This window comes from Fistularia commersonii, chromosome 29, assembly GCF_037954325.1.
Source record: "Fistularia commersonii isolate RoL2024-O1a breed Wild chromosome 29, RoL_Fcom_v1.0, whole genome shotgun sequence".
Classification (NCBI taxonomy): Eukaryota; Metazoa; Chordata; class Actinopteri; order Syngnathiformes; family Fistulariidae; genus Fistularia; species Fistularia commersonii.
The window spans coordinates 9,658,329-9,780,988 of NC_141312.1; the positions used below are offsets into that span (position 1 = coordinate 9,658,329).

At 39.0% G+C, this 122,660-nt stretch overlaps 8 protein-coding genes across 16 annotated transcripts; 4 read left to right on the forward strand and 4 right to left on the reverse strand.

Annotated features, from left to right (window-relative positions):
- Positions 1–5,061: 5,061 nt before the first annotated feature.
- Positions 5,062–32,428, forward strand: LOC147216941 (protein AF-17-like). Its single transcript, XM_086176644.1, has 20 exons — positions 5,062–5,399; positions 5,954–6,033; positions 6,120–6,174; positions 6,280–6,389; positions 11,387–11,490; positions 11,622–11,715; positions 12,768–12,875; positions 13,854–13,943; positions 14,113–14,260; positions 14,333–15,106; positions 16,113–16,309; positions 16,896–17,013; positions 17,129–17,195; positions 20,714–20,862; positions 21,687–21,887; positions 21,995–22,071; positions 29,040–29,386; positions 30,353–30,452; positions 31,260–31,442; positions 31,523–32,428. Exons 1-20 carry the CDS (start codon positions 5,291–5,293, stop codon positions 31,556–31,558), a joined length of 3,147 nt encoding a protein of 1,048 aa, XP_086032770.1. The 5' UTR covers positions 5,062–5,290; the 3' UTR covers positions 31,559–32,428.
- Positions 32,429–42,364: 9,936 nt separating this feature from the next.
- LOC147216942 (uncharacterized) lies at positions 42,365–45,381 on the forward strand. 2 transcript variants are annotated; one of them, XM_086176993.1, is made up of 3 exons: positions 42,365–42,524; positions 43,249–43,374; positions 43,443–45,381. In XM_086176993.1, exons 1-3 carry the CDS (start codon positions 42,438–42,440, stop codon positions 43,623–43,625), a joined length of 396 nt encoding a protein of 131 aa, XP_086033119.1. In that variant the 5' UTR covers positions 42,365–42,437; the 3' UTR covers positions 43,626–45,381. The 2 variants fall into 2 exon arrangements, with proteins under 2 accessions (XP_086033119.1, XP_086033120.1); XM_086176994.1 differs by having other exon boundaries at positions 43,285–43,374.
- Positions 45,382–45,818: 437 nt separating this feature from the next.
- Positions 45,819–61,271, reverse strand: LOC147216943 (polycomb complex protein BMI-1-like). Of its 5 annotated transcripts, none has more exons than XM_086176658.1 (10): positions 61,146–61,254; positions 59,945–60,052; positions 59,532–59,659; positions 58,898–58,994; positions 58,770–58,825; positions 58,565–58,694; positions 56,340–56,409; positions 56,139–56,237; positions 54,449–54,529; positions 45,819–47,204 (listed from the first exon to the last, which is right to left on the reverse strand). In XM_086176658.1, exons 3-10 carry the CDS (start codon positions 59,647–59,649, stop codon positions 46,836–46,838), a joined length of 1,020 nt encoding a protein of 339 aa, XP_086032784.1. In that variant the 5' UTR covers positions 59,650–59,659; positions 59,945–60,052; positions 61,146–61,254; the 3' UTR covers positions 45,819–46,835. The 5 variants fall into 5 exon arrangements, with proteins under 5 accessions (XP_086032784.1, XP_086032785.1, XP_086032786.1 ...); XM_086176659.1 differs by lacking the exon at positions 61,146–61,254 and adding an exon at positions 60,840–60,989; XM_086176660.1 differs by lacking the exons at positions 59,945–60,052; positions 61,146–61,254 and adding an exon at positions 60,840–60,989.
- A 4,660-nt stretch (positions 61,272–65,931) lies between these two features.
- On the forward strand, positions 65,932–79,296 carry LOC147216944 (phosphatidylinositol 5-phosphate 4-kinase type-2 beta-like). Its single transcript, XM_086176656.1, has 10 exons — positions 65,932–66,524; positions 70,427–70,524; positions 71,038–71,134; positions 71,221–71,373; positions 72,056–72,202; positions 73,611–73,649; positions 73,857–73,970; positions 75,174–75,435; positions 76,335–76,438; positions 78,384–79,296. Exons 1-10 carry the CDS (start codon positions 66,381–66,383, stop codon positions 78,462–78,464), a joined length of 1,239 nt encoding a protein of 412 aa, XP_086032782.1. The 5' UTR covers positions 65,932–66,380; the 3' UTR covers positions 78,465–79,296.
- psmb3 (proteasome 20S subunit beta 3) lies at positions 79,130–83,392 on the reverse strand. Its single transcript, XM_086176662.1, has 6 exons — positions 83,230–83,392; positions 82,177–82,361; positions 81,579–81,686; positions 81,326–81,503; positions 80,710–80,804; positions 79,130–80,637 (listed from the first exon to the last, which is right to left on the reverse strand). The coding sequence occupies exons 1-6, from the start codon at positions 83,230–83,232 to the stop codon at positions 80,589–80,591; spliced, it is 618 nt and encodes a 205-aa protein (XP_086032788.1). The 5' UTR covers positions 83,233–83,392; the 3' UTR covers positions 79,130–80,588.
- A 228-nt stretch (positions 83,393–83,620) lies between these two features.
- cwc25 (CWC25 spliceosome associated protein) lies at positions 83,621–90,468 on the reverse strand. Its single transcript, XM_086176853.1, has 9 exons — positions 90,298–90,468; positions 89,289–89,461; positions 88,969–89,205; positions 88,230–88,299; positions 87,200–87,336; positions 86,333–86,405; positions 85,320–85,504; positions 84,485–84,652; positions 83,621–84,374 (listed from the first exon to the last, which is right to left on the reverse strand). Exons 1-9 carry the CDS (start codon positions 90,313–90,315, stop codon positions 84,263–84,265), a joined length of 1,173 nt encoding a protein of 390 aa, XP_086032979.1. The 5' UTR covers positions 90,316–90,468; the 3' UTR covers positions 83,621–84,262.
- A 1,002-nt stretch (positions 90,469–91,470) lies between these two features.
- On the reverse strand, positions 91,471–108,744 carry sp6 (Sp6 transcription factor). 2 transcript variants are annotated; one of them, XM_086177123.1, is made up of 3 exons: positions 108,549–108,744; positions 104,567–104,728; positions 91,471–94,686 (listed from the first exon to the last, which is right to left on the reverse strand). In XM_086177123.1, the coding sequence occupies exon 3, from the start codon at positions 94,563–94,565 to the stop codon at positions 93,657–93,659; it is 909 nt and encodes a 302-aa protein (XP_086033249.1). In that variant the 5' UTR covers positions 94,566–94,686; positions 104,567–104,728; positions 108,549–108,744; the 3' UTR covers positions 91,471–93,656. The 2 variants fall into 2 exon arrangements, with proteins under 2 accessions (XP_086033249.1, XP_086033248.1); XM_086177122.1 differs by lacking the exons at positions 104,567–104,728; positions 108,549–108,744 and adding exons at positions 96,719–96,762; positions 98,230–98,415.
- Positions 108,477–118,640, forward strand: scrn2 (secernin 2). 3 transcript variants are annotated; one of them, XM_086177120.1, is made up of 8 exons: positions 108,477–108,612; positions 110,204–110,366; positions 112,537–112,718; positions 114,109–114,308; positions 115,025–115,240; positions 116,108–116,273; positions 117,075–117,255; positions 117,626–118,640. In XM_086177120.1, exons 2-8 carry the CDS (start codon positions 110,205–110,207, stop codon positions 117,803–117,805), a joined length of 1,287 nt encoding a protein of 428 aa, XP_086033246.1. In that variant the 5' UTR covers positions 108,477–108,612; position 110,204; the 3' UTR covers positions 117,806–118,640. The 3 variants fall into 3 exon arrangements, with proteins under 3 accessions (XP_086033246.1, XP_086033247.1, XP_086033245.1); XM_086177121.1 differs by having other exon boundaries at positions 108,568–108,585; XM_086177119.1 differs by lacking the exon at positions 108,477–108,612 and adding an exon at positions 108,664–108,788.
- Positions 118,641–122,660: the final 4,020 nt, after the last annotated feature.

A 122,660-nucleotide genomic window follows, 5' to 3' on the forward strand; every position in this document is an offset into this window, starting at 1 on the left:
CCACATTATAACTGATTGCAGGCACTGTCTTTATTTTCCAATAGGAAAGAGATGAGATGAGATAAGATGAGAACAACTTTATTAATCCTGAAGGAAATTGTTGTGCCAGAGTTTCAAGTAAAAAACATAACAGTAATAGATAATAGTAGAAAGGAGGAAGAATAAGAAATACAATGAAATATGAATGTGACTTAAAAGAGACCTATTGACACAGTTTAAAAAGGCCTACCATGATGGCATCCTATAAGTGGAGAATCCCCCATTTCCACTTTAATCAACAGAAAGCTAAAAATGAAAATGAATATGTTTATAGAGCTGCACAAGTGAGAAGAGTCAAGAGTAGGATGCAAATTAACAAAGACACGTGTTCATTTCATTTATAATATTCTACTTTCCCTGCACTGAGCAACTCGATGGGGTTAGAAGCTTTCAATTAACCCGCTACATGTTTTTGGACTGTTGGAGCAAAATGGAGAACCCGGAGTCGCCCCGCGCTGACACATCGAAAACTTGCCAACTCAACCCAGAAAGGCCCCCTGTCAGATCAAACCGGGAACTTTCTTGCTGTGAGGTGGAAGTCCAAATAGCCACACCAAAGACTTCCTTTACTAAGAGAGTGACAAAGCACTGTCTAAGAAAATAAGTCCTCTTGAAAAACATTTTATATTCAAAATTGACATGAACATCACAGAGTATCAACTATGCTGGCATTGTTTACAGCATACAAGTGAATAAGAAGGCGTCCCAGCGAATTATGTCAACCCATCACTGTCAACACAGTGATACAGCTCCAAGAAACTCCATAAGTCAATGAATGAAATGTCCAAGGTCCCTGCAGTCCTCAGGGACATGCAGTTTAATATTTCATCCATCAATTGTCCCTGGTTACAATGAAGTCTCTTATTGTTGCCTTCTATCTAACCCATGTTGAAATCTTCCTGTCGTGGCAAATGATCAGGGGATCTCGGATGAGGGGTAAAACATCCTCAAGTGAAGAAATTCAAGTCTAGTTGCCATGACAAGAACATTAAGACAAGAATTCAACATGACCTGGATGACTGAGAACCTCCATAAACATTAATTTAACTCCTTATGACTCGAGAATAATGGAGCTTAACACATGCATATCAAAGAAAAAAAAACTCAAAGCCAAACAATATGAGATCTTACACAAAGCTGTGCAGGAAACTAAAGAAGACCTAGAACATGGATCGGCGACAGAATATCAGACTGATCATCTTAGAGACTCTTGAGATACATCAGGTTAAAAACACCAGTGCATCACTCATTTGCCAACCATGAGACCCATTATTATCCTCTTTCATAGCTTCCTGAAATAAGATTGAGTACTTGACTTTAAAGGAGAGAGACTGTAAAAAAAGGGCTGATAAATTGTCAAGCCTGCATTATTTAATTCCAGTCCGAAAGATAGGCTGTTGCTTGTTGTTCCAGGCATAACATACTGTGCTTTATTTAATACAGCACTGACCAACATAATCGCCTTCTCGTGGTCCTGTGTTCAAATAGCAAACATACAACAATGAAAAAAAAATTGATCCTGTTCTAAAGATTTTCCACCGAGTATTTGCTGTCGATTTGATGCATTTGGTTTATAGAAGAAATATTCTTATTCCTCTGATTATTTAATGAACTTTTAAGCCATAGCTGAATCTTTACAAATTAAAAAATGACAACCAGGACCTTTTATCACCTTTTTTATGTAGCTGTCACTTATTAATCACAAATTATTGAGAAAGCTGATGTAAGAAAATCTCTGTTCTTGAAGTTGTGTCATGTAGTGCAAATGTCGATTTTAACAAAGAGAGGGTGAGAGATGTTAAGAAGTGATCTTTGGGTTGGGATGGGAGAGTTTTCCATTCATCGTTCATTTTAATGTTGTATCACTCTTTTACATTCATTTTACTATAATACTGTCGTAACACTGAATTTATCATTTTAGCAGAGGGCAGGGATTTACCAAAAGTTTTATCGTACCAGCTCAATTCCTTTTTCAGTAAAGTAAATTATGGGCCTCAAAGCTAAATATGTATGCATACTTTAATGCAATATCAAAATCAAGTAAAGAGGAGGAAATGTTAACGCTATCAAAAATCTTCTGGTTATTGTACTATTTGATCAGTAATTTTTACCAAATACATAAAAACAATAATAAAATCTCTCAACGTATCTTTGTTTGTTTACAACGGTAAAAAAAATTTTCCACTCGTCGGCCGTCATTGTTGTTTACATTGCAATGCTATCTGGCCAGTGACATTGTGAGGTTGACCTGGTCTTGGTCCAATTCATTTTACTCTACAAACATGTCATCTGTGCAACCCTTCCCAGGGTTGTACCCGAAAGAGACCTGGAGCGAGGACGATGAAGCTAAAGATAGAGGTCAAAATTAACTTTATATTGAAGTCAGGCTGTGTGTGCATCAACTGCGTTGCTATGCTGGCAGAGAGAGAGCGTCTGTTGTAAGGAGCGCCACTTCTTATCATTAACTGTTCAATGTAGACTAAAGATCTGCTATGTTGACTGAGCGGGTCACTCGTCAACAACGTCCCCCTCGATCGTGCCGGCGCCCGGTCTTTGGTCATCAGATGCTACTTGCGCAGTAGTGGGCTGTTGACATCCTCGCAGGAGGACATTCAGTGTCTACTGCCCGTGGCTTTTCTTCGAGCGTCCTTTACTTGTTTCCCGAGGACCTTTTATATGCTTGCGAAAGAAAACTGCAGGGATGGTGTGTTTGCTTTAGAAACCGTTTAAAATTTGTCGCACCCGTAAGCTCTTTCAGCAGCTTAGCTTGGCTAAAAAGCGTCAACTGCATCCAGAGAGAAACAGCGAAAACACAGGCATCCTTACGAAATTGTACATGTTCACGAGCAGTTTCCCATTCCTTTCAACTCTTCTTGTCCCTTGCAAAGCTGCGTTAACTATCATCAGTCCCTTCGTTTCCCTTGGACTGGAAATTGCACCCAAAAGCAGCATGTACATGTATGTACCGTGTTGTACTGGGAGAAAGTCAACACCAGTAGAAAGCCAAAGTTAAGACAGGCGACCTGTATACATCATCAACCCAGCCCCGTTTGTGCTAGTAAAACAATGGCACTGCCCCTGGGTTAAAATATGTGTTATAAATTGCGAATTTTAAAGAGATAACAACCCATTCTAGTACAGTCCTGGGCATTTTACGGCTCGTAGGCCACATCCGGCCCATTTTGCTTTTTTATCCGGCCCACCAAGCTATTGTCTTTGAATATTTAAACAAGTATTTTCAATCAATATTGAATTAAGAAACTCCTTACTTTTTACTTTTGTCTAATTTTGTATGGATGATAGCATACAAAATAATGTTGGTACATTTATATGATCATTGATGATTTTGAAGTTGAAATAAAATCCCAAAAAATGTAAATATTTAAATTGCGAATTTCATTTTGTTCAACTGATATGATACCTCGTTAGCCCGCGCATAAAAATTAAATAAGAAACGTGACCCGCCAGCCAAAATTATTGCCCAGCCCTGTTCTAGTATGAGAGACACAGATTCAAGATTCAAAGTTATTATTGTCATATGTGCAGTCTGGAAACATGTTTCCCTGTACAATGGAATTCTTACTTCGCTGTCCACACTGCATCCAGGTGTAATACATAAATAACAATACTAGCTATAATGAAACATACTGTAGTAACTTGATGTAATAGTGCAGGGCAATAAAAACAGTGCAAGGAACTGTAAACATACACAGAAATGTAAGCAGCATTGGTAGATGTGCAAGTTAAAGTTGAGTGCAGCTTTGAGTGAGCAAATCACAAAGCTGCAGATACAGGCTGCATGCATATAGTTTAAATAGGAAGTCAGCTGACATGAACACCAACATGAACAGGAAAGCATATTTATGCCTATTAGTCCGCTCAGGCAGGGTTCCCTTTAACGGCCCAATGTTGGATCTATACTTGTTTCCAAAGAAAATTATTTTTGAAATCGTAAAACAACATAAAGAAGGGAAATGAAGAAGGGAGATTTAAAGGTCGTAATCAATTAAATGAGATCAAACGTATTAAACAAGAATTCCAGTGCGGAGAATGCATGATTTTCCAATAAGTTGCTGGAAAGCCTTGACACGCAGAGTTCGGTAGGGACCTCAGCCAAATGTAGGATGCTATCCCAGGTGATAAAGACGTATCCAAGGACAGAATTGCTCTATATCTACTCATGAAAGAGCTCAGACTTTTAAGACATCTGGATATGAAACGACCGCCAAACAAACAAGTACCGATTTGATTCTCATAAAACAAGTTAAACTGAAGAACTGACTTTTCACGGTAGGTCACTTGACTTGTGTTATTGTTCTGACAGATTTTACAGCGGTGAAAGTTTGTCCAGCAGCAGATAAGGACCCTCTCGATAGGAACAGCCCGACTTGGTCCCGTGTTTTGGGAACCGGCTCTCGATACACCGACAAACTCTGCACCTTAAGAGCGTCTTTGCAATAAAATATCCTCCTTGTGGTTCGGTTTGTTGAATAAGATACAGTCGTTTAAGCTGAAACTGATATCGTGGTTATCTGCGATCGGTCCTCAGACTGTTTAGAAGGCCAAAAAAATACAAAATAAAATACGAAAAACACCGGTGAGTATGTAAGGTCAATTTACTCTAAGTAATTTACTTTAGATTGTATTTTTCCCTTCTCCCAGGCAGGAGGATGGCGAAACAGCTTGTAATATTCGCCCGCTTGTTATTTGAAAAAAGCCTCAGGGCGGCACTGTTGAAACAACCCTCTCACACATCCAGTGGTTGCGATGGATTCACCCTCATGTTTCATTGATCCGAATGAGAGGAGCTAAACAAAAAAAAAAAAAGAAAAGGAAAAAAAAAAAAAAAACCTCACGCCTGCTGGTTTCACCCCCGTCATAAAATAGGGACGATCACCGTCGGAAAGCGAGGATGCGTGGCGACGGAGGACGTGACGTTTTAATAACAATGACTTGCTACCTTTGCTGTGACATTTTCCGACCCAGAGGAGTTTGTGTGCGCATGCGCACTGTATCGGCTGTATGGGGACACAGAGGACATCACGGAAAAAACGTAGCAGCGGCAGCAAAACATACCCTTCTACCGAGACTGAGTCTCGCCGCTGTACTAAAAAATCGCGGGACGAAAGCAGCCCACGACTATGTCCGACGGGGCGTTAAATTACGGAAAAAGCCCTTGACAGGCCTGGGCGAGGTCTGGTCGTGCCAATAGGGGGGTGAGAAGGGATCCAGTTCTTCATATGGGAGCAGCATGCGGGAAATGGTCGGAGGCTGCTGTGTGTGTTCGGACGAGCGAGGCTGGGCTGAGAATCCGCTGGTTTACTGCGATGGTCACGGCTGCAGCGTCGCCGTGCACCAAGGTAATGTTAGCCGCCGATAGAGAGGGAGTGGAGGGGGTGGGGGGGTTATTAACGTGCAGTTGCTGCGAGGTGCCGATGGGTCAGTAGGTTTGTGGGTAGGTCTGTGGTGTATTTGTGTGTGGGAGGGGTTGTTAGGCGTGCTGATTGTTGTTTCCTCTCACCCACATGATGAGCCACGCAGGGCCGTGCACACAGTAAACGCGGAGGAGCCCGGATCCCTCTTTTTCTTTCGCGGTTTACGACCCAACAGCCGGCCAAGGCCCTGTTTATCATTTCCGTTAACTTGCTTTGATAGAGGTAGCGGCGATTGCGTGGAGATCCTTATTTTTTTTTTCGAGAGTGGACACGTTTCACGGGGGTGGCGTGGGGCGGGGAGGGGGCGCACACTTCCACCGGCTATATATTCACAATTGAAGTTGAGATTAAACATTTAGCACCCCCACACTCCCACCCCCTAAATCCCCCGATGAAACGGATATACTCAAGGGACTTGCGAACAAACTTGCTTGTTATGTTACATCCCCGTGTGAACGCACTTTGACATGTGTTGTCAGCATGCTACGGAATCGTCCAGGTACCCACGGGTCCGTGGTTCTGCCGCAAGTGTGAGTCGCAGGAACGAGCGGCACGCGTGGTAAATATACCATCATCCAACATCGCCTCCCCACCACCCACGCAACTCCGCGATCGCATCAATTGTCTCTCCTTATTTCCCCACAGAGGTGTGAGCTCTGCCCCCATAAGGATGGTGCCCTCAAGAGGACGGACAGCGGAGGTATACAGTCATTTCTGGGGGCTCTCTAAACTCTTATTTAATAAAAAAAAAGTTTTATTATTGGCAGTGATCAACCCCCCTCAACCCTCTCTGGTGTCTTGACAGGTTGGGCTCACGTTGTGTGCGCACTCTACATCCCCGAGGTGCAGTTTGCCAACGTCCTTACCATGGAGCCCATCATCCTGCAGTTCGTCCCGCATGAGAGATACATCAAGGTAACCGAAATCTCAAAAAGCAATCCGGGCAGCTAAAGCAGCCCTGAGAAAAAAGAAACTAGAGGGGAAAGATATGCTCGCCCGAATAACGCATCACAGTTTGCGTCTCGATGAACTTTTGCTGTCCCATTTGTCGGGACTTCGCTATATCTCGATACATAGGTAGACGTGGATGTTCTGTCAAGCAACCGAGCAGGGTTTGCATTTGCTGGTTTGGTATTCGACAAGGAATGAGTTTTGAATTTCCAGAACATGAATATTTGGGACAAGTGCTGCTTTTTTCTTGTCACCGTTTGTCATCGAAATCAGACGCTATACAGTATTTAGCCGTAACCTAACCACGATTAGGAGTTTGGTGCACAGAAAAACACCTCGAACATACTATTAATGCCAATAGTCAAACATATACATTAATAGCTCCGGCTTCCAAAAACCATAGAAATGAAAGCACAACCATTTTTCCTCAGTCAGAAAAGCACCTGATACACTGTATTGGACACAGCATACACATACACCAAATGACCTAGTCGGTTCTCTGGGGGAAAATCTGTGAGCAATCATCTGTGGCCGAAAATTACTTATTCATCCATCGTCTACTGCTTGATCGGGTCGCGGGGGCGGCACCCGAAGCAGAGAGGTCAAGACTTCCCCCTCCCTGGCCACTTGGTCCACCTCTACCGGGGGGATATCGAGGAGTTTCCAGCCTCGGGAAATAGTCCTTCCAGCATGTCCTGGGTCTTCCCTGGTGCCTCCTCCAGTTTGGACGTGCCCGGAACACCTCACCAGAGGCACCTGTCCAGGAGGCATCCTGACCAATTCCCCGAGCCACCTCATCTGATTCCTCTCCACGTGGAGGAAAAGCGACTCTACTCCGAGCCCCACCTGGGTGGCCGAACTCCTCACCCTATCTCTAAGGGAGAGCCCGGACCCCCTGCGGACAAAACTAGTTTCGGCCCCTTGGATCTGCAACTTTGTTCTTCCATTCACGCGCCGCCATCGGAACACCCCAATGACGAAGAGGAAAAATGGACCTTGTTTTTCCTTGCCCAGATGCCCCTCCCAAGAGCCAGGCCCGGGGAGGGGGCTTGATGGGGAGCACCTGGTGGCCAGGCCTGCGTCCGTGGGGTTCGGCCAGGCTCTGCCCGAAAGGGCAACGTGGGTCCCCCTACCCCCGGGCTCATCACGTGCAGGAGGGGCCAAGGTGGTCGGGTGGGATGTGAATCGGGTGGCGGGGACCTTGGGGGTTGTAGTGTCATGCTCTCGGAAAATAACTTAACTGTACTCTACTGTACCAGTAGAGTATCATTTAACTGAGAGTTGATTTTCAGTAAATGCAGTTTCTTCTCTGCTCTGTTATCGCTACACATGAATATCTTAAGGGATTTAATCGGCTGTCTGGTTACAACAATTGGCTGTGGAAGACAGTTAATAATTTCCTTTTGTAATTTTACAGACAGCAGATAGAACAATAGATGGGACAAAGTAGGATTTATTGAATCAGACAAAATTTATAGGAATTTTGTACAATCGAAATTTGGCCTTCTGCACCAAGTTAGATACAGGGAGAAGCTATGTTTGCCACAGAATTGCTGCCAACATTATATACTACAACGTGAAGGTTCAAATCCACCTGGAAATCACATAATTTATGGTCCAATATTTTGAAATTAAAGTGGAAAAAAAAAGTATGATGTCAACATCATGAGTCACTCTACTTTTCAAAACATTTTGCAATCAATGACCAAAGAAAAACTATCATATAATACTTGAAAAAATAACTTAGAGATATAGATTAAATTGGCTGTTCGTCAATTAGCAGATAAAGGCCACTGAGAGAGGAACATGAGTGAGGTCACAAAGATGAGCCAACAAATAACTACATTTTTGTAAGGATGTGAACAATTTTCCTCAAAGTTGATGTGCTGTAAGTTGGGAAAAAATAGGGAAGCGTAATGATCGCAGCAACTTCCACAAGGGACAGGTTGCCATGGCAAGACAAAAGGAGTCAGACCCTCATTGCACCTCTCACAGTATCAAGGGATTCCAGTTAAAGTTATGATGGGAAAGCTCACATCGATCCATTTTAGTCCCATTCAACGGTTAAGCGGCTGTGGCTCAAATGTATCATTTGAGGAAGTCCGCCTACACTGCGGAGTTACACTTTTCTCTCTTTTATGTGCATTAGTTTTCCTTGGCAAGACATCACATCATAAGGCACTATGGGGAAAAAGTCAAACGTGAAGCTAGTGATCAGGCCAGCGGTTCGCTGGGAATCTTTGACGTTTGCCATTTGTGTGGATGTGACTTTGATACATACATCCTACATAAAATTGTTCATGGAAACTGTATTCATGGAGTGCAGAGGTCTCTATAAGTCGTATTCTGTTCTTTGCCACACTGCAAAAATACTTCAGGAATGGTGTAAGAAACACATCAATGAGTTCAAGGTGTTTGCTGGCTTTTGAAATTTACCAGATCTCAATCCAGGCCAAAATATGTGGAATGGAGCTGTTACAGCTCAGTTGATAGAGCAAGCATCCCTTCAATTGGAAGTTTAGAGCAGTTCAGTCGTCTGTCCTTCCTATCTACATGCCAAAGTTGGGCAGGACACTGAATCCCCTCTTGTTCCCAATGGTTGATCTGTATACACTAAAAATTATTTCTTTGTAAGAATTCTATTTTCCCAGAACAGACCTGGTTCTAACCTCAATTTAAATGTATTGACATTGAAATAAAAAAGAAAAAATATGTCACAGTATTAAAACCTATAATTTATATAAACTGGTGTTGTGTTTGTCCATTTGTGGTTAGAGATTCGTGATGTCACAATATTCTTACATCATCTGAATGGCATCATTCATGAATCAATTGGAATAATTGCATCACTGTATTGACTTGTCCAAAACTATTCCAATAGTATAGTTCTCTTGACCGCTGTTATCCTGTAATCATGTTGTAAGAATTTGAACAATCTAATGGAAAACAGTAGATGACATTTCTGTCTATGTAAATCACAAGTAGCTCTTGGCAAAATAATCTCATCTTGAAGTTTTGTAAAGTTGCATGAATAGAATTGCAGCATACAATGTATCTAAGCTCCTGCCTCTGTAACATGTGTAATGAATAACCTGTAAACGTAGGAAATCTTTTTTAACAGCCATTCGGAGAAAAAAAAAAGATCTTTGAAATCATTTAAGTGTCATTTTGGAATTGTATTTAAAGTAACTATATTGTGTGGTGACTGTCCTCTGAGTGGTTGCCTCCAAGGCTGTGTCCAGCAGTTATTTTGTAGGAAAGCCTTGTTTCTTGTCTAATTAATTAAGGACTCAATTCTGAAAAGTTGTTTCTGGTTAACTATCTCTTAACCGCAAGAAAGCAAAAAATAGTTGGGTGCTTCTCCTCTGTACCCGCGGCTGAATTCTAGTGTCAGCCGGGTTTAAAATTATCCAGATAAGTTTTCGTTTTTAATCCTGGCTGTTAAAATGAAAATACCGGGTATGGCATTAATTACGAATGCTGTTCAAATACTAAGTTGATTTTATATTGTGTTTCAAGAAAATACAGTTGTTGCTGACCTTTCCAGTCAACTCACACATCGCCAGTGTTCCAACTTCATTGTGCACCTTTGTGTATGTCAGTATGGCTCTTGGTCATTGAATATGGTTACTACCTTGATCTGTGCCAGCTGGAAATGTGCCTCAATGCAACATTTATAGATAAATCAATATTGGACAGCTAGATAATTTAATGGAGTAGCTAGATGCTGACTGTGTGTTAGCGTGTGTTTGTACACTCGTGTGCATGTATATCTGTAGATTTTGTTCAAGTGCTCAGTTTCGCATTCTATGTCGGCAGTTAGTTAAATGCATTCATTCTCCCCCAAAGAACAAGTCCTCAATCTCATGCTGCTACATTTCAAGGCTTCATTTCAATGGAAAGTCGAAACGGTAGAACAATCAATCATTTTCACACTTACCCAGTTACCCTACATCACACTGTTGACACCCTGCAAGTTGGTGGAAAAGAAATAGGGCTCAGGGTGGTTGAAATGGTAAAGACTACTGTTTTTTTTTTTTCTTGGTTACAGCTATTGCGATGCATATCTCCTAACCTCCTCTTAATGTCAGAAAGAGCGAGAAGGTCAAAAACTGTGTTTATGTGTCACTGTGCTAGTGCAAGGGTTTCAGCCTTTAGCTGCCTGTTATGTTTTGCCATGTGTCTGATTCATTTTCAAGAAGTAAACTATTCAATTGTACAAATGAATGTTTCAAGTGAATACCCGCTAGGATGTGGAGGCATTGAATGATGAGTGTGAAGGAATCCAAACGTATGAAAATAAGCAATGCTATAACATGTACTCAATCTGTATTCCAATATCTACGCTATCACAAAAACCTTGTAAATAACATGCTAAATAACACGATCCTTGCAGCAAATCAGAGAACAGTGAGAGTATAGCAGAAGCAGATAGATAAACCCCTGAAGTTTGTTAATAAAGACAGTCGCTTTAACTTTTCATTCTGATATATCAGTTTGTTGTCTGATATTTACCAAACAAAGGTTTTTCTTTCTCACTGTCCAGCTGTAACACAAGTTTTTGATAATCAAAAGTAAACTGAAGTTGTGTGAAATACACACATGCTTTTACCTGTAACTGTGCTCTACCGAAAGAGCCCTCAATGCCCTGCCAGACCATAAACCCCGATCCACCAACGTCGTCCTGATTTTAAACCCACTGTCCCTGCCAAGTCAGCCCGAGTCACAATCAACACAAACCTCGTTGCTACAACAGCTCAGCAATAACAACCAAAATTAAAGGATACACAACAACATGAGTATCTTGAATGCGTGGTTTCCAAAAAGACAATGGCCTAAGGTTTATCGTAAGCATACTTAATACAAGCAATGCATTTGTATTTTTCAATAACAAACACTAAAGGTCATGTCTATCATATGACTGACATCTCCTTTGCTGTCCATCCCTGTGCTTTCCTTAGACATGCTATATCTGTGAGGACCAGGGGAGGGAAAGCAAGGCAGCCTGTGGAGCCTGCATGACCTGTAACCGACACGGCTGCCGCCAGGCCTTCCATGTAACCTGGTGGGTTTTAAAATGATAAGTCTTGCTATCTTTGCAATTTAGTTTATGAATTGTGACCAGGAACAAGTTTGAAACTCCTGATTGTTTGTGCCTATATATAAACTCCTGTCTAACCTCTTCCACCTGTTAAGTGCCCAGATGGCTGGCCTGCTATGTGAGGAGGAAGGTCCAGAGGCTGATAACGTGAAATACTGTGGCTACTGCAAGCATCACTACAACAAGATGGTAAGATAAACCTGAGAAATCTTGAAATAATTGGGCCGCGGTGCAGGAGTATCTCTACACCAGGGGTGTCAAACTCATTTTAGCTCAGGGGCAACACGGGGGAAATCTACTCCAAGGTGGGCCGGATGGGTAAAATCATGACATATGAACTACTGTGACGTACCTATTGTTCAATTCACTCCTCAAACCTGGTATTTTTTAGCTTTACGAGCCGGATTAAACCTGTTCACGGTCCTAATCCGGCCCACGGGCCTTGAGTTTGACACCCCTGCTCTACACAGTGTCATTGTTTACTTTTACAAATATCACTGTGGCAACAGAGTGTCATTTAGCCAAACAAAGAAATCGACACAATTAGTTTGTTACATTAGATAATACTTTTCAGTTTTTACCCAACCAGATTGTTGGGATGGCTTCCAAGACCTGAATTTAAGCTACCGTACTCTTTGATTATACTCAATTTCAAATCAGCAGTTTTCACACAAATTCAATGAGAATGACCCCCAATATTTGGCATGGCAAGCTTTGCGCTTGAGTTATTTCATGTTTGGTCATTCAAGGTAGCATTTCCTGTCTATATGCAAAGGTTAAAAAGATAGACAGCTTCAGTTTCATCCACTTATGTAAATTTCAGCAAAACAAAACTTGATTCAAGATTCAAAGCGTTTATTGTCCCATGTACAGTGTATAGAAGTGTTTCCCTGTACAGTGAAATTTCTCCTTTGCTTACCGCTGTACATTTGGATATGTGCTCATAGGAAGAGTGTAAACACTATTATGAATATGATTATGGATATGAATATGAACAGCGCAATACAACAGTTGCAGTGCAGTAAGACATTTGAGTGCAGCTTGGTGTGCAACTTACAAAGTGCAGGTGTAAGGACGAGTGCAGTTTATGTGTCAGTAGACTTAACATGTGCAAAAAGAATGAGTGTCAGCTGTCTTAAGAGTCTGATGGCAGTCAGGTAGAACTGTTGCTCAGTTGCTGTTGTTTTTCCATTTTTTTGTTTTGAGAAATGACATGGGGAATCTTCATTTTTTCAAAACAGCAAAAGAAATTGCGCTCCAGTGAAAATACCAGCAGCACATTTAATCACACACGGGGGCACTCCACCTCTCCATCACAAGAAAAGCACCACCACCACAGACAAAGGAAGGTACGTTTGTCTTTTCACCTACTTTAATTTGATTATCAAGCATGAAAAGTTTGCTCGAGAACAGTCTTTTTTCAGCACAGGCTCTTCCTTCTCTCTTTAAAGCTTTAAGGTTTTTCCAATGTTGATAATTCAGTGGCTTTGTTACGTCGAGTGGTTACATTGTAAATCCAGAAATTTGTCTGGTGTACATCTTTGTGCTCGATTTTTTTATTTATTTATTTTACTAATTGAATAAATTGATAAAGTAGTCAGCTCCTTGAATTAACAAAACATTCTTAAGTTATCAAAAAATTATATGAAAATGTCCATGTAATCACTCAAAAATCAAGATTTGATTAAAAGTTTTTAAAAATTTTTCGCTTTGTGTTTTATTTTTACAAGACCTTATATTTGAAAGCTAATTTGAAAAATAAGCTCTCCTTTTTTACTTTACTTTTTACTTTTACTCTAACCCATTGAAAGTACCAAAACTGACTACTATGTTGTTTTGTTGTGCTGGAGGGGAGGGGCGAGCATTATAAGAATAAGAATAAGATAAGAACAACTTTATTTATCCCGAAGGAAGTTGTTGTGCCAGAGTTTCAAGTAAAACATAACAATAATAAATAATAGTAGGAAATTGTATAAAAAGTAAAATAAAAAATAAATAAATAAAGGGGGGGGGGACTAAGAAATACAAATAAGACTATAAAGTGTCAAAGTCAAGGCTATACAGATGTGTCTATCTGTGTCTAAGATGTGTCTATCAAAGATGTGGTCACTCAGGACATATGATTTATAATCTCTGCAATTGATCTATTATTTTTAAAGTTGACCAAACGTAATGTTTGTTTTTTTTTCTAACACCCAGATTAGATGATGGGAGAGTTGATGCTCACCCGTTGTATTGGCTCTTAAATGCGAACTTGTTTTTAAGCAGGGTGGGACTGGTAGAGATCAAGACTGATCATTGATCTGTGTGTTTTGCTGTCTGTTTAGAGCCATAAGGACAAGGTCCGTCAGAAAGAGCGTCACAAGAAGTCTTCTGACAGCGTTGGAATCTCGATTACCCCCAGCAATTTAGACAAGGTAGGATTTCCCACCTGGATGTTACAGTCATGATGCTGCTCATAGTCTGAACAAATACAGCTTTGAGATAGCACTCAGAATAGGTTGGTAAAGAAGTAGAGGAGTCATTTTAGCACGAAAAAAATAAGCAGAATTACTTAAAGTCATATTAATGTGTGTGTTGGAACAGATCTCTTCCAGTCATTACATCAACAAGGACAGTGCAGGAAAATCCAAGAAGCTGAGTTCCCACAGTCATGGCCATCGCAGTAAGAAAACAGGAAATATGGGCAAAAGTTGCTCATCCTCATCTTGTTCTTCCAGCCCCTTTAACACAGGTAGAAGGAAGGATCCGGGCTTCTGCTTTGTTTTGTAACTGGTTTTTAATGTGCGCTCTGTTACTCCTGAAGGTGGATCCTTGTCTTCAGCTCAGGACTTCCATCAGTTTTCATCCTCCTCACGACTGGAGCGTGACCAAGAGCGAACTGACACCAACCATAACAGCAAGGAGCACAAGGACTGTCCCAGAAGGCCGGCAGTCGATGGGGACCAGGATGAACAGGACAATGAGAAAGAAGACAAAGACGATGAGGAGGACAGTAAATACCACAAGCCTCCAGCGTTGACTCCCGCTGAGGGTTCACTCGCGGGGTCACAGGGTCACGACCACTCAGATGGAAACTCCAGTCCTTTCGAGAATAAGGTCACAATATCCACATTTGGGTCGATCATGCGCATCACATCGACGTCCGCACTAGGTAGCAGCAGCAAAATACGCAAAATCTCTTCAGGGGACTACAAACCTTCGAAGTCCCTCTCTAAGATGTCCCAGCTCAGTACGCCGCCCATCCTAGAGGAGATGGACCATCAGGCCAAAGCCCTAACGCCGCCGCCGCCACTGTCCAGGGAAAGGAGGCACCGTGAAGACAAGAAGAGCCGCCAGGGTCCAGGACGACCCCGTGGTAGCAAGAACAGAGAGAGAAACGAGGAGGAACACCACCATCACCACACTACGCCACTCCCTCCTTCCTTCCCTGCCGTACCCTACCCAAGCGCTTCCACTGCTCCTCAGTTCACTCTCTCCCCAACACTGGCCACCTCCACCACCTCATGTTCCTCCTCTTTCTCGTCTCCCTCCACCAACAGCTTTTCCTCAGGCCGAAGCAACCCTCTACTCAGCTCGGGTGAGTTTCAGTGACCGACTCCTCCTCCACCCTCCGCGCAGCACGACAACTGTTTTGGTCTAATTTTTCTATCTGCATCCGATAGATTGGGATTGTTGGATATACTGAGGAAAATTGCTCAGATGTGTGAATGAGAGAGCGAATGGTTGTCCGTCTATATACGTGGGCCTGTGACTGACTTGCAACCGGATGGCAGCTGTGATATGTGATAGGCTCCAACATCCCCCGCAACCCTTAATAGGATAAGCGGTAGACAATGGATTGATGGATCAATAGATATATTGCGGTTTTCTTATGTAGAGCAGCCTGTAAGTGTTTCTCATTGGTTTCTTGAATTTTCACATGGGGCAGACAACGATCCAGATCAGGGGTGGGCAATTATTTTGGCCGGCTGGACACATTTCTTCTTTAATTTTTATACCTATTGAACAAAATGAAAAATTGCAATTTAAATATTTCATTTTGTTGGTATTTTATTTCAACTTTAAAATCATGAATGATCATATAAATGTACTGAAATTATGTTGTATGTAATCATCTATACAAAATTAGACAAAAGTAAAAAATAAAAGAGTTTCTTAATTCAATATTGATTGAAAATACTTGTTTAAATATTCAAAGACAATAGCTTGGTGGGCCAGATAAAAAAGCAAAATGGGCCGGATGTGGCCTACGAGCCGTAAAATGCCCAGGACTGTACTAGAATGGGTTGTTATCTCTTTAAAATTCGCAATTTATAACACATATTTTAACCCAGGGGCAGTGCCATTGTTTTACTAGCACAAACGGTGCAGGGTTGATGATGTATACAGGTCACCTTGGAACAAAGGGAAAGAAATATTGATTGAAAATACTTATCAAAATATTCAAAGAAAGTAGTTTGGCGGGCCGGATAAAAAAGCAAAACGGGCCGTAAAATGCCCATGTCTGATCTGGATGTTTCGTTCATCTTGTCAACATCAGAAAGTTTTGGTGCTCTAAAGCACTCCATTTCTTCCTGTTGCAGGTATCTATTCTAGTCTTAAGGATTCTCTCACACTTGGCGGGGGGATCTGCAGCACGTCCCTTTCCCTGGGTGGGGGTGTATGTAGTACTTCCTTGTCCCTGGGGGGTGCGACACATACCACCCCGATCTCTTCAGGGCTCCACCTTTCACATGCCTTCTCACTCTCCCTCCCGACATGTAGCGTCTCAAACACACAGGTGAGTCCGACAGAATTGCGGTACCTGGAGACTGAGAGCATAGGAGGACATGGTTTTTATTCCTTTCATTTTTCTTAGGTTTGTGACTAAGGTGGAGCAGCATCGCTGTGATTATGATTTTTGTTCATAAAATGTTCTCCTATCACAATTCTATTGATCTGTGATGTGGGATCATGGATTTGGTGTTAGTTTGATGCTGAAAACATGATGGGGAAAAGTGCAGTGTAAAAAAGCTACTGCCATAGCTAAACATGCCTTTGGTTACCAAAAAAGAATTACCATTAAATCACTAAAAATGAAGAAAGACTTGGCATACTATCTGAAAAGATTACCAAAAGACTTAACATACGCCAGAAGCTGCTCAAACACTTGTATATGAAGAACTAATAATATTTTAGAAAATCATTGGTCAACATCAGTATAAGATACTTCCATGTCTGAAATATTTGTTACAGGTTTCTGAGCATTTTTTTTTAACATATTCTCAACTATAATTAATCAGCTGAGTTTTTTTCATGATCGTAATAAAAACAAAGTTTCCCCTGATGTCTTTATTACAAACCACTTGTTTTTGTCTGTGTGACAGGTGAATTCAGGTTCCAGCTTCTCTTACAGTCTGACTTCCTCACAGCAGTTCAACAGCATCCATTCCACAGCACAAATGCTCCCCCCCCTGTTAAGCCAAGCACCGCCCTCCCTGCCAGGTCAGGGATTCTTATAGCTGAGTTTCAATATATCCAGCTGTTGCTTTAGTCCGTTGCTTTTAACCACATTTAAATGTAACAGTGAACCTCTTGACATCTTGTTCTCTTCTTCTAGAGTCCGACCCAGACGACTGTCGCTTCCCTTGTCAGGGAATGTCCCCAAGGGAGAGCCTGTCCTCACAGTAAGTACCACTCTTTTAATCCTAACAAATGTCAGCATGGTGGAAAAGTATTTGTGATATGATACCACATATCATACTAACCGTAGTTAGATAACGCTGATCAAGAAGGTGGTTCACCAAGGGCAGGGGTCGGCAACCCGCGGCTCCGGAGCCGCATGTGGCTTGGGAAAATAAATTCAAAAAATTCAATTGAAGTATATTTCATTTGTGTTAATTCCTTTTTTTTTAACTTTTAGTTCTAAGTTGGAAGATTATTGTGATCTTGAAATATTAAATAAAATTATATTTATTATTTTTCGCCGCTCAAAATAACGTCACACTCGCGGAAGCCGGTATACCCGCCAGCCGGTAAACTCCCGATTTGCAGATGCTGTGAGCAAAAGTTCAGGAGTAGAAGTCCCATAAACCAGGTAAAATAAATATTTATGAAGATGTTTTGCAAATATTTATTTTTCATTGTTTACTGACACAGTGATTTTTTTCCCCGATTTATTTTTAAAATTCAGGTCAAGGCTCCGTTAAACGCTCTGAAAGCCCAAAGCTCAAAATGAGTTCATTACATAAATAGAATTTAATTTTCTCTGTAATACTTTGTGAATTTCAGAAGCAACACACTACATACTTGATTATACAAAGTGTAAAGGTAATAAAAAGCAATATATACAGTGGCACCTTTATTTTAGATGTCAAAAAGTAATTGCGGCTCCCAGTGTTTTCTTTTCCGAAGAAACCAGGTCCAAATGGCTCTTGAGGTGGTACGGGTTGCCGTATAATTCCTCTGCTGTGGTATAAAAAAATTACCAGTAGTTGAAGTATCTTACTTTACTTTTACTTTACAACTTACTGATCTCATCTATGATAATGAAAGTCAAGCTTTTGACACAAATGGGGAAAAACACTTGAGTTTCGCAAATATGTAAGCCCTATTAAATGTGTTTTGAAAGAAGTGATGATCAAAATTCCAGCAATTCACCTTTTTTCAAAGTTAGCTAAGCTCTGACCTCTACCAGTATACAAACCCCAAATCCAATGGAGTTGAGTGTTAAACGTAAATAAAACTAGAATAACACATTCCAAAAAAGCGGGGACATAGGCATTTTCAACCACAGTGTTACATCACTTTTCTTAACAACACTCAAACTTTGTAAGTGGAATTCTTTCCCACTCTTGCTTTATGTTCAATTTCAGTCGCTCAACAGTCCAAGGTCTCTGTTGTCATATTTTGCACTTCATAAAACACCACACATTTTCAATAGGAGAGTCTTGAAGTCTGGACTTCAAGCTGGCAAATCTAGGAGCCGCGCTCTTTTACAACGAAGTCATGCCATTGTAATGCATTCAGAATGTGGCTTGGCATTGTCTTGCTGAAATAAGCATGGACGTTCCAGAAAACGATAACACTGCTTGGATGCCAGCATATGTTCTTCCAAAACCTGTATGTGTCTTTCAGCATTAATGGTGCCGTCCCAGATGCGTAAGTTCCCCATGCCATGGGCACTAAAACACCCCTATACCATCGTAAACGCTGGCTTTTGAACTTTGCGCCGACAACAATCTGGATGGTCCTTTTCCCTTTTTGGCCCGGAGGACAGGATGTCCATTATTTCCCAAAAACGATTTGAAATGTAGACTCATCAGACCACAGCACACTTTTCCACTTCGCATCAGTCCATTTCAGACGAGCTCGGGCCCAGAGAAGCTGGTGGTGTTTCCGGGTGTTGTTGATGTATGGCTTTCCCTTTGCAAAGTATAGTTTTAAGTTGCAGTTGTAGATGCAGCAACGAACCGTATTAACTGACAATGATTTTCTGAAGTGTTCTGAGTCCACGGGGCAATATCCGTTACACAAAGATGCCGGCTTTTAATGCCGAACGATCTGAGGGCTCAATGGTCAAGAGCATTCAGTATTGTTTTTTTTGCCTTGCCGCTTGCGCACAGAGATTTCTCCAGATTCTCTGAATCTTTTGACGATATTATGGACTGCAGATGATGAAATCTCTGAATTCTTTGCAATTGCCTGTTGAGAAATGTTGTTCTTAAAGTTTAGGACTATTTGCTCATGCAGTTCACAAAGTGGCGAACCTCACCCCATCCTTGCTTGTGAACAAGGGAGACATTCTGGGATGGTCCTTTTATACCCAATTATGGTACTCACCTGTTTACAATTTACCTGTGGAATATTTCAAACAGGTGTTTATGAGCATTCCCCAACTTCCCCCAGCCTGTTGTTGCCTCTGTCCGAGCTTTTATGGAATGTGTTGCAGGCATCAAATTCAAAATGAGTGAATATTTGCAAATAAACAATAACTTTTATCTGTTTGAATATAAAATATATATTGTCTTCGGAGTAGATTCAACTCAATATATGTTGAAAGTGATTTGCAAATGTGTTCTGTTTTTAGTTTATGTTTTACACGACGTCCAAAACCTCATTGGAATTGGAGTTTGTGATACATTTTCTATGATGGTATTGATTCTACCCCTGAATTTGACTTACTTACAAACCTTGGGGTCCACATTAACAGTAAATTGGACTGGTCACACAACACTGATGCACTCTACAGAAAGAGTCAGAGCAGGATGTTCTTCCTGAGGAGACTGAGGTCATTAGGTGTCTGTCCCGGGCTCCTCAAGACCTTCTACCAGTCTATGGTAGCCAGCGCACTCTTCTTTGCTATAGTGTGCAAAAAAAAAGCCAGCTCTGTGGTGAGACTGAACCTGGACCATCTTCAATCGATGGGAGTGTGGAGGGTGAAGGACAAACTGGGGGTTACTCTGTACAATCCTTCCCAGCCCCTGCACGAGCTGCAGCTGATGGGCAGCTCCTTCAGCCAGCAGTTCATCCCACCCCGGTGCAAAACTGAATGCTTCAGACACTCCTTTGTGCCCACGGCATCTGTGCTGCTTCCACAATCTCACTATCTCACCCATTCACAACGTCACCCATTCACATGTCATGCCCTGACTCTGCTGTCTTTCTTATCCTTGTTGGTCCCAGGCTGCACACATCATGCCTACTTTTGTTTATTTATTTTATTGTTGTCATTGCTATTGTCACGCTATTTATATTGTTGACTTTTTCCGATTATGTATTTTTTTCACCCTTACTGTTCCTTTATGTTGTCCATTATTATCCCTGATGTTGTTGCTGTTGTTGTTGTTGCTGCTGTCTATTTATTCGTGGATGTCTTGCTATCCTCTGTCTCTCCATATATATTAATATTCCTATTTATCTTACTTTTTCATTTTTTTCTGACATTATAATTGTTACGCTGCTGTGAACAAGGAATTTCCCCTATGCGGATCAATGACGTTTATCTTAGCTTATCTTATCTTATTTTATATTATCTTATCGTTATCTTACTTAAATGTCACATGTATGGATGTTTTTGTAGAGCCAAAAATGCATTGAAACTACCAATAGTTGTTTTGAAACTGCTTATTTGATTGCTCACGCCAGTTACACACACAATGCTTCACCTTTTACTGTTCCAATATCCCTTCCCCGTTACCTGCAGGTCTCCAATGAGCAGTCTTCCTCTGCTGTTTGATCAGAGAGACAGTCTGGGATCAGTAGTCCGGGCCCATCCTGACAACGTCCCTGCTGCCAGCTCCCACATTGAATTTCTGCTTGAGAAACATGGCAATGGAGAGATGGGGGTCAATAGTAAGTGAACTTTAATCCTTAGAGCATATCAGGACTGGGCTGCATATCATTTTCTATGTCTAGTCAACAGCAGTTATTACATAATCATCAAGAGAATTGTGATTTATAGTATAACTGTTAATATCCAGATAATTGACTCATATATGAAGTTGCAAAAAGCAATGTATAAAGTTGCTGTTGGCTGCTGTAAAAAAAAAACACTTTGGACAAAAGTCCCAATCACTGCTAGGATAGGCTCCAGCCTACCTCCGTGACCCACCAGTGAAGGGTAAGCAGTAGACAATGAATGAATGAATGAATAAATGAATCCATGATAGCATGGTTCATCTGAAATTTACCTCAAGAAATGTTTTGCATTCAAATGCTTGAAAAGGAAAACACCTTTTTTTTTTTCTTATTTCATGACGCGTATTGAAGAGTGATATTCAGGCATTGCAAAGGAAAACATTCAAGACTTTTGATATCTCGTAGGAAATTGTGAGAAAATCTCAATGTTGCCTCTACTACCGGAAGCTGCAATCTGCTCCTTAAATTTGTCATTCAATTTTATTTTATTTTTTGTTTGCTTGGTATATTCTCTGTTTCTGCTTCCTTGTTTTTAATGCTGTCATCTTTACAATCAAACCTATTTAATTAAGTTTTTCTGTAGCTTTTTGATTGTGTTTGGAAATGCACTGTCTGACCCTCATTAGACAGTGGACATATTGGGTTGCATATTTGTCACTGCCCACCGACTGTGTTCCTCCTCCATCATCCGATTGTGAACATGATTGTGAAATAATGGCAGCAGGTCATTATCTCCTTGTCCCTCCGCTGTCTTCTAGTTGTGGAGATGCTCCAGTCCCTTCATTCATTACAGCAGGAGAACCAGCGGCTCCAGGATCAGATTATCAGTCTGACTGCCAAAAGGGAGCGTCTACAGTTGCTCAACACTGAGCTGGCAGTCCCTTTCCCACCAAATGTGCACTCTGTACAAGGAGCTGTGCAGGCCTCTGCTCACATTAACTTCCCCTCCTTCTATCAAGGTCTGACTATTTCTCTTCTGGTCTCTTTCTCCTGTTCAAAATCTATGTGTTGTATATGACGTGTCGACCAATGACATTTGACCCTATATTCTTAACCCCCTTTGCAGATCCCTTGAGCACCAATAAGAGCCCCCTAGCCAAAAGCTGCTTCCCCAATGACCTGTCTTTTGTTACGTCCTCAGAGGTAAGACTTGATCACAACTGCAGTATGTAGATCACTTGTTTTGCAAAACGTTGTGGAAATGATCAACTAATGGTTGAGTACTGTTGATTTCCTGTTGTCTTGTATTTACATATCAAAGCCCTGTATTACATTGTGACCACCAACAGGTCCTAACTCTTGCCAACAAAACATACCTAGCTCACTAAGGCATACAAGTCACAAGACTTTTGGAGGTCTTTTATGATATCTGACATCCAGGGGTTAGCAGTAGATGCTTTCATTGCAGGAAGGTAACGTGGGGGTTGGGATCTTTACTGCTCAGGAACCAAGTCAACACCTGGAACTCATTTACTCCCAAATCCTTCCTGAACAAATTATGCAGTCTTGAAAAAGACCCCTACCTTTATGGAATTCCATGTCCATGAACGCTTGTACTTGATGATAGGTGAATGAATCCTGTCAAAGTTGCTTAAACATGAATGGCAGGACCCAAGGTTTCACAGCAGAATATTGACCAGTCTCAAATTGCCTCAGTCAGCTTGCCTTCTTTCCCTAGTTCAGCCTGGTGCCTTGTTTTCTTCTGGTAAGCAACACTCTCGCAACTGGCCATCCATGCAATGTAAAAAAATGGGATTTATCTGCCCAACCCACCTGCATCCGTTGTTCCACAAAAGCTTTGGGGGTTGTACATGCGTGGACAAAATGGTTGGTATGCCTCCGTTATAGAGAGAAAAACCCATAGTGATCATGAAATAACTTTAAACCGACAAAAACAATATTGAGTTAAAGCATTACTGAAAAATTACTGATGAAAATGAGACATTTCTTTTGTATTATATTCCGGAATTTCCGGACCATAAGCCACTAATTTTTTCACACACTTCAAACACTGCAGCTTAAACGATGATTCAGCTTATATATGGATTTTTATGGGCTGACAAGCTTCATCTCACCAAATATTTAGCATTGTCACATCAGACTAATGAAATTATACATAGACACCCCAAAACACATGCATGTGGTTTACACAAGTGACATTGAGTGTTATGTACTACCCAGTGTCAGAAAGCGTGACAGGTAATGGATCTAATGACCCAAAAAATAGAGCTAAAAAATACCCAAGAATAGCTAAGAACAAAATATTGGATTATTCTGAAATGGCTTTCAATAAGCCCTTCTGTAAATCCTATTGAGGAACTGTGGAAGGAGCTTGAAAATGCTGTGTGGAGATGGGATCCTTCAAACCTGAGACAGCTAAACCAGTTTACTTAGGAGGAGTTGCCCAAAATACCTTTTGACAGGTGCAGTATTATTGAGTTATTCAATGTAATATACATATATTTATCATTATGGTGTAACAGTTCAACAGCAATGTTGTTTTTTTCTTAGATAATTTTCTTTACGTTTCATTTGTTATTACGTCTGTCATTTTCAAGTCACATCAATTGTTTTTCTTTGTGAAACAGAAGGGCAGCAACAATTTTGTCCATGTGTGTCTATTCACATGCTGCCTAATACATCCCATGCACCCAGTGTACAATTATAACCAGATAATGAACATTAATCAACTCATCTGTTTGTGACAATTATGTTGTTGCTTCCTGGTGTATATATACAAAGGAGGGACAAATGAGTCAATTACCCTGAGCTTGGCCCTCTAAACATTAAATTATTGATAATGTTTCTGAATGGGCCTATTGTTGTAAAATATATAATAATTGGGATACATTAATCCTTTTCATTTTTCATATTCCTAACTGTTCTTGAAATAGTGGGCAAGAACCCCCCCAATCCCAACACAAAAGTGGTTTGGCCACTGACACAACTTTTGACGTAGTTGAGTAAATTATCAGAATGTATAGTCAATATAAGCATAAAAGGGAGGAAGAAGAAAGGAGAGGATTGAGGTATTTTAATGTCAAAATATTAAAATAGAAAAAGTTGATAAGGCTGAGGATTGTCCCCCTGAGAGTGGGTGGAAAAAAATTAACATTTTGAATTCAAGGACTTCTTGAAAAGGACAGGAAAGGAAAAAAAATCACTAAATGAATAAGGAATTTATAAGGCTTATTATAGGTGCCAGTACAATGATGATCGAAACAACATGACAGGAGACGTGAAAGGAATGCAAGCTACTTAGTAAAAACCTCTTGGCCACAATAGAATAAGTCAGATGTATTCATTATTCAGCAGAGGCCCTCACTGATGGAAAATCTAAGATCTACACAGAGTTTGGAGTTGTCCTCACATAGTTCATCACATCAATCTACCAGTTGATCACATCGGCAACTCAGGTCAATCACAGAATACTGCCTTTCAAAATAAATTTTACCACACACAAGAAACCACGCAACATGAAAATGTTTGAAGCACAAGTCACAGAATACACTACAGTTCAGGTAGTGTTAGTAGATTGCGTGTCCTTAAAAATACCTATCTTCCATCCCCACTGCAGCATTGAGTCCCTTTATTGACATACAATATAGCAAATCTGCGATCTCGATCCAAATACCGTTCCACCGTGACAAATGATTGTTTGCGTTTGAGCCTGGCTACCAGTAACTACTAGTACTATGCAACCCCGACTGATTCCATTCATCGCAAGATGTGATCAGAGCATAATAATGGCCAAAAGTGTACAGAATTGTAGTGTGCCGTACATGTTCATGCTGTTATGCAAGCGAAACAATACAGTCATGGCCAAAAGTTTTGAGAATGACACTTTCACAAAGTCTGTTCCTTCAGGGTTTTTAGGTGTTTGCCAGATGTTTCTATGGTTGTGTCATTCTCAAAACTTTTGGCCATGACTATATATATTTTAAATGTTAAGTATGCTACTTAAGTATATATTCATTTTTATTGCTGTAAGATCATTTTGACTTGGTCATTTCAAGTAGCTTGCACAGTAAAAACATGTGGGTACCCATGGTTTAATGCACGGTTTAAGCTTTTCACAACAGGTAACCTCACCAGTGGAGCCAAAGTGAAGGCACAGGGCCTAAATAGTTACTTTCAGTCCATACATGCAGTTTTTCCTCATTTGATTTTGGAAAAGGTGTTATAATACAAACAGGATAGAAGCCGTACCCGCCAGTCCTTAACCATCTCCCTAGATGTACTTTGTTTCCTTTTGGCTGCTCCCTTCAGTGAATCAACTTCCCCCATCTAACCCTATATTCTGCATCCCCTTCTCCCACACCAACTAACTTCATGTCCTCTTTCACTACTTCCATAAATCTTAACTTTGAATCCTTGCCTACCACTACTTTGAAGTCACTGAATTCATTCAAGTTACTGTAATTTCTGGACTATTGAGCGCACCTCAATATAAGCCGCACCGGCTAGCCGATCGCTTTCTCGGGCTTCGTCCTGTGCACTAAAACCGTCAAAGTCGTCTTCTTCGGTGTCAGAGTTGAACGGACTCAGAATTTCCTAACTATTTCATCAGGCCTATGTGACGAGGATAAACGTTTTAGCGGCGTGAAGCTCGTTAGCGTCCCCCACCCAAAAAAGTCCATACATTAGCCGCATCGTTGTTTACATGAAAAAAGTCGCGGCTTATCGTCCGGAAATTATGGTATATCATCTATGCAATATGTAGTCTACCTGTGTGCTCCTACCTCCACTCTAATAAGTCACCCTATGTTCCCGTCTTTTCTGGAAAAAAGTATTCACTACAGCCATTTCCATCCGTTTTGCAAAGTTTACCACCATCTGTTCCTCTGTGTTCCTGCCCTGGATACTAAATCTGCCCCTCACTTCTTCACCATCTCTATTGTCTGCACCAACATGTCCATGGAAATCTGTAATTACCACTCTCCCACCTTTGGGCATATTCTGTATCACCTCATCTAACTCAATTTAAATTTTTTTCATTTATCTGTAACTCTCCTCCCACCTGTGGGGCATAGCCACTAACAACATTGAGCATCAGACCTTCAATTTCTAGCTTCAAATTCATCACTTCATCTGACACTCTTTTGCACCCCCAGAACATTACTAACAAAGTCCTCCTTCAAGACAACCTCTACTCAATTTCTCCTCCTATCAATATCATAATAGTAAAACTTAAAACCTGCTCTTCCTATTCTTCTAGCCCTGCGATCTTTCCACCTGGTCTCCTGGACACAGTAGATCCGCCTTTCTTTTCTGCATCATGTCAGCCAACTCTAGCTTTTTTAATATTATATTTCAAAGTCCCTACTCTCAGTCCCAGACTCTTGTTTATCTCTCTGCTTCTGAATACGCCCTCCTCCTCCTCTCCTTCAGCCCACAGTTGCTCAATTTCCACTCATACCCTGTACGTTATCAGCACCAAATGTCTGTCATTTTTAACCCAGGCCTACACCAATTCAGTAAGAAAGTCAGAGGTTCAATTACATATTTATTTCCGGCTCAAGTTTTACACTTGGGACCGTTCCAGGAGCAACCCTCTACATTCATCCAGGCTTGGGACCGGCTCAAAAAGACACTGGCTTGTGCCCCCCTATGGCTACATTTCTCACTAAGTGTACAAGTTATATACAGAACTGAAGGAGATTGTCTGCATGCATGTATCATGAGTTTTCTGACAACTGCTGTTGCCAGGTTTCAAATCCCAATGAAAAGTGAGACGGAAGCAGTTCTTTGAGTCAGAAAAGCAGGTAACAGAGGATCCAAGCACAGAGACGTTACTCAGAGATAGTGTTTAATGTTGCAGCGGACAGTGTAATCTCTCAATTTCACTCATGGTCCACGTCAATATAGCAGATATGTGAGGAGTTCTACATCCTTTGGAAACTCAGATATACCACAGGACAGCATTAGTGTAACATGAATAAGAGTAAGAACAACTTTATTTATCTCAAAGAAAATTGTTGTGCCAGAGTTACAAGTAAAACATAACAATAATAAATAATAGTAGAAATAGAAACATGCATACAGCCCTGAGAGACAGAGTGACCTCACAGACTTACTTGAAGACAAAAATGAGAAAATGAATTAAGAAAATATATAATGCAACTTTTGAAGACAGTTTTGGACCGACTTGAGATTAAAAGCGTTTTGAGAGATTCAAGATTCAAAGCGTTTATTGTCACATTCACAGTGTAGAAACGTGTTTCCCTTTACAGTGAAATTCCTACTTTGCTCCCCGCAGTGCATTTGGATGTGTGCTGATAGGAGTAAGACATTTGAGTGTAGCTTGGTGTGCAACTCACAAAGTGCAGACGCAAGGATGAGTGCTGTTTTAGTGGGCATTTGATTTTACATGTGCAAGAAGAACGAGTGTCAGCTGTCTGAGAGTCTGATGGCCGTCGGGTAGAACGAGTTCTTTACTTGTGTCATTCTACATTTCACACTCCTGTACCTCCAGCCGGAGGGTAGGAGTGTGAGGAGTCCACGTTGGGGGTCGGCGTGGTCCTCGGCGATGGAGGCAGCTCTCCTGCGGTGGTAGATGCTCTGCAGAGAAAGCAGTGGGGCTCTGTAGATCCTCTCTGCAGCGTTTACAACCCGCTGCAGGCGTCTGCGGTCCAGAGCAGCGGTGCTGCCGTACCACACAGTGATGCAGCTGCTCAGGATGCTCTCAACAGTGCAGCTGTAGAAGTTGCTGAGGATCTTGGGCGACATGCCAAACCTCTTCAGCTTCTACAGAAAGTCCAGCCGCTGTTGAGCCCTCCTGACCATCTGTGTGGTGTTGAGGGACCAGATGAGTTTCTCGCTTATGTGGACACCCAAGTAGTTGAAGCTCCTCACCCTCTCAATTTCAAGACCTTGGAGGAACAGCAGCTGATGAGGTCTTCTCTCCTTCCCCGTGCCCACTATCATCTCCTTGGTCTTGTCCGTGTTGTGGGAGAGGTTGTTTTCCTGTGTCGGTACTATATTAATGCAATATCCACAAATATCGCATTAAGGGAGACCTTTATTTCTGCTGTGTGTCATTGTTTGTCACCATACCAACTATAAAGTAACTGTAAAGATATCATGTGGGTCATATACGACCTGTTCTAAGGTGGATAAATCCCAAAAGAGTATTGGTGCAGAGAGGAAAATGTGGGGTGAAGGGGAGAGAGGACAAACTGTAAAGAGGGAGGGAGAAAGTTTTTAAACTATATATATGACTATACTTACTACTTTTGTCAGAATGGTTGGGGGACCTATCTAAGATTGTCTTGTCCCAGGTAGAGGAAACACCTTCAGCCGTACTCCGTGTATGTGTGTGTGTGTTTTAAGATATTTAAACAAATAGATAATGCAGACAATATTTATTATTTAGTTTTTTTTTTTTTTTTTGTCGTATTTGTTTCTGTTAATTGAATAGTTTTATTCGATTAAAAGGTTAAAACGACAGAGTAATTGTATTAATAATGTTTATATAGGCTATTTTCCTGAAATATCAGTATCAGTCGACCATTAGTTGATCATAATACTTTTACAAATTATTTTCATATCGACTTATATCCATCAATGTATATTATTGTTTCCAACTTGAGATGGATTTTCTTTGATTTAAAAAAAAAATTACCCAAATATTGTAAAATATAAATTCAAAGCATTAATTACTAAATAATCCTAATAATCAACAATTAAATAAAAAAACAATAATTTTGTTATTTTTTTCAATTATTAAGATAACTTTGCAATGTGGATTTTAGAATTGAAGTGCACATGACAATATATACATATTTAATATCTACATGTATTGTGTGAATAAGGTACTTGGTCATGCAGGTCATGGTCATAATCTTATCCTGGTAACTACGAAATTTCTGTCATGGAAAATGTTTCACCTCTCATCTGAGAGGCTTATTCAGATGTTGCCATTATGGGATTCGACAACAATCATACATGTTTTACATTTGCAGCCAATCAAAACGGATACAGATTATATAAAAGAGTCAAATCAATGCTAATAACAGTCAGTGTCTGTATTTATCCAATTGTAAGTTGATGTGTTATGCACTGAATGTAGACATGGAACAGGATGTTTTTTTTTTTTTTTTTTACTGCAGGAGTTGCACTCTGGTAGTCCGTCCCGCAGCAGCTCGTCCCTGTCCTTCCAGAGCACCCCTCCCCCCCAGCAGAGTCCTGCCTCTTTCACCCAACCCCACCTGAATGGTTTGGGGAGAAGTTTGGGTGACAGCCTGGGAACAATCTGTCAGACTGGCGGCCTCAAGGCGTCACTCACAGGAAGTCCGCAGCTCAATGTGAATGGCATGCTCAGCAATCTCAACGGGGTGATCCAGTCTCCAGTCCAAACCATCGCTCAGCCTGCGCTCCCTGCTTTGCGCCCACAGCCACCACCTCTCAACCCCCAGGCTGTCGCACATGGCTTTCAACTGCCCAGGAGTGCCAGTCCGTATGTATATTTCATCAGCAGATTTACCGTACCTGACATGCCGAATGAACTCCCGCACACTGATCAGCCCAAAAGACAGAGACCCCATTCAAACCTTAAATCAAAATACACACTGAGGTCATGTTATAGAATTGCTCTCCCTGCTCAGAAAACAATAACTGTGAATAATATTCTCAGAATATGGTCCAAGTGTTTTGACCAAGAGCAACTTGGTGTTACCTATAGTAACATGGTCACTTGGGATCACATTTTTCCAGGACATATTAGGCCATATGGAGTGCAGTTAGGCCTCATTCTCAAGAAAGTGTGTGTATCTATCTGTGACATTGATCTGATGCATATAGCTGTGGTTTTCAAATCGGACAGACAAAAACAGTAGTGTATAACCTGTTTATGCCTTGTGATTGAAGAATAGTTGCTGAAACAGCAACAAAGTAAAGGAATTGAATTGACCCTCTGAAGGTCAGTGGATGGGAATGTTAATTTACTTTTATGAACTGTTCATTATTTTATACATGGAAAGCAATCTCAGTGAGGAAAAAGGATTGATTTTTTTTAAATCAGTAACTCCACTGAACGCCACAGGAGGTCTTTCCAACCTGAGGCTATTAGACTTTTTAATTCCTCTCCCTTCAGCCGCAGGGAATCTCAAAATCTTTGTACTTAAGACCTTAAGACACTTAATAGCCCTGACTTGTTACTTTGACACTTTATTGTTTTATTTGTATTTCTTATTCTTCCCCCTTTTTTTATACTGTTTATACAATTTCCTGCTATTATTTATTTATTATTATTATGTTTTACTTGAAACTCTGGCACAACAATTTCCTTCGGGATAAATAAAGTTGTTCTTATTCTTATTCCTCATATAATGGTATTTTGTTTTTACAAAATGCTATTTGAATTGACTAGTGCCTGTGAAAATAAAAAAAAATCACTGTTTTTTTCTGATCGTTTATGTTGCAGGTCATCTCTTCTGTCAGAGCAGCAAAAGCAGATTCTCCTGGAGCAGCAGCAGCAGCAGCAGCAGCTACAGCAGTTTCTCACCTCGCAGAACTTCACACCTGTAATCTCTTTTACCATTTATCATTACTTATTATACATATGAACATGGTTTATCCTCCTGCACGATATGAGACGATATATAGGTTGAGCGTATGAATAACTCCAAACAAAAGCCTGTTTGATTTAGATGAGAAATATGCCATTATGTGTAGAATCTGTTTGCGCTTTTCTTCATTTTTTCAAGTAGAGCTTTTTTTAGCGACAATAAAGCCAAGTCAGGCAAAATGATTCTTGTTTGTATATGAACCATAACTACAGCTGTACAAATTGTAAGAGCTACGACAGCGTCGACATGTTACTGTGTTACTACTTTTGATTTGACTGAACTTCCATTATGAAAAATGAATGGTTATCTAGTTTGTATAAAAAAAAAAAATCAGTCAGGTTTAGGCTATGATACCGAATTGAAAATTGACCCTTGTTTAAGAAATAATATTACATTACATTACATTACATTGCATTTGGCAGATGCTTTTATCTAAAGCAACTTACAATAGAGGACATAGGGACTGCAAAAACACTTGCAAATACACGATGCACAGGAAATATACAGAACAGTAAGCTTGGGTTAGTGAGGGTTTTTTTTTGTTTTTTTGTTGTTTTTTTTTGGACAAAGACACACAAACGTACACACACACACACTGCATAGCCTAACTTGCTGCCAACCTGATCTGGGGCATCAGCGCAGTAAAAAGTCCTGAAAGAGAAATGTTTAATATCTAAACAGAAATGTATAAAATCAAAAATGAAATCATACTCTTGCTAGTATGAAAGGTACTAAATAACTAAAGCCCCACCCTTTTTTCAGGAGCAGCAAGTGGTTGTTTGCCAAATGCTGCAGCAACAAAGACAGCGCTTTACACTGGCAGGAGCACTCACCTCCAGTCCCAACCCTCCCAGTCTGCTGTCCTCAGCCATGGCCTCCCCGCTGCAAGGTGGTCAAGCAGGGGGACTCTTCAACCTGCAAGAACCCATGCTTCACAAGCCGGGAGTGAGTCAAGTTCAGCACCAAAATAATACTCGCCTTTTTTTTTTTTTTTTTTTTCATACACAAACGTTTTGTATTTTCAGGTTGCAGGAGAGAAAGGGGGAGACAAGAATGGGTGACCTCATCACCTCCGACTCCCCTAGAAGCAGGTCACGTGAAGAATTACCCCGCTCCCAACATGACTTTTGACCATCGTATCTTCTCTGTCGTCTTTATCTCCTTATCTCCTTATGAATGTAACAGGACATGTTTGTATCGGCAGCTTTCAGAGAGCATGAATATAGTGGTCTCTTCTTAAATTGCACTAATTAGTTAATACAACCAATGGGGCTGTGTGTGTATGTATGTGTGTGGGTGTGTGTGTGTGTGTGTGTGTGTGTGGTGATGGTGGGGGGTGGGCTTTTGGTCAGAAGCATGCTCTTCAGCACCGGTTGCCAGTGAGCACCCCCACAGGATCAGTCTCATGCCACTTGTCAATTTTTACCCGTCTTCCTGGATGTTTAGATAGTTGTCTTCCCCTCCTTTTGTATGTCTAATCCAACCACCCTCTACCCAGTTCTCCCCAAACCAGACATTCTCTATGTTGCAGCCTTACAGGCAATTTCTATTTAAAAAAAAAGAGAAGTCAATATTCTGCCATTTTCAGCTTTTAATGGCATTTCAGCAAGCTATTTCTTACCTCAGACTGTGGTCCCAAGTTTGTGTTCGACTAAATACCCCAACAGCCTTTTCTGAATGACCTACTGTCAATGGATAGACCATCTGTGTTTTCTTTCTTTCTCGAGCAGATAAGTTAGTCGAGGAGACGGGAAGTCAGTACTTGGGGATTATAAGTCTTTTCATTAAAATATATATTTAAAGTCATAAGGTCTCCGAACATAAGACTACCCTCTGAAAAAATTGTTTCACACCATTCTTATGTAATATGAAGTATGTTTTTAGTCAAGTCATATCTCTTCCAAAACAAACAAACAAAAAAAAAATCAATAGGAAGCTGAACAATACTTCCAAATGTTTGAATCTTTAAATTAGCAGATATATTTTATGTATAAATAAGCACATCATGCTGTCAGTAAATTAAATTGATCATGATTCATTTATTCACCAAGCAAATCCCTGAGTTGTTTCATATTTACTATCCTAAAATGTCAGTTTCATTTCAACACAGTACAATATTATTGCCTGTAACAATCAGCTGCATTAGCTGTCCATTTAATGTCAGAAAGTGAACAATTTAACACACACACTGTACTGATTTCGGAGTTTTTTTTTTCTACTGGGCAACAAAATCGATTGTGTTTGCGTGTGTATGTGAGAGTAAAAGACTCATATCTGTTGGGCTCTCATTAAGGCATCTGTTTTTATAACTGAATTAATGTAAGCTGACTGGTTTTCTCCGTTTATTGTTTGAAAAGGGTCTTTGAATATGAAGAATATTAATCACCAAATGAAAACAATAATCATTTGCAGGTTGATTGATACTTGTGCATCATATGAAGGCCGTAGTAATTATCATTCTACACCCTATGCCTGGTTTAAACTTGTGCATTGGTTTGTCACAGACACACATGAAAAGGGGTGACGCCCCAAACACTGAACAACCTTGTAATCTCAAGTTTCTTCTTGTACAGTTCTACTCTTAACATTTCCACACAGAATCCATCTCTGGTTTCTCATCAGTCAGGTTTCCCGTTACGAATGAACAGGTTTATTAGCGACAATATTCCGCTTCTTTTCAGCAACAGTAGATTAAGGAAAATTAAGAAACCTTAATAAGTTCACTTTAATTTCACTTCCGATTGTAGTTTCAGTACTAACTGCCAAATATAAATGCCCCCAGCATCAAAGTAAGCTAAAGCGTAACTTTTGCCTTGAGGTGACGTAGACATTGAACCAATTATGATTCTTCAACCCGTATTTTGAGTTTATAAACATCGTTAGAAGGAGCTTAGAAACGTCATATCCAGAAGTAGCTGTCCACTGTAAACCTGATTTTCTTTTAAACCACCAAGAGTTACTACAAAGTTTTATATCCTTCCAGTTGCTACTGAGATTACACGGATTAAACCAAACATTTCAAAATTATGATTAATTGTTTTTACTGCACTTTGCATGGGAGTAGTCAACAAATTACAACATTTTAGAGAACACTTGGTACTTATTTGCCATAAGGGACTGATATGTTTTTGATGTACAATTACTTTGCACTCCATCCTGAAGTGTTGCTTCTTTATGATACTATTCACATCTGTTAATTAGTTTTTTTTTTAGCAATACTGTACAGATAATGCCTTAATGATGCTAGATATTAGGAGAAAAGTATCCTGCCATCTTTCTATAATAGTGTTTTTATCCAGAGACTCTTCCCAAACCCGTTTATACTTTTAATAGGAAACAGATTATCTCAGCTGTTGAAATTGTGAATAACAGTTTAGTTGTTAAGTGTCAAATCATTTCCAGTAAACTTTGTGTTCAGATGAAACATTGCTTTGTTTGTACTTCAGAGAAAAAGTGAATCCTGCACAGTCATAGAATGTTAACTATTATGTCATAAAAGTGTATGATGCGTAGCATTTAGACAATATGAGATGCCAATATTGCTCCAGTTTGAAACCATGAAGAGTTTCTGTTTTTCTATATTTTACTAACTACAGCCTCACATCAATCGTCACCTTCAAGCAAAGGGATTATTTCATCATGTCTTTTAATGGTAGTCTTTAAGACACTTTGTCACTTCAGTCTGCGATCTTGTAAGTGACTTCCCATACATGTGACATGGAGTACAAAATTGTTTTGTTCATAGCTATGGTAGATGTCCGGAAGAAGTTAAAGCAGCTCTATAGTTGATTAATAAATACTGTAGCATTGACAGGGGGCAAATGTTGATTGTGTCAACACAGTTACCTAAGGTCTTTAATTTACCACATTTGTCCTTATATTCTCAGATGGACTGAAAAGTGGCGTGAAGTATTTCTGAAGTGTTTTCTTTCTAATGTTGCACTGGGGTGCCACTTTGGACCCAACTGTAAATGTCTTTTTTTTTTTTTTTTTCAATTATGTTGTGTAAAAACACAATAATTCCATAGAGCTTTGCTGTTTGGGTAACCAAGATATTCTCAGTTCTAAATGTTGTACTGTGTATCTTTGTATTTCTGCATTTAAGTACCTAGAGAGTAAGTTACCCATGAATTGCATGAAATGCAGTGACGTCTCTTGCTAAATACCAAGTAATGACTATGCATATTTTAAATGCATGGTTCCCTGGGGAAAAAAGGAAGAATAAAAACGTTAATGACACACGAACTGAATTTTAAAAAGGACAAGCAAGTCATTGTCTTTGTACAGTGTATTACTTTGAGAAAACTGATCTGAAGGAATTTGACATTATTCATATGAAAATCCCTGTAAAGTATTTTGATATTTTTTTGTGTGTAAAATTAAAAAAGGACTGATTAAGAAAACTTTTTTGCCAATAAATGTATTTTTTTCTGAGTTGTTTTACATCTTCTCTGGGGTTTTATTGACCTATTGAGCTCTTTGTCCAAAACCAGTAAAGCTTTTAAGACCTCATACAGATACAAAATGTAAAGTTGTAAAGGTACATTACAATGCAGACACAAGATTAAGGATCTATATTCTAGGAAATGAAAATGCAACAAAGTAATGGAGAAAGGGCAGAGACCTCACATTAAAATAAGTTGCAAAAAATCTTTTTATGGAAGGTTTGCCGAAAGCACATCTGAATAAAAATGCTCAAGCGCTTTATCATCCATACCCCAACCCCCCCAAAAAAGATAATTTTGCTAGATTTAGTAAACACAGATCAGTCCCCTTTTCATGTTGCTGGGATTATGTCTGCATGACTTATGATTTTGTGTGTGCAAAAGAACAAAACCAAAAAAAAATCTGTTGACCGTTTCTGTCACATTTTCTGCAATTTCTGTCACTCACTTAAACACATTCCTTCTTACATAATGACACTACAATGATTTGTTTTCACCCATCCCAGTACATTTTTGTCTAGCCCTTTTCTAACTGTTTGTGACATTGGTACCCAATTAAAATATGAACAAAGATGTCCAATACTATCTTATCGAGAATAGTAGTAATGTTAAGTAACATTTTGATTTTGGTATTCAGACTGAGGAGGCTGCCTCTAAGATTGGCCCCACTTGCCAAGGCAAATGGCTCTCTGTGAAAGTCTCCCCACTGATTGCTTCAGTCAAGTTACAAATATTTGGAATTCTTGAGAAAAAAAAAAGCTGTCAGAGGTCAATATCTGTTTATCCTGACAAGTAGTCAAGTCAAATTTAATATATTTAACACCAAATCACAACGTAGTTGTGTCATGTCATGTCAATTTACATGTTGAACAGGTCTGGACTACACGTTTTTTATACACCCCACACTCCCCTACCAGCAAGCACTTTGCGACAGCGGCAAGGACTAACTAGGCAGAAACCTTAGACAGATTTGAGTTCAATGTGGGCAGTCTTATATCTTGACCAGGTGAGGTAGAAAGAGAGCGAGACAGTGGAACAGAGGCAAAGAAAGCACGAGTGTAGTGGAGATGGGTGAGGGGGCATCGAGGGTTTGGAGGGACAGGCACAAATGATCTTATACTAATAATAATAGTATTAAATGGCTATTACAGCCATAACATGATAATAGGTGAACCGCTACATTAATAGCTTTCTTCCTCTCCTTTCGGCCTTTCCCTTCAGGGATCACCACTGCAAATCAACCCTTTCCATCTAACCCTATTCTCCGCATCGTCCTCTCTCACACCAAACAACTCCATATCCTCTCTCACTACATCCGTAAATCTTCTCCGTAGTCTCCTATCTTATGACGGCAGACTGAAGAAGCTGTGACAAGAAGGGATCATCTGCAATACACCTGCAGGTGAGGCAGGAGCTGTAGTTGACCTGGAGGGGAACCAACTATCTTTTTAGCTGCTCTCACTACGCAATGGAAGGTCTTCAGTGGGACACAAGACAGACCATGCTACGCTGTAATGCAGCTGGTCAGGATGCTCTCTATGGTGCCCGTATAGAAGATCCAAAGGATGCAGGGTGGGGCTCTGGGTCTTCTCAGAGGAAATTAAAATGCTGATGTGCTTTCGCAGTGCTTTTGGTCTGGGAGAGGTCCTCTGATACATGCACACCCTTGGTGCTGCTCAACCTCTCCACCACAGCATGGTAGATAGTCAGAGGAGCATGTTGGGTGTGCTCTCTCCTGACGTCAACAACAACATTCTCCTTTTTCTTCTCCACGTTCAGAGGGAACCATACAGCAATGCGGTTTACCTCGCTTCTGTAGTTTGTCTCGTCTCTGTAGCTGATGAGACTGGATCAGCTGTGGCTGTCACAGGTCTGTGGTGCAGGCTTGTAGTAATGGTCTGTAACTGTCACCACTCTGTGTCTGTGCTGTTTCTGAATCAGTGGGCTATCCTCCTCCTCCTTGAATACTGCCTCTTAGCCTTTCTGTTGGCCCAGGTTGACAAAAGTTAACAGAAAAATAAGCCAACTTGTATTTATTTGTGACTTCAGTCCATTTCAGTATATCCTCTTCTGTTTGTTAAATGAACGATTCTTTGTTTTCTGTTGGGGAAAGGCTCACCACATCTCACTATCTCCTGAGCTGTCATAAAACGACACAACAGCAGTTGATTTTGGAGATTTGACCTATTGCTTGACTCTCTTGTTAAATTCATAACACATGCACTTGCATCTCCGCCTCTCTCAGATTACTTCTCACACAGCCTATTCTCTCACTGTCAGTCATACTCTCAGCTGCAGCCCCCTGCTACAAACACAATTTGCACACACCAATAAAAACAATGTACTGAGCAGGGTGTGCTCTGTCTGTGCCGTTGTGGGGGGTTTCGGACCTTGCAGACCACGTATCCTAATAGGGGTCTGGAGAGTAGAGACTCTGAGTTGAAAGGCCTGTGCAAAGAGTGACTCCTCAGCTCCCTCACATTACTGATGACAGTTCTAATTCCACTACAGTTCCAATGTGGCACAACTCAAATTGGATTATTTTGCTAACCATAATAGATGACACCTGGTATGCATTTTTTTTTTTAGTTGCTGCTCTGGTGAGGTGCCAAGTGGGACCAAAACATGACTTCAACAGAATGCCAGACACTGTTTGGCCAGAGTGTTGTCACTGGAAACAGTGCTCAACACCATAATCATACCTGTCATTTAATGAAAAGGCTTGCAAGAGAGTTATACGCTGGCGCTGTTGCTGCTGCATCTTGTCGCCTGTAGCATTCTTTGGCTCCCTTCTCCTGCTTTATTTATGACAAAAAGGCACAGGCAGAGGGAAGTACACCATCACCTCCATATTTTGTGTATTTAGAGTGGCATACAAAACAAAACCAGAACAATGAGGAAATACAATGAAGCAATGGAAAACCACTGAAACCATGTTGAGTCGATACAGGTAATGCCTGAATTGTGTGCTGGAAAAGAGGCATAAGTGTTTCTGTGAGTGACCGTGGTATGGTTGGGGACAGGTTTGAGCCCTTGCTATAGAAGGCAGGGAGAACAAGATGAAAACAACTATCGTAAATAATGGGTACCTGTGTTGGGCAAAGGTGCCCAGACTCTCTGCTTGCTTGTCACTTCTGACTGGCTTTAGCAGTTGTGCATTTGAGTGCATGTGTTTTGAAGCAGGAGTTAGCAGTAAAAGTCAATTAAGTTGCTTTGGAGTGCTCGGGCCTGGCGGGAAGCAAATCCTTCAACTCTCATAACTACGCATCTTAACATGGTAAGAACACTGTCAGAAAATGATCATTTGAGCGCATTCAAGGAGACAACCCCACAGCAATTAATGGCAGATGGCATGTCTTCGTGTGTAATGCTGTGATTGACCAAACTAAACGTTAACTTTGGCTCCATTAATTAATTTGATTAAATAAGTGTGTGTTTTGGCCACAAAATACTACCCCTGAAGCAACTGAGAATGTCTATAACACAGACAAAAACACAGACATAAACATGTGAAAACCACAATAAAAGATTCTGATGTACCTTTTTTTTTTTTTATTTATTTCCTGCCTAGCCTTGATGTAATAAACAAAAAAATAATAAAGAATTATCTGTTCTGGCAAAAGTTCCTTTGTGTAACTGAAGTTGGTTAAGTGACATGTTTCAGTACTTTCTTTCAAATTTGCATTTAATTAATCTAAGCCTCCTGACAAGTTTGGACAACATTATATCAAGTGACAAATCCCAGAAAGCAAGATGTAGAATCCAATTGCTTTCACATAGCACTATCTCTCCATGTGAGTAATTCTTCCATTCACTTTTATCCATTTACCAGTGGCTAATTTCCTCTGTACCATTCGATCACAGTAAATAATTAACTTTGGAAAGTGAGCACTTGGGATGGACTTTCGATATGTGTATTTATCATTACTTTGATACCTGCCGGTCGATATTTTAGACTCAATCCTTTTTTTTTAATATTGTGATAATACAAAATGTGTGATTTGCTTTCACTCTTTTTCACAATTTACAAGAATTTTAAGCATTAGATTTGTGTACAATAACCAGTTTAGACACCTTGTCTCATGATTCTGCCAGCCAATCAAACGTTAGAGTTGAAGGCTCACTGCTGCAGCCTCCATCAAGCAATGCCTTGATCCTCACTCTGCTGCTCAGAGTGAGCTGAAAGAGAAAGGGAAGCATACTGTGGTGCTATTTTTCTTCCACGCCCAAAAGTAATGCAATAAAGTGGTGCTACTCAACAGAAACAAAAGCAAACTTTAAGCATTTAAAGACAATACACCTTGACACTTTTACAGAGGCTGAACATTGTCATGAACTCACCCGGCAAGCCTAATAGGCCTTGCACCACCTGCTGTCTGTTAAAAGACATTGCAGAAGAGTTTCAAGTGGGGCAAACAACCACATACAGGTGACAGTTCATGTGTCATCAGTGATTAAAATTGAGTGGACAACTATTTGATTAAAATAAGCCACATGTGCAACTGAACTACACGAATTTTGGAGGAGTTCATGTTCATCACTCCTATTGAGCCAGCAAATATAAAGGTTCATATGCTTGTGATGCATGTATCAAAAAATACTAATGAAACAGGAAACAGTCTAGAATGTCATACATGTAAGTACTTTTGTTCATACTTCACATTGACCCCTGCAATAAAGTTAATACTGATGTTGTGTAATCATGTAGATTCCCTTTAAAGCCCACAGTGTATCAGTAACAATATTCCTGAAATAATAATTAACTAATGGCACCATATCAACCGGAATTGTATGATTATCATCTATCTATAGTGAACACACAGTCAACAAATACCATAAACTATGAGTCAATACACGGCATTGTCACTTTTGGTCGCAATTGACCCAATAACATTCAACAAATAATAATATCTGGGAGTGCTTCTTGATGATAAACTGGATCTGTCTATCCATAAAGATGCTCAGTGCAGCTAAAGTCAGAGACTGACTGTACTTCCACATGAGGCTAGCTCCCTTCAACATCTGTAAAAAAACATCTGCAGATGCAGCTTCATCAGTGATAGACTGCTGTCGCTATCCAGACAGACTGAGATCTTCCCTCTGCCATACTATGTGGGCTTTACCTACGCACAGTGGAGAAAACATTCACGTCGACAGTCCACACTGGACACCGTGCACCTTAAAAAGTTGAATTGTATGGCATGTATTTTTTTACTTTGTTTATCACATGCCTTCTTCATTATTCTGCGGTTACCTACCTGATTTTATGCACAGCTGGAACTGTGAATTTCACTCAAGGGATGAATAACGTACATAGTTATCCAATGCAAAGTGCTTTGAAACTGCTAGGTGTGAGAGCCCTCTATAAGAAAAATTATAAGATCAAACACCATTTATCTCACAACCTACCAAAATCAAACTTGACTTATACAACCCCACAACTCATACCATTGTAACCCATTTTAAGCCCCCAAGGACTATTACACAGGTTGAGTTATTCAACAAAATGAATGAAAAAAGGAAGGAAGCTTATGTGCAAATATAAGTCTGTTTTATTAAGTTATGATTCTGGTAAAACTGTGAGTTCATATGTTGATTTCTGATAAAAACAATGGAGATGACAACGTTGGACAATCTAACAGGAAAGCATAACAAGTGTAACCGGTCAGCTGAGGGCGCAACAGCCCAGAGAAGATATTAAGTATTACACCTACAGCCTAACAATAAGTGAACAACCTTTTGGGGAATTCACTCCACACAAAACGTAGCCAGATAACAATGGCAAGTGTTATTCACAATCAATGTTCCCTCTAATTTTTCATATATCTGGGCATAAAGACAACCTCGCTAAGAACACTGAGGACCACTGTGAGCAACATTAGATGTGCACGCTGTATCAGTATCCCACCTGGTATCATAGCTTCCATTTAGTCAATATTATTTCAACAGAAAACTCGCTTACTATTTTAGCTTCGCTGCATGTTTTGCTCAGTCGAAAAAGAAAAACTCTCACCCAGTTTCACTGCTTGTTCTTCTACTTGCACATACTCCGACTGCCATTCCAACTAAAAAGAACCGCATTTCTTTTTTTTTTGGTTTGGTGAGTGGACGTATCACATTTGCTACCCATGATAAGGGGTTAGTATATTAACATTAGCGTAACTTAATTCCGCCACGCTTATTATTGTTATATAGCGTGTATGGCACTACCTCAACAATTTGTATTCCTGGCCAAAAATAAAGTGACGCACCAAACAATACAACCACAGTTACCCCCATTATCACGATTCTGGTTGGAAAATGCAGCAACTCCTTTATTAGGAAATGTTTTACAGAAAACTTGTTCACTGGACGTCAAAACAAAAATAATATTTTAAATAAATTTGATTAGGAATTGATTGCCACGCTGCGAGCTATGTAGGCAAAAGAGACCCACTTTAAAATTATGAATGACATCTACCCATCTAAGGAATTATTGACGCTTTAATATTGATGATAATATTTGTACCTTTTGTGAGGACAACTTCGAAACCACTGACCATATATTTTTCTCATGCAAAAAAGTACAGGGCTTTTGGGCTAAAACTCAAAAATGGGTTAAAGACAATTTTCCATTGTCACCAGTTTCCTTCTCAAGAAATGACATAACATTTGGTTTACTTTTAAGCAACAAAAGAGATGAACTATGTGTCAATGTTATTTTAGGCCGAGTTCTTCATTCACAAAAACAGAATGCAAAAGTGTTCCCCCAATTTTACGTTCTTTATAAACGATCTTGAATTCTATAAAAAAATCCTTAAAACTTATAGAAAAATCAAAAAACCAAAAAATATACAGTTTGATGTCTGAGATTCCTTGTGAACCACCAAGTTAAATACATGTTATATTCCCCTTGCAAGTAGTCCCCCCCTCCCTTTTTTTTAAAATATATTTTATCTGTCTATCTATTTATATAATTATTTTCATTTACTTTCTTTTTCATCTAGCATTATACATTTCTCACAAACCCCTAATACTATGAACTTCTGATTACATACAGACAGAATGTCCTTATGTCCTTTACTTCCTCATCCCCGGTTTTTTCATTGACATTCAGTTCTACCTTGCCATGTTTTTTTTTGCACATGTGTATATTTGTTTGTACTATTTATGTTCAATAACAAAATAATAATAATAAAAAAATTGTCGAGGTAGTGCGTTCCGCAACTGCATGAACTCTAATATGTAAGGGTTAAAACTTCGTTTAGTACAGAATCGTTCATAGTTTAAAAGACTACCATTGTTATCCATCAAGTCAATTATTGATTATATACCTTTCTCAAACCATTTCTTGTAAAATAGAGATTAGCTGCGATAACAGAACATTGATACCTGCGCGCTAAAACCAAACTCCCATGAGCCTTTGCTATGACGTCACCAAATCACAGTGGTCGCACAGCTGCGACTGGCTACACGAAGAACCTCGCAGGTTGCTAAAACTGCTGGCAACTGAAAAATGAATACGCTGTTGACCAAACTCGATCACAGATGGACGACTTTAACCATTAGACAACCTTGGACGTCAACCGTCACAGTTTACGAGGTGACCTGAGTGTTTCTTTGGCACTCTAAATGTGTTCTTGAGCCATGACTATGTTAGCTTCTGGCTTGCAGACTTAGAACCGGAAGTTATTGTGATGGGACAGAGGCAGGTATTACACAGACTGAGGCAGACTAAGATGCTGCCTGAAACTACCTTGATGGTATCTAACACATGATCGTATGCTTTGTATAATTCGTACTAATAAAACAACCTGTAGTTGTGCGGTAACTTGCATGAGGTGTTAAGTCTTAAAAGAAAATGTTCTGATGCGCAGTGTATACTCGCAAATCATATCCTCGTCAGATCATTAATTCCATCCACTAAACATTGGACAGACCTGGCCTACATTGTCTCATGAATAAAAGATATTCCTTGAAGTGTAGTTATAGTTATGATAATGTAACCTGGTTTTTGTTGGTGGTCATATTGGACTAGCTCCTTAACTGAAAAAATATATTAATGTATAATATATTGTTGGAATTAAATTAATAAATGAAACAATGACAGTTAGGTCTATAAGTTTACATCTTTTTTCAAGGGAAAATTTGTTATTGTTTGGCCTCTTATATGCCCTTGACAAAAACAGACTGCTGTCAACTGTACGTAGAAATTCACCTGTTGGCACTGGCTTTGATCCATCTCCGACAAAAATCATTTCTTTTTGACATTTAATACGCCAGTTCATCTGAATTAAAAGTGTTATTTTTTTGATGTGAAATGACAGAGTCTACGGCTTTATCTGTCAACATGTCCCTCAAAGCCTGTAATTCCATCCAAGAAGCCATTCAAAGTTGATCTCATTAAAGGAAAACGTTACTCCTGGTGCACCTGTGGATACAGCAAGAAACAGGTAATAAAACTTACATCTTCATAAAACCACTTCCCTTTCCATGTGCTTACCTGGCTATGTCCCTCCAGCCTTTCTGTGATGGGTCCCACAAGTTTAAAGCCAAGAGCATGTCACCACTACGCTTTGTCCCAGAGACGGACAAGACTGTTCAATTGTGTGGCTGCAAGTACACAAACAACCCACCATACTGTGATGGAACACACAAGCTGGACTTCATCACTTCAGCTCCCCTTCACAACCAGGATTCTTAGTTTAGGTCTCTCACGGACAAGTTTAACAAGATTCGATGCGTAGGTTGTCCATATTTAAAATGTTTTGATCCTTTTTGTTAAAATGATTTTGCTTGTGCAATAATGGGCTATTCAACTGAACAGTGACTTATTGTGTCCTTTCACTTTACATTGTTTATCAAGCTGTTGTATTACTCATTTGACTTTTTTCGTTGAAAGATGATGACATTCTTTGCTGTGTACTTTAATCACTGTGGTCATCTGGTGTAAATTTGATTATTTGTTAGGTTAATGAACAAATCACAGACAGTCAGCTTCTTATTGAAATAGTGAATGAATTCTTAATTATCAAAACTTGGGTTTCTTTGTATTCATCTTATTGTTTCTCATGTAGTTGGCTGTTTACTGAACTCTTAAACTAAACAATAAAGTGTTTCAAGTACCTGTAGTTAGATATACAATGACCAGTAACAAATTACTGTACCAAAATATATTTATTGCAAGTTGTATGTTTTATCCAAAATATGGGAAACTATCCGTTATTATGTCCCATTTAATCAATTCTATTTTTAGGACATATAATGTCATTATATGAGGGCGGTGTGGCGCAGGAGGTGGAGCAATCGTCTTTGGAATGATTCCTCGTTCGATTCCCGTCTCCTCCTTACCAAAATACATTTATTGCAAGTTGCCTAAAAAAGTAGAATTAAAGTGACTCATGTTGGTGACATGCTCAGTTAATTTATGTTGTCTCAGTGATACCATTACAGATCTGAAATTGTGGTGGATAAATGGCTTATGAGCAACAACCTTATGACATTTAAAAATAGTTAATACAAGATAGACCCAGCAGTCACCCTGATAATTTATCCTTTATTAATCCTCGTGGGGAAATTCGTTTTCTGCAATTAACCCATCATGGATGAACCGTGAGCAGTAGGCGGCCGTCGAACAGCGCCAGGGGAGCAGTTAGGGGTTCAGTGTCTTTCTCAACAACACTACGACACACTAGGAGGAGCCAGGAATGTTCGGTTTCAAAGACGATTGCTCTATCTCTCCTTCGCCATACCACCCCCAAATAATCGTGGAGATGTTTCTCTTACCTCTCAGGGTTTGGTGCTCTCACTGCCATGGCCCGGGTTTGATTCCCCGTCAGGGAACACTTTTCGGCGGCATGGGCATGCATGGCTTCCAATGGCACTGGGTCACTTGTACTTATTTAGGATATGACAAAAGATAGAAGCAGCCAGATGAATTCTGAAGTGTAGGGATATACTTTCTGCTCAAATTCAGCCAAATGCAGCAAAGTTGATTGGACGGCGTGTCACAGTACAGATGGACAATGATCCAAAACACGCAGCCAAAGCAACCCAGGAGTTTTTTTAAGCAAAGAAATTGAATATTCCACAATGGCCGAGTCAATCACCAGATCTCAACCCAACCCAACCAAGCATGCATTTTATTTGCCCAAGACCAGAAAGACCTACAATCAAGCAACAACTGAAGACAGCTGCAGTAAATGCCTGGCAAAGCATCACAAAGGAGGAAACCCAGCGCTTGGTGACGTCCATGGGCTCCAGACTTAAGCCAGTCTTTGCAAAGGAATCTCAACAAAATATTGAAAAGAAACATTTTACTTCAGGTTATGTTTATTCGTCCAATTACTTTTGAGCCCCTGAAATGAGGAGCGTTAGTTTCAAAATAGCTGCAATTCCTACATGTTTAATCATATTTTTCATTCATTCCCTTGCATTAAATGTTAAAGTCTGCACTTTAATTCCCTCGTAGTTGTTTCATTTCAAATCCAATGTGGTAGCATGCAGAGCACAAATCATGAAGATTGTGTCACTGTCCAAATATTTCTGGTCCTAACTATCCCTCTCCGTAGCTTTTATGTTGTCCATGTTCAGTATGGTACACACCGTGATACCAAACACCACAGTGACTACTTTTTACCCTTAACATAGGCTGACTAACTGATTCAAGACATCTGTTATGCTAATTATAAGACATCTAAGTGTATGTCCCTGTTCAAATTATTTTAATGTGTTTCAATGATTGTTTAACATTTCAAAAGCAATGTCTGATTTTCATGGCTTAAGTTTTAGTTATTTTGTAATTTTCAAGTTATCCCATTAACCATTGTTGGTTTTTCTTTTGTCAACAGAAGGGTTCAATGTTTTCTTCTCAGATTGAGATTTGTATGGATATTTGAATGTTTGGGAGCCATTACTCTTTAATCACACAGAGCTATTGTATACAAAGCACTGATTTTAGCGCGGTCATCCAATTTATGTAGCCATTTTGTTTATTGAATTGTATACCACTCATTTAGAAAAACAAAAAAGGACAATTTTCTTTTTCACCCTTTCAGATCAAAAATATTGTCCCTTCCAATAAGTCGATAGAAAAATAGCATTCTCTGGTTTGATGGATTTTTCTGGACCCTCAGAACATTACTCTATGACTTGCTAAATGAAAATAGAAATGGGACAAATGGTCCATAAAGAACTAGTAAGTAACACTTTATTGACCTAAAACATGCACATATGGCTGATAGAAAATTCTGTCCAACAGAAACACAGGCAATGTTGGATGTGATAAAAGTACAATAAACATGGCCGAGTATTCAAATCCCTTTAAAGTTCTTGCAGCTGATAAAAAGAAGTTCCTGGTAGTGCTTGGACTTGTGATGATTTGGGTCATTGGAAAAGTGCATCCACAGTCCTGTGAACGGAGCCGGAGGGCCTCACTTGTACTGGACACTCACTGGTACAGCAGTTAAAGGCAAGGATTTAGTCTGGTTACATCCTACATAATGTTACGGCAGCGATGTCAATGCTGTTATGTCACCATGACGTTCCACAGCTTCTGGTCATGTGTGTGGATTTGGAGCAGAGAGACGGACTGAGAAATAAAAGGACCGACTGCATGTCACAATACAAAACCATTACAATATCTTGTATAAAAGATAAGTTTGTACATATGTATGCACACATGCTCAAATTAGATAGACTGTACAGGTTGTATGTGTGCACTGCTCTAGTCTATAAATACGCACACATGTGCGTAAGTGCACATAGATGCACGTGTGCACACACACAGTGTCTATTTGGCTACATGTGTCTGTTCTTCTTGCTGAAAGACCGTCCAGAAGAATCTCGTTTTTTTCTTCTTTTTATATAGAGTGAGAGGAGCGATTCACCATTGTCCTCCACGTTTCTTGCCTGTTTAGGTCGCAGGTGGCAAAACACTTTTCTCTACTCCTCTCACTTCCTCCTTGCCAGCTGATGAGCTTGTGCCATTGACAGTCACCTTTCGGGTGCCCTGTTTCGAGGCGAGGGGGTGCCGCTGTGTACCACTTGGTGTAGAGGGACCGTTGGAGCTCTGGGTGGAGGGGTTGTGGAGTGAGGAGCTAGACTGTGAACAGGCGAGGGGAGGCGGGACGGCCGCTGGACTGTGGACCTTTTCACTGTGCGAGTCACTCTCTGATGTGGGACTGGTGTTCACGCCATCCGAATGACCCTGAGGTCCTGACTGAGATGCCCGCTGACGCTTTCGGTTGGGTTTGACAAGGTACTGCAGGGGAATAGGGCCAGTCTACACAAACACACAGACAAACACCACTTTAAATATATATATACAGTATACCCTTGTTTTTCGCGGGGGTTACATTCCAAAAAGAACCCGTGATGGGCAAAATCCGTGAAGTAGAAACCTTACAATTATTATACAATTAATGCAGTCATTAATCCACAGAGCTAATGCAGACTCCATCCTTACCATGGTCTTGTTGCGGACAGATGCAACCTTTTTGCATCCTTATTTAAACTTATTGCTGCTGTCGTTCTTATGTTTTTTTCTTCCTTCTTTATGGAACGAACGGAAGATTCATTAATTCCGTAATGCCAACCTACAGCCGCATAGCTTTTACCACCCCTTAGCATGTCCAGAAGTTTAACTTTATCTGCGATAGATAGCATCTTCCGCTGCCTTTTGGGCTCTGCCGCAGGTGCTTTTGTCGGTCCAGAGCGTTTTGTCAACATTATGGGTTTTAGAGCAACTCGAAATTGCAAGAGAATTTGCATGTATGTAATGTAAATTTGGCAAGCTGTTTTACGTACGTGTACATATTAAACTGCAACGTTATTGACGCACAGGTAGAGAAGAAGCGGAGTGACTTTTTAGCCAATCAGAATGCAGAACACAATGCACGATGCAAATCTGTGAAGTAGCGAAACCGTGAAAAGTAAACCGCGTTATAGCGAGGGATCACTGTATAAACATATATTTAGCACATTCCACTAAGTCTTTCAGCTGAAGGATTAAAATGCATTTGTCTCATGAGAGATTCTAGAAATAAAAGCTCTTCAAATCATTCTTATTCAAGAAACAAAATTTCATGGCCAAATGATTCAATGCCAAACCATTAAACCTTCTTGTGAAAACCAGGTTCCACCCAATTCCCTGATTACACTCAAAATCTTGCTTTTTGTGATTCCTGACAATTTTCAGCATTTTATTTATCTTAATTTGTTTAGCATATTTGGAGGGAATATACAATTGAATATATCAATTATAAGGAAACATTTCTTCTGATGGACAGGCTATTTGCTGTGATTTCTCAAGTAACAGTTCTAAAAACCCTAAAATAATTGTAGGTTATTCTTGGATTCATTTCTCCCCTCTGTTTTCTGGGTATATTTATGTATTTTTAATATTTCATATTCACAATTTTTTTCTGCTCCAGATAATCTATACATGCTTATTTGTTTAAGGTTATTTCTGTTGTTTTTCTCCCCAATTTTCAATTTTGGTTTTTACCAATTGTCATGTAGGCTTGTTTCAAATTCTGTGATTTCCTTCTAATTTTATTTTCCAAAAAGGTCATTCCTATTGAATTTTGAGTCATATGTAACCTTTTTAAAATAGTTTATTTTTAATTCGTCACCTGTTCTTGCTAGTTGAAGGTAAACTAGAATGTGCTTTCAGGCAAATGGTTAATTAATTGATTTTTTTACCCCCACTGGTGCATGTATTAATTTTAAGTGCTTTTTCTTTAATGGAATTCTATCATTTATCATATGAACATTTTACATATTTGTAGACAAACCTGGGAAAAAACACATTTGGGCATTTGGGAAGTTTTAGGTAATAATTTTCCAAATAATTATAAACTCATTTTACTGTAATACTTGAGTACATTTTCCATATGTACATTTCATTTAAGTTCAAAATAATTTCATGAAGCTGAGGTGAAATTAAATCTTTACACTTTTAAGCTTTTGGTTGATGACAGCCAAAGCCATCAAGCATCCGCACCATCAGCACTGGTGCCCCCCAGGGGTCTGTCCTGTCCCTGCTGCTCATCTGCCTCTACACCAAGGGTCCCCAAACTTTTTCGTACAAGGGCCAAATAACTTTTCCCTTCTCTGACAGGGGGCCGGGCCAGTTTTTAACAAAAAGTGTGACGATCGCTTATTATTTCCCAGAAAGCCACACATAACCAAAAATTAACCCTTTCTGGGATCTTGACAGGAAAAATAAATAAATAAATAAATAGATAAAAATCAGAAAATAAATAATAACATTATCAATAAAAAAACACCATTTATGAAATAAATCATAACCAAATAACCCTTTTCAAGTTTTTCACAGAAAAAAAGAGCAAGGATCGTTAACTTTCTTGTAGACACAACTGTTTGCAGCTCTCTCATATCAAATTCACTGTGAAAACCAGAAAGCAAACAGGCTATGAAACCGAACTGATAGCAACACCTACCAAGACAACACATTTCACGAACAGTATGGTTGTAGAACAAATTTTATCCCAGTAGATTTCATCATGATTATATTTGTATTATTATTTGCATTATGCTTTTAAAATCATAATGCAACTCTGGTATTGTTTGGGGGCCGGGCAAAATGTGTAGGCGAGCCACATCCGGTCCCCGGGCCAGTTGTTTGAGGACCACTGCTCTACACGAACAACTGTACCTCATGGGACACACCTGAGAAACTCCTGAAGTTTGCGGACCATACCAGTCATCGGTCTGTTCTCCGATGGTGACAAGTTTGCTTACAGATAGGAGGTGGAGCAGCGGATCCACTGATGCAGTCTGAACCACAAGGACCGTGGAAATAACAGTAGACTTCAGAGGATCTCCACCCACACTTTCCCCTACATTGTCCTGAACAATACAGTGTCTACTGTGGACACTTTCAAGTTTCTGGGAATCACAATCACCTGGAACCTGAAGTGGACCTCCCACATAGACATGTGCAGAAAAGGCCCAACAGAGGTTGTACTTCCTGCGACAGCATGGGAAGTTTAACGTGCCACATGAACTGCCGATCGTCTTCTATACTGCAATCTTTCAGTCTGTCCTGTGCACAGCCATCACTGTCTGGTTTGGACCGGCCACCAAACAGGACAGGGTCAGACAGCGACGGACAATCGGGTCAGCGGAGAGAATCATCCCAGTCACAAACTATTTGATGCCTCTGGAAGACACTACAAGGCACTGTATGCCCCGACCCCCAGGCTGTCACTGGTGGACTGTAAATAGTCAGTGTCAGGAAATAAAAAACAAAAAATCCCCATACTGTGCATTTCATTTCCACTCAACACTTTGTATTGCTATTACACATTTTTGTATATATTTGTGTTCCTATACATACAGCCTATTTTGTACATAATATAAATATATATATATATATATTCGTCATAATATATTATATATAATATGTTATATATTCATAATATATTATATATTATAATATAATATATATTATATTATGTATATTAATATATTATACATATATTTCCCCTTTTTTTTTTTACTTATTTATTCCTTTCCCTGTACAGTGAGTAATGCCAACCCGGAGACAAATTCCTTCCTCTTTTTGAGCTTGTCTAATAAAAATAATTCTGATTCTAATGATAGCCTAGCCTCTGTTCGTTTGTATTATTAAAAGTGGTCGTCATTATTATGTCAAGGTGGAGAAGAGAGGTCTTATCTTCTAAGCAGGTCAACATGAATTGAGGTGAATAAGAGCTTTGACAGGAACAATATGGTATCTGCATGGTTTAGCACTATTCCTTGCTTATGTGCATGTTCGAAGTAATTCAATCCCAAATACTAAGATTAGACTCTAACCCAACATGATATTTTTCTACTCTGAGAAAACAGTACATGGCACTTTTCCATTTTTCATCAGCCCCTGTGTTACAGTGCCACACCAAAAACTTGACAGGAAAGTATGGCATATGCTGGATCTTATTGATCAAAGTTTGTTTCCAAAAAAAGCTGATCATCCTGCTTCCCGTGATCGTCAAAGAAAAAAAATGTCCTGAAACGGAACAACCGATTTTCTTTTGATTTAGAAAGCTCATGTAAAGCGCCATTCCTTAATGGCACTACTTGTAATGTTTCCGATATAAATTAGATAGCCTCTGATGCAGTCGATGATTTTCATGCGAGATCATGGTATTGCATGTCACCTACAATTGATGCATGAGAGCTCTTCACTGCATTTAGTAGTTCATGAAAATATACTTGGAGGATTTGAACCCAACGTTCAGCTACTGGACAAACTGCCACACAGTTTATGAATGTTCGCTGACAAATTAGGGTATATCTCAGTCCTGAAGTATTCCATAACACTAACAGGAAAATCTTGAGAGATCAAATAGAATTCTGCTCCAGATGCGGAACAAAAAGTAAAAGAAAGACCATCAACCTCCTATTTTCCATGCTTATTACTGCAATCTTCATCAACCTACAAGATATTCATCCACCTCCCCATTACCCTGAAGAACCCAACACTTAGCAAGTTATTCATTTTTTAACCTGCAGACTGGTCAAGGAATACAGAAAAGAAAAATATTTGCACTGAAGCTGCATTGCAATGGTAGCAGAGATGAAGATGTTGAGGTTCTCTTTGAGGGTGATGATGACTGATATGATGCAGAATGAGTCCATCAGAGGAACAGCACATGTTAGATTCTTTGGAGAAAGCGTCAGAGGCCAGATTGAGATGGTTTGGACATGTACGGAGGAGAGATCATGAATATGTTGGTAGAAGGATGCTGAGGGTGGAATTGCCAACCAGGAGGTCTATAGGAAGACTGAAGGGAAGATTTACTGATGTAGTGAAGGATGACATCAAGTTAGTTGGTGTGAGACAAGAGGAATAACATTAGACGGAGGAAAGAGATTACTGAAAAGAGCAGGCAAAAGGAAAACGTGGAAAAAGACAAAGAACGACCAGTGGGAAGAATAAGTGATCAAACAACCATGGGATAGCAGCTCGGGATTCTCATTAGCTAAAAAATATCAGGGATCATAAAGTGCTCACACCATTCCAGTATACAGAATGACTCCTATCAAATCTCATACAATTGACTCAAAGTTTTTATTCCACCAGTGAGGAATGTAGCATCTGTGAAAGAGTAAGACAGAACATGTCCCAACATAAATGCCAGAGGAACAGCAATCATCAGTTTTCCAAACTAAGAATAATATCAATTTATCCTTTATTAATCCCTGTGGGGAAATTCGTTCTCTGCAATTAACCCATCATGGATGAACCATGAGCAGTAGGCTGCCGTCCACCAGCGCCAGGGGAGCAGTTAGGGGTTCAGTCTCTTGCTCAACAACACTTCGACACACTAGAAGGAGCCAGGAATCAAACCAGGAATGTTCGGTTCCAAAGACGATTGCTCTATCTCTGCTGCGCCACGCCGCCCCGTAACGTGTTCCCTGGCCAGGAATCGAGGCGGGGCTGCAGGAGTGAGAGCACCGAATCCAAAGAGATAAAGGAAACATCTCCACGATATACTAAACCAATGTATTATCTGACGGATAAATGGCTTACGAGCAACTGGAATAAAACCTTATAACATTTTAAAAAAGTAAGTACAAGATTAACCCAGCAGTCAATCACAATTTCAGGTCTGTAATGGTATCACTGAGACAACATACATGAACTGAGCATGTCACCAACATGAGTCATTTTGATTCTACTTTTTGAAGCAACTTGCAATAAATATATTTTGGTAAGGAGGAGATGTAAATGGAACCAGGAATGTTCGGTTCCAAAGACAATTGCTCCACCTCCTGCACCACACCGCCCTCGTATGACAATTATGTCCCAAAAACAAAATTGATTAAATGTGAGATAATAACTGATAGTTTCCCATATTTTGGAAAAACATACAAGCGACAATCTAAATCACTTTCTCTGTAATAATACATGTGACTGAAGTCTAATGTTTTGCAACAGTAGGTGTCCCTGTTGTACCAGGACCAGATGGGACTCCATATTTGACACACATTTAACTCACCATCCAGGGTGAGGAGGTGGAGATAGTGGACTCCTACAAGTACCTAGGGGTCCACATTAACAATAAACTGAACTGGACACACAACAATGAGAAGACTGAGTTTGTTTGGCATCTATAGCAGGCTCCTAAAGACCTTCTACCAGTCTATGGTAGCGCACTCTTCTTCGCTATAGTGTGCTGGTGGGGCGGTGCCAGGACTGGTGAGGTCAACAGGCTCAACAAGCTAGTGAGGAAAGTCCGCTCGGGGGTGGGACTGAACCTGGACCATCTCCAATCGGTGTCAGTGGGGAGGGTGAAGGATAAACTGGGAGTCATACTGGACAATCCTTCCCACCCCCTGCACGACGAGCTGTGGCTGATGGGCAGCTCCTTCAGCCAACAGATCATCCCACCTTGGTGCAGAACTGAATGCTTTTGACGCTCCTTTGTGCCCACGTTTATCAGACTATATAACACTAGTGTGGACGGCACACAACTCTGACCGGCCAGATGTGCATCTGTGCTGCTTCCACAATCTTACTACCTCACCCATCCACACATGTCTTCTCCTAACTCTGTTGTCCTTTTTATGCTTGTTGGTCTCAGCCCACCCACATCCTGCCTATTTTTTGTTATCTATTTAATTCTTGTCACTGCAATTGTCACTCTGTTTATGTTGTCGTTTTGTTTTGGTTGTCTGTTTTCACCCTTACTCCCCCCCTTCTGTTGTCCATTTTGCTTTTGATATTGTTGCTGTTGTTCTCTCTGCTGTCTATTCATTCATTGATTTTTTTTCCTTTTGCTAATTTCTAATTACTATATTTACCGGTATATTCATATTGATTGACACTTATTACTGTTATGTTGCTGTGGCAAAAGAATTTCCCCTATGGGAATCAATAAAGTTTATCTTATCACATAATCAACAAGAGCTTAATCTGGACGGACACTATAACTCCTCATTATGTTTATATTTGTCTGCATAATTACCAAACATCTGAGAAAGAAAATACCCTCTTGGACATAAAAATCCTCTTCTACTACTACTATTGCTGCTGTTGCTGCTGCTTCTACAGTTTTCGTATGATCAAATTTTTTTTAGAGTTTGTTCCAGCAATAGATGACATTCTGTTATTTGATATTGTTTCGTTATATTTGAAATAATCAAAATATTTTCATAAAGCCTTTACATCATCCAAATCAGACTGATTCAATCAGAGTGAAATCTGTAGCTACTGGTTTCAATGTGGATAAAATAAGGATGAAGACCCAAATCAAACTACACCAACAATTATTCTTTGTGACTGTAATTGACTTTGAAAAAAACTGAAATAGATACTCAGCCCCATTCAAAATCAATATTTCAATCAATGTTGTATTTAATTTCTCTGTGTGTTTTTTGGAATAATAAATTCCACTCATTGTTTCTGTATCCACCTACACCATTTTCAGGAAATGTGAACAACATAAAGTGAAGAAAAGCTGCAGGTTATCTGTATTTGTGTCAAACACTCACTCGTCTCCATTCATAGAAGTAGGCAATGTCCATTAGTGTGTAGTAGTCCTTCAGAGGCTCCTCACCATATAACACCTCCACCTGTAAAGAAAACATGTTGTCTGTCACACACATTTATGATTTTTTTAAAGTTTTAGCTTTTAAATATCAACATCCAGTGGGATATTACGTTTTATCTGCCTCATCATTGTTAAGCTCTAGAGGGGCAGCTTGCCAAGGCAACCAGTTGAGGGAGGAAATCCTCAAAAAGATGTCAAACAGCCACCATGCATTAAGTTATTGCTTAGATATATGATAAGAATGACAGGAAGGGGTTTATGATTTGATGCAGCAAAATACGACATATTGCAGTAATATATTATATATGAACTTATATATGGGGTGTGACTTGCTTAAGCAGTAATCTACTTAAATTACTTAGAGGCTTTATAATTCATTAATTTAGATTTATCACGTGTTGATATTTGACACAAAAAATTGAAAAAAAATGTTAGGTTGATGGATAAATCCATAAACATTGGCTTCTTCTTTATTTTCCGATCAGTTTACTGCACAGACAAATGGATGAGTGCAGAAAACAGAACAGTTTTCATCACAATGTAAATTCCGACCAAAAATACCACAGTATCAACTGACTTTTGCTCTTTCGAATGCCATGAATGGAAAAAAAAAAAAGAAAAACGAATTAAGCCGATTCCAATTGAAAACACACTTAAATATCCCTGTTTGTTTTTTGACATTGTCTTTCTGGACGGTAGTTTGTAATTTGCATTAGATGAATCAATCTGCAGCGCCTCTTGTTGCCCCTTATCTTCTTCCATGGAAAGCAGCATTTGGGTCCACAACAATCCTTCTTGCTAGTAAATTGGTCAATTTTTCCAACGTGGACTTTGACATTTTGTCTCTGGATTCGAACCCCATAATGCGACAGTGTTGGCCGGTGACGCTGCTTGCTTGTACCAGCAATGTTTTCTTTCACAGCAAAGCTAATGTTGCCAACTTCCGTGCTTGCCCCAACATGTTTTGTGTTTTGAGGCGGTAATGTAGCTTGGAAGAGCCCCAGTGATACACAAACTCCTCCCAGCACAAAGTTCAAAGAACATTATTTTTCTTTTTACTTCCACCTGGAAGTTTCTTATCTTAAAATTCCCCATCAACCACTGTAGTCTCATCCGCCTTGTCCATCATGCTGATCTCACTGTACATCAGAATATTCTGAATAACTGGCACTCATACATGGTGAAACATTCCACGGAGCAAATTAAAGTGCAATACTAATGCATGCATTTTTTGAAACATATTATTTTTCTGTAATGAAATACAATTCACGCATAAAATCCCAACTCCAATACCTATATCCCTCCATCTATTTATTTTCAGTACCATTAATCCAGGTCATATGGCTGTGGACCAACTTAAACAGACCAACTTACTTACTAACGCACGCTAACGCGGGGACACACACACACACACACACACACACACACACACACACACACACACACACACAAACACACACACACACACACACACACACACACACACACACACACACACACACACACACACACACACACACACACACACACACACACACACACACACACACACACACACACACACACACACACACACACACACACACACACACACACACACACACACACACAGGAATAGGTGTGTGTTTTACCCGGTAATTGCTGGGAATGTCCATCTTGCTTCTGAGAAACTTTGCCAGATGCATGACTGACATGGCTGCTGGACATTGCAGGAACCGTTTACCGTGCGTCTGAAAGCGAGAAAAACGACAAAAAGGAAAAAGCACGTTTAAAAACAAAAACAAAAACAGAAAACAACAAAAAAGAAACAACAACAGTAGCTTTAACTTTACATTTCTTATTCTTGTGATGCGAGACTTCACCTTGTCTGTGTCCATTTCTGGCTGTTGCAGCTCACTGTTCCTGCAGATACAAAGGCAAACAATATCCATAACTCAAGAGTCATTCCACAACATGGAGCAGGCGGTGGCCCAATATATACATTGATCGGCCATAACATTCCGACCATCTGCCAAACGTGGTTTGCCTCCCCCATTTGCCGACAAAAACCCATTGACATTATAACAGACTTAACTCGACTTCTGCTGTAGTTCTGTGGTATAGGCCACCAGGGCACCCTGCATATCTAACAGATGCATGACTCCAGTGTGATCTAAGGAATTTGGTGACTGAGGCAACCCCTTGAATTCAATGTCTTTCTCAAATCATTCCTGAAGTATTTTGGATGTCAGGTAAGGAGCATTATCCTTCAGCAAAAGGTCACTACCATTATGGACGACATCCTTTAAAAAGGGCTGTATTTGGTTTGCTGTATTTGGTGTCCAAGTATGATACACTGCAAAGCATCACACGGTCCCTACCAGCCTGCCCTCATCACTTGCTGCTTCCTGTGGCAACGTCTGAGGTGAGTGATACACACCACATGATTTAAAACGCACGAAAAACCCTTCTGAATCAAACCAGGCCGCCTTCTTCGATTGTTTTGTGGTCCTGTGTTCATGTTCAAATGCACATTGTAGGGGCCTTCGGTAAAGGACAGGGCTCAGTATGGGTACCCTGACCAGTGTGGAGGAATACGGCCAAATAACCATCAATCTGCAATGCAGAACCACCATTAACTTTTTCGGCAATTTCAGGCACACTGGTTCTTCTGTACAACTGGACCAAACAGGGTAGCCCTCATACACCACCACTCACGAAGGAGCCTTGGCTAACCATGACCCAGTTGATGGTGAAGTATTGGTCAGACCATTTTTGATAGGGACTGACCACTATAGACCATGATAACCCCACAGAGTTGTGGAATTGCTCAGACTAGATCATCAAGCCGTTCTAGTCTGGCCCTTGTCAAATTCACTGATATCATTAGGTTCATGCAATTTTTTAGTGCTTCTAGTACATCAAGTTAAAACTGAATGCCGGTTTACCACTACACAGTTCCAGCACGACTCCACTCTATTAGGAACAGTACCTGGTACCCAGTACTTTTTGGTACTTGCTCTAGTGAGGTTCAAAGCAAGGAGAGCTAATGCTAAAATGTGACGTCAACATACCGTTGGCAATTGATTGGCCAGAGAATGACATCACTGAGCATGGTTTTCTACACAAGATTAGAAACCACCCTTGAAAAAAAATGGAAAGGGCTACAAGTTACCGTGGCCGTAAAAGCACCAGAAATGGTCACTTGCAACCTAACATATCCCGCCCCGCTGACATTTTGCAAGATAAATTAAAGTATAAATATCCGATTTGTAGTTATAGTATTATGTTGCCTTTGTGTATCTATGGATATACTTTTACATAAAAGATACTGATTCGGTAAGATGTCTTATTTGCCAGAGTTTTTCATCAGTTTGTATAATCCTCATTCCCACCACCAAAACTGTTCAGATTCTTGTGTTTGACTGAACATTAAACTATGTCATTCATATCATAGCAAATGCAACCATTTTATTTAGATACTCACGACAATTGACATTGATAGTGTTGTTTTTCAAGTTGTGTTGTTAACCAGCCAAAATCTGATGTCTTCAAAACCTACAAATATTAACGTGCAGACAGATTTTTGGGGGTATTTTAGTACAATGCAGGAGTCCACTTGAGCTTAATCTCCAATAACAATGTAATGTCATTAAAGATATTCAATCTGTGTATTTTATATCTTATACGGATATCTTTCAGTGGTTACATCAATGTCTATCTTGTGCTATAAAATTGATATTTGGGGTATAAAATTGACATCTTTGCGATTTAAATAGTAATCCGTGTGAGATTTAATCAACATTATTTCTATTTCTTTCTCACGTCCAATCAATGTCTGACATCATTATTTGGTGCATTGTTACGGATAACAGAATGTATATTTTGTTGATACAGCTTTAAGTTATTCAGAACTATCAGTAAGGTAAGAATAGGCGCAAAACTGCACAGTTGGTCAGGCTCCGACACAAAGTCCGTCCTCCTCCATACAGTTCAAGGTTTCGTCGTGTTCATGCGCCACACTTTCTTTCATAACGAAAAAAGTCACTTAAAATCGCTACCATTATAAGTCACTTACTTGTTTCTCTCATAGAATTGAATGGACAGACTGATGATTTCATCCTCTGCTATGTTGAATGTTTCTACCACTTCACCAGGTTCCAATACACGATTTTCTGCATAGAAATCCCGCCTCCTCTTCATCTCATCTAAGGGCAACAGTAAAAAAACATGAACGACAGAGAGAGATGCTCTGTAAGACAAGATAAGGATTAGAATCTTACCTTTAAATAACCCTGGGACTAACTTGTATACAATGTCTTGAAGAGTTTTGTCTGCTCTGAAAGAGAAAAACAATGTATACATAAACATCAAGATTCACGAATGAATTTGAAAAGCTGCTTCTTCATACCTGATGCTGAGCTGTGGACAGGTCTTGTGAACTTGAACGTCACATCGAGGGCAGAATTTGTTCGTCTCCAGGAAGGCAACGATGCACGTTTTACAGACTGCAGAAAGAAAGACAGGTGCTTGAAAGGGATAGTTCAACCGAGACAAGAAGACAAAATGTTCTCTCATCTTAATGTGTGTAACATTTAATCCATTTGCACCATTTTGGTATAGGAAAACAACATAGATGTGAGCAGTTAAATCATCTTATAACGGGGATCGTATTTGACTCATAATACATTGAGCTCTGGTAAATCACATTAAGCTGCATGAAGCACCACTGTAGACAACAAGCTTTAATATCCTGCTGATTTTCAAGGTCATTTCTCACTGGTTTTTTATTTAAGGTGCTCATTCATAGTTTCTCAAATACTTAAGTAGTATTTCACTGACATATAATTTCATCTTCAACTTACTGATCACTGTATTTACAGCCTGTTGCAAAACAAAGCAACACAATATGCTACAGCATCAACATTTGACATCATTTACAATTGACTAAAACCAAGTGTGATCATTATATGAATGTTACTGCCATCATTCTCCACAGACAGACGCACACACACACACATACACATACACACAAACACACTTACAGGAGTGAAGACACTCCACAATAGTTGTTGCATCAACCAGGTAGCCAGCACAAAGAGGACAGGTGAGGTGAGAGTTCAGATCTGTGATTTTAATCGGATTGGGCTGCATTTTATCCATCTGGGAAAATCTGAAGACAAAACACAGAAAGTCATTCAACACTCAGACAAGGAGAAAGGGCAACCAATCTGTTATTTTAACTTTGCTTTTGCGATCATTTTATAATTACAATGATTTGTCAAAGTCACTTTGCAGAAAAAAAAAACATCATGCATAAATTGTCAATAAATAAATACACTTGATACAAGATTATAGTCATACAAATTGAAATGATACGTATATTTTCAGAGTTACATCTGCATTTTTCTCTGTTTTAAATTTGAAACAATGAGAGAGAAACTAAATGAATCCTCACTTTTTGATCACGCTCACATTGATACAAGTTGATTGAAGATAAGCAACCTCGGTCTGAGGTGACAACTGGCGGGACTTTGGGGGGAGCGGCACAGGTTAGTCTGGGTACCTACCAACAAAAGGGCTTCTTAGGTTCAAGTGCACAAATCTAAATAGCAGATAGAGTCTGATGGGAAACTTTGGATTACTGTTTTCGCTTCCCTCCAAACACACCTAATCCGACATCTAAGCTCTTTGATGCAAAACCATTTTTCATCATTCCTGGTTGAAATTTACAATTCATTTTTTATTGCATTATTTGTGAGGTGTCAAAACTTTCTAGGTTCTAGCTAAAGGATGTCTACGACAACCGGATACAGCATCAGATGTTGTCATTTCTCTCACGGTCTGATGCCAAAACAAGTCTCCAACCTCCAAAGCTGTCAATCACTTTGTGGCACAAAGACAGCAGCAGTGATGCGTTAGTTCACCGGTTAAAACCCTCCTAGGGAACTCCGTGCTCGTAACATCAAACCTCGATTGTCTCGATTTCTGTCATGATCTACATGGATTTTTCTAGACGTGCACATTGTGCGCCGTTCCGTCGACCGGTTTCCACTTGGCAACCGATTCTTTGCCCTTTAAATGGGCTAAATCGGTTTGGAGTTGTGGGAGAACCAGCTCCGTGGAGCCAAGTTGATTGGTTCCACTGGTTTGTGTGAGCTACCTCGGAAATGGTGCGAGCAGCAGTGAATCCACAACAAAGACAGTTTGTGTCATGCCAGCTTGAAAAGGGTAAAAAAAAAAAAAAAAAAACAGAAAAAAGAAAAAAAAAAACGGCGGAGAGTTGACGCTGTGCGGCTCCGTGCGTGTTTAGAAGCTGCAGCTTCGACCATTAGCTCCAGGCTTAGCCTCACCTTGTGCATCAGCTACGCTCCCCGACCCCGCGGACCAACAAAGCCGGTGTCATTTTTCCCGGAGCTCCGCCGACGGTTTTTAGTAATGCAATCGAACACGTCCGGTGAATTACACCGACACCGAAGCGCAGAGCCTCGGTGAAACCAGGCTCGTACACAAAGCAGCCATCTTAAATTCACTGACAGACCGATCAGGAGGCGAACAAGGGGCTAAAAAATGTGACACCATGCGCTCCGAAGCGAGCCTCCACGATCGTCGGTGCATCGCCCCGATCGAAAGCGATTCGGCGAAGCGTTTTTTCCTACCAGATCAGGGCATCCAAGCCTTGCTCTCCTCCCTCCGGGGATCCAAGCGAATTATTTGGACTTAGAATTTGCAGCAGCGCCAGAAAATGGCTTTTTTTTTTCAGTCCCGTCAGAGGACTGCCCATTTTGGATCACGTGATATTATTTTGTCGCCGGTTTGACGGGACAACCTGAAGGGGGGTCCTTCAACCGAGCAACCGCAAGGCCTTAAGCTTCCTAAACGCGCACGTCCACCCACTTGCATATCTTCACTTTACATTTATTGAATTGTTTCTTCAATGTGTATCTGGGATGCAGCAGCTCCATCACTCCATCATGCGTAATTAGCAAAGCTTTGCAGGCCTGCCTACCCGAAAGACTCTTATGTCCTGCTCACATTTGGGTTTTGTTTCAAATCCAACTGTAAATTGAAAAAGATTTTAAGCTTTTTGACATAAAAATCAAACACTCTAGATCAAAACCATTGGAAATCGTGCAGATATTTTTCTGTTGTCTGAGAAAGAAACAATCGACTTGTTCAGGCAGATCGTCTTCTCGTGACGAGAGTAGGTCTACACCAGGGGTGGGAAATTATTTTGGCTGGCGGGCCACATTTCTTATTTAATTTTTATGCGTGGGCCAACTAGGTGAACAAAATTAAAATTGCAATTAAAATATTTCAATATTTTGGCATTTTATTTCAATTTTAAAATCATTAATAATAATATAACTGCACCGACCGATATTATTTTGGAAAAAAAATGAAAGGAAAAAAATTAAAAAAGAAAAAATACAATTGTAAATTCAATATGGATTGAAAATACTTGTTAAAATATTAGTTTGGCGGGCCGGATAAAAAAACAAAACGGGCCGGATGTAAAATGCCCAGGTCTGATCTAGACCCTTTGCTTCTTATCTTCCTTTTAGCTTTTCCCTTCAAGGGGCGCCACAGCGGATCAACCTTCTCCATCTAACCCTGTTCTCCGTCTCCTCCTATATCCTCTCTCACTAAGTCCAGAAATCTTCTCTTTTGTCCAATTCCAGCATCCGCCTACCAATATATTCACTCTCCCTCCTCTGTACATGACCCAACCATCTCAGTCTGGCTTCTCAGACCTTCTCTAAAACATCTAACGTACCGTCCCTCTGACGGACTCATTCCTGATCCTACCCGTCCCCATCACTCCAAAAGAGAACCTCGACATCCTCATCTCTGCGACCTCCAGCTCCGCCTCCTGTCATTTTGTCAGCGTGACCGCTTCTAGACCACTCTTTAGAATTATTTACAGAAACCCAACATTCTCCCACGAACAAACACTGGGAGACGGAAGTGAGGAAAAACTGCCTTTCTCTTAGGAGAAACCTTGGACAGGTCAGGGCTTAATGTGGGCGGCCTTCTGTCTCGACCAGACCACAAAGAGAGAGAGCGAAAAAAGGACCGCACAATAGAGAGGTTGTGTGTGACACAGACAAAGGAGCTATGAAGATGGGAGGGATAGACACAATAGATCTCTTACTACTAACATCACTAGTGCTGGCAATTACATGGTAATAGCTGAAATGTTACAATAATAGATGTAATATTCAGAAAATAAACAACAACGGTAGGCAACTGGCGAGATTAGACCAAGCCTCGCCCTCTGGGGGCCTGCGACATGAGAGCATCCAGGGACTGTGGAGAAGATATTAGGTTCATGGAGTGATGATGGGACATGCGTGGAGACGGGATACAGGAGGAGAGAGAAGAACGAGAGGAGCGCATTATGGGATAACCCTCAGCAGAGTACGCCCATGGCAGGGAAATTAGGGGCAAAGGTCTTAGAAGTAGAAATAAAGAGAGGGTGTCTAACCCAGGATCTAAACATGCAGTATGACGTGTATGTTTCAGTATTACTCACTGAGAATAAAATCAAGAATATTTCAAAGCCTCAGCGTGCCCTGATGTCGTAGCAATATTATTGTTCGTCTTGTTTCCAACCAGTTTCCTGGTTGATAGCCACCAACAAACCCTGGTCTTTACCAAAAAAAAACAAAAAAAAAAACACAGTCTAAATAGTTCATGCTTCAAATTAAAAGTTGTATAAAAATGCTTAGGTTTCAGCCATCCATCGAAGCAGAGTTTTTGAGTTTGTGTTATTTGACAGCAAATTTTAATAAAAAATCAGTGGTGAATTAAAAAAAAAAAAAGGCTTATGTGAGTATCCCCACACATGTGTGAGAACTTTTGTCAAGATGATTCTTTCGAACATTCGAAAAGTTTATTTGGAGTATGAATTATTTTACCAACGATATCAACAGTGCGACATTTTTGTCCAAATACTATGGTGGAAGAGAAATTGCTGGAAGCTGACAAGAGTGTTAAAGCAAATCAAGTGAGTTAAATGGGTTAAATTCAATCTTAATTGATAAGGCAAAAGGAATCGGGACTATAAAGGTGAAATGTTTGGCTTTATCTTCTGTTTTAATAAAACACCCTCTGTGACATTTGTGATTTCCATTCTATGAGAATATTAAAGGACAGGAAACGATGGAGACTGAAGCAATAACAGCTGACCACTTTTTAATGGCAGTAAACCTTCCAGTACAGTGAAGCTTATATTTTTTTCTAAAAACAACAGCATCTTGATAATTAACTTCCTCATATGGTAAATGTTTCCTGCTCTCTTCAAATGATTTGACTTTAACATACTGTAAAGTTAGTTAATAGCCAAGTGTTGTCTTTCTCAAGTATTTGCTGATGCAGATTTACACACAATATATGACTGAGTGCCTTTATGTGGAGTGTGCAACAAAATCTATAAATTGAAATAAACAGCATTGTCACAGCTGATTTGCAGACATGTATGAAATATCCAAACATCACATTCCCTCTTGCAGATTGGAGCAGATCACGTCACGTCCCGTCATATATGCTGTCCACATAAAGGTTGCGAAGTCTAAGAATCTAATCTTGAATAAGGAACTATATGACCCAATGATACCCATCACAGGACTGAGAATTAATCTTATACTTCATCTCATGAGAAGATTTGTGGGCAGTACCTTTTGATAGAACTCGTCCATTGATATCACTCGACACATGACTAAGAAATAATCTTAAACTTTGTCTAATGAGAAGATTTATGATGGCTGAATTAATTTTGTTGGATTGCTACTTAGATTTGAAGAGTACTGCCCTGTGTATTGTGTTTTTTTCCCTACTCTATTTTCGTGTCTATGGTATATTGACTATTAACAGGAGAATACAATGACACCAAATAAGTCGGTTCATTTTTGTATCCTTAAGTCAGCTTCTATTGTCAATTCCTCTCACATGCACTGGTAACACAAAGGAGTTGAAATCACGTTTCTCACTATGCCATGCATAGACAGGGACGGGACAGAAATTAAGATGCGAGACAGAACTACATGTATAATTACTTACATATATTATCCTTGTTGGCCCCAGCCTAACACATCCTGCCTTTTTTTTTATTCATTTTTTTCCTTGCTATCGTTACTCTATTTATATTGTCATTTATTGACTTTTTAATTCCTCTTCCTTCAGCTGCAGGGGATCTTCAAATCTTTGCACTTAAGACCTTAAAACACTTTAAAGCCATGACTCTGACACTTTATAGTTTTATTTGTATTTCTTATCCCCCCCCCCCTTTTTTTTTGCTGTTTATACGAACTCCTACTATTATTTATTATTGTTATGTTTTACTTGAAACTCTGGCACAACAATTTCCTTCGGAATAAATAAAGTTATTCTTATTCTTATTCTTATTCTTATTCTTATTCTTATTCTTATTCTTATTCTTATTCTTATTCTTATTCTTATTCTTATTCTTATTCTTATTCTTATTCTTATTCTTATTCTTATTCTTATTTGGTTCTGGTTGTGTATTTTTCACCCTCAATGTTCCTTTAAGTTGTACATTATCATTCCTGATGTTGTTGCTGTTGTTGCTGCTGTTTATTCGATGTCTTTTGTCTCTTCTTATATTTATATTCATATTTGTTTATTTTTGGGGGGAGATTTTTTGACATATGAGATGAGATGAGATGAGAACAACTTTATTTATCCCGAAGGAAATTGTTGTGCTAGAGTTTCAAGCAAAAACACAAGAGTAATAGATAATAGTAGGAAGGAGGGAGAATAAGAAATACAATGAAATATAAATTGTCAAGTTAAGGCTATCAAGTGTTTTAAGGTCTTAAGTACAAAGATTTGAAGATTCCCTGCGGCTGAGGGAAGAGGAATTAAAAAGTCTGATAGCCTCAGGTAGGAAAGACCTCCTGTGGCGTTCAGTGGAGCTCCTTGGTGGTATCAGTCTACGACTGAAAGAGCTCTGACAGGACGTCAGTGTGGCATGCAGGGGGTGATGGACGTTGTCCATGATGCTGAGGAGCTTCCTCAGCATCATGCATATAACTCATATATATATATATATATATATATATATATATATATATAAATAACTCATGCATATAACTCAGCATATAACTGTTACGCTGCTGTGACAAAGGAATTTCCCCTACGGTGATCAATAAAATTTATCTTATCTTCTGTAGAACAACAAATAGAACACATATAGGTGGGAAATGGACAACATATAGTCATTACTGAAGATGTTCCGTTCAATTCCAGGACTACATCAAGAACAGGACTGAACGTGGACTGAACAGTTTGTTTGGTATCCATGGCAACAGAGAGGCGGTCAGCGGTCATCCTCAATTCGATGGCTTGAACGTGGGAATCCCTGTCGTTCCCCAAATGGCCGCTAGGGGCGCTGTCGGCGGTGACGTCCCTTGCGGACGCCATCTTGAGGAGAACTAGAACGCGGCGTTTATTGACTGACAAATCTCCGGCGCATCATGAAGGGATTATTCCACTCTCAGTGAAACTGCCCAAGGGGAGGGGAGTTTGGTTGCAGACGTACAAGAGGAAATAAGAAAGACCGCTGGTCGAGTCTTCCTCCAGTGGTTGTTTTGTATGACAAAGCGACCACATAGCCTGATGGCTGGCTAGCTGCGCTCTCAACTCAGCGGCCTGCTTGGAAGTGGAAGGGTGGTGACGGCGCAAAATGCTCTACCGCTGACACCCCGACCAGACAGCTTTCGCCACCAGAGACTCGCTGCGAGCAGGACGGCGAGCGCAATGCACTCGTAGATTATCAACGCATTATCTCCTTTTTTTTGTGTGTGTGTGTCGAATGCTGAAGCTTCAAACTCCAGCGAGCGGCGTCCTGCCCTGAATTCCTAGCCGGAGAAATGTCATCGAATTGCAACACCTCGGCGGCTTTCAGCGCCAGCAAAACCAAGACGAAAAAGAAGCATTTTATAGGACAGAAAGTGAAATTGTTCCGCGCAAGCGAGCCCATTCTCAGCGTTTTAATGTGGGGTGTCAACCATACGGTAAATCCATCTTCTATGTTCGATTGTCTCTTGATATAGTTAGCTTCTAGCCAGCTGCGCTCATCTGTCAAGCTCGTTCGGACGCTGCTTTCAACTGTTCTTTGCTAGACTTTGCAACCAGCGGACTCCATGCTTCGAGTCTTTTGCACCTTGTAGCACCCTTGGCACTGTGTTGCATGCATGCATAAGTTGGCGTGTGTGTGTGTGTGTGTGTGTGTTGGGGCGGATGCAAGCAAACGTGTGTGCCAGCCTGCTGCTCTTTTAGTTCCTCTACCTTGTGCATTCGAGTCCGAGCACAACTCAAGAACTGGAGGCAGAGAGGGGTGTGACCCGGCATGGGAGCAGCGTGTTCTTTGTTTGCCGCCAATTGCCCCTCTTCCCTTCCCCGCGTCTCCTCTTCAAAACAGAGCAGGGCATATCGGTTTCTCTTCTGGGAGGAAAACCCATTGTGACGCTCGATCGCACCGTTCGGATACCCGCGGCGTGGGTCTTGGATGTGCCTTGAAACCAAGACGCACAGACGCGAAACCATTTGGCCCATTTTAATCCGATTTCTTATGAATCATTTGATCTACATTTGTGTGATTCACCGATTCCGTAGTCGCCGGTGGTCACGACGCTTTTTGACGCGATCGGATTTGACGTCATCGTTGTTGATATGCCCGATAAACAAAACACGAGGTGAATGTCATTTGTAACAAAAAAAAAGGTGCGTTATTTATTCTTTTTTTTTTTTTTTTTTAATCCAGCAGCAAAGTTAAAAGGAATTGAATATGAAGCTTTGTTTTTAAGAGATGGCGAAAGTCCATTATGTGTAAAACACGAGGTTAGTCTATAAAACTTTCTGCAGTTTTATAATGGGAACATAAATGGCATAATTGAACTCATGGATTGTAGTCATATCTCAAATTGAACAGTCGGTAACTTTGTAAACAATCGAACTGGCATTTAGAATTTTCAAAAAATAATTGGATGTTCAGACAGTGGAGCCAGTTCTATTTCGGATCCACACAGAAGCCTTCCACTCGTTATCAAAACTGGATGTTCCCAATCACCATGTTGCAGACAGCATTCGTGTTGTGATTCTGACTTGATTCTCCTGGCTTTTGCTAAAAAGCACGAGAACTATTTCTTCCACATCCCGACTCTCTCTCATTTAGTCATTGCTAGATGTTGAGGATAGATTTGTGTCAAAGTTAATTTATCAATGAAAGTGGAGTTGAATTAAACGTCGGGGTGAGTGAATGTATCTAATCCCCATCAGTATTTGTAAAGAGTCTTCTGCCGGTCAGTGTGAGGTTAGTTTGTGGGTGGGAAGTCGAACCCCTTCCTCCTGATGAGAAGTTGACTGCATTATTTTAGCGCCTGAACTGTGGATTGTTAGGATTCACCCATGGTCAGTGTCATACTTTTTTACTTGATTAAACCCAAGACCCCCCATGGAACTTATCTATGACGATTAAAAACTACCAGGTGCGGCCCAAGTGATTTTTCACTGAGAGAATATGTGTAGTTTACTGTGTGTGATGCACATGTAGGGCAATCTGTGCGTCCTTCGTCACATCACATGTTTACATACGGGGATGGATGACATTTAAACATGTGTATATTCCGATTGCGTGATATTCTGAAACTCCTTTGTTGATTTGATTCATATAGATGTCGAGGCTTGAAGTCACGGGTTAACATCTGTCACAAACATCACAAATAAATTGTTATCCCGTACTACGACAAGTCCCTCTGTCAGACAGATATGTGCTACTTTATTCCAATATCTTGTTCAAAACGACTTTCTAATGTTCAGACAAAGTATTGGCTACTATTTGAGCAATTTCCGACTACATTTCTGGTGTTATTTTTCATTTTTTATTTTTGTTAAATATTTAAACATGCCCTTGCCATTTTGAGATATTTCTGTGGTAGCTGTAAAGTGAACTGCCAATTTTAGTGTTTTTTTTTTCTTGATTTTTATAAGATACAATATTTTTTTTTTTTTGCAAATGTAAAACAACAAAAACTCAAAAATAATCTGACTGGCTGAATGCAGTAAAATGTTTTACTATTTTTGATATTAAAAATCATTTTGTGGGCTTCATCCATATGTTGCTGCTTTCTGCAGATCTTTCTGCAGTGAAAGATCATTGTGAAGGTCTTGATCTTTAATGAGCCAGTGGTAAACTCAATTTAAACACAGACTTCAGGATCTACAAATAGAATGTCTGACTATATTTAAATTGTTTTCTATTCGAGTTTTTGCAGTTTGTCTTGAATTTGAATGTGTTATTTCCAGACACCCCTGTGTATTATCAGCAATCTTGTTGTTCTACTTGGAAACCATTAAAATACTCAGTTGATATAAATTATGGATAGGCTTTATAAACCCTTTTTTATATGTGAAAATACACATTTGATAACTGTATGCTGTAGGGCAGGTAAATGCATGCATATTAATAACTGCAAGCCCAATACAAATACTTACATTTTGTTGAACATAAGGAAAAGGACAAGCATTGAATCAAACAAAAATTATACCAGAAAGTGTAAATTCAGATACTCTCAAAACTATGCGACTTTAGTATTTTCATGTATTTTAATGTACTTGTCTGTTGATAAGTTGCTGTAAATCACAACATTTCACAAGTAGTTTCACCTTCTGACAGTTACTAATGCAGACTCTAACATCAATGTCCGTTGATAGTAGTTTTGTGCTCTTATTATTATTAAATTGGTATATTGTTTCCGCTTAATGCAGATGATAATGTTACTGTCATATATTTGTTTGTTATGGGTTCTTCACTCTGAATACAATTGCAATGAAAGAAGCACAGATAAAAATTTTATTCCTTCCTTTCCCACACTTGTCCCTTAATCTGTGTGTAGGTTTATGTCGTAGCACTTCATCTAAGGCAAAATTTTTTAGCGATTTAGCTGCTCTCTGGTTTTATTTCTGTGGCACTTTTCAAGGATAGTGTTTGTGTCTGTGTACACACTACAGAGGCAGAGCGTCACTTTACATCACCCAAACCAACTGGGGGCATTCTGTTTTATCGCACAATTTGAGTTGTGGCACAGATGGGCCATTTTATTTTTAGCATAAATTAAACATTCTTTTCTCAGTACTATGCATTTGACTTTTGACTCTCTGCCTCAGACTGGTATAACAGTCCTTATTTTAAGCTTTGTTTTATTTATGTATGTATGTCAGTGTGTGGGGAGGTGTTGTGTCATCATTTATTGTTAATCTTAAATAGGCTGTAGCATGATACCAAATATTTTGTCAGCGTCAAATTTTTTTCATAATGTAAATCATGATCCATAAGTAGAATGTCTGCATCTAGATCAGTGTTTTGCACGGAAAAGTTATCTTCAAAATCTTCCACAATGTATACTCAGGGCATTTTAGTAACTCTTAAACATATGGTCAGGGCACTAAAAACAAATTTCCTGAAGTACCCAAATGTTTCTGAAAATCTGACATTGTTACCTGAAATAGGTGAAAATGTTATCAGCAAAATATGTACTAAAAAAAGAATCAAGACATTATCGAAAACTTGCAAAATTTAAAAAATACAAATGAAAAAGTACAAAGTAACTTGAAGGCCCTTAAAAAAGAAAAAAAAAAAAATTTTAGAACCTAATAAAATATATCCAAAATCTTTTGAAAAATCAACCCTACCAAACAAGAGAGCAAGCAAAAACCTGCAAGATATCCAAAAATCTTTCAGGAAGTCTCAGCATGTTAATGATACACAGTGTTGTGTATTAGGAATGCATTTTCATACTTATTCACATATCTTGATGTATATCAAAATTGATGTTAAGTTATTTACATTTTTCCCAGCCCTGTCCTGAGTATTTATACTCTCAGCCGTTGTCTCTTGCCTCTTGCTATCTCTTCTCAGATTAATGAGTTAAGTAGCGTGCCTGTACCAGTGATGCTGATGCCCGATGATTTTAAAGCCTTCAGTAAGATCAAAGTGGACAACCATCTATTTAACAAGTACGTACACTGTCACGCTGTCACTTCGAGTATCAATGACAGTATTTCTTTACAATGTACCTAGCTACAAATAATTCCTCTTGCCAAAACCGATATCTGCCTGACACCATGTTATAGCCTCAGGCTTCCTCTTGATTGTCTCCACAATAATTCTGGTTGAAGTCTGATCAATAACATTTTTTTTTTTGATCTACAAGTGTATTTATTTTACCAGTTGTTTTTTAAGTAGTGCACTGTTACTATTACCACTATCTCATATAGTGTCACACACAATAGATTGTAAGAATGGAATTGTGCTATTCTGAGCATTAACTCCAGATTTTAGTAGTGTCTGTCATAGGATTTCCCAAAGTTAGCAAATGATCATGATCCCTACATACTTGATTTTAATTTACCACTGATTTTCACATTTGTTTTTCCCTAGAATTAATTCCAACATGTACTTGGAATATTTCCCTTGTCATAATGGCGCATGATGTTTATTATGGGACTGTCTGCTTTCCACCCTTGCAGAGAAAATCTGCCTAGTCGCTTTAAGTTCAAAGAATACTGTCCCATGGTGTTTAGAAACCTGAGAGAACGGTTCTGCATCGATGACCAGGACTACCAGGTAAGCCTATTGGAGTTGGAAAAAACAACACGTTTTTAAAAAGTTGAAAGATGAGTTTGTAAATGTGATACGTCTTCGCTTGGCAGAACTCTTTGACACGGAGTGCCCCACTAAACAGTGACTCCCAGGGTCGCTTTGGCAATCGTTTCCTGTCTAGCTATGACCACCGGTTCGTCATCAAAACTGTGTCAAGTGAGGACATAGCGGAGATGCACAACATCCTCAAGAAATACCACCAGGTACTTGGCAAGTAAACTGACTGATGGTAAATTGTTTTCAAGTAAATACTCGAGTTTTTGTGAATAGCTAAGTCCAAAATTGAGAAACCTCTCAACATCCACTAAATAATAGGTATATACGTATTATCAGCAAAATATATTCAGAGTTTTGAGATTAAGAGAATAAAAAATGTTATGATCCTGTTTTGTTTAATGGTTATACTTTGAGCAAAAAGGTCATCATGTCAGCATGCAGGCACACACCAACGTAACTTAGGAACTTGTCATATAAGTATCAGAAGAATATAGATTTATCAGCAGAAAGTTGTCTTTTCATTGTCACAAAGTCATCAGTTCAATATCAGAAAGGTAGGTATTTAACATCCCAAAAGTATATCAGAAGTCATGTTCATGTCAGCAGGACTTTGATTTAACACAGTAGGAAGTTCAATAGGTGTTTTGAGTTTGAGTTGGAATGAAAAATTAAAGCAGATATTTTTGTTTGTCTGGCTTTATGATATTTTTTGCTGTGCAATGATACTTTTAATGTAATGATAGACACTTGGAAGGATCAGTCGGTGAAAATAATTGAAACCCGCTCGTATCAATTAATGAAACCAATTAAAGTGACTGCAAATGAAAACTTGTTAAGTTTTTGTCTTGTATCTTTTCTCATTCATTGTTTTTTCTTGGATTGACCCAGTTTATCGTGGAATGTCACGGCAACACTCTGCTGCCTCAGTTCCTTGGCATGTACAGGCTTACAGTGGACGGTGTGGAGACGTACATGGTGGTGACCCGGAATGTCTTCAGCCATCGTCTCACTGTGCATCGCAAATATGACTTGAAGGTACTATATCTTAATAATCTCAATATTCATGGTACAGTAACTGCTGTTATTGTACGAAATAACCATACATTTTTAATCATATCTAATGGTCCCCCACACTCTCATTCACACACAAACACTGAATACCACATGGCAAGAAACGTAGATATGCTTGACCTTAAAGGACCCTGTTATTAAACCTGACTGACATGTTTTTTTTTTTTTTTGTTTTTTTTAACCACTTCTAATATATGGGAGTAAAAAAAAAAAACATTTTGAATGTAATATCACTGTCGATATATGTTAAAATTTTAATTTGTGCAGAGCTTGTTAGATAATTGGAAGATGTAGGACTTTGGTCAGATTAAAAATAATTCAACAAATTTCCTTCTCTCATCAAAACTGGCACCGAATTCAAATCAAACATGGTTTGTTGTTGTCTCTTTGAATGTGTATTTATGATCGACAATATGTATTGTATTGTAACTATACAACACATATGTACATATACAATATGTATATGTATCAACAAGCATGTTTTTTAAATATAAGTTATCAGTATTTTTTCATATTGATGTTATTCATCATGATTTCAAAACCATATGACTTACCAATTAAAGAAAGGAAAGACCACATGCAAGCAGACTTTAAAATCAAATATATGGCAGGCATCCGAACATTATCAACCTAAATCCATCCATCCATCCATCCATCCATCCATCCATCCATCCATCCATCCATCCATCCATTTTCTGCTGCTGATCCTGCACTCAGGGTCGCTGGAGCCTATCCCAGCTGTCATCAGGCGAGAGGTTTGTGTACACCCTGGACGCCAGTCAACCGCAGGGCCACATATATAAACAAACAATCATTCACTCACTCAATCATTCGGGGCAATTTCCCTGATTTTTTTTTTTTTTTTTCCAATTAACCTGCATGTCTTTGGAGTGTGGGAGGAAACTAACCACTGCGTCACCGTGCCGCCCTCAACCTAAATTATTTCTTGAAAATCTTTGTTTTAAGTAATAATTACATTCCAATGTTTGGATAGTTGTTATTGCATTTACATTATAGTAATGAATCTTAAAGTATTGCAAATTAAGTATTCTAGTTATTGGTCACCGAATTTGAATTCTGTATGGATGAGTTTGACCAGCGAGTCAAACAATGTGAAAATGTCCATTCATTTATATTTATTGATTGTCTCAGCAATTGCAGTTCATTGTCTTTTCAGATTTCACAGTATGAATGTAATGAAACACAAACATACTATTTTCTAGGAAAATGGAGTGAGTCTTTTTATTGTGTGTTAGTGTGTTATTGAGTTTCAGAAACTGCCATATCGTGTACTACGCTATTAAAGCCTCTCATATTTCCTTGACTCCTTCTAATTATTTCTATTTTTATTCCCTTTTGTCATCCTGCTCAGGGCTCTACAGTCTCAAGGGAAGCGAGTGACAAGGAGAAGGTGAGTTTATTTTTGTGCGATGACATCTTCTTACATATTGCTGACAGAACGTATTTACTGTTGAAGGAAAGCTCTTCAATGCAGAAAGATAACTTGGGAATGATTGTGCAGGTGTGACTTGGCCAGTCCTGGTATCTGCTGTTATACTTGATCAATAGCACATGCTCTCTGTAGCCCCTCCAGTCATATATTTTCTTTTTTTTTCAGGCTAAAGAACTCCCTACTTTTAAAGATAACGACTTCTTGAATGATGGCCAGAAGCTACAGATCGGTGACGACAACAAGAAATACTTCCTGGAGAAGCTAAAACGAGATGTAGAAGTAAGAATTGCGTTTCCTATACACTTTTATAACAATCCTTATTTCAACTGGAACCCCACCCATTCTGGCGTATTAGAAAGAACAGATACCAGGTTGGAATGAAAAATTCTGAATGCTAAATCAGCTGTTATCATTTATGTGTAAAAAGTACACAAATATTACAATTATCAAAAGTTCAAGTAGACGTGGGACAAAATATTCAAATGGTTTTCATTCATTTTGGATATTTGAGCAAAATATAAACATTACTTCCAACCCTAATTTTAACATATTAAACAACAAAATTCGAGCAGCACTGGTCCATTTTTTTTTGTCAATAAAGTCAGCTTTATCACAGAAAGATTTTGTTTTGACTCTTCTATAAATAGTCTCTATTGTCATGTGCACTGTAAGGAAACATGTTTCTCTGTATGATAGAATTCTTACTTTGCTGTCCACAGTGGATGCAAAACAGTATAAATCAAAGTACAGGATAAATGTATGAGAATAATGAACAGAAAAGGCATAAAAAGCAATTTTAAAAAGTCACTATGTGGAAAAACAGTAGAAATCCAAACCTTGGAGAAATGTAGACTACGGCAACAGAAAACAGGGGTGCATTAGGGGTGACCCACAATATGTACACCGAAAGTTTGCGGCCAAAGGTGATAGGCAACATCAGCTGTATGTGCAATAGTTCCCAGTGAGTGTGCAACATCATTAAGATGTCAATCTATTGCCACAAGCCCATCAGACAGACTTGGAATCAGGCTAATATCAAAATTTGCAGTCGAGAACATAAAAATAACACATTGGGCAGTCATTTATTTTTTGTGTTTGAGGACGTTAGATTTAGGTTTGTAAACAGCAGTTATAAATGACACTTCACATCTCTATCTAAATGAAACTTGATGGGAGACAACCTAATTCACAAACTACTGAAGTGTGGCTGATAAAATCAACGTTTATTCTACTAATTAATTTATGTTTAGGAACCCAATATTGAGATTCCATTTGTAGCTATGTTTATTCCAGTACATTGCTCATCAAAATTAGTCCCTTATCCAACGAGGAGAGGCATGTAAATTATCATATAAAGGAAGTAATAAGGTACTACATCTGAGTGAAGGGACTACATTGACTGCCTGAAGAACACATAGTGAACAGAGTGTGTATATGTGTGTGTGTGTGTGTGTGTTTGTGTCCTGCTGCATGGTTTGTCAGTTCCTGGCCACACTGAAGATAATGGACTACAGTTTGCTGGTGGGCATTCATGATGTGGAGCGAGCGGAGCAGGAGGAGATGGATGTGGAGGGCGCTAGGGATGAGGAGGAATATGACAATGACGGAATTGGTGCGGGTGTGCTCACTGGCTCCTTCGGCACCCCACCTGACAGCCCCGGCTACCCTCTCAATTGTGGGGGCTTCTTCAGCCCTGGGGAGTTTGACCCCTCTGTGGATGTTTATGCAATCAAGAGCCATGACAGTAAGCCTTGCCACTATCCTCCATATACGTTTTCTGAATTATTTTGGCATACTTAAAACCATATTGACTATATATGTTGACATGTTATAGGAGTTATACCATGTAATAACATGAAGGTAAACAATGACTAAGAAAGACAAAGAAAATTTTACACCATAGAGAATACACAAGGTGCGGAGTGCAATATAGTTAAGTAATTCAGATGTAATTCAATGTTCTGCACAAGTAAAGGGAGCTGTGAGGTAGTGCAAAGAGATCGATGAATATAGATGATCATATCTTTATATACATTATGTATTTCATTTCCTATAGGGATGGTTCTCATACCGTGTGCAGTGAGATGCATATAGTGTATGAATTGACAGGTGATGATAAAAATTTGTATTTTAAGTAAGAAAATGTGTGCTGCTGAAGTAATAATCCAGCACAGATGTTGCCAGTGTATGACAGGATTTATCAAGAATATTTGTCATTATAGGGTGCGTATTGAAATATGGATCGATAACTTTCAAATTCGGAAGATAGACCCATGTGTGTCTTTTTGTACAGAGAGATAGCGTTATTAAATAATCAGCGAAGCATTGCGTAAAAATCTGCAAGAAATTATTTAAGCTATAATTTATCTAAAAAAAAAAAAATAGAAGTAGAGTAATTAGAAAAAAGTTGACTGAAATTTTATTTACATACTTAATATTTACATACTTAATTTAAAATTTGGATCTGGCCATGTGAATGTTTGCTCAAAAAATTGCCAGTGGGGACCCTTTTTCTAGTTGTTTTTTTCTGATCTACAAGTTTGAAAGCCTCTAGTCCAACAGAATAGGCCTGAAGCTTTAAATAAAAGTAAAAATAACAATCTAAAAGTTTTTGTCTTGATATTTTTTTGTCGCCCCAATCAGGTGCTGTGAAAAAGGAAGTTTACTTCATGGCCATCATCGACATCCTCACGCACTACGATGCTAAGAAAAAAGCTGCACATGCTGCCAAAACTGTGAAACATGGGGTGAGTTTCCACGTTTGTCAATACACCCAGCAACACTATCTGGAAATAAAGAAACAGAAGTGCAGTGACAGTGGAGGCGGTGGATCCCCTGCCCAAGTGTTTCACAGGATATTGTACAATTTGGCGACACCGGCTGGCACTGCTGGGAACAGCGAGTCTGCTATACAGTAATAGTCATTATTCGTTTTGGGAGCCAGGGACTGCCATTTCATGAAGAAGTCAGGCGCCAGGCAGTTTGCTTGTCTGACTAAGGATGGTTCTCACCTTCTCAAATGAAAGCGATAATGTTCAGCTGCTGCTTAAGCATGTATTTGCCCCATCAAGCCACCACTAAAGGGTACTCAACATGCTTGAGAAGCGTTCATTGAATTTGCCCAACCTGATTAAGAAATGTATTTATTCATTCATTATCAAAACAGTATCTCGATAGCCTATCACAGCTGTCAACGGACTAGAGGCAGGGTACACCCTCGACCTGTTGCCTATCTATCACAGGGCCACAGTCGCAGACATACAGCCACTCACGGCCATCAACAATGATTTAAATGAGTAAATCAGGTGGGTGGCACGCTGGTGCAGTGGTTAGCATTTCAGCCTCAAAGCAAGAAACTCCCTGGTACGATTCAAGCAGGGGGGGTTTCTGTGTGGAGGTTCATGTTCTCCCTGCGTCTGTATGGATTTCCTTCGAGTTCACTGGTTTCCCTTCACTGTCTAAAAACATGCAGTTGGTTCATTGGAAACTTCTTACCCCCATTACATCCCTCTCTTTATTTCATATAGAAGTATGATGCTAAATCTATATTTTGAACAACATTATCAGTTCTTCTCACTGGAAGTGTTTTATCTTTGTAATATTGTGACTGTTCCCGCATCTGCTTCTTCTCAGTTAACTTTTACAGCATTGGAATCCATGGTTCTACATTAATCTCAAGATATACTGTATTTTCCACTTCTTTTAAAGTTGTTTCTTGTACAGTTCAGTCCTTTAAAAACTACAATTACTACTCTTGTCCTAAGGACACTCCGCATTGTCTAATATATGTTTCTTTCCATCTTTCCTCCTTCTTGTCTTCATGGTCTGTCTTTGAGCTCCCTCTGTATTAATAAAAAATGTTCCACGGCTTAAATCTGAAAAATTATCATGTAAGCTCAACATGATTCTCTGTAATCATCTGTAAAAAAAAAAAAAAGAAGTGTTGCTTTATTCTATACCTGGTCATCATGTTTTTTTTAAGATAAGATAAAATTTTTTGATCCCCATAGGGGAAATTCCTTTCTGTAACAGCAGCGTAACAGTTATAATGTCAAAAAAGGAAAATAAATATAAATATGAATATAAATAGAAAGACTTCCCCGAATTAATAGACAACAGCAGCAGCAGACAGTAACAACAACAGCAACAACATCAGGGATAACAATGAGCAACATCAAGGAACAGTGAGGGTGAAAATACACAGCCAGAACTTAACAACAATATAAACAGAGTGACGATAGCAATGACATAAATAAATAAACAAAATAGGCAGAATGTGTGCTGGCTGGGACAAACAAGGATAAGAGAGACAGCAGAGTTAGGGCATGACATGTGAAAGGGTGAGGTAGTGAATGGGGTAGGGTAGTGAGATTGTGGAATCATGGAAGCAATTGTGTGCCGTCCAGACTGCTGTTGTACAGTCTGAAGCATTTTTGAACGGTCTTAAATTGTTATTACCACAAAATTTAACTTTTCTCAAATCAAATGGTTCCCTTTTATTGCATTATTTGATAACATTGCAAACTTTTTATAGTTTAGGTGTTTCTGTTTGAACAGTTTTCTCTACAATTAAAACCTCATTTGCTTTTTGTTGTATATTACAGCCATATTTCTCTTGAAATACTTAATTCCTTTTGTTTTTTTCCCCCCTAAATGTCGCCCTGATATTTTGTCTTTCTCTGGTTTCTTCAGGCGGGGGCTGAGATCTCAACAGTGAACCCGGAGCAGTACTCCAAGCGATTCTATGAGTTCATGTCCAATATTTTGTCATAGACACCCCCCTACCCAGACAAAAAAAATCATCAGCCCCACACTCTCTTCTGTCAAAAACAGAAAAAAAGGATGCTTTCACACCTGGCCCTCACCTCCACTTCAATGACCGGCTTTTCTTTTTCATTCTGCTCTGCTGTCTTCTCAGCCTCCATTGGACTTGCCATGACAGCGGAGGAACTGTCTCACTAATGCCTTTAAAGAGCGTGTGGCTTCAGCAGTTCACTGTTAGCATAGTCTCCCTGGTTTCAGTTTATGTTGCTATGATTTCTTTTACTCACAAACACTTGCACACAAGTCACACAGATGCAGAATGGTCAGATTGCATGATAAAACCCCTTGACAGTCTCCATCAGGCTTCTCTCTGTAGCGACAGAAACTAATTAAAAACCCCTGCAGTGAATTGTGGAAAGAGTCATTCATATTTTACGGTGTATTGCATAGGTGAATGCAAAAGAAAAATGCATGGCTGACATGTTTACACATGTACACCAGTACGATGAGCATCAAACAGCTATACTAAGTATCTGATTGTAATGACAAAATATAAAAATACTCTGAAAAAAATAGGTGTTTGAATGTTCTGTTGCCATATTGTTTTCATATTTTTGGATTTTACTGTGAGCTCATGAGGTTGGTTCAATGATAAATTTCAAAAAGGGGAATTCTGCAGCAAATGTTGGTTTTATTATTATTATAAGACTCATTTTTATATCTTGTTTACATTTATGTAGCAATTTTGTGTTTGTATACAGTATTGTTTTATTACCAGAAAACATTAGTAAAAGGTCACTTGAAAATTATTCATTGCATATTAAAGGGAGTTTTATCAAAACTGTTTGTGTTGACTTCTTTGGCCACTGTGTTGCGCATTTGACATCTGCAAAACATATATACAGGTATTTATGGTCAGATAAACCAAGTCATTTCCATAAAAATGGAGCCTTGTTATTGAGAAAGGTAAGACAACATCTTACTATATATACTTTAGAGCAGGCAGGGGGAATGGATGCAATTCAGTGAGCGAGCAGGGACAACACCCACCAGCTTGCATGTTTTACAAACATTTTCTGTCAGACAGCTGTCACTTAAAACATACCACGTAACTGCATGGAATGCTAACTGCAGAAAAAAAAATCCTGTCATAAACATTCCAGAAAGCCATTGGACTCCCCTTAACACATATAGGATGACATTATCAGAGCATGATGCCCCAGGAGATGAACAATATTCTTATGGAAACCACCCATTTCATCTTTTCACAATCTGGAAGGACCCCCAAGGCACCCAAGAGCACCTACTGAACAAAAATGAAAACTCCCTCTGCATAAACACAATATCTCAGGATTACTCCAGCAAACAATGTATAGGTGACATGAAAGTGGTAAGGTAGAATAATCTTGAGTCATTATTGAAATATACATCAAAAAGACTGGAGGTCGCAGAGATGAAGATGTTGAGGTTCTCTTTGGGAGTGACAAGGATGGATAGGATCAGGAATGAGTCTATCAGAGGTGCGGCTCATGTTAGATGTTTTGGCGAGAAAGTCGGAGAAACCAGACTGAGATGGTTCGGTCATGTAGAGGAGGGATAGTGAATATATTACAAGACGGATGCTGGAATTTGAGCTGCCGGGCAAGTGGTCTAAAGGAAGACCAAAGAGAACATTTATGGACATAGCGAGAGGATATGAAGTTGTGAGAGAGGAGGATACAGAGAATAGGGTAAGATGGAGGTTGATTCAATGTGGTGACCCCTGAAGGGAAAAGTGAAAGGAAAAGATTGAAATATAACTAAACTTAAAGTTATTTTTTTAATAATTTAAACCAAAATTTGTGATATAATCATGACTTTGTTGGTGTGCACTTGTATGTTTAACTATTAAGGTGCCTGACATATATAATTTAATATGAACTGTTTGAAAGAAAAAGCGTCATTCACACATACAGGCTCTCTAAAAGCATCAAACTGATATCAGGGTAATTGGAACCAATCTTCATTTATTAAACCACATCCATGAGGGGGTTAAAAAAAAGCAGATGATTCTTTGATACAAAACATCAGCTATCCAGATTTATATGAGTGTGTGTGTGTGTGTGTGTGTGTGTGTTGGGGATTGCAGCAGCTCTAGTCCATTCTAGCTTTCAGGGTCCTTGTGGTGATCTTGTCTTTCTCACTGAAAAGAAGAAGAAGCTGTCAACCGTCACAGATCTGTCTAATCATCTAACCTCCAACAAACTGAACTTACATGACGTGCACGACTACACCCATGCCTGACACTGCGTCCCGGTCGAGAGCGTTCAGCATCGCCTGGGAAATGGTCTCAAAAAGGTTCTCTGGTTCCTTTAGGTAAAAAAGAAAAAAAAAGTTTTATGATTATCATTTGCAAAGATTAGATCTAAGATACACAAGTACACAAGCACTATGTAAAAACTTTTTATAAACATGTTTTCATTTTTCCCCACTTGTGCAATTACAAAAGACTTCTCTCTTTAAAGAGAGTCAAAAAATCTTAGACATTAACCCCAGATTATAGTTATTAAAAAGGAAAAAAAGACCTGGATGACTTGAAAATCTTCAGAGAAATTTAACAATAAGAATATTAATGATAATAATGCATTTCAAGGCGCCTATCTTGACACCCAAGGACAACATACAGACATGCACATACAAAGAGTACAGGTTAGTAACTGGCAAGAATATGTGTGTGTGTGTGTGTAGTCAGTCAACCCAATCCCCCAGTACTCCAATGGGTGCAAATGATGAACACAGGACTAGTGACAAAATAATGTACCCTTCTGAAGATTGAAAACACGAGACATGTAAAATCTACCATTGCAGTGCAGATTTTCCAGCCTTCTTACCATGTCCGGCTCCCACAGAGACTCACACATGCCATACATCTGCTCTGAGCAGGTGCCGCTCACTACGAAGTCGTCTGTGACCATTGGACATCCAATTAGATCTAGCGAGCAGATAAATGGCTCATAAGTCTTTGGGTCCAGCCCAGCAATCACTGGTTCAATGTAGTATGGGCCAAACCTGACAAGACAGCAAGACATCATGTGAGCATTTGGAGATTCCACTTCACCATGGTGCCTCATTAAAAACACTCACCTCCGTTCATATAGTAGGTTGGACACCATACTCATGAAGGTCTTTGGCTTGATTTGACGACCCTCCTTTAGCTCATACAGATTTAGTCTGAATTTAAGTCTCTGGGCTCTAAACAGCAGGTAAAGGCAGATGTAAACTCGAGTGGGTGAGACATATCCTCAGCACTTGGAAATATTTATCTTACAATACACATAAACACATTTCTAAATATCAGAATTTACCATAGAATCCTTGTGAAATACATAAAAAGCTTTAAAAGGCCTCCAAATAGCAACATGTAATGCAAGTAATTACCAAGTGTTTTGATAATAATTATGCATCTCTTAGTAAGATTCAGCTATTTTTCAGGCACTTGCTAATATTGGGTCCCCCCCATTGCTTTTGTAATTTCCCTGCTAAGTTTTAGTTAAGGAATATTCTTGTAAATTTTGTTGATCTTTAACTGATTCCTTGCCATTTTTAAGATATTTCTTCCTACATGATTGTATTTTATTTATTTTATTTTATTTTTTGTTGTTTACGTGTGACGCTTACAAGACTAAAGCAACAGAGCGCAAAAAGTCATCATTCAAGGTTGAAGAAATTTTTTAAGACTTACACAGTCTGGATGTCTGTAGCCAAACCTGCCAGTCCAATGTACAGCCTCTCACCCATTGGGAAGACTTTCTGGAAGTCTGTTGTCACCATCTGAGCCTGAATACCGAACCTCCTGTCGGCTGCGATTGCCACACAGTTCTTCCCTCTCATGGCCATGACAGCCCCTCCGTTATATGACATTATAGACTGCATAAAGAAATAGCTGATTAATCAAATGACAGATTAAACGGCTCTTAACATGACTTGAAAACACATTAACATTACAATTCGAATGATATATTCCAGAATGTGTATGATCACAATGGGCAGCAATATTACAATTATATAAAAACGTGATCAAAACAATTGAATAAGGAGGGTCATCAATAGATGCAACCTTGTGTCAAACCACAGTGGTTGAAAGGCAAAAGATTGACGCAAGTGTAAAATGTAGTTAGGAAGTCCCATCAATAATAAATACAAAACAAAATATCCATCTGAATCGAAATGTATCTGTTATTTTGGGCAACAATCAGATAAAGAACGCTTTTAAGGACGCATCTACTTTTATTAAAACTGAATAGCTTGACAGAAATAACAGAAATTAAGACGAATATATTCTTCCTTCTTCGTGTAAACATGTTTATAAAATCAGTAGCCGCAATGATGTAATAATAAATATACAAGAAAGAAGTATTTGGTTAATTCAAAACAAGCTGAAAAGCATTAAATCAATGTTCTTTGCGTTAAAAGTCATCCTTTATCTTACTTTCATTTTGGCTATTAGTGTCGCTATCCGTTTGGTAGCACTGACTAAATGCTAAGTCAGGCTAACAATTCCACGGCTAAATGCAGTTTTCTGCCAATTTTTAGTCTTAAAAGGTTAAATCGCGTATCGGCTATATATGTAAAGACTATGAATATCATATATATCAGGCGATTTACACAAGATTTTATCAGACTTTGAGAACAAGCTATACATTAGCTTAGCTAAGAAACGGTTACTTTTACCTTCATAAAAAGACATTTTGGAATTGACCACATATTTAGCAATTGAGCATATTTCCCTTCTTACCATTGTAAAGGTGTTGGTTTAATCGCAGCTCTTATAACGTTTTTATTCCGGTCTGCTGATTTAGCGCTAGCTTGCAGCAGTGACTACACGATTTCGAGGACGCTCAAAAATGAAGTCTCACGAATCTATTGCCACTACGTCATCGCGTAGTCGAAATTCGATTCGACGCGAGGAGCACACTTCTTCCGGAAGACTGAACTGCTCTCAACGTAGTTTGTTTGAGGCGTAAAACAACGATTGGAAGTTCCTGACACACACACACACACACACACACACACACACACACACACACACACACACACACACACACACACACACACACACACACACACACACACACACACACACACACACACACACAGTTTGAAGGGGAAAAAAATGCCACAAGAAATATGATTCCAAGTACTTTTAAATGAGCCAAAATTAGTTGTGCATGTCTTAAAATTTGCAACGTTGCCATCGACTTTTCAGGTGAAACGGTAGTCATTACATTTATCTACTGGTACAGATATGGGTAAATTGACCAAATGAAAGTCTTTAACTGCAGATGGACAATCGCAAAATGTAATGTCAAAATTAAAACAGGTCCAATTCTTGGATTCATAATGAATTTTGTGTAAAGAAGCTATTGACAATGGCATTCATTCATGAATATACAAGGGCGATAGACAGTAACACAATAGCAGCACAAATTAGTTTGAGCTCTGGGAAAATGTGCTTGAATTCCACTTGCCCAATGGGTTAACAGAAATTGATATACGGTATTACAAAAAAAAAATGAATAAAATCAGATCATATAATGTTAACACAAAAATTCATTTTTGGGATACAAAGGGATATACTTTGCAGACAAAACCATGTTGTGTTTATCTCATCTATGACCTAAGTAACAAGAATGGAATCCACTATTAAAAATCAAAGTTATTGATGGCTTGAAGACATTATCTTACTAAAAAAATCCAACCAGGCGCCACCTTAGAACATCAGGTGATATACAGTTGGTGTGTGAGTCAATCAAATGATGGGTGCATTTTCATCTCTTCATGAAGTTGTCCAGAGAAGCAGGTGTCCTCTGAATGGAGTGGATCTTCCTCTTCACTCTGTCCTCTAAAGAGGAGGTGGAAGCACTCTCCAGCTTCATGTCACTGCAGAAATGTTGGTGATAGTTAATGTTTATGTTCTCCTGCCATAAAGAAACTGAACCAAGTGTAGTTACAGAAACATATACTTTGATTATCTGTGCTTAGATACTTACAAGATGAAACCGGAGTGATGGTCACACTTGGCATTTTGTTCCTGTTGCTTTTCCTGTTCATCTTGCCTCTTGTATCGTCTAACCTTGTTCTCTCGATCCTCCTCCCTCTGCTTGGCTGAGTCCATCATCTCCCTCCTCTTCGTCTCCAGCTCCTTAGCAGACAGTTTTCTGCATGACACACAAGAGCATGAAAAAGATGGATTCAGTCCACGTGGGGATGAGAGAAACACTGGGTAAAAGAGATAATTATATTTTAAAGTGTTTAAATATTGGGGTGGCGTGGTTTAAGGTGGAAGAGTGTTTGTCTTAGAACCAAAAGTTCCCATTTCGATTTTGATTTCTAAGTCCCTCTTTGTCTATTGATGTGTTGCTGAGAAAGATATCCCCTTACCGCTCCCTTGGTGCTCCCCATTGTTTATGATTTATCCATGATGGGTTAAATGCAGATGACTGATAAAGTTATCAATGTATTTTTTTTTTCAAACAAATGTTTGGCTCCATTATTATAAGACTTTCTTAAGAATATTAACACACAAATGTCTCAGACACATCACCTGATATTTGGCTGCATTAGTATAAGACTTTCTTAAGAATATTAACACACAAATGTCTCAGACGCATCACTTGAAATCTAAAAAGGAGGGAGGAATTTGTTGCCCCTTTCTCTTTCAAATTAAATCTAATCAACCAAAGTCTCAAAGACAAATGCTTTTTTTGTTGTTGATTACTATTATCCCATACATTTTGTGACCCTTACATACATCATTCAATTTCTTAGATACGAGCTTATTACTTGCACTATACAGCATAGTGGCTAGACTTGCTCATGTCTTACTTGGACACATGGTTCCTTGGTCTCTGATATTGTTGTGTCTTTGACTCTTGGACCTTCGTGTTGGCTCTCTGAGAGGGGGAATATCTCTCTCTCTTGCTCTGATGAGGAGATCGACTCCGGCTCCTTTCACGATCTCTGGAGTGACTGACCGCAACCAAGGATGAGTTCTGTCTGCCTGCTGGGATCTGAGAGGGGAAAACTTCAATTAGAGGACATTTTATTAACATTATCACACACAAGATGAAGTGCAAATATACAAAAATGGGAAAATTAACTGGGACTGATGCAATGGATGGAGACATGAATTGAAACTGAAACCATGTCAAAAATAGTTTAACATTGTTAATCTGGGGACTATATCAGGGATCAGTTCTGTGATCTTTCTTGTTTGCAGTGGTGAAGGACATGCTGAAAGATGAGGTTAAACAGAAATCTCTATGGACGACAATGAAAATCTAGAGAGATGTACTGTAGGTATGCCGTTGAAGGTAGGCTGTAGCAAGACAGACTAAATTTGTGAATGAGAGGGACCAAAGTGGAAGTGGAATGGTGAGGCTACCAGGATTTGAGATATAAAAGCTGAAGGATTTTAAGATTTTTAAGAGAGCACTACCGGGGACTCCCTTGTTCTACTGGGAGACTTCAACACTCACGTGGGCAACGACAGTGCGACTTGGAAAGGCGTGACTGGGAGGAAAGGCCCTCCCAATCTGAACTTAAGCGGTGTTTTATTATTGAACTTCTGTGTTCGATTATCCATAACAAACACCATGTTCAGGCATAAAGGTGTCCCTATAATCTTGCCTTATCTTTAAGCGCTACTAAAGTTGCTTTACTATCCAATTAGAAAATTCAGAATAGATATGACCTTTCACGGAACATTTTAACTTGACAGGGATTCATAAAGGACAAACAATATGACATGATTGAGTGAAAACTAAGATTAGGTCAAGAAATACAATCATGAGTAAGATAATCCAAAACAGAATGAATATGTTAACTTTCACACTGACCTGCAGGCCATAGCCTGGGGGATGCTTCTGTCGATAGCTACTGTTTCCCGAAGGTTCTTCGTGATAATTTGACCTGTAAGTAGATTTACTGAGTAAGTTTGGATTCTCTGTATGCCAAGATGATTACAGTTAATTAAATTACACTAACACATATTTTAGCCATGAGCAAAACTCCACTGACTCATTTAGTAATTAAAAGAGAAAGCATATCTTTGCTTCATCACTTCTCTAAAGGCAGGATTTCCACCTGCTGCAGCAAATGTACGACATAAGTAAAGAATTTACTCTCAAAAGGATAATCACTAAACATTTCACTGATTTTAGTAAGGGGTGTTGCAGATTATACAGATTAACATTTAATTCAAATTTTAAATAGGTTTATATACCATAGTATTGGTTGTATAGCTGGAGACTGCATTGCTATAAAGAGAGAATAAACTGCAGATTGATAAGTATTTTTTTTTCTTTTTAATATCAGCATATGACATTGATTAGATTACTTTGTTATATATATGATATATGATTTATAGGACACCATATTATAAGATATAAGATAAGATTTTCATGACAGCTGACACTGATATTGTGTTGTTTCTAATATCTAATGTCTTCCCAAACTTTGAATTTAGAGGCTTTTGATATTTGGTTGGTTTTAAGTCTAACATTTCAACATCAACAGATTTTCATATCCAAAGAGCATGTTTCATCATCATTAAGTATTACCATATTTAAGCACAGTAAAAAAAATGAAAATTGAACAATTACAATTTTTTTTTACCCACAACAAATTTTGGTTTCAAACTGGTAAAATATCAATCATTTTACTGTTTTACTGTTGTTGTAATTTTATAAAATTGCATCCCTCACCTGTATTTTTTATCATCTTTCTCATCTGAGCTTGAACTTGAGCTCCTCTTCTTGTGCTTTTTCTCTTCTTTCCTTCTCTCTCTCTTCTCCTTCTTTTTCTTCTGTTTCTTATTTTTCTTCTTTTGACTTTGCCGCAACTGTAAAAGACAATAAATCCTCAGCCTGGTGTGATGAACAACAAAAATGTAAAACAATTCCCCTTTTTTTACATTAACACCACAGAGTCTAAATTTCTAAAGTGAATATGTAATTAATCATTAAATAGATATACAAAGAATTTATGCAGCATATATTTTAGCTCGTTTCCTGGTGATATAGAAGTTTCTTTGGATGTCAAAAACAGCTTTGTGGGTGTTCCACCGTGTTTCTGTCCCTGCCGGACATCTGCATGTATACACTCATTCCAAACCTATTAGCTTTTCAACCTGGCATAGAAAAATGTTCCAAAAATCCAGCCATCTCTGACTTGAAGGAGGCAATTTTGATTGACTCATCTCATTTAAAATGATCACTCTCTCAATCGTGCAAGGGTTATTGAAATCAAACTACTTAAGAGTTGCTGTGGAGGAGACAATATTGTAGAAAGAAGTGCTGCAAGCCTAATCCTGTTCAGTTCTTACAAAATGCTGAAATTCAACTTGGAGAAATATCTATAATCCTTGCACTATTATTAAAGTACAAAAGTACAATCCTTGTATACAAATCAGCACATACGACTGTTTACATCAATGAATGGTTGAAGTTTGACCAAAAAAATTATATAAAAACAATAATGATAATAAAAAATAATATAAAAACAGTAAACCAATGGCCAAGTTAAGGCCTCTGTATCATTTCTTAATCTTTGAAGGACTTTTTACGCCTAATAAAATGATTCACCCACTTTGTAGTAGCAAGTGCATTGTGTAGTGACCCATGTGATAGAGGAAAAAAACATTTAAACATTTTTGTACACACTAATGTCATATTTGCATACGTTATGTATTTAGACAAAAATTCAAACATTCAGAAAACAGAAATATTACTCAACCATTTCTTTGATTTTTTTCATTTTGACAGGGTTTGTCAAAACTTCTCTCTTCCTTGCTTCTTCACGCTTCCTTAAAAGCACAAGAAATAATGATGAATCACTTACCATAAAATATCAAGTCAGTTACAACAGGGTTCCCATTCTTTGAAATTATTTAAAGGACATTGATTACCTGAAGTACATTTTTTTTTTCTTATTACATTAATTAATCAACTGATTAAGCCTACAGAATAGTGTTTAACTTGTTTAAAAGTTGCAAAATAAAGGAACATTTGACTGACGATTGTAATGCAAATTTAGACATGTTACATGTCTACTTTCTCAGAGACAGGAGCATGTGGCTGCATAAGGAAACTACATCACACTCGCAGACCAGCACTAGCAACACTCTTCCTTTAAAAGTCACTAGTTTTTTCCTGCAAACTGTTTCTTCAGAAAAAAAGCCCTTACCAGGGTCAAAAAAATGTAAACACCGTGGAGGGGACATACAAATTTGACTGATTGATGACTTCAAGTAAAAGGGAATACTGGCTACAAGCAAAGAAGTAATGTCTAGATGTTGCTCACTAAAGAGGCGATGACTTTTAATGTTATAATGGGCTTTTTCAAGACAATCTGTCTCCCCAAACCTGCACCCCCCACTTTCCATTTTTTCCATTACTGAACAATAGGTAAATCTTTTTCAGATTTTCCAAGACAAACAGGAACCCCATGAAATATACAGAAATAAATAACTTACCTAATTTCCAACAGTGGGTCTTCTCTGATCTTGGTGGCTATGTCCAGGCTAGAGGCAGGGGTATTGATGTTGAAAATTGACCCTGGTAGGAGGCCAGTCTGTGCTGATGGCCCACTCTCTGGCTCAGCATATTGATCTGTGATCTGCTTGTCAATGGGACGTCCAAGCAGATACTCGTCTCTGGATACCTGACCAGCCGGACCCTGGTACATCCAGTCTAAACGGTCATCCTTTTTCCTGTTGATGAAGAATGGAGTATCATATGTAAGATATAATGGATACACTCATGACATCATCTTATAGAATCTCTAGGAGCTGACTTGATGGCGCCTGATTCCTCAGCATATCTTGTCATTTCTTCTCGGGCTCGTTCCTCTTTAAGCTCTTTCTGAAGCTCTTCAATCTTCTTGCATTCTGCCTCGTGTTTCTGCTCAGCTTTCCATACACGCTCAATGTTTTTCATCGTCTGGGGATGCCAGCTCTTTTTCAGGTTCTGGACAAAGAGGAAATTATTAACAAGGCATATCAAGGAATATTGACCAGGTTTCCAATTTTCCAAGGCCATCTTCCAAGGCATATTAGTAGCAACCCGGCTGGGTTGATGGCCATTAATATGTACAACTAAATTGAGATGACAATCCAATTTAAGGCCTCTGAAGTTCATTAGCTAAGTAATTAACTTAAGTAATTGACTCTACCAACCAGTAATCAGAATATGAACACTTACTTTGATGCACTGAAAATATAAACACTTTTTTTAAAAGTACGCATATCTACCAGTTGAATGATTGACTTATTGTAGATCTCAGTGAACCCACATAATTAAGGGAGGCAGAAAAAGGACTTTTTAAACTTGTTGATTTTTATGTTTAATTTTAACATTCGAAATGCCAGTAAAGAGAATCTGTTTACATGAAGGTGATTCAGTTCGAAGCCAAATATTTATCCAGTCTTCTTTTCCTTATGGCTTTTCCCTTCAGGGTTCGCCACAGCGCATCAACCTTCTCAATCTAACCCTATTCTCTGTATCCTCCTCTCTCACACCAACTAATTTCATACTACGTCCATAAATCTTCTTCAAATGGATATCCAGTGAATAGATTATGCAACAAGTATCAAAATCGGACAGATATTCTTTTGAAATAATTACCAGAAAGGGTAAACTATATAAGCTAACATTAATTGTAATGATATCACAACCGCTTCCAACACGTCATGGGTAATAAACAACTTCTGTGCTTAGGAGAATTAAACGGTGAAGCTACAAGCACATATAGTCGAGGTCTTGTGTTCTCGACGAAATACGACATCGCTGTTGATAAGACTTACCAAGTCGCCGCCCCCCATCTTTAATAATCGTTTTAATTTCTTGTTATGTTAAATTCAATACAAAGGGATACTGAATAAAAAAACGTCCTTTTACTCCACGGACAGGAAAAGCACCTAAACGCTGAAAACAAAGTCTAGTAACTATTTCCTGTATGACATCATTCTGTTTCCGGATCCGGTGTCAATTCTGACCAACGAAAACTGCGACTCGTCGTAGAAACCCGCCCCGCTACATAGACCGAGAACGGCACAAAATCTTCTTTTTTCGGCTTTTCCCTAACATGTGCTGTTCCTCTGACAGAGGAATATCATCAGGATATGTCATCAGGACCACCTGCTTTTCCACTCTTCATCCTCTGCAATGCCTTCCTCATTCATTTTTACTAGTTTGTGCTACTACAAACGTCTACGTCTTTTACCCTTGCCTCTTTCATTTTCCATTGAACGGCACGAAATGTGACTGAATTAATTTTATAAGGAGATGCCATTAAATTAGATTTAAAAAACTATAAATAATAAAAATAATGTACAACTAGGTGGTGGAAAATATAACAATAATAATAATAATAATAATGACAATAATAATAATAATAATAATAATAATAATAATAATAATAAAGGATTCGTTAATCAAAAAAAAACGATGACCCAAATGAAACCCAAGGCAGTGAGGAAGTATACAAAAAGTAAGTTTCACACATTTTTTGTAGTTGTTTTATTTATTGTTATATCTGTTTTTTTTTAATTGGTTCTTCTTGATAAAGCGCAATAACAGATTACATAAATGTTATTAGACTTGATATATAATTTACCACCATTTTTTGCATTCATTTAAACATCATTCCATGGTTAAATCACATACAAAATAATAATAATAATAAAAAAGTACATCTTGTTTTAATGGCCACTATAAAATAATTCATAATCTACAATAATCACATAATCACACAGCCATGAAATACTAACAGTCAAAACACAATGAACAAAAATATTGTTTTCTATTTCTTAACCTCTAGACACATTTCAAGCAATATTTAAGTAAGCTCTAAACTGTAATGTGTGTGAAAGTTTATATAGATACTACCAGTGTTTCAAACTCCCGAGTGCAGCTTCTAAACCATAGTTGATCACATACAGTTTTTTGCTATGGTTGACTAACAGTGTGTGTCCAAACAGTGTGATCTACATTACGTGCATTTTCTTCCTGCAGATTCTCCAGGAGAAAGTCACTGCTTTGTTTCAACAGGTTATTTATGTTTCTTGTTATGGAAAATCCACACCCATAGCTACAAACATAATGCACTGAAAGAGTAGGCCAATGTTTTTGTGAAAGTAGTGTTTGCGGCTGTGAATATGTAGGTTAAACACCTTCCCTCTACTTCAATCAGATACTTTTAGCAGTTAATTTCTGTTTTTATTTATTTTTTGGTGTTGTTTTTGTTGTTCAATTCTGGACCAGAATTAATTTAGAAACATCCAACCTCACCTACTTCTTAAGTTCTGCAGCTGCCCTTTTATACTATTTCGTTTTAGTCACTTGCTTTCTCATTAAATCATAATGTCTGTCTAACATACTTCTGATGATAATGTCTGAAAGTACAATAAAGTCTCTCAGATCATAAAATGTATATCCTTTCCAGCATTATAATTGGTGACATTTTGACAATAAAACAATACATTTCAAAAATAAAAATGAAATTGGGTGAATGTGATTTTTTTAATAGGTGGCCAAAAACATCCTTGTGTTGAAATTAACTCACTTTTGCTGACACTCACATACTGATCAAGTACTATACAATGTTTTTGAGTTGATTTTAAAAAGTACAGCCACACTCTGAGTAATTGTTTGCATTCAGTTGTTGACTAGCTGCAACTATTTTGACAATCCTTGATGCAATTTTTTTGCCCGCTTATGTAATGAGGATAGAGGGATCATCCTGCAATTGGCTTTGTGCTGCAGCAGTAAGTGTTGACAGCTTTGTTAGTCATGATGAGCCAGATGTGGCTGCTGTCATCAGCATGTCCCACCACAAGTGTTTAATAAAGCAGCATTTCCTCTCCAGTTTTATCTTCATGTTCTCACCTGCCAGCAAGAAGGCCATGCCATCACTTGTAAGTTCACTCTTTTGGCATTTGTTATTTGTTCATCCTGCGTGACAATTTGACTGATCATGTGACCACTGATTTCCTATATTTTTACCTCTGCTGAATGCAGTCCCTAACACTGAGTAGTGTTAAATGCAAACTGCCAGAGATATTTTCATTGAAAAACCAGCTTCACATTATAAAAACAGTATTTTTTCAAATTCAATATTATTAATTTATAAGTAAATTTTCAATATTTTGCTGAAGTTTGCTTCCTTGTGGTTTGTATTTTGCTGCTATTACCACTACAATATTAAGTATATACTAGTCACTATAGTGTGTTATGATATATTATGCTATCATTTATTATATTATATTGTGTTCAGTTATGCTATCAGCATAATAAGCTTGTTTGTATAGAACCACATTTTGCAGATAGTTACTGTAATTTGAGATTTATTTTCATGGTAACTTCATCACAAAAACACACCAGGTGTTTGGTTTGAACCATCACGTGGCCAAAGGGAAACTGAAATGATCAAATAAAATGCTATGTTTCAGTATTCCTTAAGCCTAAGCTATATTGAAATTAGTTCTAAAATGGTTGAAGACAAACTTTTCATTTTTTTTAAACAGTCGATGAATTTCATTGTAAACAAGTTAATAAAACCACCTTCAATGCAACAAATCCATGTGTTTAGCTCAAAATGTGTCTCTAGCTGTAAGAGAAGTCAAGCATCAGGCAACAGAGGCAGCTCAGAAACCTTCTATGTCACCTTCCTCTTTATCTGCAATATGTAGCTGATGAGACTAGTTTGATCCCGGGGCCCCCTAGAAGTTGTTTTTAAGAGAGATATGACTCTCACTTACTGCTTCTGATCTCCTCAGTATGGAGGCGTAATGAGAGGTTCATCTTGTAGAGCAACCTTTGTCATCAGTTTGTATATGCTGTTATGTGTGCTTGTGCGTGTGTTCAGTGTGTGTGTGTGTGTGTGTGTGTGTGTGTGTGTGTGGTGGTGGTGGTGGTGGTGGTGGTGGTGGTGGTGGGGGGTGAATAATATTGCCTTGGCCTTTTTAGTGGTACTTAGAGGGAATGCACTCCATTGCAAATTTCTATCTTTACTGTGCATTACTATCAATAGCACCATAAACATTCTGTATTTCTGTAGTTTCATCAGTAAGAATTTCTGCAAAATTTCTGTCAATGTCTTTGTAACTATCATACTTCTCCAGCAAAAAGAAAGAAGTTGTAGAATTAAATTAAGTCAATCTGACTACCCTGTGCCACTGGTGACTAAGGATTCTGTCTCACATTTCATCACCGTTTTTGACCCTGAGGTGTCAGACACACTCGCAGTGGCCTGAGGAGAGGTAACCGAATCGAAGCTCTTCTCCATCCTGCCTTCTCCATTCACCCTCTCCTCCCCATTTCCTGGGGGGGATTCATGTGTGCGCATGTGCTTGACAAGGTGATCATTTCGCATAAACACTCTTGGGCACAATGCACAACTAAATTTCTTGGCACCCGTGTGTGTCTGCAGGTGTCGCTGCAGTTCATCAGAGCGTGTAAATCGCTTGCCACAGAAGAGCCAGTTGCAGACAAATGGGCGATCGCCACTGTGCCAACGCAGATGGGCCTTCAGGTGAGATGTTTTGGCATAGGCTTTCCCACAGCCGGGAATGTGGCAGTTGTGCATATGCTTCCTCCTGCTGTCTTCGGTGCTCTGACCAAGCTGCTCAGCTTGGATGCAGTTGGGGCAGCGACACACCGTATGGCCAGCAGCTCTGGAAGAGGAACGTCGCTGGGGCTTTGGGCGTGTTGAGGCAGGGTTCTCCTGGGGTTCCTCCATTGTGAAGGATTCTTGCTGCAGCATGTCCGAGCGTGGTTCCATTTTGAAGCCGTCTGGATGGAAGAGGTGCGTGGAGTTGGAAGCCGAAGCTTGCTGTGATTGAGGTAGTGAGCACAGCTGGCGGTCAGACCCATATGGCTCTGAAGAGGACTGGAGGCCCATGGAGCTCCCCGGACTCAGTGAAGGTATGCCAACTCCTGGCCCTGCCTGGAGGTCCAACCAGGTCGCTGACTGGACATCTCGTTGGAGGTCCCACCAAGAAGGGATGTCCATGTCTTCAGAGCCGCCACCAGATGGTGCTGTTCGTAACCAGGGCTCGTAAGGATACGCCATTAGTGCAGCTTTTGCAGGTGCAGGACTGCTCAAGAGGTTGGCCACTCAAAAAGTTGTTCACCTTCGTCTCTTTGATAAAGATTACCACATGGTGGTGGTGTTGCAGCTACTGCGTTAAAATCTGCAGAAAAATCAAGACAAAATGTTACGTGCTTGCTTTTGTTAAAGATTCCTTTTTTCAAATGGTTCTATGAATCTCTGAAAAAGATAATCTATGCATATGAAAACACATTTATTCAGACTTATGTCGTCTCTTTTTTGCATAAATAGACATATAGTGTAAACTATCTTAGCTACTACATTTAAGGAGCTTACTCCAAGCACACCACATCCATGGCTAGTGATACAACAGTTCTCATCCTGAGTAGCCATGGAGACATAGGAGAGGGGGGAGAAAGACATGTCCCAGCAAAAACCTTCCAAATGCATCCGCTGCCAGGTACTTCCCATAGAGGACGGTCAAAGACGAGCACAACCAAAACAACATGAGGGGCTCAATGTGAAGGGAAGTGGTGGTGGTGGTGGGGGGGATAAATACTAGTGAGATGGGGGAGGTGAAGTGAGAAAAGGGGAGTGCTGACAGGAGAGTAGTTTGGGAAAAGAAAAAGATCCAGGGAGGTATGGCTGCAGGCCAAAGTCTATTTGTATGTCTCAGAGGTTAGTGGAGATGAAACCTGGCAGACAAGAGAACCTGTTTTTTTATGAATCACACATGATTTACAACAACAGCCCTTCAGGGGAGTTACAAAGGGAGCCCCCTACGCTCCACCTTTTCCACAGTGGCTGTAGAGTGTTTCAGAAACTGGCAGCTTTCAACAGATATACGAATAATCAATTTATGTGTATTTGTATAGGTATAGGGTGTGCTAATGTGGCCAAAACGAACTGACCGCTCTAGTAATCAGTCAGTCTGTTAATCTATGCAGACAAGGGTAGGTGGGTGTTTGCTTTCCAAAGGTGACCAAATACCTTGTAAAAATCCAGCTTGTCTAACACAAAGCTTCTCAGCTCCGAGAATTACTGATGGCATCCACCACTCCCCTATCCTAAACTGAATCTGCAATTATCTTTATGGCAGGAAACAATAAGAAACAGTCTGGAGCTGCAGAAGCTGATGCCCTTGGATTTCTCAATAATATATATCGCAAACTTCACAAGATCATGCAGTGGCAAGAGATTGGAATTATTCTAACATCCAAATGCATGACATGTAGACAGTTTAAATGTAGTTCTTCAGTCACACTGACAGAGAAACTACCCTGAAAAGCATTTTAGTTTATTGAGAATTCATTGTTTCTCAGTTTATTGTTTCCTGGGTGAATGCAGCCAAGCCAAAGGGGCCAAAATGTTTTCTCAGAGGTTCAGTAAAATCCAGACAGAGAAGCGTTTTACTTACAGTAAAAAGGTAAAGCAATTAGTTTGGAATTCTGTAATTAAAGGGCTGTCATGTAAGGTCAAGCTGATTTATTCCATGTTAGCCTAGAGCCCAAGTTACTGATCTGTATATTTTATTTATTTGACTTGGTCACAGGGTTGGCATGATACCCACAGTACTGTTGTCAATGATAGCACCATAAGCATATAGTTCAAAGGTGGTGTTTTGTTCCATGCCCAAAAGTATTGGGAACTTTCGGAGGTCTCGAGAGAAACAGATGGCACGGGTGGGGGCCAGGACAGGACAGGGTAGTGAGGGAGGAGGAGGATGATAAAGAGTAATGGAAGAGGTCGAGCCATAAAACCTGCCTGACCAAGTCCCAGTACTGCTCGCCGTTACATGTCTGACACTGAGAAGCAAGGCGGAAGGAACATTCTGAAAAAGCTTGTGAATATACTTTATGAAATAAAAAATACTACATTACACCATATTTTGGAGTCAATGCTGCTGCCAATAAGTAAAGGGCAGCGTTTTAAGGTTCTCATAATGAAGCTAATTTCAACACGATAGTGATGGAAAGCCTGCGTCTCAATATGATGTTAGACAGACATCTTTTGACCACAGAAAGAAGCCAGCTCACAACGTAGAACCAAATAAGTTTTATAAGATAATGAATTGTTTCAATGACATCTGTGATTTGATTAGTCGACAGCAATTACAAAATCTACATTTGCATTAAAAATCGAATGGTTGCTATAAAAAAGCCGACATCACAAACCTCATTCATTTACGAACTGATGTCCAAACAATGCTGTTGTCCAGCTGTGAATGCAGATACAGCAAATTGATCAATTATTCAATATGTAACATCATCATTTCGACAGGTTTCGTATTCATCAACAAGTACTTACATGGATATATGTGACAGGAAGAACATTATTTGATTAAATGAACTAAATGATATATCAGTCAGGGTACTTAATTATTTTAAATGCTTTCAAAAAATGGTTTACAAGACCGCATGTAATCATTCTTTCATTTCACTGATTTTAAGACTTTACAAAATGTCCAGATAAATAAATCCAATGCTCTGCTTCCCGGTCATCTCCAAGCTTGATGTGTATGATAGAAAGCAGATAAAGTAATTCTGTATGACATATTTACATCCTGTCCAATTGTCTTAAGAATCCGATGATTCATTGACAGAACAGATTTTTCAGTACAACAGACATGTTAAAGATAAGCTGCTATTTCATCTAATTGCCAATTGTTCACACAATTTATTAATTGCAGTTCTTTTTTGACATTTTTCCTATTTTTTTAGCTGATAAACAAAGTAATTGAAACGTAATTGGCTTTTTATCAGTTACATTATATCAAATCCTTACCCTTAATATATCGCACTGCAGAACTGATGCTATAATTGTAAATATAATTCTGAAAATGTTTTAAGTAATGTCATTAGAAAAATAACACCAATTTTTTTCATGAGGATGTGTCCCTTAGTATAATATACACGATAGATAATTTATTTATTGTAATGTATATCATAAAGTCAACTTAAATTGAGTGCAATGAACCATGGAAGTTGAGACTTTGATTGATAATGCTTTATAATTATATCATTATAATTATAAATTAATATTTTGTAAAGACACCAACAACTTTTGAATTGAATAAAAGTGAATAAAGATGTGAGATATTAAGTCACCCTCAGCAAAGCAACAGTCAACAAATCAGCTGTGCAATGCAAAATGTTATGACATTCACTCAATTGTCTATCAAGTCCAACTTCATGAGATGAAGTCGTACGACAAATTTGACTTGTCTTTTCTATCTTAATTGTTGATCCTGTTCATATGAAACAGGATGGAAAAAATATTAAATCCCTCACTTGAGCACAGAAACAACTCTGACACCTTAGAATTTCATTACATTAGAATTTCTTTCGAACATATTGAACGAAAATGACACCTTATTTATTTACATCCATAAATGTTACATCATTAATACTGTTGTAGTTCTGACAATAAAGATTTACCTGATTATTTGTTTATTTAAACAATGATTAACACATATATAACTATCCCAACCATATAAATCTTAGAGATGACTTAATTTACTATTCCTTTTTTTTTTGGCTGCTCTCAAATGACATGACCCCGTGAGGCAGACATATGTATGCATGACATGGCTAAATTTTAGAACATGGTAAATGCCATTAAAATTCAGGCTGAATTTAACAAGCAGTTGATATTTAATTGAGGTTAACATAAAGTGGTGTGTTACCTGTTTGTTGCTGGAGCTATTGAGACTGTTTTAATTCTGAAATAAAAGGACGTTTCCTGTAGATACTCAGACCAGCTGTTCTCCCCTTTGTCAAAACACAAAAAAAAATCACGTAATTTTCCTTCAGCAAATGCTCCAGGTGACAGTTCAAAGTTTACAGTGACCGTATATAAGTGACAGGTTTTGTTTTAGACGGTGCTTCTTGAGTGTCTCCATACCCCGCCCCCCCTTGGCTGCTCACACCCCCTGAAAACACACCCTCTGCAGCTGGAGGGCAGAAGGAGGCCTTTCAAAGGACTGGATCTCCTGCATACCTACTCAGATACATTTAGTTTATAGGTTCTAAGAGAAATTTTCCATTTCCATGTTGGGGCTCAAAACTAATCTAATACTGACAAATGATCAAAAACTGAAACAGCGGAAATTTTGAATAATTGAATGATATAAATAACTAAGATTTATTGAAGAATTTTTAATATGAATCCTAAATACATATAATTACATTGCACATTGAATGTGATTTAATAATTTTATAGAACATGAGAGTAATTTTGCAATTCAATTTGACATTTTTGAAATTCACTAATCGATGTATAACATGTTGTGTTTGATTTGGAATATTTTAACAATTTGACTTTCCTTGCATAATATTATTTTCAATTTTACAACAGACCATATTAGGAACATTCATCAAACAGTTCATCATTGTAAATAAGGAAAAACAGTACACTAGTGACATTTTCCTCTGAATATGATTGATACTATAAATAAAATCAGTAGTTAAGAGAAGTACTTTATATAACATTTATGGTATAGGTATTGATACAATGTTATGTATTATATAGTTATCTGATGCTTAGCTTAAATAAGTTGTTATTTACTGTAAACAGCAGATAAAGAATGTCACTGTACAAAGAAAAGTATTTTCTGACTGTTCATATGACAATAGACATTTTGAATCTTTGAATCTTGAATAAGTCAAAATGTGTTAGGTATTTCACAACATATACTGTCTGTCAGCATATTGACTGATTGATTTGATCAGTTTGACAGGTCTGATTTGACTAGTTTGCACAATTCTGCACTGCCTATCAGGTTGTTTATAAGTGTGATGTATCAGGACATCTGATGTCTGTTTGACAAATACTGTAAATCTTTCATGTCATCATTGATATTTCTTTGTTATTACATATTACATGTATCACAAACCTCTTCCTGCAGTGCAATAAATGTCCTTCGACATCAAATTTTTATCTTTATGAAGCCAATCGGAAATGTTTCCAGAGTTCGTTGTCTTTCTGATGAGAAATCAATAGCTTTCTTACATTGAGTCAGTGTTTTCAAATTTGACATGAGAGGTCGGTGTTTTTAGAATTGCTACATGTAAAATTGTGGTTAAATGGATGATGCAGCTAATTGATATTTTTTCACTCTGTGACAGTAGTATTAGCTCAAAATATCAATTATATACCATGTGAAAATACTTTGCCCCTCAACAGCTAGAATCAGGCTCTCAGGCAGTTCAGGAGTCAGCAGCAGAATAAAGAGGGAACCTTCAGTCATGCCACATATTAGGCCTCTTAATTTTTGGTACTGGGATGTTGATGCTTTTCTGACCAAACAACCTCGCTATCATTTCAGAACCACATAATATAAACAACAGGCCAACCATTAAATGTAGCGCTGGACACTGATTTCAGCACAGAGAATAAAAAAACACAACCCTTTAAAACAGTTGCAATTAATCTCACAGATGATCAGCAGCAGTGGTCTTACGTTCTCTCAGAGCCTTCAGTGTTTATCCAAAAATGTTCATTAGTTTTGCCTGTTTTTGAATCAATAACATTTCTTCACCATAGCTTAAATTTTTCTCTCGAGAGAAATGAGAATGCACTTAATCTCCTGACATTTTTTGGACAATTTCTTTCTGAGTTTTAGGTTATTTCCTGAGGAATTTCTTTTTTTTCAAAATGAATTCCCTGCCATTCTATGGTGATTTCACACTACTTCATCAATAATTTCCTGGTGGTGATGTATTATTTCTTGTTGATTTTTCCGTTATTTTACTTAATTGGTTACACGTTACTGATTTCTGTCTGATTTCTAATTATATTTAAGTAGTTTTTACATTTTTAAGAGATCTTATTTGTATTTTATGTAAAAGAATGAATGAAAATATGAGTGAGGAAGCGGGAATATAAACTTGAATCAAGGAGAAAACTCAAACCATAATATATACTTTTTTAAAACTGTTACAGGTTTCACAATACATATGGGAATATGCCCTGTAACTTTGTTTCAATGGCAGTCTTTTGCATGTGCAGGGACTGAGCAATGTCAACTTGTTGGTCGGCAAACGGAGGCTGTAAATCTCCTAAATGTCAACAGTCTTGAAAGCCACTTGGAAGAAATCAGATATATACCTACAAGCTATAATAGGAAGCAACCACATGTACTTAATATCTTGTAGAAGGGAAAATTGCTTGTCTCATACATTTAATATTTTACCTTGATATCCTCTTTTCAGTTGTTTTTTTTCCTCTTTTTTCTCTAAATTTAGTCAGTTCACCGAGTTAATTCCTTTCCTGTCGCAGCATGTTGGTACATCGATCGTAGGAGTTCTTCCTCTGAAATACTTGGTTGTATGACGCAAGATCCGTGTAAAAACAGTATATGATTACTTTCTATTGAGAGAAAAATAAAATGACCTATTTACTCTCATGACATAAGGTTATCATATAATAAACAGTAGATGTGGCTTTTTTGCTCCTATTTTTGCAAATAATAATTGCAAAATTCGACTGCATAAACATGTGGGACCCTATGTTTGCAACACATCTTGCAAAATGGCTATTATTCAATGTCTTTCTGAGTTCATATTGAGGAACACAGCAAACCACACACCACACTTTTGAGATATTCTCCAAAATCACCACACTGGCAAGCTTTCCCCCTTACGGATACATACGAGGCCTTGTTCACAAATAATTAATCAGTCAACCAACGTCAACAACTCATCAATTAAATATGTTTAGATACTTGTGTGGCATTAATTTTATGGTGCTCCAGTGTCTATTCTCCTTAAAATGAAAGTTTTAGAGACAATTCTGACAATGATAACATTTCTGTCAGTACTATTATGCTTGAATAACTGATCCAGTCAGGGTTGCATAACTGGCTTTAAGAGGCCACTTTAGCATCAGAGAAAATAAACCCCCCGTCAAATGAAAAAATAGTCTAATGTGACTCATTATCCAGTTTATTTAAAGTTTATGTAAAGAGAACTCCTGGCAACATTTTCTGTTTTCATTTTGTAAGTTTTGAAATGTTTGCTTTAGTATTTTGTTTTTTATTTTTTACTATCATAATTTCTGAATTATTTTATACTGTCCTGTTTTTATTCTACCTGTAGATTTTCAAGTAATTCAACATAACTGGAAAATAGTTCCCAGAACTTTTAAAGTGTTTATTGCAGCCAACCAAACAGCCATCATTCTTTTTGGGGCGGCGTGGCGCAGGAGGTAAAGCAACTCTCTTTTTGGAACCGAACATTCCCACCTCCTCCTAGTGTGCCAAAGTGTTGTTGAGCAAGATACTGAATCCCTAACTGCTCCACTGGCGCTGGTCGACGGCAGCCTACTGCTCATGGTTCATCCATGATGGGTTATTTGCTGAGAACGAATTTCCCTACGCGGATTAATAAAGGATAAATTATTATTATTATTTGATTTTATTTTAATGCCATAACTATGTTATATCTGCTCATCCATACACACTCAAGCTCCAACAATGTTTTCTTACCAATTATGGAAAGAGCTGTCTCAGGGTTTTGCATTACAAAACTGACTTAAAGTCAAAGGATATACACAATAATTTCAAGAACATTACAAAAGGTTTTGTGCTAACCGTTTCAGAGAATTACATTTAAACATGATTCTTTCAATGACAGCTACAGTAGAATTTCAAATTGTCTTCTCTCTCAGAAGTAATAATAAGATTTTTCTCAGTGACTTCACTTGAAGGAACTAAATGGTCTTTGGGGCATGAAAAATGTGAAACTAAGCTTCCAGAATTCAAAGATGAAAAATATGACTGAAACATTAGAACAGAATATAATAGAAAGTGTCTTTAATTGTCCCACAATGAGGAAACTTCAAATTTCATTTGGAAGTATCTTCTAATGAAATATCTTCTAATTTATTTTGTAAGTTCTTGTTTTGGAACAATTTGGGGTTTTTTTTCTGCTGTTTTTGAATTACAACACAAACATGTTAAAACACATGTATGTGCTTCTTTTGAGCTTCCCATGAAGAAAACTTTCCATTCAACTGCAAGGAAGCGATGATATACCGTGGTTTTAAAGACGTTACTATTCCTTCTGAGACATTGACAGGTTTAGGAGAAAAGTACAGTCTGGAATGGAATGTGTCTTCTCTTAAACTAAACTGGCACGGCATATTTCAAAATCCCAAAACCAAGACCCTAAAAAGTGCTGCTACTATGTATACATTTCATCTGCTGTTTCAGTTCCTTGGTCCTTGCATTTAACTTACTTGCTACCTTCTGTTTCAGCTAACACCAATATTAAACTATCTTAGTATGATGCTTTATGTCTTAATTCTCAGTGAGTCAAATATTTCAATTTTTTTTCTTGTGACATTGCATTTTATGTCATAAAAATGTCAAGGTAAATTGAACTATTGGCTTACAATAAAAGCTATACCAGCTTAAACAACGCTATCTGCATCTGAACTGGTTTTGTAGCTTCTCTATAACAACAACTGCAATTGACACATTTTGACACACACCTATAGAAAGGGCTTCTATGTATCAGAAGCATAGTAATAATATTGAGGTTAGACAAATGACATGTCCCTGGGAAACCTGCAGCCCTACGCTTGTGTGTTTTACTTTTTTTCTTTGTCCTGACAGATTCAAAGGACGAAAAGCTGGAACAGTGGGCATTGCTGAGCTGCTTATCGGTTTTCTCAATTTTAAGTAAACCAGATTGGGTTGAGCTTGACAACAAATCACAAGAAAGGTTTGTCAACTAATTTGTGAAGATTGAAATGCTTGTTTTCATGTTTTCAGGTCTGATGTGAAATATATTTATAGAGCCAGCTCTCAATTTGAAAATGTAATTTGAAGATAGCTTTTATTTACAATATGTGTTTGTGTGTAGAAAAAGTAGGCCTCCCCTTATGTTGTCTATAAACTGCTTCCAAAGTATTTCGTTGTCTCTGATCCTGAGGCAGCATAGAGCCTCTGGCAGGTGGAAGTTGTTTCGGTCTCACGGGAACCAGACAAACCGTCCCAGTGATACACAGAGTGCCAGTACACTAAAGCTTCACTTCCTCCAGAGACAGAGATTTATCCAAACACTGTAAGAAGTTGTGAGTCCCTTTGCTTATCCTTGTTAATTATTCAGAATCCCAGTGGAGGATCTGGCCCACACTCATCCACTCGGTCTTTTTTAACAAGCAGTCACTCATCACAAGGCCAACTCCCTCCCACCCTTTCAACTTCAAACCCAGTGATTTCTGCAAGCTGCACTTTGATTGTACAAAACACCTGTACTTTCCGAGGAGCGACTTCCTTGGGAGCCCCCGCCCCCCATCTTTGATTGTTAAACAGCAGTGGCGCCATCGTTACTGTCTGAGCCGCCCTGCTTCCCTCAAATCTTCCCCCCTGCCTTTTAACCACAACTTGAATTGCTTTATTCTATGTAACCCTTTTTGTGCGTTCAGTAGTTGTAAAACCAGAGATTTTTCACTGACATCACATTCTCTTAATCACTCACCTCTCTCAAAACAGGTGTGTTCTTCCTGTGTCTATGACCCACATATCAGTTTGACAAATAAACATAAAATGAATCTCAAAATGCCTTAGAATGACGATGGAAAAAGAAAAGCAAAATTTACATTAAACTTTCTCGTTCCTATCAATAAAAAAAAAATCACAAAGAAGTGGAAAAACATACAACAAAAACAACAATATCTAAGCTTGTTGAAATTGTGAAACAGAAAAAATATTCAATTTGTGTTGACTTTAAAACATTTAATTTCACATGACCATCTTGAAATGCTGGAAATAACTGAAATTATAACTGTAATGTATCAAATGTCTTCATGTCTACATGGTATATGATTTAAAATATTAATATATAAAAATGTCTCTTTAAGCAGAATATTTTTAGAGAGGGTACTAATTTATATCTGAATACGGGTCCGAGAGCAACGAGCTATTCTAATGAGATTCATCATTTCTAGCAATGCGTTTTCAAGTCAGGTGTACAAACAAGCAGTAATCCTTCGAAAAGACAGACACACAATAATACCGTTCTTAATTAGACATCCTGTCTCCTCTTGCAGATTAATATCCTCTGGGCTTCTCACCAGGTGTTTCCGTCCCTTAACACTCCTTATCCCCCTTGGTTGGCCCCCTGCATCATCTCATCACTTGAAGAGTATGTATGGCTGTATCTTGCTCTGCAGGCAAACTGAATATTGTAACATATTAGTATTAGTGCATGGGTTTCATCATGCGATCTGTTTCCACATAAGCAATGGAATTTGACACAAAAAATATGAATCCTGTCACCTCTGTCATCAGGTGAGGGAATTAAATTCATTTTACACTTCACAAGAGATTTAGCGACCATATTTGTATCACTTTCAAAGCGATTTAGTAGTGATTTGATAGATTTTGAGTTTGATTTCACTTTATCTGTACTTCTTTCAGTGTTTGTGAGGACATGGTGTGTGATGCTTGTCAGCAGACTGCGGCAGATCAAAGGCCAGTGACCAGGTGCTGTTCAGGTAACAGGTTGTCTTCTCTCAAATCTCTGAAGAATTTGTGCATGTTTTTCTAAACATTCCTGGGAAGCATCATGAAACACCACTCACCAGTATCTGCCGAAAATATAACTCAATATATCTGAAATGCTTGAAAAGAAATTAGTGCCTACGCAGTGCTGATGATTGATAAACAAAGAAAAAAAATCAGACAAACAAAAAAAGATCATGACAATAACTGGGCTGGTGTTGCTGGTGTTGCTATGATCACCTGTGAATATTAACTTTTATTTGACTCGTAAAAATCTGACCGTCATAGCTAGAGTTAGTTCGAAAATAAGCTCGGCTGATTTGTTTATCAGAGAGGAACTGTTTGCGGCTCGGCATCTGACACGAGGAATTACTACAATGCTGAAGAACAGGTTCATGGTATTAAAGCTAAAACTCAGAGAAACAGTCTACTCAAACTTTCTTTAAAAGAAAATTATCAATCACAATTGAGACAATTGAAGACACTTGTATTTGTTTAGTGTGTGTTGTAATGTTATAGTAAATCATAAGTGTATAACGTTTACCTTTATGCCAGTATAAGGTCTAACCATAAATTCCTTGTATCAGTGAGTCAACCTGGCAAATAAAGGTGATTCTGATATCTACACAGCAGACATCAAATAATTCAAACAAAAGTACTTCTACAGTCAACATCTTGTTGCTAGGAAAAAGAAAAGCTGTAAAAAATTCAAGAAAAATTCATTGGACTTCATTTACTTTCACCCTTCTGCACTTGTATTTGGTCATTTGCCATAAAGGAGTTCAACTGATACAGTACAATAGCCATTCAGTAAAGAGTGTGCGATACCACAAGTGAAAAAGATGGGTTTATATTAATGTAGGAGCTTTCTTGTATAAAGTTGGCAGGAGTTGAATCATACGGGTAAGAAGGCACAAATAATGAGAACCAGCACACTTCAAAAAACCATGTTTTATAGATAATTAGCTGATCAACAACAGAAAAACAGTGATGAAGATGACTTTATTGTGCGATGTCAGAGTATTGTGATACATGTGGTGTTAGAAGAAGACAGGAAGCAGAGTTGGGGGTAGCAAAGGTGAAAATGTTGAGTTTCTCTTTTAGACTAATGAGGATGTTTAGGATCAGTCTATCAGAGGGACAGCGCAGGTTAGATGTTTTGGAGATAGGGTCAGAGAAGCCAGACTGAGATGATTCTGTCATGTACAACGGAGGGACAGTGAATATATTGGCAGAATGATACTGGGGTTGGAACTGCCAGGCAGGAGGCATAGAGGAAGACAAAAGAGAAGATTTATGGATGTAGTGAAAGAGGGCATGAAATTAGTTGGTGCAAGAGAAGAGGATAGAGCAAATAGGGTTAGATGGAGAAGGTTGATTCACCATAGCAACCCTTGAAGAGCAAAACTGAGAGTAAAAGAAGAAAAAGAAGTGACACTTCCTCAAGTTTGATTAATTGCGGGTTTAACATTTGTATTACAATTCATAAAAACATTAACAACTACTCTGATTCAGGTGCTATTAATCTTTCTGTCACACCTCTCACATGTAAGCTACACACACACAAACACACGCACGCACATGGACATACACACGCACACACAGACACACACGCGTGCACACACACACACGCACACACACAAAAAGTTTTGCTGTTGGGAGGATTGGTTTCTGATATGGTCTCCGATGGGGAGAGGATCCTTGGTGATGGTCCAGACTAATACATACAATACATACAATAAGATAATGCTTTCACTAGACTTTACTCTGGGGAAGTTACAGATAGTGCCATAAGAAATAAATGCAACTGATTTTTTTGTTTTTTATCTAATTTATTTGATGATTAATGTTGTTTTTTAGAAAATAATTTAGAAGCTTTGTTGGATCCAGGTTCAATACATGCAATAAGATATTTTTATTATTTTAGTAAGTTTTCAATAAACTTCGAACCAGTACAGCCCTCGACTTTTCCCAATTTTTTTAATTTTGGCCCACTGTGCGTTTTGAGTTTGACACCCCTGGCTTAGGTCACTCAACAACCAATGGTCTAGAGACACTCAGCCGTCTATTGATCACCACCTGGTGGCGAGTGCATTATAGGGCAGGCAAACCTGCTTGACAGACCTGGTAAACCCAAACGGTTCGTTTAAGATAACTCGGGACCTTTTTTCGTTGGACCTTCTCTGTAATTTCTTCAATTCATATCTCAAGATTTATTTCCTCTGCATTCTGGGGGAGGTTGGAGGGATAAAGGGTACACAATTACTGTATTGTGTGTGGCTCTGTGTGTGTGTGCAATACAGATACAGATGCACGTATACAATACATTACTACTTCTAAATTGAGGCACTTAGAAACACTACCTCATTTTTTATTTTCGATTTCATCATACACACCTTAATGATTAAACACTGTTTGAAACTTCTCACAGTAAAACTGATATTGGAAAATTAGGTTTTCCATTTCAGCACTTTAACATAAAAATCTAAATTCACCTTGAAATACTCATATTTCAAGTCAAAATGCTGCAACTGTATCTGAAATATTTTTCAGTCAAATGAAATGTCAATAATATTTCCTGTTTAATGAAGATTTTGGAAAGAAGATTTTCAAATTTAGTTGAAAATGTTAGAAATTGATAGGAGAACATTTTAAAGGAACAATGACTACTTGACCAATACAGAATATTTAAAAGGTCAATGTGAAAGTGCAGTATATTCACATGAAAATATGTATTTGCATGAAAGCGTTGCAAAATCGGTTGAAAATGCAAATCTGCAAGAGGATGTTGCAACTTTCTCTTTAATTTTCCACAAAGTTGGAACCTTTAGCATGGTCATCATTGACTTTATAGAATATTTAAAAGGTCAATGTGAAACTGCAATACATTCACATGAAAATATGAATTTGCATGAAAGCGTTGCAAAATCAGATGAATATGTAAATCTGCAAGAGAATGTTGCAACTCCCTTTAATTTCCCACAATTTTGGAACTTTTGCACGATCATCATTGTCTTTATAGAATATTTAAAAGGTCAATGTGAAACTGCAATACATTCACATGAAAATAGGGATTTGTATGAAAGCGTTGCAAAATCAGATGAAAATGTAAATATGCAAGAGAATGTTGCAACTCTCTCTTTAATTTTCCACAAAGTTGGAACTTTTGCACGGTCAGCATTGTCTTTATAACTTGTATATGATTAAAGTGTTTTTAAATCTATGTGAAAAGGTTGCAAAATGTCATGATGCGTTCACGTGTATGTAAAATGATTGTACATTTATAAGTGTTTCAAATGTATGGCTTTTTTTTGTACAAAACCCTGTGGAAAATGTCATTCAATCACATAAAACAACAAGGTGCAATGCAAGCATTTTATTGGCGACACTGCATTGTCGTCAGTCCACTGTCGCATGTACGTGTGGCGTGTTTGTGTTTGTGCGCGGCGAGGAAAGTAACCCTTCCAACGCAGACCCAGGGATTTCTACGTCACCTGACTCGCTGTCTCCTGCCTGCTGTCGACTTGCCCGGTACTGCTCGCTCTGTTATTAACGAAGGTAAACATTTCGGTAGCTAAATTCTCGGCGTAGTTCGAGTCGTGTGACTGTTAGCGTAGTCAAACGAGGGGACTCGGACCGACTGGAGCGTCAATGCTCGCAAAAGAAACGCGTTACCGCGGCCGGACTCCGCCGTCGACGCCATTCATCTGGTACAGACAGGCCTTCTACCCACGGTGATGACGTCACTAAATGCGTCACTACTGCCGGATTCACACAGAACTTAGTTTTGAATGCGGTAACGGAGCATGTTGTTAGAATAGCAAGAGATTACCGCCAGTTAAAACAGTATTTCCGGACACCTGCAGTAGGAATTAGCACCACCACCACCACCCCCACGGGCACACACGTCAGATTGTAAATCCTTATGTTGTCAGTCGTTGGTAGTGGTGGCAAACTGTTCATTTGGTGGAGTCGGAGAATGGAGAGTTACTCCAAAAATATCACTTCGGCCAGTGCTGTTGCCCCATGGCAGAGGGACACTACTACTTTTCAAGTGGTACAGTGCTAAAGTAGCCTATAAGCATTTTTGGCCTACAGTTAAGATGTTAATAATATAACTTGTTGTTGCTTTGCCTTCAATAAAATGTGCACAATTAATAGTCTATACCACTACCACTTCTACCACTGCTACTACTAAGAATATTAATGCAGCAAACTGTTGGTTTTGCTCTTTAGATATGATGAGACAGTAGTATTTCTTAGTCAGTCTTATTTATAAACACAGCACACCAGCCAAAGTTCATTCAAAGTTTACCAATGCTTAGTTCCGGTGAGTGAATGCCGGGGCTGCTTGCTGCAGCTGCTCGCCGGTTACTCGCCAGTTACTAACATGTACTGAACCGTACGGTGTCCTTGAGTGTCAAGAAAGGGACATTCAAATACTACTACTACTACTCACTGCTTTGACGCAAACCTACATTTGACAAAATTTGATTTGAGCATTTTAATACAGACATTACTGAACAATCCCGAGTACCTTAGTCTATATCCCTCATCCCACTGTCCTTGCCTCATTTACATGCCTCACCCCTTGGCTAATGACATCACATTGGCCCTCATGATGCCACAATAATAATAATCATAATCACGTGCATAAAATATGTCAGTCCCAAAACAAACACCAGTGTGTTAAACCACTTATATATTACAGTTACTTATTTCTTAGAGTCACTGATTAGGTGAAGTCAGTGCATCAAACCACCTCAGTCAGCAGTGTTTTTGGTGAGTCTGCTAACTCGTAACAGCAGCAAGAGGACTCTTTGGGTTGAGGGAGACCAGAGACTTGAGATTCCTGATTCCGTATGAAGATTTGAATCATTTACTGGGTAATTCATAAACCAACCAAGTCTAGTTGTTGGTTGAGTCTCTTGAATGTCTAGCCACTCTAATATTTATTCAGCATAAGAAGGAAAACTTAATTTCCACCCCAATGATTGAAATTGTGATGGAACCACAATGGACATTACAACAAGGGAAAAACAATCTGGCACTTAATTAGATAATGTTAACAAGAAGGAAAAATGTTTGACACTTTTCTGAAATTATTTCAAGGTCTTTTCAAAAATTTGATTTTGTGTCATCTTTCCAGGATGGCAGGGGAGCCGATGTCGTGTGACTGTTTTGTTTCCTTACCGCCGGGCTCTCGTGATGACCATGTAATTTTTGGAAAGAACTCGGACCGTCCCCAGGATGAGGTACAGGAGGTGGTCTACTACCCAGGAGACTCTTATTCCTCAGGGTCCATGCTGGAGGTAAACATACAAACTGGTAGTGATACAGAAAGTCACACATCTCAGGAAACGATGCATCACAATGGATAATGCATAATATGATGCTGTGGTATGACACATAGAGATATTCAATAGGGAGGCACAATTGCCTTTTATCAATCTAATGGTTAATAAATTGCAAAATTCCATTCCGCTGATAAATTATATTTTCCCTTTTAATCGTGGTGTTATCAGGGCTGATAAAAAAAATCTGTCCTGTGGGCTGATTGCACCCCTAGCTCCTCACCCTCAGACTGGTCAGCAGCAGAGGTTCATGGTTAAAAGGATGGCAAGTGGTCTTGATGAGGAATCTCTTCCCGGCTCTTTCAACACAATTGCACACTGTAGATCACATCAGGGTCCCATTGTGTGGCTGGTGAGCTTTGAGTTGTAGACCTACACCTTTGTGCCTGGGGCAAAGGCCTCTTCCTGGTACTGGTTGTCATAGGCCCACTTCTGCTTCAGTAGCTTCAGGTGGCACTGAGAGTGCAAAGGTAATTTGCTGATAGCATCTGCTCCCTTGGTCTTCTACAGCGCGATCCACCTGGACCACCTTGCTGAACCCAGGCTGTCCTTGGTTGGTTTACATGCATAGTTTAACAGGACTTGTTCTGAAGTTCTCTCCCATTTGTCCAATCGTGAGGCTTAGGTGGCTGCAGGTCTATCAGTATTTTCCAGGCCCCCCTCTCCACAGAAATGGCCACATCCCATGTTTTCTCTTCAGGGGTCAAAGCACTGAACAGGTCAGCCGCTGGTGAGGAGGGCAGGATCTTTGTGCCAGCATTTTTTCCGCTGCTCCCCACATTGATCTTATAGTTCAGGCCTGTTGCGTTTCTTCTATCTGGTTGCTCCAGTGGTGGTCATGGAAAGCCTGTGTGGTGAGTCTAGGGCCGGCCCATTGATCACATAGCTTAGCTTCAACTACCCATCAACTAATTCATGGCTGTGACTCTTTGAGACTTTGTAAATAATCAAATTTATCACATTTTAATCTAATTTCAATATTTGATACAAGAAAAAAGAAATTTGAGTTTGTTCGATGAATTAATCAATACATATTAGTTTAAACTTCAAAATCTTGTTTATTTTCTAGTCTATGACACAGACCAACAGATGAGTTCAGAAAACACATTTGTATCCCTTGTAAAAATGACCTGTTTTACTTCCATTTCAATGTCAAACAGCTGGTGGATTTTTTTTGATATTGTCTGTCTGGACGTTCATAATTCTAAATCAATTTAGAGCGCCTCATAGTACCCCTTATCTTCTACCACAGAGAACAATTCTCCATGTCACCAGTGAATAGGTCAAATTAGCCAAGGTGGACTTAGGCATTTTGTTCCTGAATTTGAACCTCAACAAGTGGTCCAGTGTTAACTGCTCACACTCTGCTTGGTTGTATTAGCAATGTCGTTAACTTCTGCAGCAAAGTTAAATTTACCGTCCTGTTAGCTGGTCCTAACATGAGTCCATCAGAGGGACAGCACATGTTAGCTGTATAGGAAATAAAGTCAGAGAAGCTAGATTTAAATGGTTTCGTCCTGTACGGAGAACGGATGTGAATGTGTTGGTAGAAGGATGCGGGGGCTGGAACTGCTCGGCAGGAGGCCTACAGTAGTAAAAGACGACATTAAGTTACCCGTAGTTTGTGTGAGAGAAGAGGATACAGAGATTATGGTTAGATTGAGGAAGTTGATTAGTGGTGGCGACCCCTGAAGAGAGTAGCCGAAAGGAAAATAAAGAGAAGTACTGGCTCCAAAATGCTTATATTCAGGGGCTACACAAACTAAATTGTAAACCGCAGCATGATTGTTATTTTTTTTTCCATCTGGATGTGTCTTAAAATTAAATTTCCCTTTAACCGGCTGACCTTGTCTCAACCAGCATATAAAAAGAAACGTAATGTCCCTGTTGCTTTGGTGGTATTGGTCTAAGTTATTGTCTTCACATCATCCAACTGACTTTGAGAGGGGACTTTGTCACTTACCTTTTGTAACTGTCTAGAAGGGATATAGGGATATTCAGTTTTATTGGAACATTGAACAGTGAGCTTTTTTTCAGTTTGATGATGAACAATGTGTGTGTGTGTGTGTGTGTGTGTGTGTGTGTGTGTGTGTGTGTGTGTGATGTTATTTGCTTTCTTCCTGAGCAGTGCACATACATACAGATCCCCCAGGTGGAGCAGACCTTTGCCGTTGTTCTCAGCAAACCTGCCTGGATGTGGGGGGCTGAAATGGGAGCAAATGAGCATGGGGTTTGTATTGGGAACGAGGCCGTCTGGACCCGTGAGACTATCGTCCCTGGAGATGCCCTGTTGGGCATGGACCTGGTCCGGTGAGTCACACAGCCTGGTTCACTACATTAGGAACAAAAGATTAGTCATTCTACAGCTGAATTTTAACCTGATTAGAAGTGTAGCTTGTAAGAGGATTGTTGCAGCTGTCGAAGCGTCTTTGTAATCTCAGGGTATAAAAATAGTCTGCAGCAGTGGAGATCTTCCAAGTGACATGAGCGACAATAGCGTTTATTAAATTACCAAAATGGGGAAGTCGGTTTCCTAACCAGCTGTTGTGGAATATCGAGAAAATTGATACATATTGCTCTTTGCTGGAAACAGCATAAAGGAGTCCAAAATTGGTATATAGTCTTTGGTCTAAAATAGTTTTAAAACTGTTTACCAAATTTACAATGAAATATTGTGTTTATTTTCTATTGTTGATGTTAATGACAGAAGTATCGTCAGCAAAAGGCAAAAAAAAAATTGCAGTCTGAACACGCAACAGACACATGGTATTGAAAGTCATAGTATTAAAAAATAGCAGTCCTTCGAAATGAATTAATTAAGTACAAAGAAAGCAAACCAGAAACCAAGCGCACACAATGTCTTGTTGAAGATTCCTGCCACAAATAAAAAAATTAACAGGATCATCATGTCTACACCAGCATTTATATGGTCAATAATATCCATCCATCCATCCATCTCCTGCCCCTTATCCTGCACTCAGGGTTACGGGGCATGCTGGAGCGTATCCCATAATAGTTTTTTGTTAATAATAATGATCCTGTATGGTCTAGAAACAGTGAAAATGATGAAAAGACAGCAGACAGAGCCAGAGGTTGCAGAGATAAACATTTTGAGGTTCTGTGTGGGAGTGGCGAGGATGGATAGGATCAGGAATGAGTTCATCAGAGGGACAGCACATGTGAGATATTTTGGAGAGAAGGTCGGACAAGCCAGACTGAGATGGTTGGGTCATGTACAGAGGAGGGATAGTGAATATTTTGGTAGACGGATGCTGGAATTGGAGCTGTCAAGCAGGAGGTCTAGACAAAGACCAAAGAGAAGATTTATGGACATAGTGAGAGAGGAAATGAAGGTAGTTGGTGTGAAAGAGGAGGATACAGAGAATAGGGTCAGATGGAGAAGGTTGATTCGCTGGTGATCCCTGAAGGGAAAAGCCGAAAGGAAAAGAAGATATTTGTTTATATTAAATGCTTGTATCTTAGATTTTTAGAAAGTGTTGAATTTAATTAATCCAACTGACACAATATCAGTATACAGCTAACACAAATGTTATACATCGGGTCAAATGCAGATCTATACTTGATTGTTCCCCGACGAGTTCATTTATAGTATATTCTGTTCACACCTATTGAAAAGAAAATATCCATTTTACAATAATCCACCGTATACATGCAGTTAGCACATTTATTCTCCCAAAAGGTTGGGTCTGGAGCGAGCTCACTCTGCCTGGGATGCTCTGACTGTCATCACCAACCTGCTGGAGCAGTATGGACAGGGGGGGCAATGCAGGGAGGATCCAGAGCCCTTCAGCTACCACAATACCTTCCTGTTGGTCGACCGCAATGAGGCCTGGGTCTTGGAGACAGCTGGGCAGCTGTGGGTTGCGCAGAGAATCACAGGTAAGGAAAGCAGGACATTCCTGTCAAAATCTCCTTGGTGTTGCAGCTGGACTTGAATTTCTTCACTTGAAAAGTCATCAGTTGGTTCCCTAGACATTTAGCTGCTTCCCCATATTCATCATGTCACTTTTGCTTTTCACTTGAGTGGGATAATATGAAGCTCCAAGGAATACTTTTTTCATTTTCTTTTCCGTCAGCGGCCAGAAATCCTTTTTTTATAGACATTTAAAGATTGATGGGGGCATCTTTTCTCAAGGTGACTGTTTTGAACGCTGCATTCAGATGCACTTAAAAATATCTATTAATGTTTTCAAAACTACTGGTATGTTTATGTAGATTCTCAGTTGTCATGTCATGGTTATTCATTTTCAAATCTTGTGGCAACTGGACTTATTTTATCTTCTTTCTTGAAGAGGTCATACAAGAGGCTTCTTCAGTTCTAATAGACCACGGGAGGTTTCCAAAACTCCCGTTAAATACACATTAAGCTCTAGACTTATCTACGACAGGAGCCTGGAACACCTAGAGAGAATTTTGTCTAAAAATTAGTTAGTCAACTGTTCTAACGAAAGCGATTGCAACATTTTCAAGCAAAATATATATTTTAATATATATTTGAAATTTAGATCTTCTAAACAGAATTTCCGGGGGTTTCAAATTACTGCCGCCTTAATGACTTTGGTTTAAAGTAAAATATTGTTTGGAATTTCCTGCAGAGGGCACAAAGAACATCTCTAACCAACTCACTATTGGCACGGAAATGACCGCAGAGCACCCAGAACTCCGTAGCTCTGCTCAGGCCCAGGGGTGGTGGGACGGTGTGGGGGAGTTTAACTTTTCCCAGGTGTTTAGCCCGACGCAACCCCCTGCCAGGATGGAGCTGGCAAAACAGCGCTACAATGGAGGAAAAGGGTTACTACAGCAACATGATGGTGAGGGCACCCAATTTAATTTAATTATTCTACTTATTATGCTTGTAATATTTTTTCTGCATTTGTGTGACATTTCATGTTTATATCAGAGCAGCATTTTCTTTAAAAGTCAAATGGCCCAATCAATATCGATTAGTTGAATGAAATCTAATGTCACTGCAGCAAAGTTATTAAAATCAACATAGACATTGACATTTGCCGGACACCTCAGTTAGTAATCATGAATCTTTAATGGCCAGCATCATCAACACCTTCATTGGGAGTGAAGACCAACGTAAATTGAAGGATAAATGTTTGAAACAAAACTTGGTATTGTCATTCAGAGTTTGTGCTACCGAGATGCTGAGACACATGTGTCTTGATTTAGGGCTGGATGGAGCTCACCAGAGTCATAAAATTACATCTTTGCGGTTTTCCAGGTTGCTTTTGTGTTTAAAGTATAATCAAATAATCTTGGTTTTCAATATTTTCTTGAAGGAATTCTTTCTTTCAATTAGAAATTAAATAAACCCTTTATTAGACACCTTCAGTATAATGTGACTATACAAACATGGATACTTGATTCTGTGCAGATGAGCAATGCGGAAATTCTATTCTTTAAAGTGATGATGGTTTGATTGACTAGATAATTAGCAAAATCATTAGTGTGCCTGCCATTCAAGCTAAGTTTTTTCGCTTTTGTCTTTTTGGCCTCAAATCCCGCAGAAAGAAGTATTAATCTTACTTAATTAAGTTTTTGACATCGACATTGATTCTTTGTATGGAATTTTTCAGCAATACTCTCTTGTCAAAACTGCAATTTCCAATTTCTTTGACGACAATCTGACTATGCTCTCTGCTTTCTTTGTGGTGGGGGTTACAATTAAGGCTCGATGACAGCAGAGGTGATGATGTCCATCTTGAGGGACAAAGCCAGTGGCATCTGCATGGACTCTGGAGGTTTCTGCACCACTGGTAGTATGGTGTCAGTCCTGCCCCGAGACCCCAGCCATCCCTGCATCCACTTCTTTACTGGTACTCCAGACCCCTCCAGGTCTGTCAACAACCAGACCAGATTTTAAATGTAAATATCATGGTGTTCACTGGTTGAGGTTTTACTACACTATTATCAACAGAATTCTATTTTAACTGATTCTATCTATTTAATTGATATTTGTAATACATTTTAGTTTGCTACTTTTTCGGAAAATGATTTACGTTTATTTTTTCTGTGTTTTCTTGTTCACTTGTAAGTGAGTTTTGCAACTTAAAACATAGTCTTTGTCATGATTTTGTAATTACTCATGACAAATAACTTAAAAGCAGTGATTGAAATGTAACAATTATCCACTTTTGATGTAAAGATACATTTAAGTGTCATTTTTGGTCATTTCCAACAACATGTAATTAAAACTAAAAGAAGCCCTTGTAATTGCTTTTTCACAGTAGAAATTCTCATTATTTTATTACAGACACACTCACAGAAACACACATACCTATATAAGTTTCTTATGTTATTATTCTAGTTAGTTATTCTTATTTTGCAAAAACTGACACTTGAAAAGTCTCAAATCCAAGAAAAGATTTTCCAACTAGCAAAAATTGTTGATTTCTTCAAAATGTGGAAATTACATATTTTAAGGATGAAATCATGCTGTTTAGAAAAAAAAACATTAGTCCCATTAGTATAAATTATTTTGCAGCCCATATAATTATTTACATTGATTAATTTAGACAATTTGTTAACCTTTTCAGGTGCTGTCTTTCTCACTCTTCTTTTATTACATTTTACAAAGCTGATTTTGAACCCAGTCATCATATGTTGTTTCCTTTTTTTGCTTCCTTGCAATGTTAGGTCGATATTCAAGCCTTTCATCTTCTCTGAGGGCTGCAAGCCAGTGATAATGGTGGTTTCCCCTAAGTTTGGGTCAGAAGATCCTGCAAAGAAACAACCACGTTTTCAAAGCCGTGTGGATCGCAGACACGACCTATACAGGGCCCACCAGGGGGCACTTGTCTCGATGGAGACTAACCTGGTAAGTTCCTTATTGTCCCAATCACTTATTGTAAAAACACCTTCCCACCAACATTGACAAAATACCTTTCATCAAACAACTGTTAATCTTTATTTCCAACCTAAGTTACACACAGCTTAATTCTGAAAAAGGCACAAATTCATGTTTTTATGGCAGCTGAGTTTCCTGACAATTCTTTCTTTCGTGAACATTTGAATTGTACAAAAAGGGAAAATTATACAATATTGGAATTATATTGCTTTTCTTAAAATAAATACAAATGAAAATACTACAAGTCAGTTGTATAACTAAATATTGTTTCATGTATTGTATAAACATCAGTTGTAGTGCATGAGTAGCACTGTTGAACAGATCTGGACTTTTCTTTTAGGACAAGGGTCTTGCCCTCTACGATACCCTCCGGGACCTGGAGACTCAGTGTCTGAATGAAATCACAGCCATGTTGAGGGGAGATATTCCTGGAGATGAACTAGGAAACCTGTTCTTTGACTGTGTGGACACAGAGATTAAATTTTATCAGCAAGGATATGGGCTGCTTGACGGTTGTTAAAGATTATTGGATGATTGTTTCCATGATAGGATTGTATACATTTTACAGGGATTATGATGTGGGACTATAATAAAAGTCACATTCCCACTAAATAGCAAGTAATTCTTAATTTTCCTAGTATAAGTTGATACTACAGTATATATTACAAGATGAATACAGCAATTATGAGTAGAATGGGACAATTCCATCAGTGAAAATAGCTCTCTCCACACATATATTAGTGTCAGTATATGATGGATGACATGAAAACTTCCCTAGTTAATATTTTGTATACTGGGGTTTTATCAATGTGTAAGGTTTGCTGGACACAGACATTGTATAGTGATGGCATTTGATTGAAAGTAGGTGTTGATATCACTGCTGCTGCATCCAATTCCGCCATTTGGTTGAAACAGTGACAACATAAGCTGGTGTTACATTGTCTTAATGCTATGTTGTTAATTTACTAATCATATGTCCTCAAACCTTACAAAGCTGAATATCTCAGCAATACATTTGAAATTTTCATATTTAGTTTGTTGGTTTATAGATAAATCGTGCATTTTCATATCAACCTCATTTTCATGTCACACCCCCATGTTTCTGATAGCTGATTTAAAGTGCATTGTAGCTGTTCTTTACATGATACAAAAAAGTTTCAAGTTGAAATTAGCTCAAGTATGACAGCACAGCTCAAAAATAGGTGATTTGTTATCAGCTGTAATGTTAAAACTAGATTTGATGTTTGTTTTCCTTTGAAAAAATTGAATAAAGGCCTTTCAGTAGCAAAAGATCCCTATGATGTTACAAATACCAGCAAATCTGTGGTAATAAAATGGCAGAGGCACGAAACCGTCATTCGTTTTAAAGAGGATTTTTGTTGGGATTTGAATGTGATAAGTAAAACATCCATCATCTGCTGCTTATTCTCCACCCAGGGTCGCAGGGGATGCTGGAGCCTATTCAACATGTGTCACAGATTTATACCAATCATCAAAATGTCAAATTTATTTTTATTTTGCAATTACTGATTTCAACCACTTGATTTGAGATAACATTTTAGCACTCCACTATTTACACAGACTCAGTTCCTTTAAAAGCAGATGCTTGATCTGTAGCTGCTGCGGAGTTGACATCATTACTCGCGTAGTATTATGAAAATTAGAGTATTTGATTTGTTTTAGAATTGTAGCAAAATATCTTAATAGTTTGTCATCATCCTCAGGTGACACATTCCCTTACCATCACAAGTAAGGTGCAAGACTCCAAACCCCAAGTATATTGAAGATTAAACATTTCAAAATTGGTCTTATTTTGTCAAATGTGCAGAGGCATGTAGTTCCAGACGCTATCATCAAAAAGGCTCTGTCCTCACTGAGCTTCCATTTGGATCTAGGTACCTCTCGGAGCAGCTAGTCTACTGAGCTGCTCAGGCAGGCAAAGAGTAGGAAGGCTAGAGTTTATAAAATATAAACAAAATAATTTTAAAATGTGTGGGCAGCAGGGGAACAAGGCCAGTATGAGTGTGATGTACTCTCTTATGTGAACCACTTAAAAGCCGTACAGCTGCATTTTGACCCATATGCACATGTGAAAGCAAGGACTGGCTGACTCCAAAATAAAGGGTATTGAAGAAACCTAGCTGGGACAAAATAAATGCATGGATTACCATTTCAAGGTGTCCTCTGGAAAAAATGTGGACTGAAATGAAACTGGACTTCACGACAAAGCTTATTGAGCATCCAGTCTAAAATCACTGTCCAGCATAAAAACAAGGCTCTTAATTGTGGGCTTCATATGAGGTGCAAATGGTGCAAAGGTTAATAACATCAGCATCTCCCATCTTATTCTCATCAGTGTTAAATAATGTAAAAGTTATTAGGACAGGTGGCATACTGGTTAGTTCTTTCCCCTCACAGTATGATGTTCCCTGGTTTAATTCCAACAGTGGGTTTCCTCTGGTTTCCAAAGATTAACTTGAAAATTATTGTCCAGATGTGTGAATGACTGAATTTGCACTGCTTCGTTCTCAATGACAGCTGCAATAGGCTCCTGTGACCTGAAGTGTAGGATAAGAGGTAGATAATGAAGGGATGTTTTGGACCATCTAGGCTTTGATGTCATCAAGACATACCAGGTTTTAATTTTCTAAAAATGCATCCTTCCATTTTAAAGATAGATATATCTGATAGGACAGTTGTCAGTCTAAAGGTGGAAGGAGATACCAGGAGATAACATACCCTATGAAAGTGGAACCCAATTAGAAAATAAATAATGAAAACATCAGGGGCCCTCAACTTTACCTCTGTATAACCCTACGTGACCGGGGAGAAAGTGATATTCCATACTTTGAGAGGATCATTTTCAAACATCTTCCAAGCAGATACAGTAAGACCTGTATCAATACAGGCGGCACCGGTAATGCCCACTAGACACTGCAAACAGGTAAATGCGATGGTCCACAAAAACATACTGTAGGCACCAGAATCACATCCCAAGAGGCTGTCAGTAAAGACCCTCAACAGTGCAGAGTCCTAAGCTATGGAGATATATGAACCCTGTTTGAAAAGCCTCCAGCATATCATGCTTGTGCAGAGAGAAAAATGCATGCAAACAATGGAGCAGAAATCAATTACATGATTCACAAGACAGTCTGTGGGGCATTTAAAACACAATCAGTTGTGTTGAATAAAACATGGGGATTATAGCAGTGGGTTGAGATGGCATTCAAGAAATTGTGCCTTTTTACCTTCATAATGGTGTTTTAGCAATGATGCCAGCAGTCTTTTAAAAATCAGAAATTAAATCCCTTTTCCAGTTCTGTGGAACTCCTCTGACAGCATGTTTTGTCATTGATCCAGGGCTCGGGTTTAGATCTAGGTGGTCTGATCTTTAATGGAAGTGCACACAGCAGGATGGTTTGGTCAGAGGGTATGAAACAAGGAGTAGTGGTCTGTATCAGATGAGTTGGAGTCAGGAGGGACACAGAGGTGGTCAAAAATGGACAGGGAACTGCATTATGTCTTCTATGTGAGTAAAATGAGCACATTGGGTTTTGGGGAGACCACCAGACTATCTGCAGTGAGCCAGCCTCGTAACCCATTATGGCCTCCACCACCACCGCTTGAATACCCCTGCATCCAAACATGACTTCCTCCAGCTCCTGGTGCCACACAAACTGCGACCGCACTGTGCCAACTGGTTAATGGCTTGGTGGGGATGAGTCACTTTGGGGTGACCAGGACTCCTCAAAGACTTCGAACCTGGTTCTACTGGCCAGGATGGCAACAAGATGTTGAGGTCTCCCCTCACTGCTGCAATGCCTACAATGCCCTGACAGACCCTCATGCACTCCCCTACAGCAGTACCAGGTGGGGTAAACCAATGGAGCGTGTGGTTGTTGACATCCTGGGCCCCTTCCTGGTCACAGAGCGAGGTAACCGTTATGGCCTGTTTGCAATGTATTATCTCACAAAATGACCAAAGGCACTTAGAGCCCCCAACAAGAGTGCTGTCACCACTGCAGAACTTTTGGTGGACACGGAGTTTAGCCAATCTGGGGTGCTGGAGGAGCTGAAAAGCAACCAGAGGCAGAACTTTGAGGCCAAGGTGTTCAGTGAAGTCTGCCAGTGGCTGGCCACCAAGAAAGCCCGATCAGCCCCACTGTACCTTGAAAGCGATGGGTTAGTTGAGTGGTTTAACCACACTCTGACAACCCAACTTCTCTTTGGTCTTCCTCGAGACCTCCTGCCTGGCAGCTCCAATTCCAGCATCCGTCTACCAATACATTCCCTATCCCTCCTCTTGACATGACCCAACCATCTCAGTCTGGCTTCTCTGACCTTCTCTCCAAAACATCAAACATGTGCTGTTCCTCTGATAGACTCATTCCTGATCCTATCCATCCTGGTCACTCCCAAAGAGAGCCTTAGCATCTTCATCTCTGCGACCTATAGCTCTGCCTCCTGTCTTTTATCAGTGGAACTGTTTCTAGGCCATACAGCATTGCTGGTCTCACCACTGTCTTGTGCACTTTTCCTTACATTCTGGCTTCCATCACACAGTACCCCTGACAATTTTCTCCACCCATTCCAACCTGCTTGAACCGGTCTCTTAACCTCTTTTCCACACGCTCCATTGCTCTGGACTGTTGACCCCAAGTACCTGAAATCCTCCAACTTCTTGATCTCCATTCCCAGTAGCCTCACCGTTCCAACCAGGTTCCTCTCATTCACACACATATATTCTGTCTTGCTACAACTAACCTTCATTCCTCTCATTCAAGAGCATACCTCCACCTCTCTAGATTTTCCTCAACCTGTTCTCTTCTCTCACAGATCGTACCATGAAAAGCGCTATACAAATCTTATGTATTATTATTATTATTACTGTGTCATCTGCAATCACATGGAGATTCCTGTGTAACCTCATCTGTCTGCCTGTCCATCATCACTGCAAACAAGAAGGGGCTCAGAGCTGATCCCCGATGGAGTCCCATCTCCACCTTTAACTTCATTACATAAGTCATTTGGCAGACGCTTTTACTCTACTTACAAGAAGAGCCAGTCACCAAAGATCTGAAGTACCAGTCGTCGGAAGTCAGAAGTGACCACTCAACCAAATATGCAACCAAAAATGTAACTTCTCTATTACACCCACAGCACACTGCACCACTGTCTCACAACTAGCATACATGTCCTGCACCAGTCTACTATACTGCTCTGTGACTCCTGACTCCCTTCATAATAGTAGTAATAATTTTGAAAAGAGTCCTTCATTATTATTGTCGTTGCTATTGATATATTTCATTCATGTTCAAGTGTCTTTGTGAGATCAGATAAGAGAGTGTGTGTAGGTGGAAGGGCTTGCCCTGGCG

Bases quoted from the DNA above. Each gene is read 5' to 3' on its own strand.
- LOC147216941 (XM_086176644.1), top strand. From the start codon at position 5,291: ATGCGGGAAATGGTCGGAGGCTGCTGTGTGTGTTCGGACGAGCGAGGC. The intron at 6,175-6,279 runs GTATACAGTCAT...GTGTCTTGACAG, and splicing joins CAAGAGGACGGACAGCGGAG to GTTGGGCTCACGTTGTGTGC. The intron at 13,944-14,112 runs GTAGGATTTCCC...GTGTTGGAACAG, and splicing joins CCCCCAGCAATTTAGACAAG to ATCTCTTCCAGTCATTACAT.
- scrn2 (XM_086177119.1), top strand. From the start codon at position 108,706: ATGCTCGCAAAAGAAACGCGTTACCGCGGCCGGACTCCGCCGTCGACG. The intron at 112,719-114,108 runs GTGAGTCACACA...TTCTCCCAAAAG, and splicing joins TTGGGCATGGACCTGGTCCG to GTTGGGTCTGGAGCGAGCTC. The intron at 115,241-116,107 runs GTGAGGGCACCC...GTTACAATTAAG, and splicing joins GTTACTACAGCAACATGATG to GCTCGATGACAGCAGAGGTG.
- sp6 (XM_086177123.1), bottom strand. From the start codon at position 94,565: ATGGCGTATCCTTACGAGCCCTGGTTACGAACAGCACCATCTGGTGGC.
- cwc25 (XM_086176853.1), bottom strand. The intron at 88,300-88,968 runs GTAAGTTATTTA...TGTGCTTTTAAG, and splicing joins GACCCACTGTTGGAAATTAG to GAAGCGTGAAGAAGCAAGGA. The intron at 85,505-86,332 runs GTCAGTGTGAAA...TTCCCCTCTCAG, and splicing joins CCCCAGGCTATGGCCTGCAG to ATCCCAGCAGGCAGACAGAA.
- LOC147216944 (XM_086176656.1), top strand. From the start codon at position 66,381: ATGTCATCGAATTGCAACACCTCGGCGGCTTTCAGCGCCAGCAAAACC. The intron at 70,525-71,037 runs GTACGTACACTG...CCACCCTTGCAG, and splicing joins GACAACCATCTATTTAACAA to AGAAAATCTGCCTAGTCGCT. The intron at 76,439-78,383 runs GTGAGTTTCCAC...TGGTTTCTTCAG, and splicing joins CCAAAACTGTGAAACATGGG to GCGGGGGCTGAGATCTCAAC.
- psmb3 (XM_086176662.1), bottom strand. The intron at 81,504-81,578 runs GTGAGTGTTTTT...CTGTCTTGTCAG, and splicing joins AACCTACTATATGAACGGAG to GTTTGGCCCATACTACATTG. The intron at 80,805-81,325 runs GTAAGAAGGCTG...TTTTACCTAAAG, and splicing joins CTCTGTGGGAGCCGGACATG to GAACCAGAGAACCTTTTTGA.
- LOC147216942 (XM_086176993.1), top strand. From the start codon at position 42,438: ATGAATACGCTGTTGACCAAACTCGATCACAGATGGACGACTTTAACC. The intron at 42,525-43,248 runs GTGACCTGAGTG...GTGAAATGACAG, and splicing joins CAACCGTCACAGTTTACGAG to AGTCTACGGCTTTATCTGTC. The intron at 43,375-43,442 runs GTAATAAAACTT...ATGTCCCTCCAG, and splicing joins GTGGATACAGCAAGAAACAG to CCTTTCTGTGATGGGTCCCA.
- LOC147216943 (XM_086176658.1), bottom strand. From the start codon at position 59,649: ATGGATAAAATGCAGCCCAATCCGATTAAAATCACAGATCTGAACTCT. The intron at 58,695-58,769 runs GTAAGATTCTAA...TGTTGCCCTTAG, and splicing joins AGTCCCAGGGTTATTTAAAG to ATGAGATGAAGAGGAGGCGG. The intron at 54,530-56,138 runs GTAAAACACACA...TTTTCTTTACAG, and splicing joins ACATTCCCAGCAATTACCGG to GTGGAGGTGTTATATGGTGA.